The sequence below is a fragment of the Melanotaenia boesemani genome, chromosome 15, assembly GCF_017639745.1.
Source record: "Melanotaenia boesemani isolate fMelBoe1 chromosome 15, fMelBoe1.pri, whole genome shotgun sequence".
Classification (NCBI taxonomy): domain Eukaryota; kingdom Metazoa; phylum Chordata; class Actinopteri; order Atheriniformes; family Melanotaeniidae; genus Melanotaenia; species Melanotaenia boesemani.
Window position 1 is genome coordinate 11,107,951 of NC_055696.1, and position 140,869 is coordinate 11,248,819.

Sequence of the window (140,869 nt, forward strand, 5' to 3'; positions counted from 1 at the left end):
GCAGTGCGATGAGTCACCTGTAGGCAACACACACATACACGTAGACACACAAGCCCAAAAATGAGAGGCTTTGCAATCACAGCCCACAGATTTGTAGTTACAATGCCATGTTGTCTTTTAGACTGCATCCTCTGGAAGTGTTATATTTGCAGATCTGAAACACAAGTCAAAGTAAATGGATGAAATATTATAGAAAAAACGTCATCAGACACCGTACAGAGATTCAACTTTTCAACACAGCGACATTCTGATGATTAACTGCCAAAAAAAATGTTAATGAAAGAAAGAATTTAGTCTTCAGATGTTTTACAGACGGCATGATCTTGCTGCTTTTGTAATTAGTTTGAATATAATCCATGGATGAATTCAGCCATCTGTATCTTGTATATATATTTCCGTCTGCTACCCTTCTGCTCTTCCTCTTTTAGCTCATGCATGAAAAGGTTGCGTCATATGCGCTGTGATCACAACGATTCATTTTTTCCACACACAACAAAACATAGAAATGTGGCAGAAATGCAAGCAGAGAAAGTCATCAGAGCTGCAGCAGATTATTAGATGTGTTTTCATCAATGTCTTTTTATGCACATTTTGAAGACTTTGAAGAATCATGATTGTTGCTGGAAGTTTTCTTTTTTTTTTAAATAGTTAATGGCTTGAACTTTTGATCAGACTTCAGAACCATCACTGAATGGCTGACATTAGTATATCAGTTTCTGGCTTTCACTTACAACAAGTGACTACATCCATCTTTTATATGCACTGTGATCTTTATGCAGATTCTACACGCACAACTTAAAGCAGTACTACTAAAGATTGGCTGATTTTCACTCGTTAGCATCTAATTTGCATTCTGTCTCTTCTCTGAGCTCTCCCCAGCCAGTAAAAGTCAGCCTGATATTGATTTTTGTCCTATGTCTTGCGCTTTCAGTTTCTCTCTTTCTTTTACTCTGATAATGTCCCCTTGTGTTTCTTTGCTGAATCAGGCTTGGCACATGTTCAAAAGGCAAGTGTATTGAAATCTAGCTGCTGGTAAAACGCAGTTGTCATGTGATGCCTTGGCTAGAAAAAAAAAGTTGTGATGTGCATACTGTAAAATCGTCAGCCTCCTGATGCTGCAGGGCAGTAACGACCCTAGTAACGTGCATAATAAATATCAGCGTGCCATCAAAACTAGTCAGTACCTCAGAGTTGTACGGTTTGAAATTTAAGTTAAATTTCTTTAGTGTGAGTAATCCACTGTTGATGGTGTGAATTATACGAGATAAGGTTCAAATGAAACAAAATCCTGAGGACCTCTTTTCACTTCTCTTGTGTGTGGTAAAAATAAGTTATTTTGTTTTCTTAAAGCATCTGTGTTGGATCCTATGCCACCAAATTTTTCCTTTTCTCTCTTTTTTTTTTTTTTTTTTTTTTTTTTTTGGTGACATGACTAATGTTTTTGTTATCAACTAAGCGGACAGTTTTTGTTTTTTTCATTATTATTTTTTTGGGTTTGTTTGTTTGTTTGTTTTAAACCCAGTTAATTCTGTCTGTAATATGTGAGACAAAAGAACAGTTTCCAACCCAGCATAATGCAAGATAAGTTGACATTATTGAAGGTCTTTGTCCAGTCTGATCAGTTGTTAGGAAAAGTGAGTATTTTCAGCTTTTGCTTGAAAATTACTGATAGGATATAAGTCAGTTTAGAATTGGTTAATTTATGTGAATAAATTGGTCATTGCAGCTCTAAAAATATTTTAACTCAATTTTATTTTATCAAAACATTTCTGGCTAGCCATATGAAGGATATTTCAATTATACTATCAAACACTAATTTGGTGCATAAAGGAAGAGAAAGAGTAGCAGAAAAGTAGCCCAACATAAATTTAATGGAACATTTTTGCTTATGAGTAAACTATAGGAAACAAACAGCTCATTACCAGTTTTGTATTGTAAAGTACATCTTCAATGTTTTCCAAGGAATTTCATAAAGATTTAATCAGAAACACTATCTTCAGTTTCTGATATTTTTCCTGCAAAACTGAATTTGTAATAAACTCATTATCCAGTGCTGCAAAAAAGATCACTGCTTAAAGAAAGAAAGAAAGAAAGAAAGAAAGAAAGAAAGAAAGAAAGAAAGAAAGAAAGAAAGAAAGAAAGAAAGAAAGAAAGAAAGAAAGAAAGAAAGAAAGAAAGAAAGAAAGAAAGAAAATTGACAGCTGCACAGACAACCAGAAAAAATTTTGAGTTGTAACATTATTGTGATGTGAAATGCCTGACATCTGCAGGAAGGTGTAGGCTTTTTGGTGCGTGTGTAGGTCACGTAGAGACAAACATTCAGCTTCAAATAAGGAGCAGATCTTGTCATCATTCATTTTAATCCTCCTACATTTAACTCACACTCTCCAATCCTCCCTCCCCCCTTCATCTCCTTTCAAGCCTCATCACCGACAGCCAGCACTCCCCCTGCTCCGCCTCATTCCCCTCCCCAGTTTCCACCACCCACTGTCACATTCCTGAATGAAAATTTAGACTAATTTAGCCCATTTATATTAATAGTTGCAGCTTGTGCTCTTTTAGGTTCTCTAAAAGCAGTGAAAACCTTTATTCATGGAGTGGGAGTTGCTCTTCGTCAGCCGTCAGCTCACGCCGTGTAACCTCACGCCATGTAACCTCACGGCGTGTAACCTCACCGCTTCGCCTGCACTCTCTCCTGTGTAAATATCCTTGCAGCTTTCAGAAGACTGGAAACATTCAGGTGTTTAAGACCACCAAGAAGTGATTAGCTTTTTCACTGTGTTACCATGACAACAGCATCAATGACAGACATTCTGATTATTAATTAATATTTTGCAACCACTTTCTGAGTTTGAAACATTGTTAATAACACAATAGGAGTAATTTTCAGACCTGTGCAGCTCTCTTTCATCAGAATATGGCCCAGTCTAATTTTATTATCTATCCTCCGTGACTGTGACCTTTAACTTGGAGACTGGCCACATATTTAGCCGAACTTTGTTCAAACACAGTTTGGCACACAAACAAATATCCACATTGGGCCAAATCCTAGACTAGAGCCAGCACCATTTTATAAAAGTTCAGATTCATCTTTCTCACAAACATTTAATAAAATATCCAATAGGTTAAAAAGAAACTAAAATATTGGGTGGTAACAAAAATAATCTGTGGTGACTTCAGAGAGTTTTATAACTGATTGCATCTCAGCCCCTTCTAGAGATCTGAAATCTGACGAAGAATGACGACGAGGAGCAAGAGGCAGATTCTTAGAAAGCAAAAAGACTGATTCATTCTCCTCATGTAACTGCATCCCATGTTTGTTCATGCATCCACCTCTCAGTTTAATACGAAAACAAGAAGAGTAAAGGTTTATTCATGGTGTCGTGTTCTACAGTAGTAGGTCTGTAATTCTCTGAAGCATATTGAGGTTTTTCCAAAATCATATGTAAATTCAGAGTCTTTTTTTTTTAGTAAGATAGCAGTGTCTCTCTCCTATGCATGGACAGAAGTCTAGGAATGTATCAGCAAGCTGAAAAATCTTACAGGAAAACTGAAAACACAAAGTTTGGAATCAGTTTTAAAAAATATTTTGATTTTGTACCCATCTCCAGACCTAAGCCTTGTCAGAATCCCTTGTTGTGATCTGATAAATACTATAAACTAGGGTTTGGTTTTCATATTACACGACCTGTGAAAATTTATATAAGTCAGTGTCTGCCCTCTTAATAAACAGCATTTAACAGCTACTGTATATTCTAGTCAAGTTGTAAAAGTATTACAAAAAGCATGTAAACGTTAACTAAACAGCAAAAACTGGAGGATATTTTATCATGCTGTGTGACAGCTTTGCTGTCTCAGGTGCCACAGGCAATCAAAGTATTAAAGGAAAAATACATTACAAGATAACTAAGGATTTTAGGAAGGGAAGGTCTTGGGTATATTAGAAGGTTAACACATGAAAAAGCATGCATCAAATAAAATTTGTGGTTCAGAGGAATAATGAGATGGTCATACTTAGATTTTCTATTTCAGACCAACACAAAAATTAAGTTCTGGTTTGCTTTGCTGTCCAAACTTGAGTTTGTTTTTTTCTTTTTTCTTTTCTTTTATGCCACATCAGATGTCTGATAAAAGACATATCAAACAGGTCACACCTGAATCAAACAACTTTTCTGACTTCTGAGTTAAAATAACCCCAGGACTTTCTCAGTTGCACAAATGAAAACAAATGAAAATAGGCTAGAAGAAAATAATCATACTGTAATGAACAACACAGCCTCTTTCTATACAAAGCCAAGGTAAGGTTGAAATCAAGAATCAGTCATGTAAATTTAGATGTGTTTGGTCTATGTTGTTGCACTGCACCAGTTTGTTAGAGCCTTGGCTCAAATGGTAATATTTACCCAATGCACTTTTACCAGAAAGTGCTTTAAACTAATTAAACCTTATAGGCTTCAACACTCTTAAAGAAGACAGCAGTGAGCTTTACCCAAATCTCATTCACATTCTTTAGAAAGAGATGAACTCTGCTGTTGTGAAAGGGACTTCTGCAAAGTTTTAAGAGCTTTATAATTCAGCATCACAAGCCTAGTTAAAATTACCTGCAGAGAGTCGCCTCTGGATAGCTTGAAAATAATTCTATTGATTTCTATCTATTTCCAAAAACAGACACTGCTTTACTGTTGTCACCACTTTTCTCAGTGTGTAGGGATCGATTTAAATCATCCCAAGCCGCTGGTGGCTTTTAGGTACAATGCATTGTAGGTGAGGCCAGGTGCCTCTTTCCTTCCTGTGACTCTCATGTCAGAATGAACAGCTCTCGCTTCACTTCCTTGAACAAGATTTAAAAAGAACCTCTGGAGGGTGAAACTGAAAGTGAGAGAAACAGGTTGCCATCTCTCCAAGGTCAACCAGCTGCTACATTCAATGAGCCTCTTCAGCCTGTAAACCAACAAAGCACAGCCACTTTCAATAATGAATTTTTCATTAATAACGCAGCCCTACGACCCTACTTAACGAACAAAAGCACAGTCATACAGAATATGGGCTTGTTGGGAGGCTTTTTACTGACTCATACAAGATGTCCTCAAAAACCTGTTTTCTGCCCGTGTGAGTAGTCTCTGAGACACATTTTAGTGCTGTCTGTTTGTTTTTACTCCTGCGGACAAACCATCAGCTTTATCAAGGGTGCTATGGAAAGGACAGTGTGTCATGGGAAACCGAGCAGCACGGTGTCGCATTGTTTTAGTGGCTGGATGACTCACAGAAGACAAATCAGGGTTGGTGGCATTTGAGAGGGCGCGTCCATTGCATTAGGATGGCAATGTTAAATCAACAGCGGATTTATAATGTGTTCCCGTGGTGCCTGTTTTAGCAGGTATGACATGGAACTGATTAAGGCATAATCTAACCTAATTACCCGAGAGGCTCGACAGTCACATGTCGTGACTGTAATTTGTTTTTGAGGAGGAAAAATACCACTCCTCTCCTGTCTCTCCTCTCCAAGCTGACGAAGATTCCCAAAACATCAAACCATATTTATAGCACCTGCTTTACAATTTGAGTGCAGCATCGCTATGACTGTTTCAAGTAATTTCTACATGACTCACCAAAGAAATCAAATGGCTCATACATCATCAAAAGAGCAGACAGCAAATTCTCCTCTGCTTTAGTCATGGCTGAATTACTTTTCATCTCAGTTTTTGGTTAGATGCATCCAGGCTTCAATTATTGGTTCCTTTGACAAAGTGCTTGACAGTATGTAGACTTAAACTGAAAATGTCGCAAATATATTAGACAGACCCCACCCTCATCTCATACCTTCCACCATCTCATCCAGATTTTTACCACAGTTCAAATAATGACTCTCAGTAGGGTTCAGTTTTCTGAGTGGCTGCCTTTGATTTGTTTTTTTTTGTTTTTTTCCTTTCTGTAGTGATAAAAGGAAAATTACACTAAATTGCCCCCATGCTATAAGCGCAGTTTTAAATGCCTTCATTTTGTTTTTTCACTTTCAGCTTATACACACATGAATGTCAAGTATACAGAGGAGACTGAGTAAAAAGCCTTTTTTTTCTCCCCCGTTCCCTTTTCTCCATGCATCCACCTCTGTCTTCTCTTTGTGTCTCGTTTGCTCCCTCTGACCACCCTCACACACGCTGCCAACGTGAGATAGCGATGTCTGTGTGTCCAGAGCGTCATGTGTGATAGCCTGTGACGTACTGCGTCACGTGCCGGCGGTTTTAGGGTTCCACAAGAAGCAGCTTATTGTTGGTATCGTTTTTAGGCATCGTCATTATCAGCTGGAGCAGAGGCGGCCGGTCCCTCTGCGTCATTGTTCGTTCCAAAACCCCTAAAGCTTTTGCCGCCAAAGCTACCCACAAGATCACCAACAAATTGGGGGGGGGGGGGGGTCAAAATTCACTGTGGCAATTTTTCAATGTCTATCTTCTCATCCTCGGCCTACCCACCTCCCCCTCCTCTACCTACCCTCTGCACTCTATTTTTTTTTTCTCCTTGTCTATTAAATGTTTACTTCTTTTGTCTCATTCACTCTTTCTTGTTCCATCGCACTCTATCTTTCTGCGTGACACCCTCTGCCCTCATCCCTTCTATGGTGCTGCCATTATTTGAACCACCTATCTCCTCATCTTTCCCTCAATTTCCCACTCTCATACTCAGGAAGAATTTTACAACCTAGCCCCACAGATAAAACCATAACACACTCTTTCAACCCCTTTTTCTCGTATGCACACATTCACCGCCCCCCATCTCCACTGTCTTCTACTCTCTTTAGCCCCCTCCCCACTCCCACCCTAATCCTAATCACACCACCACCACCGTCATCAGCTCTTATCTCTCTCCACCAAATCTGCTGTGACTCAAAACAGTTTTCCTCTCATTTGCGATTTTAGCCCCCCGCCTCCCACACCTCCGCCAACCCACCTATCCCCCTCAAACAAACCCTCTCCACCTCCTCAATACCCCATCACTATCCAGTGCAAATCCCACCAAAACAGACACAAACGTATACACAAATACATAAACACACAAACTGTGAGTGGTTGCTATTAAGAATGACGGCTGGTCATGTGTAAGCGGCGACTTGCCGGTGTCATCCAGTGGAGCTCGAGAAGAACTGCAGTGTGACATCACTGCGTACGCCGGCCCTGCTGATTGGTGGAACGTATGTGATTCTGTGCGTGCGGTTGGGATGAGGGAGATGGAGAAATACAATTTGGTTGGTGGGAGGACCCGTTGGGCCTTGCTGCATCACTGAACCAGGAAAATAAATGAGCGCCAACATTAGGTGTCATCCCCTTCATCTCCTCTTTGTCTCCACTAATTATTTAAGGGTTTTTTTCTGTTCTTCTTTTTTTTTTTTTTTTTGTCCCCTAACGGAAAGAAAGCAGTTGAAAATGTTTTTGACAATACGTTCTTCAATCTCTTGTAGTCATTTCACTGTATTAAATTAAAGGACTTGGCTAAAGCTGTGTGACTGTTTCTATTTTTTGATTAAATGACAGGAATCCCATTCAAAGTTCAATCAAGCAGGCTGGTCTGCCAGAAATTTTAAGTGTTTGAATTCCAGCAAGAACAAAACAGCACCACCCACTGGGAAGATTTTACATCCACAACTGAGAGGTGTTACTATGGCAGTTGACAGGATACAGGCTTATGTGTTGCTATACAACTATGTACAACTACGTGATTTACCTCAGAGAGGGAAAAATCAACAAGTCTTTCTGGGTGAGGAAAAACACAACAGTTTATCAGTTCATTTAATTTAGATTACAGTCAGTAATGCATAGTTTAGTTATTTGACAGCTATATTTTCAATTAATCATATATTTATATATATATATATATATATATATATATATATAAACCCTAACTTTTATATTGATGATATAGCACTAATAATGTGGCATGAGCCAGAATGATTAAAGCTGTACCATTTTGTTTTTTTTTTTGTTTTTTTTTTAATGCAGGATCTAAAGTACTTGTATTTCATTATTTTGACTTTTGTTTTGTTTTTACATTTTACAGTATTTTTACATTGATACATTAGAACTTCAACATTGCAGCTCTACATGTTGTTTCTCAGACATATTATTATGTCAATAATCAGTAATTTTATTAAACTGTATAATTCTGCATTTAATTTTTTTTTTTTTTTTTTGCTTTTACTTTATGAGTCAAGTAAAAGTATAACTACAGTAAAAGCCTCCCAGAAAATTTCAAGTTTAAATGAATGACTAAATATAATTTTTGCTCAACATGGTGGAAAAAGAGAGATATAATCTTACAGGCACAAATCAGGCTAAGCCTTAGGACTAGAGACTATACACATACTTTATATCTTTTGTGCCATTACACCAATAGCAGTGACATCAATGTGTCATTAACCTTTAGTGAAAATGGCCTTCAATCAGTTTAATTCAAATATTTAGACTTATTTTTTACTATCATTGTGTAAATATTTTTGCTTAAGGCAGGAAGAGATACGCTGAAAGCTCTGTTACAGACACCATGTTTAATTATATGTGTGTGCATTTATATTTTGACTAAAAAAAACTACAAACTTTTGTCCACCAGTGAATCTATGTGAAAGCTTACTGGGGTTTTGGCACAGTTTCTGTGAGGTGTGTCTGAGACAGAGGTGGAGAGATGGGACTCAAAGCAGCACCCCTACATGTTGTCCACTTTCACTCACTGGGAGCAAGGTGGCCAGACACAGTCTGGGTTATTGATTATTGTACTGGTAATTAGTTATTGATTACTTCCAGCTTTCTTATGTGTCTGAGGGAAATTGTACAGTACTGTTATGATTTAGTTTGGGGCTGCGTTCTGTTTTCTGCCAAATCTTATTTGAGAATGAAAGATTTGGCTACAAAAAGCACATGTTGTGGAGTAAATAACCAGACCAAAACAGACGAATCACCTTCTCCTGCTTCTCGCAGTGTTGACTCATGCTGCAGTACCTGCCTGACAGGCATCAACCCCAGGGTGTCTGTGGACTACAAGAATGAATAAAACTGGCAGGACCTATGGTAAGATTGTGTTTAAATCCAACAGCTGAAAAGATTTGATACCTGTATAGAGTGATGTGTTTAGTGGGTTGTTGGCTAGAGTAGCAATTGCAGAGTTTGTTGAAGATGTTACATGTAATATCTACATTATTAAAATCTAAATCCAATTAACATTTTCATTCTCTCATGACCTAAAATTTGTGAACTTATTTGTGAAAAATTTGCCTTAGTGTCCTTTAAAAACCACAGTGTGCTTTATGTGCACAGAGACCTTTTCTGCAGAAACTTGTAACTTTTTGAGTAAAAAGGAGTTTCTTGCACAAAGCCACAACTTCGTTGATGAAGGAATTTAGTTTCTTTCTGTTTAACACTATTAATACCAAAAACCTATCAAAAACTGTCTCCTTGTTCCAAAAAGAGAAGTAATAAAAAAAAGATAACATTTAGAAGTACGAAGGAGTTGTTATGAAACCAAAGGTGCTATGAAAAATGGAAATGTTTTCTTACCTCAAGGCCTCCTGAAAAATCACTTTCATGATTCATAAATCATTCAGCTACTTTTATTTGTTACATTTGCAGTTTAATGTTCATGATTGACAAAGTTCATTTACGTTTTTGATGTTACGACAACGAGGGAGCCTGATTTTGTTTTTCAGTTCATTTCACAGTTGATGAGCTTCCTGATCGGCTTCGTCAGCATGGTGTTCTGCGGTCACCTGGGGAAAACAGAGCTGGCAGGGGTGGCATTAGCAATAGCAGTGAGAGATCTTTTGTTTCTCCCTTTATAGAATTGTGCTTTTAAAGAGTGCTTTAATTAATAGCTCTGTTTTTGCATTTCAGTATAGATACTTCACTCATACATTAATTATTCCAAGTGTGTATTTCTTCTTGCCAGAGTTTATTTAATAAAATCCCATTTCAGTGTAAGTAGGTAATAAAGGTCAGTGGTATTTCCATTGGCTGTGGTTTGGCATCAGCATGTGACACTCTCATATCTCAGGTATTTACATTTTATCAATATAAACAGCTTATTTCTCAGCAGTTACAGCTGAATTTTTACACACACCTCAATTTAGAGTGAGTTTTTTCTTTTCTGTTTGTTATAAAGACTCTCAGCAGTATGTAAAGATCTTCATGCCTGCTCTGCCGGTAAGTTCAGCTTTGTGTCGCCATATGTGCTGTATGGAATTGTTGCTGTGTTGCATTATTGATCTAATTAAGCCCATTCAGTGTGCTGAATTCTTCAGGCTTCTTTCATGTACCAGCTGCAGTGGTAAATATCTGCAAAATCAGGTCATTTTGTGAGAGAAACAAAACAGACTGGAAGTTTATCTGTGGTGTAATGTATGAGTTAAAAAAGCAGGGGGAACTGATAGACTCACAGGGCATCATGTGGTCCCAGGTGACATCTGGAGCCACGAGGAATGCTTTAAATGCAGTTATTAATTACATTTTCCTCTGTGTTCTTGATCTGAGGGGGTTGCATGAGTACACCCACCACACGTCCAATATTTATTTCAATCACTTTGCTTATTCATGAATAATTTCCGGTGACATTATACTTTTGAAAATTATGTCGATTAATAACCTTAACAGATTACTAGAAATGTTATGGGGTTTTCTTGTATGAGGATGTAAGAGTAAGTGTATCCTTTGCTTTTCTCTATCTTATGATGTTTATTCTGCTTGATGTGGCTGCAGTGGATCTACAGCTGCAGTACCATCTCACAATATTCCTTGGCTGTGCTCTTGTTTGTGTACATCTGCTCCAGAGGACTGCATAGACCAGCATGGGATGGTAAGTTTGTGTGACTAAACCTTAATCAAGCAAGTATAAAATAAATTAATAAGAAATTTTATTTCAAAGAGGTGATGTCAACAGAATCAACAGTTTGTCAGCCAACTTATAAGGTCACTATGGGCCTGTTTAAAAATGTTTGAATGGGCATATTTCTCCCACCCCAGTACAACATATGGTTAAACTATTCAAGCTACAGGAAACCAAGTATGTAAAGGGCAAGACAGCAAACTTGAGTGCAAAAATAGCTTGTATAATTCCTTGAAAAATGGATTACTGTGGGAAACCTTTATCAAGCACCATCATTCAGAATTACATTAATAAATGCCACTTAAATCTTTACTGTACAAAAAAACTGCATATTAAACTAGAATTAACCATCACAGAGTGGAAATGTGTATTGCGATCAGACAAATCAGTATCCAAAATCTACAGTGAAAGAAATGGCTGCTGTCTTCAAGATAGCATCTCTTTACCGGCACCCATTTTTCAACCAGATAAAGTAAAAGCACATACTGCATACACTACAAAGACATGCTGGAAAATAAAAGTGTTACAGGGAATGGAGTGGCTTGTCTACTGCCATTACCTTTAACCAACAGGATGTGGAAAAATTTTTAATAAAAAATGCTGTGATTTTAGACTGTTGCACATCACTTTAAGATGTTATATTATTAGAAATTAGTGCTTTCCTCTGATGTGCTTAAAACCAGATCATTTTTCAAGCATTGTTATGAAGAGATGACATTTAAAAATGTGATTATACCTATTATCTAAATGTATTTTGGAATGTGCTGCAAGACTAAAGGCTGTCAGAAATTTCATGAGAAAAAAACTGTAAATATCTTGACTTCATACTGTTTGCAAATTAATTATATGGAGAAAGTTTTTATGTTCAGCTGACCACTTTACTTTATTTTGAGCTAACTTAGCCATGACTGGCTAAGTTACAGTTATTTGTGGCATACAACACTATCTTGAAGGTAATTGCAATAAATGCCAAATGTAAAAATACTTTTTTAAAAATTCACACAATTTCCTAGAAAGTTTTTATAATACATAAAGCCTTCCTATATTTATATAAACTTGATACTAATATAACTTGCTATCTACTGGCTTTATGATATTAATTAACAAATATAGCATGCTAAGACACTGAGATGTTATTTAAAACTTGCCAAACAAGAGCAGATCAAAATCTTTTATGTACACTTTTTAGCATCCACAAAGTAACATTTAGTGTGTAACTCACCCCATTTTATACCTTGTCCAACATTAATCTGTCTTACACAGTTTCCTAGTAAAATGCAGCATCACAAACATTATATGCCTTCAAAATGTTCATTCGTACTTGCCAGAAAACTCTTCATACCTCCCATTGTCTTTCAAGTTGGTCAGGGGATTGCCTGCAGGAAAGGGGTTCTTTCCTCCGCCTGGCTATCCCAAGCATGGTAATGCATTGTTTAGAGTGGCGGCTGTATGAGATTGGTGGGTTCCTGGCAAGTATCATCAGTGAGACAGAGATGGGAGCTCAGGCTGTAGTTTATGAACTGGCTGCTATTGATTACATGGTAATATCACCTTTTGTCTATGAATACTAACTTTAACTTTAACTTTAATCATCACCCCTGTTTTGCAGCAGCTCCACGGGCTTCCGCATCCACTTCAAAATCCTGCTGTTCACCTACAAGGTCATCCATAACCTTGCTCCTCCCTACCATGTCCATGTCTCCATACCAGTCCATTCCCTCATGCAAATACCTAGATAGCTCTGACATTTGCAACCTCATAAATCTTCACCATTTTGTCTCTGACATAAATGTTTGTAGTTATTACATCCTGTTCAACAGTTTCCCATGAGTTTCACTGTTGCTGCCAGTGTTTGGGTTGGCAATGCTCTTGGTGCTGAGAATACAGAGCAAACCAAACTGTTAAGCAAGGTTTCCATCATCTGTGCATGTAGGAATGAAAAATGTACTCTGGCAAAAACATGTATATTCCAAAGAGCCACGTCAACTGTCAACTTAATTTCCATTAAGTAATGACCAAAAGCAATGCTGCAGCCATTCTTATGCAGATACAGAACGTTGCATATTTGTCTGTGTGCTTAGATTTGCTTAAAATTGCCAACAAATAAGGAAATTTAATCACTTTTAACACATTGATTAATTTTAAAACTTGACTACAATAAAGGTTGGTTATGTTTATGTGAGTTGTTGGATCCATTTTCCTTTGTTAAAGTTTACAGAAAAGATAAAGTCTTTTTTATATTTTGGTTAGTGTTATGCTTTCATCTATCTCCAGCTTTAATCAAATAATAATTGCATGTTTCTTAGACTCAATCCAGCTATTGTCTCTTGTTTCATTGGAGCTTGTCTCGGTGTAGCTAAAGATGTGATTGGTTACATTTTCAGCACAGACAAGTGAGTACATGTTGACATCTGTGTAGCATTAATTAGTTTTTTCTGTTCTCAGAAACTGGCATCTCTTCTAATGTCAACGTGTAACACCAGTATACAGTCAGTACCAGCCAGTATGCTGGGAGTTTTCGCTATTTGCTCTGTTACTTTCCCACATATGATAGAAGATGTTATGAGCTTAAAAAATACCTTGGACTTACCTGTCCATGTTTTTATCCCCTATTTATGTCCTTACATTTAGAGATATTCAAAGCGTTGCTCATATCATAAAGATGTACTGTTTCATCCATCCTTTGCAGGTCAAAATAACCCTTACATGTTGGCTCACATATTTAGATATTTAATGGTTTTACCTCTACAGGGAGTGACAGGAGGTATTTAGAGGGGCAGACATGCAAACAGCTGGAGCTGTGTGTAACGTAGTGGGATACTGCTTTATCGGGTTCCCCATCGAAATGTCTTTAATGTTTCTTGTCAAAATGGGCATTGTAGATGAGAAGGATGAAACATCTATGTTGTAAGTGGACAACTGAACGATAATTTCACTCTAACAACCTGTCCACATGCTGTCTCTTTTGCAGTCCACATTCTTTATAATTTTCTTGTGCAAACTGGAAGAAAGAAGAAGAAGGAAGAGATCTAATTAATTTAATACAGTGCAATTACAGGAAAAATAATGATAATCAAATTTGCATCTTAACCTTCAAGTCTAATGGTGCATGATGTATATAGGCACTGGTCAGAGCAGGAGTTTATATTCAAGAGAAGAAAAATAAGGGTAAGAAAAAAAGGTTAATCATGTGTTATAATACTTCCTTAACAGCCTTGGAATCTGGTCAAAAACAGATCCACATAATGGCCAGTCTATCCATTTCTCTGTGTCAAAGAGAGGAGAGGCTAGAACTGCTTGGCACAGTACAAAATTCTGATGACCACACTTTGTCAGTCAGGTAGCTGGTCGTACTGCTCATGTTCATCATTCTTGCCACTGGAGTCTTCATCAATGACTTGCTCATCAGACAGTTTGTTCAGTTCAGACAATTAGATGAGTGACTATTGTTAGAAAACATATTAGTTTAATATGGCACATTCATTTAATAAGTTATGTCCATAATGCAAGATGATAAGGCAGGGTACAGCTTCAGGCAAAATATTGATTATTAAGTTGTGATTGTGTGATCATACACTTGCATCCTGAGGTTCTTAGTGTAATCTAACTTTCCTAATATTCCTTCAAAATACGATTAAATCTGGTTCAAAAACCAACAAGATGACAAACAGCTTTAAAACAATCTGCAAATTAGATGGCCATTGCGTAGGATGGCAGACAATGAGTAGCTCTTACAATGTTGACCAGTTTAAATTCATTTTTCAATTTTTTACAATTGATTTTTTTTCCGTTTTTTTAAGCTCTTTTGCCCAAAGATTATTATTTATTTGTCTTTTACTAGTATTTTTACTATTTGTGCTTTTTTATTTCTTTTACCTTCAACCTGTGTGTCTGTTATGATTTGTTCTGTTGTGCAGCACTTTGCTATTGATGATGGAAAATAGTTGTGTTAGAAAAATGAGAATCATTGGTCATTATAAAAGTAGGATATACTTGTTTCATAAACTGTGAATGTCTGCAAACCCTTCAAACATTTCTCAAAACCATTTACTATTTTAAGTTTTAAAGTCAGTTTTGTAGATCTTTTAAATCCATAGAAATGCTCACTATTGCTGCTGTACATCAGCAATTTTTTTATTTAAAAAAGAAAAGATTCAGCTAAAACACAATGATCAATGAAAAGCAAAACTGAACAAAATTCAGTATAGGCTTTATTTCCTAATATAAACATACAGTGTAAAACGAGCTCCAAACAAGACATCGTATAATGTGTAGTCTGAATGGATACCACAATTAGAAACTTGATTAAATGTTATATTTAGGCTTCAGCGTGTTTGTGGATGTGTGCTTTCATCATCAAAGATACAAAGGATGCTCATTTTCTGGGGTTTATTTTTCTTTCCTTTGATCTGTGATGCCAAATTTCATGATAATGAATGGTCTGTAGCTCTCATTGCAACATGCTGGCTGGATGAGGACATGTCAGACTGATCAAATCAACCACCAATCCCATGACAAGAGCAGCTAGCTCAGACCTTATATTTACAAGCTGTTAATGAATAAAGTATTCACCTTAGCTGAAAATATGCAATGGTCTCTGATTTTCTTATACCTGTGACTGACGTTTTTTTAAATTAAAGAAATTCATTAACGCCTATACCTATTTATATGTAAAGCTATAGCATGTAACTTGATAGCCTAGCTTAGCAAAAGTCTGCTGTGCTAATGTCTCAGTTGGTAAGTCAGTGCCCTTAGACATTGTTTCTATTTATATTTCTATTCTGTTTAATAATTGTTGTTTTTGCTTTTTTAGGGGGGGGGGGGGGGGGGGGGTGCTCGATTGTTTGATAGTTTGTTATTTCCCTAGACACCATTTACACTTTGCAGAACAAAAAAAAATCAGTTGTTAAATCTAGGCTAATCAGTTGCTAACTGGTAAATGAAGTGTAAATTTCTTCTCAATTTCTGCATCTCATGCAAATTAATTAAATTTATAACTAATTCTTTACACATAAATTTCTAATAAATGTCCTTTTATGCAAATATGCATTGTTTTTGTTAAGCTATTAATTATTTTACACTTCATAACTCCAAAGACCATGCAGTGGACCAGTAAATTTTCAGCAGTGATGTAAAATTGATCACCACTTGGCACTTCACTGCTAATTTCCTTTAATCTACTAAATTTAAATTTAAATTTGCAGCATAGTGGTGCAAAGATGCAAAACATTAACAACAAAAATACCAGAGAAAACATGCCATTTTTTTACACAGCAGCTCTGTTTAAAATGTAGGTGCAAGTTAAAGAGAAACACAAATCCAACTGGAATTAAGAAGTCAGTCATATTCTTATCAGTGTTATTTTTGTTTTTTGTTTTTTTTTTTTCCAAGACACTGATTATTGCATATTCTGGTGGTTACTGACTTTAAAAGAGCTAAAAATTTATCCATGAAAGTTTTCATTCTGGCCCATTTGATGCTACTTTACTCACAAGCCAAAATGCAACAGACTGTTTGCTAAAGTCACATACAAAAAAGCTTGGATATGAATTTAACATTATTCAACATGTAAATCAGGTTGGATTCATAGATAGAAACATCTTGCTCATCAGCAGAGATATCGCCACAGGCTCCTCACAGAGACTGCAATCTTGGCCCACTTACCTCCAGAGACTGCAATCAGTAACATGCTGTGGCGTCATTAACAAGTGACTGTGTAAAGATTTACTGTCAGTATAGTTCGACTAGGACTTTAGATGTACTGTAGTAGCTAAAGGAATCTAATATTAACTTCTTTGTTGTGTCACTATGCACTGAAACATACCTGGGTTTAATATTTCTGTTTGTGCAGTTTTGCTTACAATGTGTGTGTCATGCAAGTGCTTGTTTCCTTTGACAACAACTTTACATAAAGGTTATTACCATTACATCTGTTAGATTAAGAGTAGCATTTGCTGCTGTCAGTGTGGCTGCTTTTTATGCAAGCTGCTGATTAAATCAGCTGCTCGCCCAGATATGACACTAACACATGTTTTGGGGAAATTATATATTTTATATCACATTTTGATGTTTTGTAATATCGTACCAATTTATTTACTTGTGGTTGGCTTAGTTTTTTTTACACTTAAAAGTTCATTTTTATCAATTAAGGAACATAAAGTACATTATATTATTATATATTAAAATACATTTATTAATCAAATCTCTCCAGGGTAATGCCAGGACAGAAGTATAATGCAACAATAATTAATCATTTATTTATGTAGTTAAACTGTGTATTAATTATTTACATGTACACATGTAAATTTTGAATATTTCTAATATAGATATTTACAGTCAATCATATAATTTTATAAGATGAGAAAATGATTTAAGGTCAGAAAGCAAGAAAATTCTGTACATCTCAGTGCAGTCTATAAATCAAATTTAGAGAGGGTTGACAAAAATAAAAAGTTAATAATAGAAAATATGTTTTTCAATGCCCATGTGATGTCTTCTGAGGTATTTTTAATGTGTACAGTTATCCCAGTAGCACATCTCAGACTGAACAGATGTTTTTAACAAGACCTTTTGCTCTTCCTGTCACTGTCAGTAACATTTGATGTTTCCTCCATTCTGTGGATTTGCTCAGCAATCAACACTGAGACATCATAGAACCAAAAGCCAAAGTCAGGCTTTCAAATTATTCAACACTTTAGTGAGAAAAGTTTGCAGCCACATGGTGTCTCCCTTCTGGGGTCCAGTGCAGCTCAGAGGGTCGGGGTCGGATTCAGTATAACTGGCGTTGCAGGAGTGGAGTCATTAGCCCAGTTTAAGGTAAAGTTGGCCCTACTATGGGCAGTCGGCTCTGGTGGAGGGAAAGCAATGCGGAACGCAATGCCTATTATCAAAATAAGAACTGAAACCAACAAGGTGCCTCCACGACGGATAATCAGTTGAGAGACAGAAAGCTTCTCTTGAGGTTTGGTGGTGGAAGTGTTCTTGCTTTGCTCAGTATCCCACCCAGTCTCTCCTGCATTAGTGTCGTTTCCCTCAGCTTCTTGAACTGCCTTCAGCTCCTGATCCTGCACGCTGACGGAGCTGTAACCATTTGTTTTAACCGCTGTTTCACTGCTCAACTGGACCTTCAGTTGAGCACAAAGATGGAGGTGTTAATGATCATGCAAGTAGCCCAGACACCATAAGATTCTAATATAACAAGGCAACTGCATACAAAACTTTCACTGTGCACTTACTGTGTCTGAGCACTCAGTTGTGACTGGCAGCTTTGTTTCGTTTAACGCAATACTACCAGGACATTTTGGTGTCACCACCACAGTCTTCCCAGCTCGCACTTGAGCCTAAAATATGTTGAAGAGACATTTAAGATGCATCAGCCTGGACCAATATATGAAATGGATAAGAGATTATATTATATCTGATTAAATTAGTTCTATGGGGTGTTTTTTTTAGCCATTTAGAAAGTGGGTCAGGTAGAAAGTGTTGAGGTTTTTCTTTTTTAAAATACATTTTTATTAGATTTTATAGTGTTCACAAAGAAGAAGAAATCTTTAAGGCAAAACAAGAAATTTCATCATAACAAAGATATGTTCAGTGAATATTAATAGATGATTAGTACAGATGATTGTTGGCGAAAAAGTTTAAATGCTGCCATTATTTAACTGGAGGAGCCGGTGTTCCCTGAATTTCCTGATGCAGCTTTATTCCAACGATTCTCATAATCTTATATTTAATTATTTTATAGACCCAGTGTATTAGGAAAGGTTTGAAAACATGCATGTTATTAGAGATGGAGGAGTGTATCTTACCTTGCGCGTGACTTTTTTCCAGTTAAGTTTAAAGATTAGAACAAGAAAAAATACCGTCTGAAGGCAAACTGTAATCAGGAGTCCCAGCCAGAAGCCTAAGAGGAAGAACAAAAATTTAGACATAATGTCAATAATTAAAGTGCATCTCAGAGTAAATATGAAGTCAGCTAAACTAAATTTCATCTAAATCCTTTCAGATGTTTTGATATTTCAGTTTGGATGAAAGCGGTGAACTGACCATCCAACATTGTCTACCACTGAGTCACATCACGGTCATGTTTAAAAACAGAAATTTTCTTAAAGCATTAGAGCATTATATTCTATTAGATACACTGAACTCCAAGTGTTGGGTTTTCACACTTTTAGAGCCACCCGTTTGAACTGTGCACTTATCACAAAATCAGAGTACTGATACACATTAAGTAGATTTGTGTATATGCACAGACACAGTATGGTTCACATGTGCTCTTGAGAGTGGACACTGAAGTGCTCCACTACAACTAGAGGTAAATTGTGGCCCTCATTTGAAAATACAAGGCCAGTTCATGATGAAGGCAAAGCTTCAGTCTGTTAGGTCACTGAAAAAACAGCTCTAAAACTGAAATTATGGGGTAAGAGTGCAAGTACACAAGATACTGAACCTTGCTATAAAAAAGTAACTGAGTTTAACGTTAACATGAAGTAAACATTAAATAGCTTTAAGGTAGCCTTTTAGGCACCTGTACTATTTAGTTATGAAGTTTAGTTGTTGGCATTGCAAGAAATGTCCTCTATCCAACAGAAAATTGGAAAATTTGTGTTTTGAAATATATTAACTGTTTTCTTGTTGTTGTTGTTTTTTTTTTGTTTTTTTTTTCAAACAATTGATGGGGGTCAGTGGTTGCTGCCATGATGGAAAGTGAATAGGTTTGATGTGTTGTTGAACATCACATTTGTACCAGATTGGTGTGTATATTATTGCAGTTGGTTTGCTAAAAAATAATGCTGAAAGTGTGCAGATTCTAGTCCACCTTGTGATCTTTTTCTATTGTAATTTTGCTAATTTTGACCACACAGTCAAACAAGAAAATTAGTCTGTGTCTAAAACCCGGAAATAATTCTGATGTCATGTCACAATTTAAAATGGTGAATTTAAAAGTCCTACAAGAAACAGTTTGGCATTTGAAATCAACAACATGCACTCTGGACATGATACCATCCGACTTTTTAAAAGCAGTTTTTACCTCAGTAGAAAGTGATCTCCTACTGATAGTTAACAGCTCACTGGCATCAGGCATTTTTCCCAAGTCACTAAAGATAGCTGCTATTAAGCCACTCCTAAAGAAAAGGACTCTAGACGCCTCTATAATGAACAACTATAGACCTGTCTCTAACCTCTCTTTTATTTCCAAGATTATTGAAAAAGTTGTATTTCACCAGCTTCATGACTTTTTAAATGAAAGTGGAAATCTTGATAAATTTCAGTCCGGCTTCCGACCTCATCACAGCACTGAAACAGCTCTGGTCAAAGTGTTAAATGACATTAGGTTGAATACCGATTCTGGTCAAGTATCAGTCCTGGTTCTGTTGGATCTCAGTGCTGCGTTTGATACTGTAGATCACAGAATCCTGTTGCACAGGCTGGAAAACTGGGTTGGACTTTCTGGAGCGGTCCTTAACTGGTTCAGGTCCTATTTAGAAGGCCGGAGTTATTTTGTTACGATTGGCAGCTATGAATCCGAGCGAGTGGCCATGACTTGTGGAGTCCCCCAGGGGTCAGTCCTTGGACCTCTTCTGTTCAACTTGTATATGCTCCCTTTGGGTAAAATATTACAAAACTATAGCATTAGTTATCAAAGTTATGCAGATGATACACAACTTTATGTGTCTCTGTCACCAGATGACTGCAGTCCAATAGACTTATTGTGTCAGTGTCTGGAGCAAATAAACACCTGGATGAGGGAGAATTTCCTACAATTAAATGAAGACAAAACTGAGATTATTCTGTTTGGTAGCAAAGAGAAGAGGGTCAGCATTGGCAAACACCTGGAGACTCGGGCTCTTAAAATTACCAACCAAGTTCGTAACCTGGGAGTGTTGATAGACTCAGATCTGACTTTCAGCAGCCATATCAAAGCTGTCACTAAGACAGCTTTTTACCAGCTCAGAAACATCAACAGAATTAAAAGTTTAGTCTCCCAGAAAGACCAAGAGAAACTCATCCATGCATTCATCTCCAGTAGACTGGATTACTGTAATGGTCTTTTAACAGGACTTCCTAAAAAGAGCATTAAACATCTGCAGCTCATCCAGAACGCTGCTGCTAGAGTTTTAACCAGGACTAAGAGAACTGAACACATCACACCAGTTTTAAAATCTTTACACTGGCTTCCAGTCAGTCACAGAATAGATTTTAAAACCCTTCTGATCATTTACAAATCCCAGAATGGTTTAGGCCCAGAATACATCTGTGATATGTTCAGAGAATATAAACCTAGCAGAGCTCTTAGATCCAAAGACTCTGGTCAACTAGTCCAGGCCAGAGTCCAGACTAAACATGGAGAAGCAGCATTTAGCTGTTATGCTGCAAACAAATGGAACAAACTGCCAGTGGAGATTAAACTTTCCCCAAATGTAGACATTTTTAAATCCAGGTTAAAAACTTTTCTTTTCTCATGCGCCTATGCATGAAATCTGCACGGTAACTTTTTTTTTTTTTTTTTTTTTTTTTTTTTTAACTTATCTTGCTTTTAATCATTTTAATGTAATTTATTATTTTATTGTGATTATGTGTTGATTATGTGTTGATGCCTTTTACTATTCTAAATATCTGTAATGTCTTTGTTTTATGTAAAGCACTTTGAATTGTCCTGTACATGAAATGTGCTATACAAATAAACTGCCTTGCCCTTGCCTTGCCTAATGAAATTTATGTTTGTTAATTTGTTGATGTCAGTGAGTTACTAAAAGCACTGAGAATAGGTAAATGATCTGTGGTAGAGTTTTCATTTTAACTGTAGTGAGAGTGGAGGCTTGGACCAGCAGGTAAAATCACCTTCAATCTTTAACAGAGGTGCAAAGTTGATGCTTAGATTTAAAAAAAAAAAAAAGCAATTCTGCTAATTTAGTCATCAAAGTCAGTTTGCAGGTCTTAAAATGTAAGACAGCACATATTCAAAAGGCTTTTGTTGAGTAAGCTGCCTAAATTGTGCTTAGCTAAGCAAATTTTTTCATAATCAGTCCGCTTCAAATATGAACATTAACATAGTCACGCTAGAGGACTGTATTTTTTATCTTTTCCAACAATTATTCAACCAAATGTTGCAGTTGCAGAATCGCTTGAAGTCAGTGAGTTAACAGTTTGACCTGCTAAGAATTAATGCAACACGGAGTGTTGTTCTAAAGTAAGGAGCAATTAGCCAAAAGGTAACAGGACTATTTAAACAGGTATGGCTGCCCCCAAGCTGTTACATGTTTGGTTTAGTGCTCTTCATTTAAAATTTGGCTATAAGCCCAGTGTGGATGGAGCAGATGAGATTAGATGTTTACTCTACTGGAGATGATGAAGCTGATTGATTTGAGCAAACACAACTACATTGTAAAAATGTTTCACTAGTGCTTTTTTGTATATATAATTTAGATTGCAAGCCTTAGATACAAACATGGCCTTGGTATAATTAATTAATTACCTAATAGCCTCAGCTGGGCAGCAAACATCAGAGCTATTCCTACTGGCAGGCCAAGACAGTAGTAACTCACGAGGTTGGACAAAGCAGCAATTTTTTGCATACCAGCTCCAACGAGAATCCCTGAGCACACACACTATGAAAAGTAAAAAGACACAGATTCAAGAAAGCAAACAAACAGCTCTGTGTACTATGCAACACAAGTACTCTGTGTAAAACAAGACAAGAACATTGACATACCAAAAGTGCATCAAAGAATTGTAGAAATATGTAGATTGTCATGCTGTCTGACACAATCTCCACAATTTTACTGTAGAGGGCAGAATAGGATAATCAAAACAGAGCTGCCTCTACACAGAACAAGAACGAATCTGTGTTTGCTTGAAACTCACACATCAGAAGTAAATATGAAGCCAACATTCGACTTGAAGCCAGCGATGCAAATACTCTGGAACACAGCAAGCACCCCTGCAACGAAGACACAAAGCATATTACTGGTATATGGACTTCTTGCATTAGTCATGTGAGTTTAGATTTTAAAAAAAATCAAACACAAGCTATATCATGCTCACAGGTATTTCTACATTTATCAAAACCAAAGGTCTTGCATTATGATTTAGAGTTTACTGTTCCTTCCCAAAGAGGCAGCAGTCGGCTGCAGTTGCCATAATGTAATAGCTGTTAAAAGAATAACAAAAGTACCTAAATCAGGTTAGAATTTTGTTTCTAAAAGGACATTCGAAAAGTTTAAAAGAGGATGATTTTATGGAGATAAGGAGTGTTGATTGGGCAGAGGTTACACAGCAACAGTATCCAGGAAGAGCTGCGGCCATTTCCAATAACTTGATAACTAGGGTAACAGACAAACACGCTCCAATGAATAAACAAATTGTTAGAAATGTCTCAACTCCATGATTGGATCATGAACACAACGGATATATGAGACAAGGAATCAAGCCATCAATTAATGATGTGGCTCAGTGGAATAATTATCATAAATTAAGAAATTCTGTGACTAAAACTAATTAATGTAAAAAGCGTATTATTAAAATAAAATTTAAAGATGCTGGAATGGATAGTGGAAAAGTATAGAGTACACTGAATGAATTAATGGGACGAAAAACAAAATGAAGGACAACATCATTAGATGCTGATGGAATTTACCTGACTCAGCCAAAAGAGATTTAAACCAAAATTTTTAAAGTCAAATTACCAAAAATTTAGGCAAGCAAAGGAATTGGAAATATTTCACATGAACTGATAAATAGTATAATGACAACAAAAGAGTGTGCATTTAAATTTAAGATTGTAACTAAGGATGTGAAAAAATATTGCAAGCAAGTAAAGATTAACCCTGTGAAACAGACAATTTAGAGGTTAAATTGTTAAAGATTGTGCCAGAGCTGATTGCTTTGCCTATTTCTCATATTATCAATTTGAGTTTAATGGCATGTGTTTTCCCTTCACTATGGAAAAGAGCAAAATGTATACCTTGAATAAAAAATAATAAAGAATAGGTCAGAATAGCAGCAGTAATTAAAGCAATGGGACAAGTTGTGTATGATCAAATACGAGAGTATTTTGAAGTAAATAGATTAAACACAATATATCATCATGCTTTCAAAATTGTTTATTCCACAGCTACAGCACTCAGCATCATTGGCTAGAGGGTATTGATAATAAGACTTTGGTGGGCACAGCCTTCTTAGACCTAAGTCCAGCCTTTGATGTTCTATTTAGACCATACTATTCTATTAAAAAGAAAACTGGTATAGATTTGAACCATCTGCTGTTAAATGGATTGAAATCTATCTTGGTAATAGTGAGTACACATTCTGCTTTAATGGTAGCAATTCTGAGGTTGAAGAGCTGAGCTGTGGGGTGCCCCAAGGCAGTTGTTTAGGACCCCTTTTATTTTCAGTTTTCACAAATGATTTTCCACTTGTAATTAAACATGCAACCATGGCAATAAATGCAGATGGCACAACATTATATTTATCAGCGCAAAATGTAGATCATCTTAACAACATCTTAAATAAGGAGAAAGACTTTGTCCCTCAATGGATTACTGATTATCAGTTAGTTATCAATGCAGGTTAAACTAAATGTTTCTAAGGTCTCACCAACATTACACTTGACCATAGGACAAAATGTGATTCAACAAGTAGAAAAAGCTAACTTACTGGATGTAATTGTGGATAGCACAATGTCTTGGGACAGTCAAATAAATAGTATATTGCAAAAAATAGGTCGTAGTATAGGAATAATCAGACACTGCAAGAAATGCATTCCCCAATGGTTGACCAAACCATTAGCTCAGTCAATAGTGTTATCTTATCTAGATTTTGCATCAGTTGTTTGGTCAAGTACTAATGAAAATAATATACATAAATTGCAAGTTGCACAGAATAAAGAAACCTGAATTGTTTTAGGTTCATACAGAACTAATATAACCACAATGCACAACAATTTGGCATGGTTAACTGTAAAATACATATTAAATGTATTTTATTATCATTTATTTGTAACATCAAAACTCCAATTTTTTTTTACAAAAACCTAGAATTTTTTGCTGATCAACATAATTATTGCACAAGACAAACCAGTGGAACATGGTGTGTTCTGCTTTAGGCAGAACAAATCAGTTTCAGCGAGTCGTTTTTTAATGGGACCATGGTTTCATGGAATAGATTGCCTGGATTTCTGTTAGTAGAAAATAATAGAAAATGTTTTCAAAAGAAATTGAAACTGGGGGTAGTGGGGAGTGAACGATATAAAAATTTATGTAAACAATTAAACTTGTAATGTAGAAGAGACCCCGGAAGAATAGCAAATGATGTTTTGGCCACTAATGGGGATCTTAATCAATTAAATGAAAAATAAACCAATAAAACTACATATGAGATATCTGTTTTTAGTTTTGTTTGAGTATATTACATACTCATAATAAAAAGGGATGTTCACTTCCCTAAATCAGCTCTATACATTTTCATTTAGAAGTATCGTCATACCTGTGAGTACAAGGGTCACTTTGCAGGTGACAATGGCTCTGGCAGTGTCACCTGCCCCGAGAGCGTTCCCAACACGTACACAGGCAACTGCATGGACACCTAATGGAATCTGCAAAAACAATCATTTACTTGCCTAATGTCAGTTAACAATTTGTATTTATCTTCCAAAGAAGGGGTTCTTAAGACAGTAAGTCTTATTAAGAAACTAGAGGCATTTAGAGAGCAGAGCCCTCCGCCAACCCATTGTAACTTTTTTTTTTTTTTGCTAATGATTGTGGGCATTATTTTGGAGTTGGAAGCTTTAATAGCAAAACTATCCCTATCTCCCCGTAGCAAAATAGCCTTAAAAATTTCCTGGAGTTCCTTATTCTTTTTCTGAGATTTTTATTGATTTTCATCTAATTTCCACAGTATGAGCAAAGAGTCAAATTAAATTAAATACAATTGTAACGCCAATCGTAACTAAAAGGAACTCAGAGCACTTTACAGAAGCATCAAAAAGTTTCGGTTCAGGTCCAATTAAATACAAGTCAGTTCAATAATCCAATTTAATCAGATTGCTCATTCAAATTCAGATCACTGCAGTCCAAATTTAGCCTGATAGTTATAAAATACAAATATGTAAAATATTGTCTAATAAAACCAGTTTATAGCATTGAATCTTCATTCCAATTCAGCCCCAGCAATCACATATTGTTGTTTGAAGACTAGTGCAAGGATGAGCTATTCCAGTCCTCGAGGTTTCACTGTTCACTGGGGTTTTAGGTTTTCTGCTCCAACACAGCTGATTCAAATGAAGGAGATACTACAGCTTGTTGTTTAGTTTTGCACAATGACACGGGTGCGTTAAAGAGGAAAACATCTAAAACCTGCTGAAAGGTGGCCCTCGAGGACTGGTGATGACCACTCCTAGGCTGGTATAATGTTTACCCACCCCAATTTGTCAATCAACTCACGCTCTGCAGATTGAACAACATGGAAAATACTGAGAAATGGTTCCATACATTCCATACCATGTAAGTGATGGTTCCTATTTCCAAAAATATATGCTGTGCAGCAAGATCCAACTCTCCGAGCACACCTGATAAGATCAAGACATCATCAATATCAGATTCTGGTGCTTTACAGCCACATCAACAAAGACATAAATTATTCAGGCTACATATTATAACGATATCAGAGTTTGGATATTTTTAATTTAATTTTTCTCTTCAATAATGTTTCTTCCAGAAGCAAGATTTTATTTGTTGATTGATTTATATGTTCCACTTTTAGTTTAATCCTGAGAAATCCCTGACTACATGCCCAGCAGGTTGCAGCATTTTATAATCCTGGCTTTGGACTTTTGTGCTAAGTTTTAGTGTGTCATTAAGTTTTTCAAGTGTGTGCAGCATAAAACCTAAAAAAAAACATTTTCCCAAGTTCAGTGCCTGCTGATTGGACTTGAACAAGAACCAATCACTCAATCAGGTCAAGTTACAATCACATGAGAATGCATAGAACACTTAACATAAAACTAAGTTGCTTTCTAGACCTTTGTTGTTACATCTTACTGCAAGAGATGCTGACTTGGACTTTTAAAATAAATTGAAACGATGACTAAGATAACTGTTACTGGACAAAATACAACCATAAAAGAACCCAACCATGATGCAGTGCAAAACTGAGCTTTAAGTATGGATTTGTATGTGTAGATGATGTTACTCCAACATTTCACTGCTTTCTGACGAGTGTGTCAGTTTGAATTATAATGCCATCATGAAGAAGAGTATACCTAAAGAAATATCAAAGACAAGTGGCATCTTACTGCCCAAAAAGAACTGAGACCTGTAACTTAACATTATCGACAGCCCTAATGTTTGATATTTAAAGGTCAAATATGCAGCAGAATCTCAGCCCAAAACAAACTTTTATTTCCACTAAAAAAAAAACTTTCCACATTAACTAAAGAGAATTTAAAGTTGAAGACTTAAAGCAAGTATGTGTACTTATGGTAAGAATTAGTGCTAAGCAAGTAGTAATTATAGTTATCTTTGGGAGTCATTTTAATGTCCTTAATCTAACAAAGTGAAGGAAATATGACTATGTGTGGCAAACAGCACTGACCTGCAAGGAATCCACCAACTTCCCAAACCCACCATTCAAAGCAGATCATAAATACACTGGGAACTGCCAACTTCATGTAAGAGCCCCATTCCTGCAAACAGTCAGTGGACCAGCCTGCAGACACAATTTTCAAAATGAATGGTGACAAAGACCCGACTGCTCACGTTTATCATTGTTCTGGCCAAGATGAAAGTCTGAAAAGGTAGTTTGTTTAGTTATCTGAAAGCTACCTGGTGCCCTCTACACCTTCTAGTAACATGCCTATGTTTTCACACATGAAATTCAGCCATATGATCGAAATTAGCAGCCGTTTTCAAGCCACCAAAATGTTACAAACGTCATGTTTCTTTACTTCCTGTAACATTCTCATGATCTGCATTACATAAAACGTTCACAAAGTGGATATTGTAGTTATAACATTATTTTAACTTTTAAGGAGAAAACATATTACACCATGGGCTGTCGAGTCAGTCCCCATCTCACCTAACATTGACCCAGGACTTTCCTCTTTATTTTTTATTTCATGCTCTGTTGCTGTTGGTTGGAGTTGGACGTGAAAAACACATGATTAGATAAAGGTTTGCATCATGCTGCTGAATGCTTCCTGACATTAAAGAAGCAAATTAAAAAGTTATCATCCCTCAAATTCTACAACTTTATCAGTCCTTATACATGTGTATAAAATATGTTTAGATTGATTTATTTATTTTACCTTTTTTGTGTATTTGGGCTCTATTTGATATTTACATGTGAGTGTCAACCTCACCTCCCCATGTCTGACGATGGAGCTTCTTCCATCTGATGTAGCCAAACAACAGCAGGCAGATGATGATCTGTGAGAGGCTGTTTGCGATTGCAGATCCACTGCAAGCACACATGACAGAAAAACCATGTTTTTTATCTACTGGAGGATGGATGGAGGTCATTCTAACAATCTGAGAATAGGTCTTGACAATTAGCAGGAGTCCCTGCTTGGTATGAGAAGGGAAGGGGAGGAAGAGACGGGACTCTGAGCTGAGAGACCTGATTGGTAGACTGCCTGATGTATCAAATATTTGTCCAGCTGGAAGATCAACTCTTGTCACAGCCTTTCTTTCTTCTCTGGCCTATGCTGCCTCCGTCTCTGAATAAACTAAAAAAAATAATAAACTTCAATGCACTGCTGACTCAGTATGAACAGAAAACAAATGACACTTCTGAGACAGATGAATGGACCTCTGACCTGCTTCTCTTTCCAAACTCTTATGCATTTGCCCCAAATCTTCTTTTCTGAGAAGTGAGCAGTGATAAGAGAAATATTTTATGATTCTAATGCTATAGATGCTTAACTAGTACATAGTATCTTACATGGCTTTTAAAGTCTCTTACCATACCAGACTATTTAAAGTCCATAAAGATGAAACGGTGGGAGAGGCAGCCTTGGACACTTACATGACACCCAACTTGAGGACGGAGATTAAGAGGTAGTTGAGCCCCAAGTTAAAAATGTTTGCAACTGCTGCTGTGTACATCTGAGGGAGAATAATCCCCTGAAAGATAATTAGGACATAGAATCCATCATTAGAAAACTAGTCCGAAGAGATAAATGTAAGACATAATGAAAGTCATTTAGATACATTAGCTTAGGAAGAGTTTGTCTTGATTTAGGGAATTCGGGGGCAAAGTGGCACTCCACTGGTAACCAAACTAAAACAGATCACAAATTTTTCATTTTATCTGAACTTCACAGATCTTCTCACTTTAGACATGCACATACAAAAATATTTAATAATAGCAATGCATAACACACTAAGATTACTCAGCAGAAGAAGCAACTGGAGAGCTTTGCACTGTTTCTGATTTAAGGGGAAGCAGATGTAAACAAAACAGAGAGTTATGTACAAAAGCAAAGAGCATAAGTGTCTGAAACAAGGACAGTTTATCCCAACATTAGTTGTATCCATTGTGGGATTGCCATCAAAACTAAGAGATATTATTTTTGGCCCTTTTTTTCTGAATTTGATATAGAAAACTGGGGCAAATCTAGTTGGCATTTAGCACAGCAGAAGTGTGTTTGCTTTCCCTTGTGAACTTGCCTGGTTTTGCAGGTAGGCAACCTGCAGCTGGTGCAGGAACATGGCCTGTAATGAGAAATAGAGCAGATCAAAATTGTGTCTGACTTCTTTGATACCAGTATGGACCTGAAAGCAAAACTTTGCAATATTGATAAATATTTTGCAGTTTAGCCATCACTATCTCTCTATAGATGTAGAAACAATGCTGTTTGCATTTAAATGTTGGTATGCTAAACGTGCCAATAATGTCAGTCAAACAAAAAGGTGATAGGAATAAGCATGACATGGTGGACAGAGATGGTGTTTTTATCTTGCTTTTGAAACTGAGTGATTTTAACTCTTCATTTTTATGTAACTGTAAAGATTTTCATGCGTTTTCTTAATTGCCTCACTAGTGTAAAATATAATCTACCAATGTGCTGTGTTTGCTTCATTTCACTGACCGGAACAGCTGGTAGAAACACCATCACATAGAGTTGGGCAATTCTGAAAGGTAGGCAGTATGAAGTAATGTTCATTAAGTTGATAAAGACTTTCGAGACATGTCCCTGGGAATATGTGTTCACATTAAATTACAGCCTCATTAATTTTTTAAAGATTTAACACCTTGGTAAATGTACAAAGAGCAATATAGATTAAGATTAGATTTCTTAGACCAATTTGTCTAAACATGATTTAAAGACAAAGTAGCAGTTTCATGGGTTTACCTGGCCACCTCATCCTCTTGTTGCATCATGAGTAGCAGGTTTTGAGCGTTAATGAGAAGACTCCAACAAGGCAAACAAAACAGCAGCAGAATCAGTGAACCTCTTTGTAGGATTGCACCCACACGTTTCATGTTCTTACTACCAAATGTCTGCAAACAAAAAGACAGAAAATCCGATTACATTGTTTTGAATTTTGTTTTTTTTTCTTCTGATAAAACACAATGACAGTTACTGCACAGAAAATGTGGTTTTCTCACCTGAGAAATAAGAGTGTCACAAGCCAAGCCAAGGCCATAGCCTGTTGCAGTTGTGGTGAAGTTAATTGTCTACAAAGTGAGGAACAAAGCTTCAGGTCAGACCTGTTGTTAAATGTTGCAATTCAGTGTATTGTGTAATGATGTCCACACATTGGCTGTTCTCCATGTTCAGTTTTATTACTTTTGCACTTCTATAACTAAACAGCATATAACTCACTCAAGGTGTTCTAAAGGCTACATTCAACCACTGACGTTTCACTTTTTATCTGCTACATAGAGCACATTCTCTATCACTCATACATTCACATGCTGACAAGTGCATCAAAGAGTTCAGTCTTTTATTCCAGAATATTTAGACATGTGGATTAAACACAGATCTTCCAGTTATTAGACATTTACTAAAGTTCATGAGCAATACCCTCTTTTATTTTACACATGCACTGGAGTCTCGAAATGCTCCACAGTTGTTATGAAGCAGAAACACATGAAAACGCAAATGCTGGCAACATTCATTCCAGACTTGTTGCAGAGATTTTAAACTTTGCCCCCAAGTGAAATCACTGGAACATCAGCAGATCAGCAAATATTCCAAAACATACTGAACCTTCTCAGTATAGCTCCTTGCCAGGGACAGTTTTAGCTATGGGCAATGTGGGTGACCACCCAGGGCGCAATCTATTTGGGGGCGCACGAGCACCCTAAAAAAAATAAATAAATAAATAAACGCCAGTTTTCTAGACTAATACGGCTCATTTCCACATCAAGTTAATGGGCGCTGGGGCACCCCTACTATCGTGTCAACTTGCTGCTGAGAGTCATGTATACAGGTTGTGTGTGTTTTAGAAGAAAAGCCAGGGGGGAGCAGGTTGAGTCTCACTCTCAGAGGAAAAGCAAGAAGGGCCTGATCCTCTGGGTTTGACAACGGAAAAGGTGATGATGTTACTTTGAGTCAAGGGTGTATCATGGACAAAAGACCAAAGAAACCATCAGGTGCCCAGAAAGAGAAGGAAAAGATGAAAAGGAGAAACACTCAAAAGATAAAGGTATGCAGGTCTCTATGAGTAACGTTAATTGTGCATGTAATGAAACAGTAGCCTATACACTATTTATCCTCTTGCTAATATGTTGCTACTTAGCCACAGAAGATGACTGTATTTGGTTTTTAGCTTTACTTAAGCAACTATTAAAATTTGAGGCATGAAGTCATGCAGTTAATTTCACCAATAGGCTAGTTTGTGTTTGCAACACAACAAGTGCAAGTTCACATGGGCCTATTCGTCTGGGGAGTTGGTAAACAATAATACGTCCTGACTGTGGAATTTTTAATGCTAGACATGGGTCTATGCTAACTTAAATAACTTATATAACATTCATGTCTATATACATTGACATAACATTTTGTAAGCTATATGTGATATAGTTTTTTTGAATAATTTGTAGTGTGTTATGCTTAGTTAATAGGATGTTAACAAATGATAATAATTTGTGCATTATGGTTTTTTTTAACTGGGTAACTAATGCATGTTAAGTGTGATCTAACGTACATATTGTACCTTAATTGTAAATTCAGGGGCACTTCTGAAATATTTTGGAGCAGCTCCCACTGGCCAAAATGAAGAGCCACCTCCCTCTGCAGCCACACAGGCCTATGAGATGCTCCCGGAGTGTGATGAGGAGGAGCCATCTACCTCTGCAGCCACATCTTTGCAGGACTTGTCAGGTGTGTGTGTGTGCCAGGTGTAAACAGGGTGAAAGACCCAGTTTGAGTGCTACAGTCTGAGCACTTAATTCAGATTATGTTAATTATTATTGCTGTTTTTTATTTATTTTATTTTATTCATTTGTATTTGTGTGATGAAGGATTTGTGCAATTTACATTGGTGTTTACATACTCTATGTATGGGGTTGGTTACTTGTGGGGGGCGCTAATGGGTGGTTCGCCCAGGGCACAAAACTAGCCAGGACCGCCTCTGCTCCTTGCTATTGTGTGAATATAAGATACATATGGTGTTGATATCATATCTACAATGGCTTCAAGTGCTATTTTAGATGTGTTGTAAATAAAACAAAGTGATGTCCGCTGTGCACTTTTTGCATCATTTTTTGCTTCTCTGCACTCTAGACAGAAACTTGCCTACAGACCTCCCTGCACATTTTTATTTATGAAGCATACTGAATAGCTGGACTTTAGCCCTGACTTGTTTGCACAAATTACATATCTGTTAGAGACCACATAAGATCTACTCTGTGTTGCATCCATTATAACTAGACAAAGGAAAATTGCTGCAACACCTACTATTCTTTACCTTGGTTTGATAATATATGATTTCATAACCAATATTTTACTTGATTTACACCTAAAAGAATTGACAAATGTGATAAGACGTTTAACTATCATCTGCCCAATCTCTTTTAAAAGTCTTTTTATTTTATTTATTTTATTTTATTTTAAAAATCTTTTTACATTGGCTTTTACCTCCAGAGAGCAAGATCGTTAGGCCATCTTTTCTCTTTTGTCTTTTATTGTTTATTTTATTGTTGTTTTATGGTTTATTTTGTATTATTATTTTATCTGTGCAGTACTTTGGCTACCTCTTGGTATGTGAAAGCGCTATATAAATAAAGTTTGATTTAATTTGATGAACTGGAAAACATGCTAAACTTTAAAGTATTAGGAACAAATCAGTAGGGACAAAAAAGGCTTCAGGATTATGTTGATCCAGAAGTTCCTGAAATTCTGATGTCTCAAATTTAAACAATACAGCTGTTGTCAGCCCTTAAATTTACTAGATGTTTTGTGTAAGGGTTGTATTTAAGAATGCAAAGGTTTACATCAAAGCTTGCACTGTGCTTGGAAGTTTCTAATGAAGTGAGCCTACTCTGCAAAACATAAATGGGACATACAAAAGTTTATATCTTGCTGCTTAAAATGAAATCTGTATTTTTTCTTAATGCCACCCAGCACATGTTTCAGAGTAATATATTTCAATAGCATATCTCTTTCATACATACAGCACATTTTGTGTGTTTAGATGGGTATTTAAGAGATGAGTGTTAGCAGCCAAGAATACAGTGAAAGATTTTTATAAATAGTGTTATTATACTGTCTGTTTTAGGCAAGGCACATTTATTTGTATAGCACATTTCATGTACAAGACAATTCAAAGTGCTTTACATAAAATATTTAAAGCATTACAGCAGTGTGCAGGAAGCAATAACAAGTGCATTAAAAACAAACTTTAAAAGTAATAAAAGAAATTAAATAGGGTTAGGGTTAGGTTAATTTTGTTGTTCTTTATGACCTGTGCCAGTGGGAGCATGTAGATGTTAAACAGAAGAGGCCCCAGGATGGAACCTTGGGGAACTCCACATGTAATTTTTGTCTGTTCAGATGCAAAGTTACCAATAGGCACAAAGAATTTCCTGTTCACTGAATATGTTTTAAACCAGTGTAGTACAGTGTCACAGAGGCCAACCCAGTTCCCTAGTTGTTTGAGTAATATATTGTGATCAACTGTATCAAATGCAGCACACACTATGAAATTTTATTACACACTATGGTATTTTCTTAACATTAAACCTATTGTAAATAGTTCACTTAAACAAAGTCATTTGTAATGTGTAAACAGTGACGAAACAGCTATCCATTCATTGGCTATCTCCACCTTTTCCAATGCAGGCTTGCAAGGGGTTTGGAGCCTATACCAGCTATTATCAGGCAAGAAAAAGGGTACACCACAAACAGATTGCAAATCCCCTTAACTGCCTCATAAGTTGTACAGCTAATTATTTGTGACACTATATTTTTGTATTGAGTTCTACTTACTTTAGTTGCCATTTGCTTAGGTTTAACCTCTTCTTCATGAGAGCCCCTGTTACAGGGAGCAGCATGAGATACATGCAGTTCACAAGATCTTTGCACATCCTAGAAAGCACGACTCTTAACATGAAGCATACAAAAATACAGGGAGAATCATTGGCATCCAAACAATATTCAATCCAAATTTCTGGGCATGTAATAAAAGCCTCAGAACAGCCCTGTTAAAACTGGTAAAAGTTATATTTCACCTGAAAAAAATTGCTGCTAATGTGTTATCCAATGATTCGCTTTCTTGAAAATCAGTCACAAAATTCCTGGTAGTTTACGTGACGATGAAGGGGTTTTATAGTGAAGTATTCCTATGATATACTATCTTGGTGTTCACTTCTTTTTGGATCCTGGTTGGTGTTTTTAAGGTGAATTTGGGGGCTATCCCTCAATTCTCCTAATAACTGATAGAGGTCAGCATCAACCGATGGGTTCCCGAGATATTTTCCTGTGTAACACCTCCCTTAAAACATCTACAAAACTGCTCAAGTTCACTTTTTTTAGTTTTTTTGTTTTTACACAGTTACCCCTCAGACATTACTAATTCACAGATACACTGGGCTGCTATCCTCTGGTTTTGTTTGAAAGTAATGTAGTTTTCTTTTAGAAGAAGATAACCATTTAATTTTTTTCATGTGTTCCAACTGGATTTACTTTGACAGAGTAACAAATATCTAGATTTTAACACTTCTGCAGTAATCTCACATCTTGCCTTTTTTTTAGACCAAGATTATATTATATTTACCTTGTAGTTGTGAAGATCATTTCTATTTTGGGTATGTCATTTTGGTAAATAGTAAATGGTCTGTACTTATATAACGCTTTTATCCAAAGCGCTGTACATGTACGTCACAGTCAACCATTCACCTGAAAAAAAATTGCTGCCACTGATGACAGAAGCTGCCATGCAAGGTGCTCAACCTAAACCCATCAGGAGCAATTAGGGGTTTGGTGTCTTGCTCAGGGACACCTTGACATTAGCTCTCCAGGCCGGGATTGAACCGGCAAGCCTTGGCCTATGGTACGACCACTCTACCCACTGAGCCATGCCACCCCAGGATAGGACTTCACATGAAGAAAATGTTAGTTTGGTTAAAAAATAAAAAGTACTTGACTGGCTTGAGGCATTAAAAATATTTAGTTAGGTTAAGGCAGAGAAAACTACTTGGTTAGGATAGGGGTCAACATTACAGTTAGCTTTTAAAATGGATACTCCTGTAAAATACTACATAAAACTCTCTAGGTCCCTCAGCACAAGGCAAAACATGTTCTAGTAAAACAAAACTTCCCTCTGAACTAAAAACTGTGCTTGATGACACATAAAAAATACAAAAGATTCTGGCCTCCTGAGCCCCATAATGAGGGCCTGCACTAAATCGTAGGGCCAACCACATCTACAACTGGCCTCCCCACACATACAGGCACAAACTTTCACATTCACACATGAGCTATACTACATTTAATCTGCAAAGGACCATAGATCATACCGCTGAGGCAAGTGCATATCCAGCCAGTTCTGCATTGCCAATGTGACCACAGAATATGGTGGTAACAAACGGCAGGAGAAAGTTCAGAATCCGTGAAAGCAGCTGTAGAAACAAACAAAGATTTCACTCATTTACAAATAGCCCTTCACTAATGCAACAAGTTGTTGCCTAAGAGAGCTTATCAAGAATAGTTGGAATATAGTGTTATGTAATCACCCAGCACAGACCATTTTGTTCATAAACAGTAAGTATATACCTAATTTTTCACTTATTGCACACTCTATAAATACTTCACAAGTGACTGCACAATTAAATTGCATTATGCACAAGACATTTATAAACAATTCTGCACCAAAACATGTGTGAATGAACTCCAAATACAAAACTGAATAACAGCTGTCTCATTGGACCACCACATAAGCTTTCCTCTACTCACCAGTGGGCCTGTAAGACGTAAAACATGGTAGAGTTCCTCTCTGTATGTGGGTGGAAGCCAGCGTTTCACACATGCACACCAAAACAGTTTGGAGCTAGCTAAAGTTGTCACCTCATCTCCCAAAGCCCCTGCCATCTTGCCAACAGGAACCCCAGCAATGGGCCCTGCACCAGGCAAGGGGTGTGCAGGCTCCAGAGAACTCAGCCTCTCCATTCAACCGCCGGAAGAGAAGGCACTAGGGAGAGGGGAGGAAGAAAAGCTACAAAACACTAAAGGGAGGAGGGGAGGGAGGGAGTGCAAGGGTAAGAAGAACAATTAGCCTATCTGGGTTAAGAAACGCAACACATACATTTCTTTAAATTTACCAACTGTATAGCATTGTTTTAAAGAGGAATAAGTTGGTGTATGAATAAAGGAGAGAGTAAAAGAAAACAGGAATTAAAAAGTCCTGGATTTATACCCTGAAACCTGTGGAAAAGGGGGCGCAGCAAGGGGTGATTACATATGGACTGTAGCACGTTATCAAGCCTGAATGACAGTGAGAGCTTGTGGAAACTGTGTCGACCCACCACAGATGGAAGCTAAAAATCAGGGCAATTAAATGTGTCAGGTTATTGTAAGAGGGATAAACTCTGTGTGAATGTTTGGACTGGATACACAATGAGAGAGTGAGTAGTTTGTAAGTGCATGTTTTAGTGTGTGGGTTTGTGTGAGCAACCTTTCTAGGCTCAATGGTAATCTGATGAGGAATGCCTGTTTGCATTGTGTTTAGAAGGAGCTCTGATGACACAAAGGCTGCAGGATTAAATAAATTGTGTCCACTAATGTTTGTGTGTCCATGCATTATCCACTGATCTTATCTGACTCTGACTGCACTTTGGCCACTGATTTTATCCCCGAGCTCGCCCTCCTCATGTAATTTCTCATATACAAACATAGTCACATGAGCACACAATCCTGTCTTTATCCATTTTTCCTGACACAGCTTTGGAACTTAAACTTTTATTCAAAAGTGTTTACAGGTAACTTAACCAAAAATGTTAATAAATAACTTAGTCAGAGCAGCAGAATTGATTTAATCATGGAAACTTATCATAAGCTACTCCAAAAACACAGTGTGAAAGTGAACAGGTGATAATATGTATCAGAGTCATTAGTGTGTGGAGAGGGATTAGCACAGGAAGCAGGTAAGACTTTGCATTACCTGAGGAGTATATACCTCTAGGTGTGTGCGTGTGTGTGTGTGTGTGTGTGTGTGTGTGTGTGTGTGTGTGTGTGTGTGTGTGTGTGTGTGTGTGTGTGTGTGTGTGTGTGTGTGTGTGTGTGTGAGGAAGACATCTTAGCATGCATAGATCACAGGCTAGTCAATTGTGCAATATAACATAAGGAGCACATTTTTCTTTCACCACTACACGTGTTGCAGTTGCAGCTAACCTTTGATCTTTGATGAATTGTACACATAATGATTTCTTAAACACAGAGTGTGTTGACCTGTAAAATTCAGTGCTTGTACTGCCTCAAAGAAATATATGTGCAAAGAAGAATAAAGTTTAAAGGAGTCATTATTAATACAACTAGTAGTATGTACACTTTGACAGAATCACAAAAGGAATTCAAAGGATATCATCAGGAGTCTGGAGCCAAAGGCCTGAAGTACATTTTGCCTCTTTGTGGAAGAGAAATCAACCTGTCATTAAAAAAGTGATGTCATATTAGTTACCAAAAACACATTCAGGGATGTTTAATGTACTGTTTTATTATTTACTTTTAGGTATTTTAGGTTTCAGTAACAGATTAAACTTTTGCCTCAGTTGGTGAATGCCTCTCCCTAGTGGGTGAAGAGAGGGAGGGCTATTGCAGACAGGCATTTGCACACACATGCTGATATATTCTGGACTATACAAAGCTTCTAAATGTGTATTTGTGGTCTTATCTTTTTTCTCAAAAAGTTGGGACTGTGAATTTATAGAATGTATAGAAATAAACATTATTTAAACTGTATTTCAGAAGAAAAGAAACTGTAAGCTAACAAATTGGTGTGCTTTGTGGCTAAATGTACTGAGCAGGCATAGATGTTCCAGCTGCTTAATGCAGGAAGAGCATCACATGATTAACTGAATGATTAATTAAAGTTAATAGGCTGTTGGTCAGTTACATGACTGGGTATGCAAATAGCATCAAAAGGACTCTTTAGAATTAAATATGGTGAGGGCTTCACTACTCTGAAAAACCGTACTAGCAAACAGATTGATTCATCAGACATGAAACGTAAAAAGAGCATTTCTCAGTTGAAAGATTTCCTCCACTGAGCAACACAGGAGCACTAATGATTAGCCGATTGGCACCATGAGCAGGGCTGATACTGCTGTCCGGCTGTTATTGAGTATGGTTTTGGTGGGCTAAGCTGATTTTACTTTTCTCTGTCACCCTACTAAAATCCTGGCAAAACAGGTATGTTGGTATTGGTTTGCATCTATGTATAGATAAAAGAAAATTTAATCCTGGTTTCTAGTGATTGGTTAGAGAAAAAACAGGCCCTTCTCTTGGTAAACCTGTTAGATGGAAAGCAATTTCAGACTAAAAACTGAAAAGATGTAAACAGTGTTAACAAATATTAGGCAGGGATTTAATTATTTATATAAAATCATTCTAAGACATTTCTGTACTAGAAATCAATACATGGGCTTAGTTCTGAAAACAAAGTTAGTGAACTATGTGTGTTGCTGCATTCGTAAACTGAAACATTAAACATTAACATGTTAATAATACTCTTAAACATTACAAAACAATGTCCAGTGCAGTAAAATGGTGGTCATTAAAACCATTTTTGTCTTTTAGCTTATATTTAGCTTAGCTTTTTCACCCTGTACTAAATAGTAAAAATGTTACTGATGACTATTGATTAGCTTGTTAAAAAATAATAACCACATCCATATCTTAGGATGTAGATCTGTTGGACCAGCACCTGTTTAACCAAAACACCCTCTGATGGGTCATTTTTTATATGAGCTATCAACATTTTGTGAGCTCACACTAATCTCTATTAATGTATTTAAGAACTTTATTGACAGCAACAGCTCTGTCCTTGATCAAACTTGAATTCATATTTATTTTTTGTATTTTTAATATATATTTTTATTAACTATAATATAAAGAAAGAAAATAGTATTATAAGTTATACCAACTTAATCAAACTGTTGATTTGTAAACTTCATTCATCAACAAATGAACAAACATATCTTGTAAATGCATTTAAAAATTGCACGAGAGCTATTAACCCCTTACGATGCAGACGTACCGGTCCCAGTACATGACTACTAATCAACAACATTGCAGCCACGTGTGCAAGCCCCTCTGTCATGAATGCCCACAACACACACATCAAATGAAAGCTCAAAGTCTCATCTTTCCGATGATATAAACCATTTTGGCACGCAACAACCACAGCGCTAACACTAAAGCCTTTTTTTACAGAAAAGCAGAAAGTTTAAATGTTGACTTTCCTTACCTTTGAGGGCTCTCTATAGGTCAAACATCAATATTTCCCATCTAGATTGGTCTCATTCTGTCCATACAGGCTAGGCGAGGACAAAAGAAATATTTTTTTCTTTGTGTTCTAAAGTGTATAATTTTTTATCAGTAATACTTACAGTGATTCTGACTGCTGTGGGTGAAACTAGAGAGTGCTACCTTTACAAAGAGCCCAAGCCTGTACTTACAATCCAGAGGGTTCAATAACAGCAGTAATTCAAATTTGGAGAGGTCATATTACAGGCGTTTTTGCCAAAATGACCCTGCTTGGTAAGGGGTTAAAAACCCTTAAAACAGATATGAAAAGAATCTCATAAAAAGTGTTGTTTTATCTTCATGTCCACACCCAACAGGTTTTAGTGCTTTTGCAATAACTTTTACCAATAAAAATGTTTCCTTGTGTCTGCACACTATAGGAGAGCAACAATAAAATAATAATAATAAAAAAAAAGAATTTAAAAAAGGAGTGGGTGGATTGAATGGGTGTTGACAGGAACAGGAAAATAAAGTTATGAAAAGTCCTTCCGAAGAAGAGATGTTATAAAGGTTACCTGAAAGACATTTAAGAGTTAATGACGAGTCAAACAGCCCTTCACATCTTCATTACATCACAGGGAACAAAGAAGGGAAGAGACAAGAAATACAAAGAAACACGCGCTGACAGGTAAGCACCTCTTCCTCAACTCTGAGAGTATTGTAATTATGATATAGTAATTGTAAGAATATCTATAAGTAACAGTCATTTCACTTGTATGACCTTCTCAAAGGCAATTGAAGTAATTGTAAGCTGTATATTTATAAACCATTTTGTTTTACCAACCATGAAAGTGTCATTGAGATTAGTAAACTCTTTCACAAGAACTTTCTTTATGCAAACGGGTGGTTTTTCATTCAACTTAAAGGACTTTTTTAAATCAACACCTTTTTTTTTTCTTTTTTTTTTTTTTTTTTTTTTTTGGAAACACTTGCTGATGAAACAATAATGCCACAACAAACTGTTTTCCTTTCCCAAACATCATTTTCTGGCTACAAAGTAGATGTGTAGTGTTAAAGCCAATGGATTTTCTCACAAAATGTATTGCATCTGGATTTCCAGCCTTATGATTTTGCATCCCTTTATACCAGTGACGTGCGGTCAGGGGAGGCAGGTGAGGCAGTGCCTTACCTGTCATGATAAAGAAAAAAACATACAATAAATATTAATATTTTCCACTGATCTGTGTTAAAAATACATTTTCAGTATGACTCTAACACTTTTTTTAACAGTTTATTAAGTATAAAAATTGCCAAATTTGAGTATTTCCCGATCAAATCCAGTGCAGAAACCCAGGTGGAGGCACGGAGGAGCTGTGCTTCAGCTCTGACTGTACCATCCAATACAAACTGGGTTGCATGACACGTGCCGTTTTCTGTTCCTCAGCATATCGCCAATATCAACTTTACAGAAATATTTGTTATACACCATGACTCTCTACAGTCTGTCTAATGTATTTAATGTATTTGTGAGAGAAATATTCCCGTTTATCGCACAATAAAGCGCAGAGAAAAGTCATCAGGTGTGGCAAACAGTACTCCGCCTCACCTCAAGGGGGCGCACTCACACACCAACACGGTGTGTAAGTGTTGCCAACTTAGCGACCTTTTTGTTTGTTTGTTTGTTTTTTAAAGCGACTAGAGACAAATCTAGCGACTTTTTCAGTATTGGAGACTTTTGTAGACTGACGTATATGAAAGTTTACTTTCTCAATGAGGAGTGGGTGCTGCTGCGCAGGCCCCTCCCCTGTCCAAAAGCAACCAGAAGAGGCTTCTGGCAGCAGCAGTAGCTGCATTCAGAGCAGAAGATGATCACCTGTTTCATGACCAGGCTGAAAATGAAACGTTCAAAGCTGGTGGAGGATGATTTCACGCTGGCTTACCGTCAGATATTAATGTCTATTAATGAAGAGTGTGGAGGAAAACAAGTGTTGTGAAATGTTGCGGCCTCATAATTAGAAAACAACCTACACTTAAAAAATTAATCTAGAATAAAAGAAAATATTAACCAAATAATTTGTTTTATTTTCATTAGTTTTGCCTTTTTAAAAATTTTTAGCTTGTTTTTTCGTCCATTTTTGCCTTTCCCATGACATTTCTCTCCACAGCAGCCTCTATGTACCAATCTATTATGCACATTAGATGATGTCATTTAGCGATTTCTAGCGACTTTTAGGGCAGCCAGTCGCTACTTTTCTCCCTGAAGAGTTAGTAACAGTGTGTGTGAGTGTAATTGAAAGAGGAATGCTATGAAGCATTACCAGTTGCATGCTGTTGAACGAATATTGAAATAAGATGCTCTTTTCAGTTCTTACAATTGTAAATCATTGCCTCACCAACCTTAAACTTCACCGCACGTCAATGCTTTATACATCCATCTCTTTTCTACAACCATTCAAGGTGATGTAGGATTGAGACCCAGCAATAGACCGTATGCTAAACAGGGTAAATACTTTATATATATACTATATAGCATATATATATATATCCTCAAAGAAACACAGGAAGAAGATACAAACTTCATAAAGAAAAGTCTTGTTGAGAGTCAAACCAGCAACTTCCTTGCTGTCATAGAGTATTTCTGACCACCAGACCACTGGAACAAACCCCTTTTTGTTTTTGTTGTACTTTGTGGATTAAGAAAACATTTTTCTCTGAGTGTTCTTTGTGATAATTCATTCTTTTTATTCAGGTTTATTCCAGGAAAGCTAAAATGTTGATGTTCAGAACTTCTCTTTTCCTTTTGCTCTTCTACTGTGGTACCCAGACATTAGGTAAGCTATCCTGCTCATCCACTATTTTTTATTTTTTCCGAAGATAAACTTCTTGTTTCCCTGCTACATTTGGACTCTGAAATTTCAACATCCTTCTTTTCTGGTCTCTCAAGGCATCAATATCCAAACCATTCCAGATGTCAATGGTGACGGTATTATTGAAGTTGAGCTTCAGAAGACTGTAACACTGGTCTGTGGGCTTAATGGCGACACTCCATCTGATGAAGAGCTAGTGTGGCTGAGGAATGGAGCTGTGGTCGATCTGAAAGATGGAAACAAGAAGGGTCGTAGCAGTGTGTGCATCAATCCTGTCATCTATGAAGATAATGGTGCCACTTTTGCTTGTCACCTGCATGCCAACACTTCAGACAAGGCCTCTGTCTCCCTGAATGTCACTTGTAAGTCACTGAAAGGACATTTTATTATGCTGATAATGGTACTGATAGCCAAAATTGATCGATTAAATAAGTTACATTTTTGTTTTTAGCTATTTAAGAGATTTTAGTCTCCACTTGTTAAGACTCTTATAGCACTGACAATACCATCGTGAGGCTGTGGGCTCTTATTAAAATGTGTTGTGAATTAGATTAAAGATTTTATCAGAAAACTTGTTTCCCTCTCAAATATTCCTCACTGTAAAAAAAAGCCATTATAATTTAACTAATTAAACTAATAAACTTGCCCTCAATTTTTGGGTAGATTTTACAAAAATTGTTTTTGAGTAAAATCTAACTAAATTTAATATTTAATATGCACTTTCAAAAACTGGTTAAATTCTACTTAATATTCCTCAGTACATTGCATAACAAATTTCTTATAGTATAAGTAAATAATGTTAATTAACAATTGTAAAGGCATATGATTTAAGGATGTTTAGAACACATATTGCTTTTCTTGGAAGTTATGTTCCACTTTTAGATTTTTGCTTATTATTAATCAATATTTTAGGTAGTGTGGGAGGCTTCATGAGAGAGCGCTTCCTTAAAGAGACAGGAGCAAAACAAACATGTTTCAATCAATGATGAGTTGAAGGAATTGATTGGTTTTTTTTTTTATCTTTACATCATCATAAGCTTTTCAGTTGGGTCTTATGGGGAAAAAAAGCAACAAAAACATTGACAGAATTGCAAATAAACATAATATAGGTTTCTTGTCTTAAAACTTATCAAAATAATATAGTGAGGGAACCATAAAAGGCTGTGTTGGAGTGTTGCAGTCTGAACCAGTCTGCCAGTTTAACAGTTTTTAAAGTTTAGACATGATGAAATTTGTTCAGCAGGTTAAATAAGTTTAATTGTCTGGAGAAAAAAAGGTGACATTAATATCTTCTTTGATCTTCCTCAGATCACCCACAGCTCTCTGGGTCAGAGGAGGTTACAGTAGAAATAGACTCACCGCTGGTCCTGCAGTGTGACATGCGGGCCAATCCACCAGTCTCATCTATGACCTGGTCACTGAATGGAAGCATAGTGGTTCTGTTAGAGGGTGGCTTTGCTGTGACAAATGATGGCTTTAAAAGTCAATTACAAGTCAACAAAGTGGATAAACTCTTGCATGAAGCTACATATCAATGCACATCAGACTCTCCTAAGTATGGACAACACAGCAAGACTTTCTACGTCACAGTGACAGGTCAGTTCACATGATCATCTCTGTGTTTGATTTTTTTATTGCATGTAATGATTAATTACAGAGTACTGTTAGTAATGGGAGCTCATCATCTTCCTTCTCAACTCTAGAAAAGACCATTAAGTTCCCTCTGATGCCCATGATAGCAGGGCTGGTGGTGGTAGGCCTCACTGCAATTCTTGCTGTTGCTTCACGGTGGAAAAAAATCACAAAGGTAACATACTAAACTCAGATGTTGACAGCAGACACTCTTTATAATCTGGATCTTATAATGCTGTCTTTCTCTTTTAACAGTGCTGCAAGTAAGTTGTGCAACAATAACCAGCCCGCTCAGACAAATCATGAAGACATCACCACTCTTTTGTGTTCAAGAGACTATGATTACTAATTTATGTAACTTATTTAATTTCGTTAGCATATTTGCCTTTTGTAAAAAGGAATGTTTTGAACATGCCAATGAACTAATGTCTGTAAAATAAAGAAACTACAGCCTGGTGTCATTAGCATTGCTTTTCACAAAGAGTCGGGCTAACGAGAGGTAATCTCTCAAAAAACTTTAGGTGATATGTTTCTGTATAACTGAACAAGCAAGATAGAACTATCATTAAGCTCTTCATGTGTCTGTTGGTTATTTTGTCAATTTTAGGCAAATCTAAGCCTGAGGTCTGACAAAATGTAGCATATTTGGTATTTATTTGACCATTAATACTGACAATTTGTCCTAGATTCTGGTAAGTTTGTTACAACCTGACACCACAGAAACACTTGTAATACCCATGCCAGTCAACTAAAGGACACTGTGTCACATTTTGCAAAGTAAAAATGTAAAATGAGATCAATGATTTAAGAAACTACAGAAAGAAAGTCTGTGCTTGAGTCTGAACAAAGGAGAGGAAGTCAAAGATTAAAGCTTGGAAATCTCTGAAGGAGGTCACACTTTACTTTTTTGGCTACTTTATACTTTGATTTTTCAGTTTACAACAAAACTGTAGAGGAAAAGATCATAGCTTGGGGTAAAATAGACCATTTCAGAGGTTGCCTACACAATGTAAATACCAGAAGTTTCAGTCATGTTAATCAGTCATTCATAGTTTATCTGTTGACGTTGCAGGCAATAGTGTATTTAGGGAAGGCAAAACTTAACACTGACTCTGTACCCTGTGGTGGATCAGTGGGTGTATTACACACTTTGATATGATGTCGGAACGGACTCAATCTCCATTTTCTGTTTTCTTGTTTATATCTTTAAATAAAATAAATCAAGAACTAAAAGCACAGAGACATTACAAGAACACTGTTCCTCTAAGAGCATAAGAAAATAAATGGAATAGTTCATTTTTATTCATGATCATAGATTCATTTTTATTATTTGATGACTGAAGTGATGAAATAAGTCAGAGAAGTCCAACTTCCTGCAGGTTTTAGGCTCCCTGATCAAACATCTGAAACTTTAACTTGTAACTTTAGTTAAGCTGTGATAATCATTATGATGCGTGTGGTGGACGTGGCGGCTCTGAGTATACCCTGCTTCAATTCTATTGATTCCAACATATCAAGAAAATGTGCACAAATCTAGCCTTTGATGCCAGCAACAAATCCAAAATTAGTTAGAAATTAAGCTAAAAGACAATCACCTTAGTTTCAATGAAATGAGTGCATAGTTTTTAGAGGCATGTCCATCAAACTGTAAAGCCATCAGTGTGTATGTATATCATCATCAGACTGAAAATTCTCATCCCTTTTTTCCACATTTGCCCTGTACTTCAGCTTCTGACTCAACAGTACAATCAAGGCTTGTTAAAATCATGTTATACATTTACTCTTAATGTGACAAAAGGACAAGGACAACAACTCTGTGAGGGTCAAGGTCTAGGTCTTTGTGCTATTCCCAATGAAGAAACATTTAACAAGTTCACATAAAACTGTTTAACACGGAACAAGGATGGGATAAAGGTACTGCTGTAACATAAGCCTGGGAGATCATATCCAATAAAAAAACACACTTTTTCTGGTATTCTTCAATAATTTGTTTATGTGGTTTGATAAATGGAAAATTTTACATAAATCTTCAACATTATACTTTTTAAGAGGGTAAGCCATGTTGAAATTACTACACTTTGGCAGTGGACCAATGTATGCTACATATTGAAGCATACATAGAAAAATGGTCCTTTTGTATCTTCTTTATTGGCCTCAAATGATTCACTTATATTTTCCTTGTGTCACATATGTGTGCCATGTGTTTGAAGCTAGGAATCATCACATGCTGGGCACCATTATGACATTTGGAAGATTATACTTGCAGCATGTTTTGTCTAATTTAAATGACAGAATAAAAATTACAAGCAACTTTATGTCCTCAGTAGAGAAACAAATCCAATTACCATTAGAGGAAAAATACTGGGTTGTTCGTGCCTTCATCAGACTAAAACAAAATATGTGGTCATGAGGAAAATCTCAAACCACTGGGCTTTGAAATCAACATACAGATCTGTAGTGACATCTGTTGGTCACATTCATTAAAACTCAGCCATGCAAATGTCATTTATGAACGTGTTTAAATAAAATCACAAAATGAAATGTCAATATAAGAATAAGAATATAGCAACCCCACTATTTGTGTCAAATGATGAATAAATAACACAAACTTGCCCCTGGGATTTTGTTGTCATAGACTTGCAAACTGTGCTCTAAATGCCTAAAAAGAATGGATTTTTCAAGGAGAAAAAAAAAGTTAATAGTTCAGAGATTTGTGTTATTCCACATTGTGAACATTCTTGTTAAAAGAAGTTATATCACACTTCTAACACAATTCTACTCATCTTTCCTTAATTCAATAAAATATTGATAATGTGGCATAAACTGTCTGCAAGTCTTTGTCAAACTATTATGTGTTTTTGCTTTCATAATTTGTTAAGTTTTTTCTCCCTATTCCTTAAAGTGTACATGGAGTGACAATAAAATCAGAACCGCTATGCAACATGCAGCAATGAAATACAAAATCACTAACTAGCATTTAAGTTTCAACCCCATATGTCTCAAGCAAGCTTTAAAAAAAATTATAGGCCTCATAGAGAGAAACTAAACACGCATCATTATTCATTTGTAGATAAAAAGAAGCACAATGTAAGAACATTGTAGTAGGAGTATAATCAACAAAGTGCAATATAAATTTAAATTATACAATAGCATAGAAAAAAATATTTATTGATAATACTGTTAACTAAATAGCAATAATAACCTGGATAGATTTGATTTGTTCTGTAACAGAAATGTATTTAAAGAAAAAAAAACTCTGCTGTGTATTTTTGTGTACTCAGCACTACATTGTTGCATTTATGTGCTATTCGTTTTCACATATCATATTACTATAAAATTTAAATCTACTGTAAAATAATAATAATAGGTTTTGAATTACACCACTTTGTCTTTTTAAAATAGACAAGGTGTTCCTTATTATATTCTTAATTAACCACAATATTTAACATGACTGGCATGTTTGTGCTGTTCTATTTTTAATGGATTTGTTTTGTAAAATTTAAACATTGATTTAAAAGAAATTTCAGATTTTTGATTGCTACTTTTTATATATAAGAATATTACTCTGTAAGCCTTCACTGAGGTTTTGATCAGCATTCGAAAGTACATTTGAGAAATCAGTAATACACCACAGGTTTTCTAACTTATGCAACTACGACTCAACGCGTTACGTCATTAGCTTTACGTAAAGAACGTGGTGATGCAGATCTGCGTGAAATCTGTTGCTTCGGTCCACCGCCAAATTCAAACTCGGAGAGAAAGGGAAGCTGGTGGTGAAGCAGAGCAGTCGGGACAGTTTTCACCAGTGTTGGTTTAAGGTAAGTTTGGAGCAACGCTGTTGGTGGGAAAGTCAGTCTTTATCTATCTTTTACTGATAAAAGTAATGACGTATTCTCAAGTAAACTGAGGAGCTAACGTTTACTAGCTAACGGTGCATTCACTGCCACAGCCCTCTTTTGTTTTATGAGTTATAATCGCAAACTAAAAATGTATGCTTGACGACTTTGATAAATTTGAGACATTGAAAGCTTTATTTTCATTTAACGCATGTCAGTGATAGCACTGGATCATTGTAACTTGTTGCTGTTGCTGTGTTTCGGACGGAGCTCTCCTAAATTAAACAGAGCTGAGCAGTCTCCTGCAAGGCAACATTGTCCTAAGCAAACAAAAGCCACGAAGCCATCACTAACATGATTATTGCTGCTTGATTATAAAGGTTGTTACGGGTCATTTTCACCTTCATTTCTCATCCGTAGCTTATTAACATTTTTCACATTTTTCCAGAGCAAATGGTCTCATTAATATAAGTATAAATATTACACTTTAATCCATACATGGCTAAACAGCGTTTGCCTTTTTTATCCTAATTTGGGGAAATGTACTTTATCTCAATTTTTACATTTAGAACTAATGGTGTGTATTTGGTTGTTATGATGTCCAATAGCAGATATATTTATTTTACATGTTTTCAACTAGCAAAGATCTGTGTCATCTTAATCAATCTGAAAAGGAGTTTAAACTGGTTTCAAGTGGCTTATTTTGTCTTGAGCCATTAGCTCCAAAAGTTGCTTAATTTACAGAGAATTGAGTTGTACTAATTTATTTTTCACTGTAAAATATGTTTTATATATTTCTTTACACACTGAATGAACTCTACATTTCTTAAATTAGGTAGAAATATTTTAAGTCTCTTAATTTCCCTGACCATGATGGAGTACTTTGTTTTAATGTTTTTAGTTAAGATTGCCCGATTATAGATATATTATTATTATTATTATTAATGTTTCTTCTTTGTTTATGTGATTGCCTCAGTTTCAAGGCTTAATGTTGTTTATGTTTAAAATTCAGATCAAGCCTTGATCATTTAAAAAAAAAAAAAAAGAAAAAAATTGACATGTTCTGCTGTCTTTTGTTTTCTTTGTCCAGTTCAGTACAGGGTCTTCAGTGATGGATGGTGTTGGTAGAGCTGTGGTTGGGGTCTGGCGGGCACACACAGTCCTGGATGAATCTGATGGGGCAGAGAGCTCCCCAGAAGCCCCTGACCATTTCCGTAAGATGCGCTCCTCATCCTCTTTAAACTCTCTAAGAATGTCGTTGCGCAAGCGGCTCCCACTGCGTTCTGTCCAGACGAACTCTCTCCCTGAGAATCCAACTTGGGAAAACCTGAAGGAGCAGCCCAAGCCCAACCCCGTCCGCAAATTTACTCGCAGTGCCCGGAACTCCATCAGCGATATGTATCAGGTGGATCAGCATTTATTGATTGAATCTGTGTTTTTCTATTCTTTTCACCTGTTTTTTAGTTTTGTTTTATGTGGGGTTTTTTTTCTTTGTACGTAAAAATTACCAGGAAAACAAATTTGCATGCTTCTTGCTGCCACATCTATTAAGATCAGTGCATTATTTTCTGCCTTAACATCATCATCATCTCCCATCTTTTTATTTATATATCCCCCAGAGGTTGCAGAGAACCAGAGAGTTTTCACGTGAGGAATGTTTGGTAGCAACCCCGGGCCGTGAGGGGGAAAATGCTTGTGCATCAACTTCTTGCACCCCAAGGCGTACTCCCCGCCGAGCTACAACACCCAGACAAACCCCGAGATCTGCAGCTACTCCAGGCTCTAGAGGGCGGAAGACACCTGAAGCTACTGTACATGGGGTGAAAGCAGGTGGAGGCAGGAGGCAACTGGTCCGAATGGCTGCACTACGAAGCCCCTTTGCTTCTCCCAACACACAGAACCAGAGGCTGTGAGTTCCATATCAACTGCATTCTTTCATTGTGTGTTTTTTTTTTTTTTTTGTGTGTGTGTGTCTGAACTTTTTGGGTTGGTTCTGATGTTTGTCTTATTTTCTCTTTTGGCTGCTTTTATTTATTGAATATTTGTTTTATCTGCATTATTAGAAAATTTAACCAGGATTTGGAGTCAGTTTCCAGTGGTCTTAGGAGGCTCAAACACCTGTCCAAAGCCTTTGATGGCATCATTGGCAGAGAAAACAGGTAAAACACTTTTGATCCTAGTTAGTTAAAGCCTAACTACACCCCATACTTTTTGCATAACTCCACCCACTGCCGAATTTGAAAAATGCCTGAAACTGCAAGGGTTGAGGTGGGAAGTGTGGGGTTATCAGTGAGCAGAGAGTTGGGCTGGTCGGGATGCACAGGCAGAAATGATTGACAGACAGCAGCTCAGCTCACTAGCAATATGCAAAGTGAGATTCTCCAAGCACCTACACCACAGAATGGCCTTTGAGGTGGAAGACCTTTCCCCTCCTGAATCTCCTCAGCTACACATGAACAAGGTGGTCCGGAACCGTATCAGTCTTACCCATTAGCTCTGTTGCGCAGGCCTGTCAGCAGCTCTGGAGACTCACGGCAGGTTGTAGTAGCTGCAGGAAGTGCTGCTGTAAGTTGCCGCTGCTATGATTTGAGCTGCTGTCTCTCATTAGATGAGGATGAGCAGGTAAAGAATGAAGTCCGGTGTTACTTTTACACCCCTCACAACCATAAATCCGTCCTATTGCAGGAATATTTTATCAGAAATTCTGTGAAAGAATAGAAGTCTGAAACTAGCAAATCTCCACCATATAAGCTCACATCCCTTCATATGCGTTGGTGGGCATGGTTTTCTATGCCTGCTATAGACGAGGACCTATCTGTTTGCATCTGAAGGGAGGGGGCTGTAGAGTTTTTTAAATTTTCTCGTGATGTAGATAACCTCTCTGTCACGAAAAACACAACCTGGTTTTACCTATTTTTACCCACAAAATCCTGTTTTTATAATAAACTACAAAAAAATACTAATTTCATCAACAGTATATGTGGTTTTAATCACAGTTAAGTAATTCTGTGTTCAAAGCTCAAAAGACACATTTTTGGGTGCACTACCCCTTTAAAGATACTTTTATTTGTATGTGTATAATAGTCTTTGTGCTATTGGACTTTTTAAGCTATTGAAACTTTAGGCCAGCATAGTGAAAAAAAGTGACCGCTGTGTGTACTTGAGGAAGCCATCAGGCCACTTCCTTTTTATTTAGCATTTTATGCATAGAGAACACTAGGATATGTGCCCTTTGCACCAAAAAGGCATGTGACTGCCCTCCTCCCACCCAACGGATCCCAGCTTGTGGGTCCCCAGACTTCCTTTCCCCCTCCCCCCAGACATTCTTCCCGCCTCAGTTTGAAACTGGGTCTCTGTTTCTGGAATTCGGATAAGGAGGGAGTGAGCGGGGAGCAAGTGTGGGTGTGGGAATTAGAGCCAGATAAATGATAAAAATGTGTTTTCAGGACTTGTGAATGTTTTTTGCATCACTTCCTGTGTTGACTTTCAAAATGTGAGAGTAGAATTAGATGCACGGTGAAACAGTGATATGAACAGTGACCTTGTATGTTATCTGTTTATATTACATACAACTAACTGCTTTCATCACTAAATGAAAAGATCCCCTCTTTAGAATATATTAAAGTTTGTTTCTCAACAGGCAGGACAACTATTCCCTAATTGTGGAGTAAAACAGAAGGTAAATTAACACCTCAAAATAATCTTAACAAAACCCAAAGAGTTATGGAAACATTTGCTTTGAGTTACTAATTCTACAGCATGGAATTGCATGGCAAAACAAACCTGGCTTCCACTTAAAGGACTGCCTTGCATCCAAATCTGAAAGTCTGTAACAGTTTTACATCTGATGAATAATTCAAAATGTCTAAGCAAAGGATGTTTTCTTTTCAGTCACTAACATATCTTTCTGGCTTTATGACCATAGCGTCTATTTCTCCTACTTTCCACAATGTTTACACATCTCAGAAATGCCTTAAAAAACTGATGTCATGCTATTTAAATTAAAGTCATGATTGGATTTGCTGCTAATGAACATGCAGAATGTTCATTAGCATTCTTGAAAATCTTAGTCTACCGACGCAATCATCTGATACCAAGCGCATATTGGCGCTTGGTATCAGATGAAAAACATAATGTATGCACCTGTAAAAGGTAATATTCCAAGAGAAAAGTCAGATTCTTTAAGATCAAATTTGTACATTTACTATATTTATTTCTTTTTTTTGTTTGTTTGTAAAATCTTCATGGTTAAGGAAGAGAATTTGTCTGAGATCAGTTTATTTAATATACCAAACTAATTAGCAAAAATACCTGATCAAAGGTAATGACATCATGGTACTGTACAAGGTTAGTCAAGGAACTCTGGCTGTAGCCTGCAATGTGGACAATCAATATTATCCTGATGACAGAGTTGATCATTCAAACTAAATTGTTCTATAACAGAGGACACCTCCCACCTTTTTTGACAGCTGCAGAATTTTGTGCCACTCCCTGTTTGTGCTCTTCCGTAATCACTGCTCTATTCTCTCTGCAGACCTAGTTCAAGGGAATGCTCTGGAGGGGTGATGATGAGAAAGTTGGACCCAAGCGGTAAACTCAGTCGATCAAATCTCACGCGCCGAGCCTCGCGCCTCTCAAACACACTGGGGGGTTGGGCAAACACAGCTGTGAACACGGTTCGCAAACCCAACTGAACTATATGTGTATGCGTACGTATAAAATACAGGACCTTTTTGTAGTCGTGTCTTACATGTATTATTATAGCGTGACTGTTACGTATACATGTAGGTTTGTTATATACTGGGAGACTATTTTATGGCAGCTTGCCTTCTTTTATTTCTGTGCTGTTGTTTAATTGACAGCATTTGTGTGAATCTTGTGTGTTTACATGTCTCAGGTTAGCTGATTGTGGGTTGAATATCCTCACTGTGGCAGCCAAAGGGATTTTTTTAATTGTGGTCTATGTGTTTGTCTAATCTGCTGCAACTACTGGTTTCTGTTACATTTTTTAAAAATACTAATATTTTATTTAGTTTATGTTCTCACTTATTTTCTGAAATCTACTTTAAAGAGATGCTGCACATGACCAAAATTATAGCTGTAGAACTAACACTAAATATACTGACACAGGGGAGATATATTCTTCTACTTTATATGTATGCAATACTCTAACATGTTTTTATTATGACATTTGATTAAACCAAATTATATTTTTATTACAAGGAACTGGGTATTTTTTTAGGCTGTATTTAAATGGGACTTTCATTCAGGCAGAGGTCAGCACTTGCAATAGCCTGTGAATGATTTATACACCAATGCTGTACACATAAATCATCTGATAATGTGATAGGGGAAGAGTTAATGGTTCATTACTAGATGACAGCAATGATGATGATGTTATAAAGAAAAGTCCAGCAAGTTATTAGTGTAAGGGCAGCCAAGCCAGTGGCATCAAATGAAGCAAAACACTTCACTTTTCTTTTTTTTCTTCTTTTTTTTCCCCCGTGTGCTTCCTTTTTCTGTATTAATTAAAACAGGAGAAACTAAATGTGAAAAGCATCTACACAATAAACCTGTAAACTTCAACAACCTGTCTGTAGTATTTGTTTTACTTAGGTCCACATTTTATTTGTAACATGAACATGTTGGATATTTGTCATTTAAACCATCATAGTCTTTCTCAAAGCACATCTAAAATAATTAAACTTTCAACACAAACCTTTTTAGTTCGTCTTACAAGTGGATTAAAGTTGACATTCCTTTGTGAAAATAAAGGGATTGAACGTCTACAATGACTTCCTATTACAACCTTTTTTATCACTGCAATAATCTGCTAAATTATGCATGCCTGTAAATTAATGCAGTCCAGTGTAACAGCTCTGTTTTATAATTAAATATTAAGACTACATACATTTAAACATTATTTACCTTAGGGATGTAATTAAACTCTCAGCTAATCAGTAAAGGCATAAAACATCTAAAACAATAAAAACAACAGTAGGTAATATTACTGGCTAGTGGGAAATTACAGATTAAATAAAAGTAGATGGAAATAACATCTTTATATCGATGGACAATATCTGCAGTTAATTTCATTAAAGAGTTGTAAGGTTAAACTGAATATTGTATGAAGTGGGTTTTTATCAACTCTAAAACTATAGTTAAGGTTTGTGGGAGCCAGTGTAGGACAAAATACCTCCTAAATATGATATATTTGCCAATATCACAAAAAAGTATAGTTGTTTTTGCAATAAAATGGAAACTAGATGAGATGATTTTTAAAAATAAAGTACGCTTTCTACAAACTGAAAATGATTAATAGTTCATTCAATGACTAACACTTTCAGCTATATGCAAAATAATGACAAATTATCATTAGCAGGCAAATACAGTGAAGATAGCTAAAAGTAGATTTTGGAGTTTAAGTTTAAAAAGCATTAAATTTATTATCCAGGCCCAAATAAAAATACCAAACAAACCTAATTTAATGAAAGAATCAATTAATAAATGTTCAACTTGAGAATAAAGAATAAAAGAATTACCTTTGGTGAGATTTGGTGAGCTGGTACAGCACAACCCTCTGAAACCTAGTTTTGACCTTCAAAAAAATTAGACTACTCTTTTCTTCCGTGTAGTTAATGCTAGAATGTGGCTTATAATAAAATATCTAATATAGTAGTACTACCGCTGCGAATTGTAAGGAAATAATTAGTTCAGTTTGTTTAAAACCTAAGAGAACTATTGTGAAGACAATAGTGCCCTCCTGTGGCGTGTCCTGGTCAAAGCAGGGGAAACCAAATCCGTTCGGTTTGTCCCTTGTTGTTGCCCGTCTAGCTCACGTTTCGCCGAAGTTGCTCCACCTCTATCTCTCCGGCTTTGTACCCAGAGCTGAATCCACGCCGCGGCTACCTTCTCTAGCATACAGGGGCTGCTCAATATTAGAAAATGGCCCTCCACGTCCCCAAAGCTCCGGGCTTTGCCCAAATGTTAAAGGATGGCGCCAAGGTGAGGTTAAATCAACATATTGAGCTGTAACAGAGCTTTGAGTCTGCAGTTATGAATTAGCGTGCTAACTACCGTTAGCCACCGAGTTAGCATGTTCTTTCACAGTCATGTGGGAGAGTTCTAGAAGGCAGCCAGGCCGCTGAGAGCTGCTGGACCCGGTGCTGTTGTAAACGAAGGAAGTTTTGTTGTTGTTATTTTATGTTTTTCGTTGTTGCCCTTCAATCACCCCCAAGTGTTAGCATATATGTTTACATACGTAGTTGTAGCTGTAATACTTATTGGTTGTCAGAGTGCAGTCACACCCAGATAGCGTTTAGCTAACTGTCAGCACTGAGCATCTTCACACTCGCTTCAAAAGGGTCTGGCTGATATTTCCTGATTTGGATGATCCTGCATGCTTACATTCGTCAAAATTCAATGTCTCTGCCCTTGCAAATTATCGCCTAAATTGTGTCCATCATGCCTCACATTTTGTGACAACCACAAGTAAATAGTGTTTCAGTGTAATTCACCGCGTATTGGTAATTGTTTTGGACAAATAGTCATTAATGTAACTGTTTAGGAATACATGTTTGTTGTACGTTTCTTTAAAAGTCACAGTTTTTTAATTATTTTGTTGTCCAATATAGCATTTCTCAGGACTTGAAGAAGCAGTGTTTCGCAATATCAGAGCATGTAAAGAGCTTTCTCAGACCACACGAACTGCCTATGGGCCCAATGGTAAGCACAGATATACACATAACAAGCAAGATTACATTATTTCTTTGTTCATGCTTTGACTTTTTTATTTTAAACTGAGATGCATCAGAAAAGCAGTGATTAAAATGTTGGGATTGTTGTCTCTCAGGTATGAATAAAATGGTCATCAACCACTTGGAGAAACTGTTTGTCACAAATGATGCAGCAACAATCCTCAGAGAACTTGAGGTGAGGAGAAATTTTTGTGCAATTTACTAAAAATCAATCTAGTGCTAAATAAACATGTGATTTTAATCGTTTCTGTAAATGTAATTTCATTTATAGGTGCAGCATCCAGCAGCTAAAATGATTGTGATGGCATCCCACATGCAAGAGCAGGAAGTTGGAGATGGTACCAACTTTGTCCTGGTGTTTGCTGGTGCTCTTCTGGAATTGGCTGAAGAGCTACTCAGGATGGGCTTGTCTGTATCAGAGGTAAACAGATGTACTCATTAAATATTATTGTGTCTTTGCTGTGCAGATGATGAGATGGTATCTTAGATCTTATGATGACACGGAAGTGAAAGTTAATGCAAGTATATTTGGAGTAATCATCCACTTGTTGGTAGATATACTGCAGCCAACTGACATAAAATATGCCAGTTTTTAGAAAAAAATGCCCAATCCATTGGTGTTATTTACCTAAGGGTTGTATTTGATGCAGTCTTTCACTTCATTCTCATGAAAAGGTTAACACAGTAGGTTTGGGATTACATTCCTGAAAAGAAGCATAGGTGTCCTCCATTCAAGTCATACAAATAGTGACATTAGATGTGATGCTGTAAATCACTAGTTTGTGTCTCCTTTCTGCTGCAGGTGATTGAAGGCTATGAGAAGGCATGCAAGAAGGCTCTGGAAATCCTGCCAGATTGTGTATGTTCATCAGCCAAAAACCTCCACGATGTTAATGAAGCCACATCTCTCATTCGCACAGCAGTCATGAGTAAACAGTACGGCAATGAAGACTTCCTTGCCAACCTCATAGCACAGGCCTGTGGTGAGTCAGCATTGGAGACTACAGCAGTCAGCTAGGAAAGCTCTGAGGCAGTATTTAACATTTTCTATTTTTCTCTAACATTCTTGTTTTGTACCTTATTTGTGCTACAGTGTCCATCTACCCAGAGTCTGGCAGTTTCAACGTTGATAATGTCAGAGTATGCAAGATTTTGGTAAGTAACATTGGTTATTAATTATACTTTGGCTTTGTGTTTTTTTTTCTTTTGCCTCTTAAGTTATCTCCATTTTTTTAGGGGTGTGGAGTGACAGCCTCTTCAATGCTTCATGGTATGGTTTTTAAGAAGGAAGCAGAGGGAGACATCACATCTGTTAAGGATGCAAAGATTGCTGTGTTCTCCTGCCCTTTTGACTGTATGGTGACAGAGACCAAGGTAACAAGTTCTGTCATTAAGAAGAAGCTGCATGAAAAAATGTGTAAATATATTTAGAAAAGGAAAGGATCATAGACTTGTGGTGTAAATATATGAATCAGCTTATTTGGTGCTGACCAGAATCCTGCCTGTTTCACAGGGCACAGTGTTGATCAATAATGCACAGGAACTCATGAACTTTAGTAAGGGAGAAGAGGACTTGATGGAGGCTCAGGTGAAGGCCATCAAGGAAGCTGGTGCCAACGTGGTGGTAACTGGGGGGAAAGTTGCTGACATGGCGCTGCACTACGCCAACAAGTACAACCTCATGGTTGTCAGGTAAGACCCGAAGAAGCTTCAGTTATCACAGAAGGCATGGAAGATGAATTTTCATTATCAAAACTGAACTTGTCAGTTGTTGCTACCAAGCCCTATCTCCTCTTTTCCATTCAGGCTTAACTCGAAGTGGGACCTTAGAAGGTTATGCAAGACTGTGGGGGCTGTAGCTCTGCCCAGGATGGTGAGTGTGGTTGTGCTTCCTCAGACCAGGTCTTTGAACTGTGATTAAACGGGATTTGACATTGTTTACAATATTCTGCGTTCTCAGACGGCTCCAACTCCAGAGGAGGTGGGTCACTGTGACAATGTGTATCTGACAGAGGTTGGAGACACACAGGTGGTGGTCTTCAAACATGGTAAATCTATCTTTTCTCCATTTTTTAAAAAGCTGTTCTTTCATCCCCTTGTGTGTTTGGTGTAACATAGAGTTTATGCTTTAAATAGAAAAAGAAGATGGAGCCATCTCAACAGTGGTCATCAGAGGATCCACTGACAACCTGATGGATGACATTGAGAGGGCAGTAGATGATGGGGTCAACACCTTTAAGGTTCTGGTCAGGGTAGGTTTCATCATGAACCATAATAAGATTTTTTTTTTTTCTCTGCCCTTCATTTTGGGGTTGTGAAAATAACACAATAAGTATGCAGGAAAGTCAAAGATCCAACTTTGTTGTAGAATTTAAGCTAAACTTTTGTATTAATCCTCTCTAGGACAAACGACTGGTTCCTGGAGCTGGAGCGACTGAGATTGAACTGGCCAAACAGATCACATCGTATGGAGAGGTATGCAGGTTTGGATGTTTTGCCCTGTAAATCTTTACTACATCACAAACACAAATTTCATAATCACAGATCTCCCTCTTCCCTCTGTAGTCCTGCCCTGGTCTGGAGCAGTATGCCATCAAAAAGTTTGCTGAAGCATTTGAGGCGTTGCCGCGTGCTCTGGCCGAGAACTCTGGTGTGAAGGGAAGCGAGCTCATCTCTAAACTGTATTCAGCACATCACGAAGGAAAGAAGAACATGGGCTTTGACATTGAGGTAAGCAGGTGCAAAACAGCTATCAATTTTTTTAATCCAGAAAATGTCCGTTCCGGTATTGACTCAGTGGGATTATAATCAGCTTAAACTTAAAGGCTGAATAATTAGGATTTTTTCCTTAAAAATAATTTAAAATTTTCTCATTTGCTGTGAGGGATAAAAGGAAGCTTCCCTATAAAGAATCTGTCTCCTACATCAGCAATGTCTTTTTTAAGTTTTTCTCCTTCAAAATAAGAGTTCCATGCCGGAATAATTTGGGTGCAATGTGTTGCTCTTTACAACTTCCTGGTTCCTTAACCAATCGTATGCGACTCCCCGCAGTTGGCTAACAACAAGGCAGCATTTGGTTCGGCAAAAGAACAACAGCATGCAGGTATGGAAGCTAGTAAAAGAAAGGGGACCAAAAATAGTTTCAGAAAAACCTAAAAAGCCATGGCATCCTGCTAAAAAAAAAAAAAATAAAAAAGCAAACGACCAAAAACGGAATAAAACGAGGATCAATATCGGAAAATCTTTTGAAAGGTGGAGAAGTCTGAGCTGGCAAAGTTTCTCCTCCACAGGTAAACACCGGAATTTTGCTTAAATTAACCGAAAGGTTTTATCATTTTTTTACAAACATTTGAGTCTAATTTATTTCTTGGCACTCATTAAATGAATTTGTGTGACTGTATGGATGTATTAGTGGAGTAAATTGGTGGCCTGTTAGTTTACAACAACAAATGTAATGATGTTGGGGCCATACTGTGTTTGTCCTTGTAAACTTATGAAATTACTGTCAAACTAATTTATTAAGTGAGACTAAGGGAAAACAGCCGCTGCGTGGCATTTGTTGATTAATGTAGCGTTTGTTTACACGCTATTTTATGCTAACAAAAATAAGCGCGTGAAACTAGCGTTAGCGTTACAAAGCATAGCAACTTACTGTGTGTGTGAATCATCTTCACTCCTCGTCATGATGTTTGCAGACGTTGTGTTCTAAGTCCTTCATAGACTGTATAAAAGAACCGTCCTCTCACAAACCGGCAACCTACACGAAACGCTCAGAGGGATGGAGGGAGGGGGGAAGAACACCCTCCGTGTTTTTCTCTTTTGACTGCAGTTCTGATTTCAAACGCTAGGTGTCAATGCTACTTATTTTGCCTTTAATTTGATGTATTTCGTAAATGTGAAAATTACATAGAACTTTAACTGCATTAAAAACTTAAAGTAACTGCAATTCCAAATTTGTCAATGTGAGGTTGTATTATTTTTATGTTTGAATATAATACATTTCCAAGGCATGGGGGATTTTTTTTTTTTATTTTTCATGTCTTTTGTACTTCATAAATCTCACTACAGTTTGTATTATGAGGTGAGTAAGTTCAGATTGTCAGGATTATCACACAGATGTGAAAATGTACAGGTACACACACTTCTAGCTCTTGACAAGTTACTCTAATCCTAGTATGAAGTTGATCCACTTCTGAGGCATCTCTGAGCAAGGCAGGTTGTTACCAGGTAAAGCTGTGTGTGGGCTGTATGTATCCCCCTCACCCATAAGGCATAACCAGAATGTGAAAATGGTTATTGGTAGGTTTTTGTGACCCCATCAAGAGATATCTTGTTCTGTGTTTTGATTTAAACACTAATTATGTGGATGCCATGTTTTTCTGTAGGGAGATGGTCCTGCTGTGAAGGACATGCAGGAGGCTGGCATTCTGGAGCCATACCTGGTGAAATACTGGGGCATCAAACTTGCCACCAATTCTGCCATCACAGTACTGAGGGTGGATCAGGTGGGCACAGTTTAAAATGATTGGTTGTTTTAAGCAGATAATTTCTTAGTATTCATCCTAATTATTTATATTCTGTTTATGTTTTCAGAAGTATTGTTTTTAAAACTAATGTTCTCTCAGCAGTAAAAAGCAGTAGACTGGGGACAATGTGTCCACTTAGATGAAGATAGTCTGTGTGTAAATATATAAATATGTATATGTACGATCCAGATCATCATGGCTAAGGCTGCAGGGGGACCCAAGGCTCCCAAGCAGAGAGGCCATTGGGACAAGGACGGTTGGGAAGAAGAGCCTGATCATTTTGAAACTCATCATTAAAGAAGACATATATACACACACACAAACCCTCTGTCAGTAGGTCTCGGAATGTGTGTTCACTGTTAACGACAAAAAAAAAAAAAAAAACTGCAGATGAACTCACTTGCTCACAAACACCGAAACTAAAATGTTTTGCCTGTCACTACTAATACTGAATTCCATCCAAAGAAATGTATTATGTAGACTCAACTATTTCAAGGGTTTGTCTAACACCACTGGATGTGCCACTGTTTGAACTAGTTAAAAACAGCCAGTGAGTGGTGTGATTGCATGTTGCATGGACTTAATGCTTCACCTTACAAAGGACGTCCTCAGGGAAGTGCTGGATTAATGTCATTGTCATTTAATTGAAGGGCAACCAGCAACTGAAATTGGACTGGGTAATGTCAAAATCAAAGCTTTAAGTTAAATTGGGCTAAAGAGATTTCATGGGATGTTCACTCTATTTTTGTAGGTTGGTGTATTTCAGTTTTATCTTACAACTTTTGCCAGGTTCTTTCTAGCATTTGTTTACTTGCAGCATATTCAAAGTCATGTGAACTCATGAATATTTAATTATCATAATGGCCTTCTGCTGTGGTATGTGTAGGGATTTAAAATCCTTTGTCTACTTTGAAAATTAATTCCAACCTTTTATTCTTTTTTTTTTTTTCCCCCCTGAGCTCTGAAAAATTGTAATCATATGGTCATTGCTGTATGTATTTAATACAGTCTACATTCTTTCATGGATGCTCTGGTCTAACAAATGTGATTTAGTGTCAGAGAAGATGGCAAACTGACAAAGTATTCCAACAACTGCATGGATCTTGCTGCTCCTATTCCCAGACCCAAACCTGATGTTTCACTTTGTGTCATTTTAGATCATCATGGCCAGACCAGCTGGGGGACCCAAACCTCCTGAGGGCAGGAAGGACTTTGACGAGGATGACTGAGCTTGATGCAGTCTAGCTGATGCTCCTTTAAGCCTGAATGCTCCCACGTGGATTCACAAACCTTTTGTACTTGTTTATTTAAAGCTCGACTGTTTGGTTTATTTTGTAGCAATTGCCATGCAACAGTTAACAACGTAATGTGTAAAGGTAAAAGTAAAGATGGCTCTGTTTGCTTTTTATGTTGTCAGACCCAAATAAAAGGCACTTTGTGCTGTCATGTTGCGGCTGGCATCTGTTTTTTTTACTTCGACAGCCAGCCATATTCAGTGGGGGAGCAAAAAAATAGGACTCACAGGACTGCTGTGATAACACAAAAATGCAGAAAATATATCAAAGCTTTTCCATTATTCAACGTGCAGGTCTTTACCTTTGATCCTGTGGTGTGCATAATACACTGAGGCAGCAGAAATTATGCTTGCACTGGTTTATTTATAGAGCAGTGATTCCAGATTTTTTTAAAGCTGCATCGGTAGGTAGAACGGAATACATTCCTGTTTTTTACTGATGGACAGTGGAAACCACATATCATTCATAGGATACAAAAGGTTAAGTCATCTACGTACAGTACGGATACCTATTTATTTAACTGCGGTGGGCAGCAGAGGGAGCTGAACTCCACCAAGTTGGCGTCTTACTGGACGGTAAAGATGTGGGCGGATTTACGCTGACGTTGCCCATACTCCGGATTAACTTGTTTTTATGTCGCCATATCTATCACATATTACATCAAATACTTCACAATCAACCCCATATTGATTGTGGGGAATACCGCGGTGCATCTACAAGCTTTAAATAGCAGGCAGTGCGGTGCACGAAACTAGATGTGGGGCGGTGATGTCCCGCGCTGCAACGCGAGTGTCTGGATGAGGAGCAGACGTCGCACTGAGGTTAAAGTGCTGATGTTCCCTCACGTTAATAATGGGGGCCGACGGCAGTAAAAACAAGAAGGTGAGTGGAATAAAATTCCGTGTTGCTAAGGTGACGCACGTAGGGGATTCCCTGTTTCCATGGTGATGACTAGGTGTCGACGATATACTGTCACTAGTGTTTCACATTTTATTTCAGTAATATGTTAAAACAAAATTTAATGTAATTGCGTATTTAATTGCCTAGCAGATTATGAATTATTGTTAAAGTTTATTCCCAATAATTGGTTTTCAAATGTACGGATAATATTATCGCGTTTACTCTGAAGTAATAAAGAGTGTCACACTTCCGGTCTTGACATTTAGAATACAAAACTAAACTCAACTTCCTCTCAGTCCCCGTGTATGTGTTGTTTTAACATATTGCTGAAGACGTTAATGACTGCATGTTTTCAGCTGAAGAGCTGCACATGGAGCCCCTGACTCATGATATGCATGGCTGATTACACACATCATGCACCACAAAGCCTCAGATCTGTCGTGCTGCATGAGGCCCAGAGGGAGGGAGGTGTGACCAAATCACTGCAGTCTGGATGTAAATCTTATAATATGGGGCCATTTGTGCTGTGAAATCAAAGGCAAACAGTAATAAACTATGTTAGCTGCAGAACTTCATTAATGTGTTTTAAAAGGGCTCAGCAACGAAGATGAGACCTATACTTAGGAAATGAAACAGTGAAGTTAGATTTCAGACCTCACTAAAATGGTTAAAATGGAGAAATCATTTTACTAAAGCAACTACAACACAGCCTGAATTGTACTGAAAAAGAAAACTTCATGAGGGTTCACTACATAGTACAAACCAGTGCCATTTTTTTCCTTTAGACCACTGTTGCAAACTATCAATAAACCCAAGAATGAATAGACCAGCTTAGTTTGCCAAACTTGACCAGTTATGAAACAGGCAGCAGTCTGTAAAAGGTTGTTACTAAAACCAACCTTTATCCTAATGCATGAAAAAACAAAAACATGAAACAATTTGTCCCAATGAATAAACGAATGTATGAATAAATGAATAAACAACTGCAAAACACAATGTGAGAGCATTGGTATGCTTTGATTCCAGTGTGTGGCTTGTAGTTGTTGATGTGTCTGAACTATTAAGAGATATATTCTGTCAAAGCTTAGTTATCTATGTAGTTGAATTGTTGTGAGATTTGCAGTATTTCAGTCATCAGTAACAGTATATTTTCATCAGCACCACCCTATCAATGTGTGGCCAAAAAACAAAACTTCGGGCCAATGATGATTTTGTACTTACAACTACAGATGGGTTTTAAGTTTAACTGAAGTTAGTGGTGGCTAATATAGTAATTTTCTTCATCACAAATATAGTGAATTTTAAGTGTTTTTTTTTTTTTGTTTGTTTGTTTTTTAGTGCCACAGTAAATCTTGATAATAAACCTTCATTTCCTGCTACGGCATGTCCTGTGAAAAAGTTCTATCAGCTTGACTCCACACAGAGTGTTTAGATAGATAGATAGATAGATAGATAGATAGATAGATAGATAGATAGATAGATAGATAGATAGATAGATAGATAGATAGATAGATAGATAGATAGATAGATAGATAGATAGATAGATAGATAGATAGATAGATATGGAGGGAGGGAGGGTGGGACAGACAGATGGATGGACAGACAGATACTTGATTAATCTCCATGGGGAAAATTCACATATATTCAAATTCATGGTTTTGTTTATTTCCTCAGTTAAATTCGGCTAAATAAGTGGTGCATAGTTAATAGCATTCTGCATTCCAACTGCAGAGGACCTGTTTTTGTCCCGAGAAGCTCCATGGCAAGTGGATAGAAAGCTATTCTTAAGCAACTTCCCTAAATGATGGAAATAAACACATTTTTCAAAAGTATATCCTTGTGCAAACTTTCAATGGTTTGTCTATGAACTTTTAAAAGGTCAACCAAGAGCAGAAAAGTGTCTTTAGCTAGTGCCTGCCTTGATAAATGTTCATATTTGCCATTGTGAAACAGGGTGAGGATAAAAAGTGTTGCCAATTTCAGATTCTATGAGTTTGTTAAAACATACAGAAATGTAAATATTGGTAAAAAAAAAAAAAAAAAAATCTTAAGATTCCAACATATGAATTTTTTTCCTTTTTTTCTTTTCCATGATGTATATTCATATAGGTAAATAATGACACAAACAATCTCATTACAACTGATGTTGCTACCAAGCTGTGCCATTATTTTCTCTCACTTGGTTCTCCTCAGAGCCCTTCCGAAGGACAGGAGGATGAGCACATCTCATCTGGATGGCGTGGCTTCCTTTCCAGCGTGGGTCTGTCTGTCCCAGCAGCTCTCTGTCGCCTGGCCCCACCTGCCCTGCGTCTCGGCCAGCGTAGAATGCTCCAAGACAAGGCCCCTGAGGTCCCAGAGCATGTCCTGAGGTTGGCGGGAGTCGGCCCGAGCAAGCTGAGAGCAGAGTGGACCCTTTCAGGGTTTGTCACCATGTTCCTGCCTGAATTCCCTCACAGATTTGTACCTGGGCATGAATACTTTCAGGTAGATCACAGTTCCAACACTGACACCAAAACTATGTTGCCTGGCTTGTTTCAGATGTTTTTTTTATTTTTTTTTATCTGTCTTTATGTCTATATCTATTACTGTTTTCCAATTAGGTGCTGGGTTACATCGCCAAAGGTTCATTTGGGCCTATTCTAAAAGTGAAGGACAAATCCAAACAGAAAACATATGCTGTTAAAGTGAGTCTGCTGTCTGTAATGAATGAATGAATGAATATATTGCAGCACTTTTTGTCACCTTGTGTTTTTATCATACCAACACCAATGTGATTGTCACAGGAAATTAAAACTACATAGGAATATATTTGGCCATGTCCAAATCATTTCTGTACAGTGATGTTTGGTCATTTCATCCTAGTATTTGTGTCTGACAACAGGTTATTCCCAAATCAGAGATTCTAAGACTTGGGGTCCTAGAGCAGTCAAAAGAGGAAGTAATAGTCCAGGTGAGTGCTACCTCAGAAATCACTGAGATTTTGCAAAAAAGAAAAAAAAATTCTTACACTGATGAACTCTATAAGGTAGTAATCAATATTTTACACAGTCAGGAAATCTTTACTGTGCATTTGAGCTTATTTTTCATGACTGTATCAAACAAAACAAAATTTTAAGCTACAAATATTGGTGAACTAGAAGCACTGGTGAACTAGAAGAGAGCACAGATCTTCACCAAGCCATTTTTATTTTGTATTTATTTTTGCCAATGATTGGGGGCATTATGTTTGAGGTAGAAGCTCTAATAGCAAAATTATCCCTATATCCCCATTGTAAAGAATATTAAAAAAAAATTCCTGTATTCAGGAGGTGGTCAGGATCTTCCCCAAAAATACATTTACTTTTTCCTTATTCCATTTCTGAGATTTCCTGAAAATTTCGTCAAAATCTCTCCATTAGGTTTTGTTATGTTACCAGCAGACAGACAAGCTAACACCACTGAATACATGACCTCCACCTTGACGGAGGTAAAAATAGAATAATATACGGATGATGTGTTATTATACATATCATGTTTATTAACCTGGTTGTTTTTTGGTCACCATTAAAGTATTTTTGCTTATCCATACCTCAAATGAACAAGTTTGTCTTGTGTAACTTAACTTTTGGTACACTTTTGTCCTAGATTTGTCTTATATTTCACCAGCAGCACATGCGGCTACTAAAGTTCTTTGTGAAGTCATCTTTCAAAAAGCTACGAACTTGATGAAAGGAAAGAAAGTTCGACCCTATTTTTGATCAAAAGTCCAAACAGAGGTTTTCCACATTTACAACCTTTGACTTTTGCCCACAGCGTCAGGTTCGTCACCCATTTGTCCATGATCTCCAAGACTGCTGGCAGACACAGCGCCACCTCTACATTAGTGAGTCAGCCAGATACCAGTGACCCCTTCCAACCCAGATCCACAATCCAAAACCCCTTCACTCCACCTTTTGTCACTTCAGTAGTGATAGCTTTGTCCAGACTCTATCCACAAACCCCAACCCACCACCTAGAACATCATGGCCACAGACAAAGAGCCTCTTATCAAGACAATGAATTCTGAATGTTTGTGCTGCACACAACCCAGATATCCAGGCTGTACCAAACCCTTACAACCTTCAGTCAACCAGTTCTGCAGTATCGTGTAGCTGCACTGCCTTATCTCTCTTCCCTCCAGAGCATTTACCCTTTTTTCCAAATTAGGCACTGACTCAGAAAGTGTGACCCACTTTGTTCGCTTCCCTCCCCCTAATAATAAAGTATGTTAGCCCAGAGATCAGATGCTGAATGTTATTGCAGTTTAACAAGAATGCATGTCACAGTCAAAAGAGAGGATGTCACTGCTTGCTTAAACTGTGAATAATCTCTGAATCACATCTTTTCGATCAGAAATACTGAGGATATGAAAATGACTGTTTAAAGCTGAATGTCTCCATGTGTTTTTATGTAGTAATAAGAAATATAATGAAATTTTTACTGCCTGCACTCCAGGATGATAGTTCTCTTTCCCAATTTTTTTTTACCAGTGTTTGTTCCACCTCCCACTGCCCTTCACTACCCCTCACATTTTACATTGCATTACAGTCACATTTTAATATTCTGCCTGCTCCCACAGTGTGTGACTACTGCAGCACAGGAGATCTTTACACCTACTGGCAAATGATTGGTCAGTTCTCAGAGGACACAGTACGAGTGTTTGCAGCAGAGCTGGGATGTGCACTCGGTTTGTATACAACCCTAATATACCATTAATACAACTAAAGTTTAAAGTTTAGGTGAAATGCTGCTTAATTTTGCTGTACAGCTTCTGGTTAAGTAATAATTAATCTTCATCTCTTGATCTGATTGGAATTGAGTCAAAAATATAATTAGGTATACAAAGAGCACCCCAGAGAGGTTGAGTTTTGGGAGGAGCCCAGCATGTTGTAACAACACACGCTGCCATCTAGATGTCATCCTTTTCATGGAGAAATTTGTGTATTTTAGTAAGACAATACCAAACCACATTCTGCACACGTCACAACAGCGTAATTTTATAAAGGAGTCTAGTTGCAAAAGTCACCTTCCTGCAGTCCACACCTATCACTCACTGAAAACATTTAATGCCTTGTGCAAGAAAAAGTACAATACTGGTAACTAAAATATTATATCAGGCATGAACAGAAAAGTTTAAAAGTATAGCAACTGATCTCACAAGAATTTTAACACTTACAGTCTTTTTAGAATAGCAGACAGAGCATAGCCTTTTCATATACCTTTTCTAAATGTGTTGCTGGCATAAAATCTAAATATGTTTTCACACAGTTTCCACTAAAAATGTGTTGTTTTTTATGATGTAGAAATCATCGCACCCTGTTGTATATCATCCCAACCTTACAACAAATAAGGCTTTACTTATGGTATAGATATGATTTACATAATAATATGAGCCAGTGTTACCACTGATATTTAACTGAGAGTAATTATGAAAGGAGGTTTAATTACACTGTTCTCACAAAGGACCTCCCACGGCAAAGCAGTACCAGGATTTCCATTATGCTCTACAAGAGACATGAACTTTTAAACTGTTATTTCACTGGTTGAGTTTAATATTCTTGTTTTTTTGTGTGTTTTGCATCTTCACAGGGTTTCTACATGATTTTGGAGTCATTCACAGAGATGTGAAAGTAAGAGAGGGAGGGTGTTCACTTTTTTGCTTCTGTAACAACCCACATTTAGTCACTTTAAAACATAGACAAAACCAAATGCAAAAGCATTAAATGTAGACTAACAGTATGTACATCTTAATTATGTCAGCTGATATACCTAAAAAATAAACTAGATCGTGTGACAAATAACAGGAGAAAGACACGTTTAAAGCGTGGAGTTTACTCTAAGGATTGATGGCATTTTTTCTGCCTCCCAAGTTCTCTCCTAGAAACTGTCCTGCTAACATGTATTGAATTTTAACTCTTAGCTTAGCAGCTGTTTCCATCTACTTTTGTGCCATACTCTTTCTATTGTGCCATGATTTTTATACATGTTTGCATTATTTTGTGTAGCACAAGGAACTAAAAAAACTCAATTAAATGTACTATTGCAGTTAAAGTGCAATGCATAACTTATTTCTCCATATCAGCTATTTGCAGTGTTATTTGTGAAAGTTAAAGTCTTGTTACTGACTTCATGTTGGATTTCCTTTAGTACTTATTATGACAGTAACTGTGTATGTTAATTGATGAGCATGAGTGGAATTTTATCAATCTTTTTCTTCCTTTTTTCTTTATTATTAGATGGAAAATATCCTGCTGACAGACAATGGTGAGTGAAAACTTGTCCCCAGCAGAGAGCAGCATAGCTCTGGTATGCTGAAGAAGCGCAGATGCTTCCAGAGAGCATCCAGACTGTGCACAGCTGTCAGTTAATAATTTTAATACAAACAGCACATCTTTTAGCACCGAGAGAGAGCCTCTTATTGGCAGCATGTCTGTAGTTTCTAATTTTTCTGTCTTAGCTGTATTAATATGAAGAACATAGAATCTGATGCAGACATTATGATCCAGACAAAATGGTGTTTTTTTTTTGTTTGTTGTTGTTTTGTTTTGTTTTTTTAGGCCATCTCCGCTTAGCTGACTTTGGTTTGTCCCGTCGCCTGGAGAGAGGAGGGAGAGCCTTCACCATCTGTGGAACCATCCAGTACATGGGTGAGAAAATTATAATTAATCCTGTCAATATGTAGATGCTGGAACTGATCCTGGTATTTATGCACCAGCATTTTCAGCACTTTTATTTCTGTTATTCAAAGAACTGAAGATATGAATGTAAAAATTTATGTTGTAAAAAAAATTCTGAGACACTGCTCTATGTGCTTTGCAGCCCCAGAGGTGCTGAGTGGCGGACCCTACAACCATGCAGCTGACTGGTGGTCGCTGGGAATTATGCTTTTCTCATTGGTTACTGGGAAGGTGAGCTCCTGTTGCTAGTATGTTCTGAATTCATAGCTTGAATTTGACAGTAAAAAAGAAGACTATAATCATTTATTCCAAAATCTGTCATATGTCCAAAAGCTGAAATTTCCAAATGTATTTTTCTTTGTGTATCTCCACAGTTCCCTGTTCCTCCAGAAGCAGACCACTGCAGTATGCTGAGGAAAGTGCGGAGTTTTCCCTATGAAATGCCACTTAGCTTCAGCCCCCAGCTATCTTTGCTTATAACTGAGGTAATTCCTCAATTTATAATCATATTACTGGGGCAGTTTGACTAACTGTCATATCATAATGTACATTTTTTTCTTTGTCCAGCTTTTATGTAAGACCCCGTCTCGCCGCTTGAAGACCCTTGATCGTTTCCAACGCCAAACTTTCTTCCATGGAACAACATTTGACCTTGACTTCCTGCAGCGTCAGCCTGTGGAGGTAACAAATGAACACCAATTTTCCTAGCTTCCTCATTAACTTCAAACATGACTCGGATTGTTGAAGATGTCCCAGCATTTGATGATTTTTCTTGCTGTCAGGTGATTCTGGAGCTCAGAGAGAGACCAGACCGAGCAGCCAAAGCTCGACGAGGCCTCACTTTGTCCCTGCAGCCTCTGAAGGGCTTTGACTACGACTTGCTCCTCAGCCCTCCTGCCACGCCAGACACACAGCTGGCCGCCAACATACACACTCACATACCTGCACCGCTGCCCGGCCCAGCACTGCAGCTGTCTCAGGAAAAAGGTCCACGCAGAGAGGTGTTTGTATGACAGACTTGGAGCTTACATCGTGGTTGCCGACAAACTAAAGGGAGAGGCTTACATGTTGTGCACAATTATTCACCCTAACACACAGGTGTTACACGCCTTGAAAAACATTTTTCATTAATAGATAAAAGAGGAAATTCTGATTTAATTTGATACACAAATAAACCATTTAGAAGGGAATTAAGCATTTGAGTAAACACATCATAGTCTCAGTTTCAAGGTTTAAGGTTTTTATATGTATGTATTTAGCACCTTTTTTTTTTTTTACTTGTATGCCTTTCTACTCTAAGCCTCTTTGCTAAAAAAAAAAAAAAAAAAATCTGCACATTCCATCTATACCCCTCTGTTTTTACTTTACCAGATCTGATTTTAGTTGCCCATTGATATACTGTGTAAGGATGCTATCAAATTCAACCTTTCATAAAAAAAATCATGCTAGCTGGTCCTAATACAATATATTTGTTTATCTTTATTTGTTGCTATGTAGAACTCCAATCAAGCCTTTCACTGAGGTAAATGAATTCCTCAACTTCTGCCCTTATTTATATTGCATCATCATGATAATTTTTTTTTTGTATGCAGAAGAAGATAAAAGTCCCATGTAGTGTTATGTTTCCTATAAAACATTCTTTGTATTTTTATTTATGTTATAATTTATCCATTCCCACACAATTCCTTGGCTGCCAGTTTATTCAGCAGCAGCTTTTCTTATCCTGTACAATAACAAACTCAAACAAGATTTGTACGATTCAAATTTTAAAATCTATGCTTAAAACACTGCTTTTAGCGTCATGATTTAAACTTATGACTCAGGGGAGCACTCTCTGGTTTTTCTATACAGCCTTGACTTTGGTGTCCACCATAACAGATATGACATGTGACTGAAAGTTGACAAGCAGCATCATCAAATATTATGTACTAAACGGTTCCTACCGTTCCCTATGATCACCAGCTGGGGTAGTGACAGAAAGAACGAGATTGTGAATACAAGCGGCCAAAATGAGTTTCCTCTGCCTTGTGGCCGGGCTCTCACTTATAAATAGGGTGAGCAGCTTGATCATCCGGGAGGGGGCCAGAGTAGAGCCGCTGCTCCTCCACATCGATGGAAGCCAGATGATGTGGTGGCTCCTATAGGAAGCAGCCCCTGCCACCCGACCCCAGATAAGCGGCAAGAAAATGGATGGATGGACTCAACAGTATTGTTTACCTCCAGTCAATATCTTTTATGTACAGGGGTTGTTTTCTACTATTCAAGGATGCTATATCCATAGCCATTGATCTCAGATTTAATAATAATTTTTTAAAATATGCCCTGATGTTTACCCAGAATGCCTCACATGCGTGATCCTGATCTTGCATTTTTTTTTTATCACAAAATGCTTATATATTCAGATATATCTAATATATAAAGACTTTCCTCTATATAAAGTTTATATGGATATTTGGAGGTTATTTGATGTCACGTGTTATGATGTATTTTTTGTAATTACCATGTAGCACAGATGAAATATTAAACTCTTTAAAGAGCTCTTTTGATTTGTTTTGTATTTGCAAGGTATTTTGAAAAAAGGGCTTAAATATTTCTTAGTTTATCAGTGAGCAAACAGGAACTCATCATTACTTCAACTTCGCAACATTGTGCCACATTGTTTCCTCAGAGCCATAGCATGCAGGTGTTGGGTTAGGAAATCACAATTTCCTTTAAGCAAAGTTAGAACAGTTACTCAACACAGCTTACTCACAGACTGATATTTAAAGAGCCCATAAACAGACTGTTAAATATGAGGCACAGTTTTGTGGTGCATTAAACCAACCAACCAACTGTATGAAAAACAGTTAAATGATCTATTTACTAAAAACAGAAGGATCAGGTAAGACATTTTTAATGAAAAACAAAATTCACTAAAGTATCTATATTTGACGTATTTAATTACTTGCTCCTAAAAAATATACAATCCTAATTCCAAACATTTAGGATGCTGTGAAAATGTAAATAAGAATATAATGCAACAATTTGCAAAGCTCATAAACCTCATAAACCATACCTTATTCCCAATAAAACATAATCAACATATCGGATGTTGAAACAGAGACAGTTTACCATTTAATTTAAAATATAGAATTTTAAACTTCACATAAATTGTGAATATCAGGTGGTTTATTTCTATTTGTGATTATCCCATTTTATTTCTTTATGTATCCAAAGCCGTAGCTGTAAGATTTTTTTTATTTTTGCTTCCAAGAAACATGTATGGTTGATGTTTCTCAGAAAAGCACATGTATACTTGTATGAATTCCGGTACACTAGTATGTGAGATCTTTTGTACGCAAGCTTTTATATTTATCTCTAAAATACCTAAATATAAACAAAATGCCTAAACTGACCCACTAATTAACAAAAGAGATAAATGGATGGTAGCAACCAAAATACAGGTATGTGGGCAACCAGCCAGGGCTTTTTTTTACATTAGGTAATCACACCATTAACCAACTAGTTTCCTACCACCATCTTTGTTTTATAATTTCACTTTCTGGTTAATTTTTTGTCACTTATCACGCATCATGCTTGAATTAATTTTTGATTTCACCATTACAGTCTTCTACATTAAAAACTGATTGATAGTGTAACCCAGGTATTTAACCTCTTTTAGGGTCATCACATTTTCAGTGTTATTTAAGTCAGTTGTGTCGCCTTAAAACATTTGCTCATCACCTTGGCCTTTGGAATCACTAAGATAAAGATGCAAATGGTGGGAAAAGGGGAAGGATAGGGTTGTGTTGTATCTGATAGTTGATGCCAAAGGCTTCCATTCCTGTTAAATGATGGCCTCAGTTTAATAATTATAATTTTCTTTGTTCTTATCACAAATCATCTGTTTACTACCTCCAAAATGTGTGCATTACTGTATTCTAAGCCTCAACCTCTATGATACCCTGCAGGTAAGGCTGGAAAAATATCAGTATGTTAATAAATAGGGAGGATAAAGTTGTTTTTGGTGGATTCAGTTCAACACTGTAACAAGATACCTACATGCTCAAAATCAGATTCCCTCGCCAAGAATGGCAAATTCAGATTTTTATTATGGCATGAGTAATAACTTTGTTGTTCGTGTATTAATGTGTTAAAAATTTACGTGCTAATTTAACAGATGTCTTTGCATTAACACATTATTTTTGACAGCCCTAATAAAAATCACAAATTTAAAAAAATTTAAGTTATATTGTTTTTATAATGATCCCTGAAATTATCTTGGGACCCCCATTGGGGTCGGGACCCCCAGTTTGACAACCACTGTTCTATGGAATGGCCCTTATTCTTAAGGTGTAGATGGTCTACTGAATTTTGACCTACTGAACCTGCTTACCTGTTTTCTGCCATAAGCTTGTGGGACCATTGTTTACTCTCCACTATGAACAACACCAAAATAACTGCACTACTCAGTAACAGCGCCATGTACAAGGTCCCGAGGAAAGATCCCTGCAGCAGCTTTATCATGGAAACGTCCAACTTCATATATGGAGGAAGTGGAAAGAGCACTGCTCTCCTTCTACAGTCAGCTGCTGAATCACATATGGAAATTCAAAATGGGTTAGATTAAAAATCCAAAGGTCCTGTATTAACTTGGTGGACACAGCAACAGTTCCAAAAGTGTGCTGAAAGAAGAGGTGATGCAACATGGCAGCAAACATGTGCTTGGCCTGACTTAAAAAAAAAAAAAAAAAAAGTCTTATCTGGTGCCTCTACTGAATTCAACATTAACATGTGCTTTAAAAAAGGAGTTATGTTATTTAGCCATTTAAAGTGGAAACAAGTGGTTTATCTTTTGAGGGACTGTGTTTTGTTTTAACTTTAATCCCATTTTTGAAAGTATGATTATAACCTATAACTTATTTCTTTTCAGGCAGCATTGTTATTTATAATGTTTCTTATATTTTCTATATTCTTATAACATGCAAAAAGCGCTTCTTGTACTTTTTTCAATGTGCTTCAAAGGCTTGTGAAGAAAGATGCAGAATCATCCTGCGTTGGTCTGGTTCTGAGTGGTGATGATGTTGTTCCAACGCATGCGTGCTAGCGATTAAACGTCATTGATCACGTGACGTAGAGTTATGGCCCCGCCCTCCTCTTGAGGCTTTGTAAAGGGTCACGTTGCGCTGCAGCATTGAAACAGGAGACGGCTCCGCATCCTTCCCATACTACTCACCTGCTCTCTGTTCACATAGACATCCATCAGTAGGTAAGAATCCCGACCTCTCGAATATAACTGCTTCAAACATTCATTACGTGTTTTTGATCAGATTAAACTTTAATAGTAGTATTGATGCTGATTGTAATGTGATGCTGCGCAATGGAACCTAAAGCTAACTTTTTCCTCCTAGCTAGTTAGCTATTAACAACTTATTGCTGGTGGTATACATGTTTTTTAATATCATCAGTCACATAGCCAGAAGACAACTAAACCCATCCACTATTTAAAAATTTCTCTCCTGAAGTAGCGCATGTTCATCGAAATATGCAACCGGAAGGGCGCAGAAATCGTGACCTTCAAGGATGGAAGAGAAGGAGAGGAGCCTGTTGCGTTTGTTTTCAGTTTAAAACCGACTTACCCAGTTATTTAAATGCTAAAATACTGAAAACGTTTTTTGGCTTAACATACGGATAGTAGCAGTGGTAGGTTATGGGGGAGGGTGGTGACGAAGTCGTTTCCTGTCAGGGTGTATCTGTTCACGAGCACGTAGACCTCTGATGTGACGGAGGAGGGGCGGGCTGAGGAGACACGATGTAATGAGATGTACATGCTTATAAGTAGAAGATGCGTCACATGTCGGTTTGTCAGGGATAATTTTGAAGGCTTATAAAATACACATTTTTCATTTAGTTTACAGTTAATTGTAAATTGTGGGAAACGTATCCTAGAAGCGACTGACAGAAAATCAGTCACCCAATAGAGATTAATGTTTGGTTGTGACTTCAGCTAAGGTAATCTCCTTCTTTAGTCAATACAGAAAACCTCTATTTCTATATGTAATTTTAAAGCAAAAAAGAAATAATTGTTTATGTATAGTTTTTGTACACAATTGCTATTAAAACAGGCATCATAGTTTTTCTTCATCAACTGTTTACCAACAGTTTAATCCAACTCTTCATTTGCCATACTTGTTGATGGGTAGACCTGTGTTATGTTGTGAAATTTTGTTGATGGTTAAAAGTTATCTAACCTTAATCCAACGTCTTCCTTCTCTAAATCCCACACCAACCCAGAATATTTTCAAACTGTCATCCTAAATAGATTAGATTGAATAAAAGGGAAAGGGATTTTCTTTCAACTGTGTTTTGTAAATGGAAGTGTTGCTGTACTATAACCTGCACAGTTTCACAAGTCTCAACCTCTCTTTGTACTGCAACACACATGCAACCTTGACATCAGCTATAGGCTCCTGTATCAGTGAGCTACATGGGTAACAGTGCTCCTGCACGTGCTGCTGGATCAAGGCCTGAAGACACAAGCAGCCCAAATACAGGGACGTGCATCAGCATCAAGGCCAGCTGCCCATCTGGTAACAAAATGCAGCACAGCTAGCAGGCTTTTTTTATTTCAACTAGTGCTGCTCTACAGGAGCCATTTCACCCCTTTTAAAGCTCTTGCAGCTTGCGACATAGAGAAAACAACAAGCTGGGCAAACCTCTAGGGGGTGAAAAATAATACAGACAAGGCAACAAAAAAAGGATCCCATTTCTCCTCAGATGCCCCATCCTTTCCCTACTTGCTTACAACAATTGTGGTTGTTGATATGAATTGTAACTGCAATGCCAACCTGATGTGAGTTAGATGAATTTGAGGTTACCCCCACTCAGTCCCTGCCTTCAGCCTTATAAATGCTAGGCACAATAGTTTGCAAGCTTCAACTGTATTGTAGCTAAATGCTTGCAGCAATGCTTTAAAAAAAGAAAAAGAAATACTGGCTGCAAAATGATTGCCAAAGCTGTTGATATTGATATTTTTGTGTTTGTGGTACTTGACTGCATTCTTGGCTGGTCATTTATAAGGTGAAAGATTAAAGCAACAGACTGAATTTTTAAGAGTTTTAGACAAGTAAGCATAATATGTTTTTATCTTTTTACAAGGTTTTAACTAAACATATAAAATTATTTTACCCTTGAAAGTCTGAATGTAAGAAATGGGAATTTAAATAATTTTTTATGCATGTCATAGTAGTGGGTACAATTTACACCTAATATGTAGTTATCAATCTATAAAGATTCCAATAAGAGGACTTGCATGTCCTTTTTTCTTTTTCTTGAATGTGGCAAGGTGTGACGCAGCTGGGAGTTGGCCGTTCATCTTGATGTCGCAATGCAGAAGTTGTGTTTGTTTTATTAAGGCAAGTCACTGTGTGACATGACTTAAAGAAAGTTAATGTGACAGCAGAATAATCTCAGCTTTCTCTCTTGACATTCTCAGCTTTTTAAATTCATGGAGACAGTTTACCAGACAGTTGGTTTGTTAACTAACCCCAAAATGTAGTGATTATCATTAGAAAGTACATTTCAAGGCTTTTTGTCAAATATTACAAATATGTCCTCAGATATACCCTTGATCACAAGAAAGCTTTATTCAGTTTATCTGGAAGATAACCATCATTACTAGTAGTCGAGTGTGATAATGATGACATTAGAAGGTAAAAAGGTAAAAAGAACACCATGATTTTAGATCATGTTAGTGTACTTTTTTTTTTCTTTTTTGGATAAGAGTTGTGATTTATTTAGACATTAATGCAGCATTTGGCCTAAGTGGCTTTGAGGAAGCAGGAGAATATTCCTGATATTATTTGGATAAGCAGAGATGAATGTTTAATAGATTTTAATTATAATAATTATTTTAAGCTTATATTAAACATCAGCATAAACAAATATTATGGCTATGTGTGTATAAATTGGTTGGGGTGGTTAGCATTGCTGATGCGTTTTACTGTTTTAAAAAAAGGTCCACTTGTGACTTTAAAGAAACATATTTAAAAGTAAAAAGCATTCCTGGATGCCACTTTGTAGATCATATTTGAGGTTATATTTCTAAACTTCAGCTGTTTGGAGGCATGCTGTATTAGATTTTGATATAGCTTAAGAAAAGAAAAACTGTGCAGCCACACTGGCAACTAGAAGTGACTAATTAGTTATAACTGGTAAGAAAGAGACTGTGTCTCAAAGCATCTTTTTATTAGATGATAAACTTTTAAAACAGCTGGCTCTCAGGCCATAGTCAGCTCTGCTGACCCATCAGTTTAAGTTCAGAGATTTCATCCCAGCTATTTTTACTGAAAACTTGTGGTGGCCTTATATTTGTCCTTGTAGTACTTTATCAGGAATCAATAGGGGAATCGATAAAGAACTGGACTGACAAACAAAGGATAATGGCACTGGTATTGGTCAAACCCATCCCAACCTTGGCATTCAGCATGCCATGCCTCTGATATACAGTCAGCCTCAAACATGGTCTTTTTTCTCTCTAGGTTTTCTTCCTTTGCCTCCAATCAGTTTAAATTTGTCATCTGAAACCATGTCATTGCGTTCTTGAGCTCTGTTTTCACCTGAGAAGGGCCTTTTTTTAAATTTTATAAATATACTTTAACAAAATACTACATATATTCTGATAGTGGAAATTGTGTCTGCATAACTTGCATAAAATTCAGATTTCACAAGGTCCTGCAAATAATTTTGCAACATCTTCTCCGTCATAAACGTATCAGAACCAGTGTCAGTGTAAGTGTATTGTTGAAGCATGCATGTACCTCCCAAAAGATAGCAGGTATTTGCTGAGCATGACTTTTGTCTAGCTTACAGTAGAGCAGAGCTGGCTGGCCACACATAAAACACAATGAAGTCCCACTTATCATGCCTGTGGGCTCTATCAAGTGTAAATACTTTTTTAATTCACTGGAGCCATTGCATGCAGTTTATACTCCTGATCTAACCGTCTACCTCATGGAGGCACCTTACACCCTGCAGACCTGGCCTGTTTAATTTCACCTGTGTTTAAAATTTAGTAGTAGTGAATTGTTAGCCTTGCAACACCTGCAGGTCTGCTTCATCGAGAGGCCTGTGTGCACTCTGAATGTTGTTACCTCATAGCATTAAGCTGAGGATTAACATACAGGGTACAGAGTATGTCAGGTAATGTCCTATCACAGCAAACCAGCTTCAGTTGGTAACTGAGTGGTCATGTAAATTCATTTTTGAGCCATACTATATCTCCTGATCATCAGTTTATTTAAAAAAATGTATATACAAAATTATTGGTTTGTCCTGTATTTATACAAACCAATTGAGGTTACAAGTTAAGGTTGTATTTAGTACTTTAAGTTCAAACTGATGGATATTGATGGTACACATATTTAGCTCTTTTTCGAAACAGACCTTAGAGCTAACTGTAGCTACCCTCTTAGCCTCAAAAGCTAGCCTATTGGCTTTCTATCAGACAAATTGATCCATGGATGATCCATTGTAGTGGTGTGTACTGTTGTATATGTGAAGCTGTGAACAAAGCTAAAATCACTGATGGTTCAGCAAGCGGTGCAGTCAACCAGGAAGGCAAGCCCAAGCTCGTCCCCTGACATAGCCTGCATGTTTGGAGTATGTGTGTTTTGGGAGGTGTTTAAATGGATAAGTAAATGGATCAGTAGAAATAATTTTTAGTCACAAAGCAGCAGCACTAAACTAAAACAACATGTTTGTGTTATATACAAAAGGGATATTTAAAAAAAAAAGGAAAATAGGAGGAGGACACGGGTTGCTGAGGAGGGAGAGACGAACCATGTTGCATCCAGTCTTGCAAGTATAATAGGGACTGGCAGCAGAGTCTATGGGAGGGTTGTTTCATAACATCCCCCTCTCTCTGTTCTCCAATTCAAAAGTAGAAGGGAGGGGGAGGAGTTGCGTAACCGCTTATTTACGGCAGAGCGACGAAGGGAATAGGGAACAGAATAATCTGGTTTGAGTGAGGCCAGTGCACAGATGCTGCCACCAATGGTTTCTGTGACTGTGACCAGACAACATTTCAAAGACAATATTCCCTTAAGTAAAAAAAAAAAAAAAGCCAAACAACACAAATGAAGAAGTCAGGTTGAAAAATAATACTTTTCCTATCGGGAAGCAGCTTGCTGCCTTTGGTTTTATCACATCCCACACACAGGCTGCATCCTTAGATTGATGGGGTGTCATCATACTTAGTGCTATAGCAAGCTAGCCATGTTGCAGAGGAGAAAGGGACATGAAACGAGGCCAGCACTGGGCAGTCGTCCAGATCAAGACACAGTGAAAGAATGTTGCTTTCTGTCTCTCTTTCAGCCAAGATGACTCACCAGTATCCTGCACTGTCTGCTGAGCAGAAAAAAGAGCTGCAAGAGATCGCTCTGAGGATTGTAGCTCCAGGAAAAGGGATCCTCGCAGCAGATGAGTCCACCGGTATGTTTGTGTTCATTTCCTGTGTGTTAACTGCGATACCTCAAAAATCCCAAAGAAAAATCCACAGTCACCACTTGAATCACCAAAAAGGCCATATATTGAACATATAACACAAAATTCACAGTAAATTACATCATGGGCACATTACACCTTCCTCCTACTGGAACATCTGCTGCTTAAAGCATCTTGTAGTTTGACAGCCTTCAATGATGTGCTCATGTTGAAGCTCACATTTGGGATGTTATATATAGTTTTTTAACATGTGGAAATATAAAAATATTTGTTGAAACTACATCATTGTGTGTGTGTGTTGTTTTCAGGCAGCATGGCGAAACGTTTAAACCCCATTGGGGTTGAAAACACAGAGGAGAATAGGCGTCGCTATCGCCAGCTGCTCTTCACTGCTGACCAGCGCATTGACAGCTGTATCGGTGGTGTCATCTTCTTCCACGAAACCCTCTACCAGAACACAGACGACGGCACCCCCTTCGCCAAGCTCATCAAAGACCGCGGCATTGTTGTTGGCATCAAGGTTCGAAAAGAATGGAGTTGTGGCTGGCTGCTTCAGTCTAAAGCTTTGTGCTTTGTTTCTCTGATTTGTCTCCGAAAGGAAAAGGAGCCTGAGAGGTTTCAGCTATTAGCTGTGTGTTTATATGTGAAGTCAGGCTCAACTTCAGTTTCCTCAAACATATGAGCGTGCATGAAAAGGGGTTAGCCTTCATTGTTTGCATCTGAATGTCCACTCAGATGCAGTGTTGATATTCTGAGGCCAAGTATTTCAGTTTAGGAGGCAATGAAACACTCTGTCAGTTTAGCTATTTAAACCAGAAGCAATTTCAAATGAGACTTAGTTTTGGCATGTTTACATGCACACAGAACAACCCAAAACAGATCAGGTTGTCAAGACAAACTAAGCTAAAGAGGTTTCAGGCTATCTGTTTAGGCAAGACTGAAAAAAAAACTTGGAGGGTTTTCTAAAACATGCCTCTTTTGTCTCTTTCCAGGTGGATAAAGGTGTTGTGCCCCTTGCTGGAACAAACGGAGAGACGACCACTCAGGGTAGGCAGCAGCAGGAACGCCTGCTCTAAAATCTTCACAAACCTAACAAAAGCATAGCTAAATGTCATGGGTCTGATGTGTTGGAATGCAGGTCTGGACGGGCTGTCCGAGCGCTGTGCACAGTACAAAAAGGATGGTGCTGACTTTGCAAAGTGGCGTTGTGTGTTGAAGATCAGCGAGACTACACCATCTGAGCTAGCCATCTTCGAGAATGCTAATGTACTGGCACGATATGCTAGCATCTGCCAGCAGGTTGGTGTGACATTACTGAGGAACTTATGTAATGCAGCAGTGAACAGATACCCAACCTATTATTTGGTTTAGATTTTTTCAAGTATATTATTGAGCATCTTTTGTAAAACAGTCCTGTGTTAGATACAGAAATACTTGAAGGTTTAAATGATAGGTTTTTGTGTCTGCTAGAATGGTATTGTACCAATTGTGGAGCCTGAGATCCTTCCTGATGGAGACCACGACCTGAAGCGTTGCCAGTACGTCACAGAGAAGGTAACATAGCTGTAAGGAATGTACATGATGCAAGGCATTATATATGTTTCATAAAGTTTATGTTTACTAATATACACCTCCTCCTGCTGTAAGGTTCTTGCTGCAGTTTATAAGGCTCTGTCAGACCATCATGTGTACTTGGAGGGGACACTTCTCAAACCCAACATGGTCACACCTGGGCACTCCTGTCCCACAAAGTACAGCAGCGAGGAAATTGCCATGGCTACCGTTACTGCCCTGCGCCGCACCGTGCCTCCAGCTGTTACAGGTCAGACACAGATGGATGAAGGAAGCAAGAATTAATACATATTGATACACAAAATGAAGACTTTGGACAGCTAAAATAGCAAAGAAGCCTTTTTTTAGTTGTCCAATAACCAAAAGACTTCACATTACTTAAATTTTAGATTGAATCTGAGTCAGTGTTTTTTAGAATGGGACCAGTATGAAGTTGCTTTACTTTACATATTAGAGCCCATTTACACAGTTCCTTCTAGAAAGTTGTATACAAAATTATTAGATTATTCATAATTTACCAACCTGTGAAATAAGAGGAATAACGTACGAAAGCAAAGTTTGACCCTGCATTTCGATTGTATTGTCTGATGTCAAAGTTGGTTAAATATTTTAAGATTTAGATGAAGTTTTAATTATAATTTAAAGTTCTCTAACTTATTTTTTGTGCCCCTCCAGGAGTGACATTCTTGTCAGGTGGTCAGTCTGAAGAGGAGGCCAGTGTGAATCTTAATGCCATTAACACCTGCCCGCTGGCCAAGCCCTGGGCCCTGACTTTCTCCTATGGCCGCGCCCTGCAGGCCTCCGCTCTCGGCGCATGGAAAGGAGAGCTGAACAACGAGAAGGCCGCCACTGAGGAGTTCATCAAACGTGCTCAGGTCAGTCAAAACATGACATGACATCACGTGCATGTAAAACTAACATTAAAACACCATCTCATGTGTTGCTCATAAAAAAGCTTTTTGTTTTCATTGTTCTCAACAGGCAAACGGCCTGGCTGCTCTCGGCAAGTACGAGTCTTCTGGAACTGGTGGCGCTGCAGGAAAATCCCTCTACGTGGCTAACCATGCCTACTAAACATCAAACTTCCACATTCAGCTGTGGCCTAGTACTAGTCTTTGCTCTGCTATTTCCCTTCACTTCTCCATCAGTCACAGGCCTGCTCTGTCTCGTATCAGTTACTAAAATTATATCGTTATTAGATGATAAAAACTTGAGATTACAATACTAAAGGGAACAGGCTTGCTACTTTTTTTTCTTTATATTTTAAAAAATTAATTCAGACAGGTTTCAGGCAGTTTTATGACAGAAGTGTTTGATGTCTCACTGTGGTCGGGCTCAGACATTGAAGTTAGAAGTGGAGAATATTATTAAGATGTTCAGTCAATATTCATTTCATGCCTCTTCCTAAGTGTGCCCAGCTCCATGACAGGTGCTTCCCCTTTTTTTCTCCCAACAAGTGCTCCCAAAGCAGGCCAGATCAGCATGTGTGTCAGTGTTTTGCTTCTGTAAGAACACAGCGTTGGTTTATTGTTAAAACGCTTTACTAACATTCATACTGACGGTGGGACCAACAGATTACAATGCATCTATTAAAGGGCAAAATGACCAGATAAACAGAACAAAACTGTTAATCCTCTGAGCATATGTAGTGCTATCCAGATAGCTGTGAATCCAGCAGAAGGCAGTAGACACACAGTAAAAAAATCACTCCACACCAGGATTCATTCTGATCTTTTTTGATCTTGTGCTCCTTATCACCATTATCCATAAAGTGAAAAATCATGTGTGTCTTCTTAGTATAACATTAGATTTTAAATTACACGCAGTAATTAATGTATTGAGTTGTGTGAAGGTGTCAATATTATGTGATGCTTTTGTGTCATCCCTGACCTCCTGTTTCCCCCTGTCTGCCCCACGGGAAGATCAGATCAGTTTATATTGACGAACACATGAAACGGACCAACGCGTGGGGTCAGCAGTTTGGAAACAGTCACTGCTGTGTTGGAATACTGTAATGTTTGTGATGTTAATATTGTTGTTGAAACACTTGGTGTGTCAAATAGTGGAGGAAATAAACTAAAATACACATAAATTATCAAAGCTTTCTATGTGTGTGTTTGTTGAGAATCAATTTTTATATTAAAATTTACTACTGTAACGTAGTGTCATTACATGCTTGTCATAATTATACCAATTGTGGATCAAGATGTTTTTATGGGTGATATGTACAATATAAAGTTATGAACAATATGAATAGTGAATAGTTTTAAATTTTATGGAGAAAATAGTTTTCTTTGAGGTAAAGACTTAATTTATTAATAAACTTCTCAGACTGCATGTAACCAGCTTAATTTCAGAATTACAAATCTCAGTAAAGGTGGTCTGGAAAGATGAGGTTTTACCCTGTGGCACGCAAGATTAATGTCTAGGATAAATGAACAAGTGGAAGAGCACAGGTGTAAATACTTAATTATTAATTAAAAAGTGTTTCTAATGGTATCCAATCACTTTACTAAAATAATTAGATTTTTATTATCTTATAATGTGCCTTTTTTCCTCTTTCTTTCTCTTTTTTTTTAACCTGTCCTGTCCAGCATCATGACAGCAGAATGATAGTCAGGTTGGCATTATGTGGCGCTCTGGAGGAGACGCCCTCAAGGGTAGTCTGCCCAACGAGCCCTTCCCACCTCATACCACACGGCTTGCCCCCAAAGCCTTGTATGTACGTTTGTGTGGTGTCATTGTGTCTATGTAGAGATAACTTTATGTGATTAAAACTGAGGAGGAAGCCACTAAAGCCTCCTCCACCATACAATGTCCCCTGTCTCCTGCAGTCAGGTGATGAAGTATATTTGCAACAACAGAAGTTTCATGTGACCAGACAGAACATGGTAAGAGAGCAGAATTAGCTCCATGAAAAGGAATGAAGCAAGAAACAAGGTAAATCTTTGGAAAACCAAGAGTAGGTTTGCTGGTCATGATTTCCAAAAAGCTACTATTTCCTTTGAATCTGCAAATAATAAAAAAATAGCTTTTTAAATTCTGTATTTTTAAATACACTTATGCTATGTATGAAACTGAGATTAGCATGTGAATACTTTTCTCCATTTTTTAAAAACATATGTAATTTCATTTCCATTACTGCCCATTGCGATGGAAAAGACTGTAAGTGTTCTAAAAAATATTAAATTTTACCTAAATGTCTTTAAATACCATGTATTCATTTTAACTTACAGAAAGTGAATACATAGGTAATAGTTAAAGTTTATATTGTACAGCACTTCTCCGTGTCACATCATTTAATTCCAACACATAAATATAATTATACATTTAAGTAGATCTAAGTGTGATATGTGTGAAAAGTGTAAATATTTCAAAAAGCATTGGAGACTTTGTTATTTTGTCAAAAAGCTTTGTTGTGAAGTGATGAAATTATGCTTCCCTCTAAAATAACAATATATATATATATATATATATATAAATTTTTATAATTTTATCGCAACCACTATCACAAAGTGTTTGTAAACATAATGGAGAAGTAAAAAATATAAATATATTTAGAAATTGGCCACTGAGGCAACTGTCCATTCACAACTGTGCTTGGCATTTTAAGTCATTTCTATGCTCATCTTGACCATTTGATATCAGTAATTCTTACACATTGTTTTTTTAAGTGAAGACATTACTTTTGCAATGATTAATCCCCAGTATTCGAAGTGATAAGGCATGCTTTTATTCACAGATAATGTTGGTCAGTAAGTAAACTAAAGTTGACCAAAACCATTTCTTTTCTTTGCGTTTATTTATTTCTTTTATTTTGCTCTCCTTAGCACTGTTTGATTATGTTAGAGCTGAGTGTTTCTAATATCTTTGCACAAACACTAAATTTGTGTCCGGTCAAAAATTTATTCTTTCAACTGTATCTGTTTAATACGGAAGAGTGGAGCTGTCACCCAAATAAAAAAAGGGACCTTAGCGTCGCTAAGGTTTCACGTTTTTACAGTAAACATATCACGTTATAACGTGATAAGATCCCACGCTTCCGTAGTTTAACTGTATGTTTAACTTGTATTATTTTAAATCGTGCTCATCTCGTCATGAGGTGTGTGTAGCGTCCTAAAATCAACACAAGGGGCATGCTCAATGCAGTGATTGCGTGTTTGTGCGTTTAATATGTACACCGGTGGTGCCGACGCTCTCTGCACCTTTGCTTTGATTCTTAAACGTAGTTTACGCTTTTTTAAGTTTTGATTTTATACAAAAAGGTGCATCTCACTATTATAATTATTTATTTTAAATATCTGAAGTATACACATATCACGGCTGCGTTTTTACGTAAATTGCCCGATTTGTTCCCAGTTCCAGTCACGTGACATATGACTGTAGCGGTGTGTATGAACAAGCGCTGTTCATTGACAGAAATGGCCACCACGGAAGTGGGTGAGTGGATTCATTGCCGAGTTTTGTGTGAAGGATTTCCCTTCTTCCATTCTAAATTATATTATTTACTTCGGTTTATGTGCGTTTGGGGTTTTATTTAAAAGATACGTCGTTATTCGCGAGCGCAGCACTAGGTAGTTTTTCTTTTATTTATGTTATGAGCTTCCTATGCTAGCACAGCACCTGCTTCTTGGATTCAAGAGATAGCAAGGAAACGTCTGCCTCATTTTAACACTACATCATTTTTTCTAACGTTTTTCAAAATTGCAGAATTCATTTTATAGCTTTCATATTACTTTTGCAATGCACTCATTCCAGCATCTACTATACAATTAAGTTGAATAAACGAATTAATAAAAACATTTTACTTCCACCAGCAAATCCAGGTGAAAACTAGATTAGCCGTTTTGTCATCTTATGTGTCCTGTTATGTTGTGTTATCAATGAATATGCTAGGATAATAGCTGCTGGTGCAATTCCCTTGAAAATGCTTTCATAAATAATAATAGAAATATTTGAGATGTTGGCAACAAAACAATTTATTCGAAATTGTCAAAATAAACCAAAATATAACAAAATTAATCAAATCCATTAACAACGATTTACAACAGAGCATGAAACAAGCATCAAGCATAAACAAATGGAAAGTGTTTCCCAAAATGTTCCAAAACCTCTTGCAATGTTCTCCTGTTGGTATTCACTGTCCTGAGTTTCTTGGTGAATTGGATGATAGCACTCTCCCTCAGTAATAAGAAAAAAACAAAACAAAACAAAAACAAACAAAAAACAAGACTCAGACTTTATTCATTTTACCCTATTAGGGATGTTAGTAGTGTGTGGAAGATCGGGCACCTCCTCATGCTGGTCACCAGCCTGGTCACATTTTAAAGTGGAATGGGATCCAACTCTTCAAGTTTTAAAAGGTCAATCAGTGAAATTATGTTGGTCCCTCTAGCATGAACAGCTGATCCCAAATATATTCATTTTTAATAGATCTGCACTCATGGCTATACTCCCAAATTCTGGATGTACTCTGTGGTTATCATGGGTGTGTGGGGAAGAGCATTGTCATTCTGGAGGATGGAATTCGGTCCCAAATGCTACTCCAGTCACAGACTGCTACTGGCTGTCTGTGACTGGAACTCACCTGGCAGCACTTGAATTTCAGAACAAGAGTGAATACCAGCAAGAGAATATTTCAAGGGATTTTGGAACATTTTTAGGGGCACTACCCACATATTTAGCTATGTTGCTCTTTTCACAGAAGGATGATCCTTACTAGTTCAACTTTGTTAAGAAGACTAATCAGGCTTTCCAACGATGTATAATACATCTCGATTGTTATAATTGAATGGAAATAATCAAGTAAACAAAAAAAGATCCTTACCTTTTTATAGTTTATTTTAATGTAGAATGCTAAACATTTGCTGCTTAAATCTGTAATATATAATACTAGTATGACACATTGAAAAATGTCTTTTATGGATTTTACTTTAGACTCTGTACAGTTGTGTTGTTTATTTTCAGTTGTTTTCCCTGTAGATGACAAACTGTTTAAGGAAAGCTAAGATAACCACAAATGAACAAATATTTTTACACTCCATCAACAACTTTGTCTGAATGTCTCGGTATTTCTGTCAGAGCGCAGACGAGGCCAGCTCGCTGCTCTGTCCATAGCAGCAGTAGTCATCATCGTGGGAGTCCCCCTGTGGTGGCGAACAACTGAAACGTACCGCGCTTGGTTGCCTGTCAGTCATATAAGAGAACTGGCAAAACTCCAGGTTTGTCTATGCATTCATTAAGTACTTGACTCCCATCTTGTGGTTAATCTCTCTTCCATATGCATTATCCTCCTTAAAACGTCTCTCTATGTTTTGATCTTGCAGCTCCAGTTGAGTGCTGATGTGGAGGTTGTGTTTGCACGTGGCACCGTTACACCCGAGCAGCAGAAGAAGGTCCCACTGACACAGACACAGGATGAAGAACATGCAGTAGATGGTAATTTGTTCATTTAGTTAAAGATACTTTAACTTCATAATTTGAAGCCTGCATGTTCATTTCTGTCTCTAATTCTTTTGGTTTCAGAGGACACAGCTTTGAGGTACAGATATGAGACAAGGTATCGCACAGCTACAATCATGGAGGAGGATGCCCTTAACAAGCCCTCTACTGCAGGTGAGCAGTCTGTCCAATCCAGCTGTCAGCACATCACATGTTAATATCCTTTTATCTCGGTGAAACCACAAATGGTTCTTTCTTTCTTCCATTCTTGTCCTTCTGTAGAAGCGGATCTATCTTTGCACATGCTCAGTGAGTGTCCTTGCGGTTCTTTGGTTATATATGTGATCCCAGAATCATCTTCACTACTACCTGAGGTAAAAGCTTCACATATAATTTATTCAAAACTTGTTTTAAAAATGTATTGTTTAGCTGTTATTTAAACTTCACCTATTCACAGCCTTTTGAGTTTTTCTCTCTAGTACTTATGTTTCTGCCCAGTTTAATGATTTGGTAAGTAGAGTAAATAAACTTTGACCTGTATTTTCTTGCATTTCAGGGTGTAAATGTGTACATCGGTCAGCGACGGACAGCTCTGCTGCGTATCGGGGCTCAGATGAGAGTAGGCAAAACTCTAGAGCAGCTGCTGACTCACCTGGAGCCTCGGATCAAACAGGTGCTACAGGTGATGTCTTTTAGCCACACAGACATTACCGCTGCCCTCAGCGACAGAGTGCGTTTCAACCCTGACAGCAAAGAAAGCATTGCTGATAGTATGAGAGCCTTCAAATCCAGCCCAGGTTGGTTTTTCTGTTAAGCCACAGAATTTTAGTTCCATTCCTTTTTCATCAAGACCTCTCATCTATTCTCCGCTTTTCTTATGTTTCCTTTAGGTTATGAGATAACCTTCAGTCTGTTGAACCCAGACCCAAAGTCACACCGGCTACATTGGGACATAGAGGGTGCTGTGCAGACCTATATCCAGCCTTTGCTTACAAAACTGTCACCTGTAGCCAACTTTAGCATTGATTCCCAGGTACCAGTGGTTGCACTGTAAATATTTAAGTTGTACCATCAACATCATCATAAAAAGACACTCAACAGCTGTATGTGCATGTATCCATTGGTTTTTACAGACTTTGCACTATGCTATGCTTGGTGTTAACCCACGCTTTGACAGCAGCCGCAGTGCCTACACCCTCAACGCTGACAGCCTTGCACATGTCATCAACCCAGTGGAAGCCAGACTTGGTAAAAGACTACATTTCTGACGGCCTTGTTGAAAGGATTCAAGTGTACTTTGTCTTGGATATTTACAAAGAGCCCTTTTTATTTCTTCTTTGCAGGGTCTAATGCTGCATCTTCGAACCCAGTGTTAAATTTTCTTCTCTATGTTCCGGATGCCCAGCACTCTCCGCTTTACATCCAGGATCACAAGAAACAAGAAGTGCCCTCTAATGCATTTCATTCCCCACGTTGGGGAGGAATTATGGTAAGATCACCTGACAGCAACACTAGCTGATTTAAAAAGTTTTTGGGGTTTCCCTTTTTTTTTTGTTGTGTAACAGGGCTTTTCGTGCAGATGGAAGCTCTGCAGAGTTACAGCTCTCGGTCATCCCTGAACGAGTCACACCTGTGCTTAATAGTCTTTCTGTTCTATTCTACTTCTATTCCACAGTCATTTAGCAGATGCTTTTATCCAAAGCGACTTACATTTGAGAGGATGAGGCACACCTGAAGAGACTGAAACCCTCCTAAACAGTGCACAATAGTTGTCTGTTGTGTTTCTGTTAGACTTGATCCTGACATCTGCATGACAGATTGAGTATTTGTTGTTTTATTAGGGGAATTTGATAATCCCATATGATACAACAATAACGTGAAATGCTGGAGCCAAGACTCGCAGATACACTCTATCAACTGCCTTGGCTATCTGAATTATAGGGAACCTCCAGGTCTGACCTGATATACAACTGACTAGTTGTAATGGCTCATCAGGGTTCCACTCACAATCATTTATCGAATTGGAGAAATTTAAATACCAATTGTCTGGTTTCAAAGGTTATTTATGGCCAAAGAGTAACTGTAAGCTAATGATTTAAACAGAAAGGTGTTCATCAAACAGCTCTTAAGCAGCAGCATCAGAATCTTCGCTTTCTGCTACTGTATTGTATAGATTTTATTATTGAAGTAGTCTGTTTGACACAAAAAAAGCTGTAAAATGAGACTGACTTAAACAAGAATTCGTTTAATGTGGAGGCCAAACCATGAATCAATCTATCACAGATCTCTTGGATATCATTATGACAGGATGCTGTGACATAAATCAAAGATTAAGGCAGACTTGGTCTCCACGCCAACCAATGTTGCTGCCTTTTCTCATCTGGTTTCCAGACAAGATACAGTTTTCTGTATTTGAACAAACCCTGTTTCCTAGAGATAGTAACTCTGTTCTCACATCTAAAAAAAGGAAAAAAAGGACAACTTCCTCACCTTTATTCTATTTTTTAACAAAGACTGGGCCTTCAGACGAGGGAGTTAATGGGAGCTTAAATTAAGCATTTCAGTCAGAAAGTGTGATGAGGTACAGCATTAAGGAAAAAATATGTGATAGAATGTACATTGTATGGTATTTTTAAATATTGTGAATTGTAATATCTATTATACAGTATTTTAATAATAGTTTTCTAGGCAAGGCAAGGCAGTTTATTTGTATAGCACATTTCATGTACAGGAAAATACAAAGTGATTACATAAAACAAAGGCATTACAGATATTTAGAAATAGTAAAAGGCAGCAACACATAATCACAATAAAATAATAAATGACCTTAAAATGATTAAAAGCAAGATAAGTTAAAAAGTTACCGTGCAGATTTTAATGCATAGGTGCATGAGAAAAGAAATGTTTTTAACCTGAATTTAAAAATGTCTACATTTGATGAAAATCTATGCATTGAGTCTGAGTTCTTTATTTATTGTTGTGGATGTAAAAAAAAAACAAAAAACCTATGTTCTTTTTAGGTTTATAACATTAACAGTTTATATGGACCAGAGGCTAAGTTTCCTGTTAACATCAACATCAACATGGCCAAAGTCATGGGAGTCTTCCTTGCACAGCTTCGGTAAGTGTTAACTTACAGTGTGACAGCAAATCTTTTTCTTCTACACACAAGTTAACTTTTCCTGTGACATGTCCTGTCAGACTGTTGCTGGGCGTACAGTCATCAGCCTCTCCCTCCGACTTCCTGGTGGCGCCATGCGGCAGTACAGGACTAGCTGACTGGGAGCTGGATCGTCTCATGTGGAGTCGCAGTGTGGAAAATATAGCAACAGCCACCACTACCATCACCTCTTTAGCACAGCTGCTGGACCAGATAGGCAATATTGTCATTAATGACAACATAGCCCAACAGGTAAAATACATGTGCAGCTGTATAATAACATCTGTTCCTGTGCTGCTGAAATTTGCACCTGTATAATGTGTCAAATCTGTCCATCATTTTGTCTATGGTGACATTAGGACTCCTTTTTTTTAACAGTGTTTTGGGAAATTATAAACATTTTGGTGTTTAAAAAAAAACTGTGTACACAATCCATTAAAATTAGGTTAACTGGACCTAAAATCTGTTCCTGTAGAAAAAGAGATGGGCAGAGATGACTGGAAGCACGCTTCTACTAAACAAGAAGTCTGCAAAGTGAACATGTTGTCAAACTAAATTAACTGAAAAAATATGACAGCCAAGGCTGATTATCTATGTAACATCTAACCATTACTGATTGATTTAGACTCTGAGTTAGTTGTGCCTAATGGTTTCTAGTCACCTGTAATTGTTTTTCTTTTCACATTAGGTATCCAGTGCTGTCACAACTCTGCAGCTGGCTGTGGCCGAGCTGGAGGCTGGGAACCTTGGCTTTGCTCTTCAGTACAGTAAAGAAGCCATCTTGGCATCAGAGAAAGCATTCTTTGATCCTTCACTCCTTCATCTCCTCTACTTTCCTGATGACCAGAAGTTTGCTATCTACATTCCCCTCTTCCTGCCCATGTGTGTACCTATTCTGCTGTCATTGCTCAAAATAGCATCTGAGGCTAGACAGAAATACAGAGAAAAGCAAGCCAAGAAAGACTGAGAGACACCTGAGGAGAGAAAGGTGTGAGTAATAAATATCATGCTATGAACACATTGCTTTGTTTGTGGCCTTTCCCTTTTAATGCAGATGTGGAAAAGGTTGATTTACAGCTATGAGATTTTAGGTTTGCAATTCGGTCATCGAATGTGGGATTTTTTCCTTTGTTTCATTTTAAGATGAATGTCTGTTTATAGGTTACATTGAATGACTGTTGAAACTAATACTGTACAATTGAAAGCTTGAATTCTTGTAAATGTGTACAACTTTTATATTTGAATTACTTTCTATTCTAAGTTATTAAGAAATAAAGACTAAAGTCTGAACCGAAGTTTTTATTTTTATTCTTTTGCAAACTTCCTTGTACACATTGTATATTGTTATAACTTAAACCATTGATGGATATTATCTTTTAATATACTTATTTTGTGCTTTTGTGTATGGTTAAAACAATTTGCAACTATGTTAAGAAAAGTGATCCATAGCTTACCAGTTGCACACACAGGTGGGTGCACTTCTGCAGGTGTTATATACTATTTATTTTGTTTATTGTGTTCTTCATAAGAAGTTTTTTATAGATTATAATTGTGGAAAGTTCCTGAAATGGACCTTGATTTCATTATTTGTCCAACTTCTTGGAGTGGTTTCACGAACCAACACTTTGGTGTAACCTCCTCCGGCGGTAGATGGCGCTGTGTTCATTTTTAAAGCAAGTTTTCTATTGTAGCACTGAAGAAGAGGTAAGATCTCTTAGCCTAGACAAAGCTACGACTAAACCCTTTTCCCCCCTCGTTTGTCGTTGTGGCTCACTGCTTCGATTAAGACGAAGTTCCAACATTTAACGAGTTCGTATTATTTCTGAGCTTAATTTTACGCTTACTTTTTTCATGAGTAAACATTCTAGATATTGTGTGTAAAAACTTGTTAGCTTTTGATAGCGTTAGCATGTCAGGAGTGATTCGAGGACCCGCGGGGAGCAACGACTGTCGTATTTACGTGGGGAACCTTCCCCCCGATATCCGCTCTAAAGACGTGGAGGACTTATTTTACAAATATGGGGCTATTCGTGATATTGATCTGAAAAACCGCCGAGGAGGGCCACCGTTTGCCTTCGTGCAATTCGAGGACCCGAGGTGAGCTACAGCTCCTTGCCACGTTTCTGTTATCAGCACACTTACACTTAAAGCTGTTTTTCACAAACCATACACAAGAAACATGCACTTCTATCTAGTTACACTAAATCATTACATCATATAATAAGTTAATTATTTCAGAAAATTCTTTGATTTAACATAATAGTCTGTTCAGTGATCGCTGTAAGTGGCTTTGTTCAAAACCTGTTCCGCTAAATGCAGGTGTTTGTGTTGCATCTGCGCACGGCGAGGCCCCTTTTCGGGTGTTCCCGAGTTACTGGCTGAAAGCAAGAAATGGTGGTTGTGCTGCTTATCGTAAAAAAAAACTTATTTAGATAAAAACCATGTGTAGAAATTAAAAATTCTGCTGCTTTTACAATTTAAATGTATTTAAGTAAACCATCGAAAATGTTCTTCAGTTTTATTTTTACCATTTTTAAAAATTTTTATCCATTAAAAAGCAGATTAAAAAAAAAATCTGTCACACTTCAGTTTTCTTTGCGTTTTTTCTGATTCTGAAATATTTCAACAGTGATGCACCACCACAAAGGAAATTCTAATTTAGCTGTAATGTTTTCTGTATAAAAACTAAATGAGTCCTGAACTTTAAATTGAGTAATCACACGATAATTGAAAGAATTGCTATTAAGACCCAAACAACTCATGAGACCTATGAGAAAATTCACACACTATCAACAGTACAGACAAAACTATATATGTGAAAAATAACATATAAATACTGACATGCCAATGAACGTTTGATATTATACAAAGCTGGATGATCATACTGTGACTATTGAACTGACCTTTATATTTCAAGTTATATCTATATGCTAATGGAATTTGGACAGTGTGATTTCTTCTTTTTGCACATTTTTATTCAAGTGTTTGAGATTTATGTTTCTATTGAGTGTTTTGTACGTTTTAATGAATTAAATTTATAAAACAAAAAGAAAAAGTTGATGAAAACTTAAAATAACTGGAAAATATGGATGGAGACATCACTTGTCAATCAAATCCAGATTAGCCTTGGCTATTAGTTTGATGTTGACTGTTGAATTTTACAGGGATGCTGAGGATGCTGTGTACGGGCGAGATGGTTATGACTATGATGGCTACCGCCTGCGTGTGGAGTTTCCAAGAAGTGGAAGGGGAGGTGGAGGTGGAGGAGGCGGTGGCGGCGGCGGCGGCGGTGGTGGTGGTGGTGGGATGGGACCCCCAAGGGGAAGGTATGGTCCCCCATCTCGACGCTCAGAGAACAGGGTGGTTGTGTCAGGTATGTGATATCTGCTTTCTGCAGTTTTCCCTTGTTTATTTAAATGTGTAGTCAAATTTCTAATTCTCATGTTGTGTTCCTTCTTGCCAGGTCTTCCCCCCAGTGGGAGCTGGCAGGACCTGAAGGATCACATGCGAGAGGCAGGTGATGTATGTTATGCTGATGTTTACCGTGATGGCACTGGAGTGGTGGAATTTGTGCGCAAAGAAGATATGACGTACGCTGTGCGTAAATTGGATAACACCAAGTTTCGTTCTCACGAGGTACGTAAAGATCATGGTAAAAAGCTTACTAAGGAGTGGCACAAGAACTACATTTTGGAGTTCAAAAACTTACTTAAATGAAGAAATCAGGAGTGAGATGAAAATTACTGTAAGTAGAGCCAAATGTTAATTTTCAATCACTGTGATATGTTGATTCATATTACAGGTAAAACACAGGTGACTGAATAAGTGGTGGCTTGTTTAAAAGATTCTTCAATTATTGGATTAATCATTGATCCTGAACTGGACCGGAATATAGTTTCAGCAACATTCTTGCTCAACAAATGCATCCCTTGTTAAGATTATCTGAAATTTATTTCTCAGAATGCTAAATTTGTATGCCGTGGATGTCTGGCTCAATGTGAAACTAATGACTAATGTGAAATTCAGATATCTGTACTAGCCTGTGTGTTATTGTGTTGCTTATGTTGCAGCTTCTCTCAGCTATTTTTAAAAAGGGTTGATCACCCTTAAAAAAAAAATCAAGGAATCTTTCTGGTGTTTTGTATTTCAGTTTGTACGTGGAAACCAATGGGTATGTTGTGCATTTGCATGTTTGTGTTTAGGGAGAGACGACCTACATTCGTGTGAAGGTGGATGGTCCTCGCAGCCCGAGCTATGGGCGCTCTCGCTCTCGTAGCCGCAGTCGAAGCCGGAGCAAGAGCCGTTCTCGCAGCTACTCCCCACGTCGCAGCAGAGCGTCTCCACGTTACTCTCCCCGCCGCTCCCAATCCCGCTCTCGTTCTCGCACCTAGATTTACCTAAACTGAAGCAATGGTGTACCCTAAAGCCGGAGAGGAAATGTTAACATCACATAACAAAATGTGTATTCACTAAGGATTATCTCGTGTGTTACATGTGCCCCCTGTCATGTTGTATGCCTCCCCCCCTTTTTCATTGTTGCATTTTTATTTTTGTTGTCATTTTTGCAGACCTAATGGTCTTTCCACATGACTCATGTGGGTTGCTGCTTTCTTCCCTTCCATTCTTTCTCATTATCATTGTGTTTCTATTCCCATCTTCTTTTCCTTGCTGTTATTCTGGTTGTCATTATTTTTTTATTTTGTTTCTTTTCCAAAGATTTTTTTTTCATTTTTAAGGATAAACAATTGTCCTTTTGACCTTCTCGTGTGTTTCTCTGTAGAGTTCAGAGGAACAGGCTAGGATGGGAAGAAAGGAGACAGTACATGTTAAGATTAACAGGAGGAGGAGGAATCAAATATGGCACCAATGGTATGACGGCTGTGCCTTGTCAAATGTGAACTCTGCATTATAATTTTTTTTATATATATACATTCACTTTGCAATAGCGTGCAGTTTTGAATGTTGCAGTACTATGCTGTAAACCTTGTATTTGAAGACCTTGAGCTTTTTTTTTAAACATCTTGTAGTATTCAAAGTAACTTTGGGCTTGATAAAGATGCTGTCCCTGTTTTTTTTTTTTTTTTTTTTTTCTTTTTTTTTGTCTCTCAAAGTAAACTCCCTGGTAGCTGCATTTATTGACAATTCTTGACATATTTTCTGAAGGTGTGATTCTAACTCGCCTCCTTCTCTTTGGTTCTGCTGGTATTCTAAAGGTTTGGACTGGGCTCATTGTCACCCCTTTCCGGATCCGGATCAGGATTCAGGATCAGATCAGGATTAGGATTAGGCTTCAGGATGGATACATGGAGCACGACCACGGCCCTGTTCACATAACTGCAGCAAACCGGAAACATTGTAATAGGATAATGAAACTGAATTGGCTTATCTAAATTATTTCTTCCATGTTGTGGGACCTCAGAGACACACTTTCTGATGCCACAGTGACAAGCTATAATTTTCAGTTTTTTTTATTTTTTTATTTGGGGGTGGGAAAGAAGAAAGCTTGGATCAGAACCAGGAGGAGGGTGGGAAGTGCAGGATGGATCCCCACGTAAGGAGAGTGGTAAATAGTGGGAAAAGTGATGGAGGGGGGGAAGACAGAGGTTGGGGAAGCGACAAGGGAGTGTTACCTTAATGTGGTTTGTATCTTTTTCCTTAGGTCAATCTTTCCAAAGGTGGATAATTTCTTATTTTCTTGAATATAATCTCCAATATTACAGAGGTTTATTCTGTTTTAATAAAATATCCAGTAAAATCAAAAGTGATCTTTGTTTTGTTTTCCCTACATTTCTCATACAAGAGAAATGGTGGCACAAGCACACCTGTACACATTTGTATGAATTTATTTTTTTTGTGTTTGTATAACGTGGGATGGAGCAATGGTGAGAGCTTTCAAAAGGACTTTTAATTCAAGCTCCTTTTTGGTGGGTCTTTCCGCCTGGAAACCATGTCATGTTGATATTGTCTGTGTAGTTGGACAGGTTGCGCACCCAGGGTGGGTCTAGTTGCAGCTTGAATCTACAGGTGAGTAAGCATTTTATGGGAAATGGTAAAAGAAAAGAAAATCAAACTTAGATTATGACTTCCATTAAGATTCAGAAGTAGGTAGGAAATTGAGTATTTTCACTTGGAATGATAAAATGTATACATTTTAAATTTTTAATACACAAAGTAAACAAATGATATCCAAAGATAGGATGACCTGATCCAAACCATTGAAATGTGAGACAAAGTATATTTGCATTTGACAATGTGGGACTAATTACCAGTTCTCAGGAAGTTTTAAAAATGAGAAAAACACTGAATAAAATATGAATAATTCAACAAAAGAGCCTACATATATTTGATTTCAATCCAAGTTTCAAGATGGTGTAATTTTTTTCATGACTTTAAATAGTTGTTAAAAGTACTGATTATTTTATATTTTTAAGTGACTAAATTACTGGTCCAAGCTTTGTATTTTATTCTGCTGGCCTTTGTGATTATTACTTGCTGGTATATTCTGGTTTCTGCTGCTAGGACAATGTCTGGCCATATTTGGGTTTCAGCAGAAATGCAGACTAGGACATGTCTTTTATAGTCATCCAGTTCTTATAGCCATTTGTGTTGCTTCATATGGCATCTTCCCCACATTAAACTAAAAAAAAAAAAAGTCCTGCAGCACTGATTGTCAGCACATTAAAATGTGGGACACCCCATTCAGAGGGACATTTAGTCACTCCGAGTACATCTTTGATCATATCTTCAACTATAGCCAGCAGTTAAAGAGTAACTAGTGAAATGTATACAGTTTACTGAGAAAAGTATTGTGCAGGGACACAGTATATTCAACTCCAAAGCTGGGATACACAAATAAAACAATACAATAATTTACTGATCCTGTGAATTTATATTCAATCTAAAATGAACATTGAAAACATCAAATTTTGAGAGTGAGACATTATGAGAAAAATTAACATCTTGAATTTCAGATCTTAAAAAGAGTTGGGTCATGTTCTTGTTTTCCACTGTGTAGTGCCCTCTCCTGTTAACAGTGGTCTGTAAATCTCTGGGAACTGTGGAAAACAGTTGTTGGACCTTCGGAGAGGAACATTATTCCATTCTTGTCTGATATAGGAATTTAACAGTCCTAGATGTTCATTGTGGTACTTTAAACTTTATGGCACAACAAATGTTTTGGTAAAAATCCAACAACTGAACTCTTCTTCTGCAATGACATGCTGTTTTAATACATGCAGTACTCAATATAACATAGCAAGTGTCTTTCTGAAATAATATTCATGGAAAAGATGCTACTCTAAAACCTGTATATACCTTTGATTATTGATGGAGCTTTTCAAGATATGAAAATTGCCAGTTCCTTTGGAACTACCAATGGACCTGGCAATAGTACCCCCCCCCATGTTAAAAAAAAAATCCAGACTAAAGGGGTGACACAGGTCACCGTTTCTGAATGTTGTTAGAATGTGTGACTTTACTGTACCTGCATCATAATTAACTCAGACTTCAATACAAGTGTTTTCAAGACTTTGCTCGTCTTGTAAGACGTACATGCAGAGGAATGTAGGCTACCATTTTGTCCCCTGCGGTCACAGCTTCTGATGGGTCACAGATTTTATTGAAACACCTCTCTTGTAATTGTGTTTCGGTAAACTTGTAAAAGTGTTTCACATAAATGTGAAGTTGCTTTGTCGTTGGTAAAGATGTTTCAGGAGTGTATTGTAAAAATATTTTGCAGTTGCACATGTAAGTTTGCATCAAAGATTGTAAAAGTGTTTTGTATAGTTGTTTTTTCTGAAATGTAAAATTGTTTAGTCCTTGGTAAAAGTGTTTCAGCATTGTACTTTGTTTTGTAAATGTAAATATAGTTTATATTATGTAATGTGCATGGCGAGAATGTAAAACGTTTGCAGTGGATGTAAATTTGTATAGCAAAAATGTAAAAGTATTTCAATCAATGTAATATCGTTTTGCACTTCCCGGCCACCGTACTTTTAATGCCAACGAGAGATTCTTTCAATCTTTTGGTGCAAGAATATTACAAATGTTTAATTTTCGTGAAGAACTGTATTTAGAAATTGCTCTTTTTCACGTTGCAACCCAAATTTCAATCATATTTTGTGGCTGAATGCTCCTCCAGCTTTTCCTTTAGTGCCACTTTTCTTGTAAGGCCTAGCTTTACTTTTTTGAAAGTTGTTTTTAAGTTAGCTAGTCCTTTTCATGAAATAATGAAAGAACATTTGATACGTATTCTGTTCAGATGTGAATAAAATATGTGGTGTTAATCGATTAAAATAACTTGACGGAAAACGTTGCATTCTGGGTGGAAATAAGATGCAGACACTGTCCGCAAGTGAAAACCGCTGTAGCCAGGGTGGAGGTTTCACGGAGCCAATCACATAGTGAAAACGATGTGGAGGGAGGAGCAGACACTCCATGCGTACTTCCATAAAGGAAGGAAAAACGGTGCAGCTTCCCGAAACGTGTTATCTCCAAATTGAAACTACACAGAGAGACGGTAGGAGTTATTTTCGTCTTAAATTTTGTGCATTGATACGTTTGTTGTATATACAGCAGCCTGGACCCAGGTGAGAGTGAGGTGTCTGCTGTTTGCATCCTGCTAATGCTGCTTGAGGCTGCTTCGTTTTTCCCGACAAGCTGTCTGAATCCACTCACTTTGCTTTTGTTTGCATACCTGACTGCTTCACCTGCTACTGATAGATGCACAAGCATTGTAATTAAACTACTAACCAAAGTACGATGCTCCTTTTTGCTCAAAGCGCATTTAACCCAAGTTATTTTCACACTTGATAAAATCTAGAGCTCCCATCATTCTACATCTATTGTGCCTGATAAGTTGCTAGCCTTGCTTGGCTCCCAAATCCTATTAATCATCCATTTTAAAATGCTTTAATTTTTTTTTCATTTTTTTAAATGGTGTTTTGCCACAGTGGTGTTATGTTTTACATCTGCATGTAATAATTGTCTTCATTTTCTATGGACAATTTCTCTGACTGAGCTTCTTTTGCAGTCAGAAAGCCATCATGTCTGACAAGAAGGCAGTGATAAAAAATGCAGATATGTCTGATGAAATGCAGCAGGATGCAGTGGACTGTGCCATGCAGGCAATGGAGAAGTACAACATTGAGAAGGACATTGCTGCCTATGTCAAAAAGGTAGGCTATCTTTTTGTTAAATTAGTAATAGAAATGTATTGATATGCTAAGGTTCTGCTGTGAACGTTTGTCTCCCCTGCAGGAGTTTGACAAGAAATACAACCCCACGTGGCATTGCATTGTCGGGAGGAACTTTGGCAGCTATGTGACACATGAGACGAAGCATTTTATCTACTTCTACCTGGGTCAAGTGGCTATTCTGCTGTTCAAGTCAGGCTGAAACATCCTCCTGTGCCACACTGTACATCTGCTACCACCTTTCTGCAGACATGTCTACCTCCCAGGTTACCTGCTTTCTCCAGTTACTTTGTGCCACCTGCAACACCACTAGCTCTGGTGGACAGTGTTTTAGTCACGTCTGGATTGGTGAGCCATCCTTAATAGAAATTGCCAGTATAAAACTGATAGCTGCGCTTGGTCAGCATTCATACGTCTGACAGATTTAGTTGTGGCTCATAATTTTGCTGCATACTAATATGCAGACCTGTCAGTTATTTCACATATGTTGTAAACCTATTTTTCATTGAATTAAGAGAGGTAGTGTTTTTTGTTGAAATGCCTTTACTTTCCAGTGACAACTGATGGGCTGAATGCTAAGAGTGTTGCTTCTCAATAAAAGATTCACATGCTGAGATTTTAGGTTTGTATGTGTTTGAACATTCCTATTTATACTTGAGTTGTCAACGGTGACATACAGTGAGGTTCGTGGCTGGTGAGGCACTGGCTCCTTTCAAGTCCGATTTTATAATCATAAGAAGTCAATATCTATTCAACTTGCAGCATATTTGCCACTGGAAATGTTTCATATCTCATCAGCATTCCTTGCGCGCGCACATACACACACACAGGAACATATTTGGCCTAGGAAGGTGTTTTTTTTTTGTTTTGTTTTTTTTATAGCAAGAGACCATGAAAGGAGGAAATTTGCTCCCATGTGTTTTCTAAACATTTCATATTCATTCTAAACAAAGTAACTTATAGAAATGTGAACACTAAATTTTGATCCTCAATTAAATTCTTAGTTTTTAAAAACTTGAAATTCTGGTGATTTGATCAGTTTCAATGCCGGTTGCTCATCAAGAGGATAACAAATGTCAAATTTGTTTTCAAATTTTTAAATTTTTTTTTAGGTATTTATTTTCTTTTAAAGAAAACATAAATTTGTGGTCTTTTTATGTTTATGTATTGTCCATGCGCCTTTCCTGCTCCACAAAAATAGATCATGGCTAAAGAAGAAAGTCTTTATTTATATATATATATATATATATATATATATATATATATATATATATATATATATATATATATATATATATATATTATTCCTCCATCTAGGGGGGTTGGCGAAGTAGAGCACAAAATAAACTGCTGCGCCACATGACCTGCTGATTTTAGCTAACACTTTTGTACAGCAGCAACAAGCAACGTGTGCCCCTTCAGGGTGTAACAAAGGTCTTTATTACCTTATCCATGCAGTTTGTCTGATCAGTGAGAATATTATGTCACACACTTAGAAAGTCATGGTCTATGAACTTTATTGGGCGACATGCTGAAAAACAAATTCCGAGGTTAGGTCCAGCTCGCTGCTGCCTCATCTCGGGTTTCTGCCCTGTTTTTGATCGGGAAATGTGCAAATTCAGTGGTTTAACATAAAATGTTTAGTGATGGGAGTTGTACAGAAAATACATTTGTAACAGATCAATGGACAAATATTACAATTATGTGATTTAGATTTTTTTTTTTTTTTCTTGTTCCTGATGGGTGAGGCTCCGACTGCATGTCACTGGTTGTCAACTACATTTGCTGCATATCTCTGGAATGTGACTTGATGTTCTGTCTGGTATTCTGGTGATTTCATTCAACACTTTACATTGAGCACAAACCACCATTTGAAACATTAAATTGGTTAAATATGTTACAATGTGTCTGCCTTTTGCCTTGTCAGAAGATGCTTACTAAATAGCCTGATAAATGGGATAAGTAAGGTTAAGGATCTTGGTCTCAAACTTGAACAAAATCTAAAATGTACTAAAAATAATCCTTGGGAACTAGACATGACTAGAAATGCTACACTAATCCAGTATTAACCTGCAATGCTTGAAAAGTTGCTTAAATGTATTACAAAAGCCACCTGATATAGCAAAACAATGTAAATATGTTTACAATTTGCACAGCTTTGTCAATAGGCATCTGGAGAATTTTGCACAATTTTATTGATTTTTTAAATTGAACTTATTCTAATTAAGTTCATTATTTACATTTGCTCATAAGTTAATTGTAAATTATTAAAGTACATTTTTTTATAATCAGTTTATGCTTTTCAAGGTGGTGGTGGGTGGAGGTGGACCCCTTAACAAAACTTTTCGTGACCCGCCCCTGCACGTTTAGTAAATCCTTTCTATTACCTGTCAACCACCTGGAAGGGCCCTGCCCTGATTTGTGTTTCAGGACCTGTTCATAATTTCCCATTCACCACATCATGGCTCATAATGAAGATATTTATTTGATTAATTTAGACACTTGCTGTCTAGATATCTAGATAGTTCTAGATATCTAGATATCACACCCCCCACGGGGGAAATTAGGAGTTGCAGCAGCACGCATTTGCGCAAAATGAGCCAATGAGTAACTTCTAAACGCCTCTTCCTTTTTTCAGAATATCTGATAATCTGTTCTTCATGTATAAATTAAGATGGGGCATCCTTGTCTAACATTATCTCTGTCATTTTTCTATTTTTATGGAGCTATTTCAATCTGACAAAACCTTTTATATACAGTCTATGGACAAAACCCAACCAATCCCCCACAAAACGTTTCGTTTGGGTTTGCTGGCATCTCTGGAGTGAACTGCAGGGAGCAATAGTGAGTCTGACACACTTCAGGGTGGAGTATTAGTGATAATCGCCAACAAAGAAAAGAAATACTTCCGGGTTTAGAAACATGGCGGTTCCAGTAAAGGTGTTGGGACCTGATTTTTCCCAACGTGGTGTTCCTGCGTTTCCCCCGGTGTCTCTGTCCGCTGAAGCCGCTCCGTTCACTCCCCTGTCGGTGGACAGATCGCATGTCGACTCTATGTCAGACGCAGAAAAACAATTTTCCCGCTGCGCCGCAAAGCTCCGGACTTTGCGCTCAGACTCAGATCAGCTGAGACATGAGCTCAACCTGCTGTTTGACCAGCTGCTGTCTGAGAACTACAACAAAACCGTCGACCCCAACATCAACATACGACCCGAGGTAACACCTACTCATTTAGGCCTTGAAGTCAGTTTTCACCTCGCGATATTAAGAACCCAATCTGTGTGGCACTGCGCCACACGTTGGTGTATGTGTGGGGAACCCCGAACACCCTTTCTGGTGCATCTTTGTGCACAATCACATAGCTGTACCTCAGTTGTTGTGTTGAGTCTCGTGCTTTTCATTTCAGGATGTGTGCACGCTGCTGAAACATGCCAGCTCTCTAGTGCCACTAAATCAAGAACATCTAGTCATCAAATTCTGCCAGTTGGTACATCATCTTCTCAACCAACTTAAGGTAACAAGTAGAAGTTATTCAACATGTGTACTCGTTCATTTTAGGACCTTTTTTAAAAAAATATGTAATCACTATCATCACCTGAAAAAGAAAGGAAAATTCAAACTGGTCTTGCTTCTTTTTCATTTGGGTTTTCTTAAGGTGATAATGGATGAGCGTACGTTTGATGTGCTGATTGATTATACTGCTGCTGCACTGAAAGAATGCAGTACATGGACACACGCTGATGTCCTCTTGGCACTATCTGCAGTTGTATATGGGAATGGACCTCATTGCCCCAAGGTAGATATTTATACAGTCCAGTTTTTGAGAGTGTATTGTACAGTTTCTTTTAAATATTTACATGGGTATTCCTCTCATTCACAGCTTATCAGTGACTTACTGGGTGAAGATGGAGCCATCCTGAAGTATAGTTCTCCATCTCAGCCTAATATGGAGTTACGCCATGTTGCTCTCAACTGCATGGCCAACATCTGTCTCAGGTAGGTTTTTTAAAGTTGGTAATAGCCATATATTGTTTTCCACATGCATTTATCCCTAATTAAGGATATTTTCTGTCTGTGTTTGAGGTCACAAACTGGGAGATTGTTACATTTTGGTGCTTACTGCTTCTTCTTTGGATCTTGAAGTTTTTGCTGTAATTATTATTGCGATAACACCACACTGCTCTGACTAATCAACAACGACAACAAGAAAGCATATAGGTCTGATGTGCAACATCTCACAGCATGGTGCTACAAGAATAGCCTAGTCTTGAACATCAAGAAGACCAAGGAAATTATTGTGGATTTCCATAACTCTCTATCAGCTGAGAAGGGGTAGAGAGATTGACAAGCTTTAAATTTCTGGGAGTAACTGTTACCAAGGATTTATCCTGGGGCATTAATAGTGGTAGGAAAGATCCAGCAACGCCTTTACTATCTGAGGAAACTGAGATGTGTCAAAATCCCTAAATAACTGATTATAAATTTTTACAACTGTGCGTTGCATGTGTGCTGACATAGTTTGTTATTATGGTTCTCCAGCTGTGTGGAGAATGGCCCACAGTCTTCCCCCAGGCAGTGAGGCTGCTTAACAGCGCCCCCCTCTCCCCTCCCTGCCCCCAACTATGAACTCTAACATACCCCAACACAATAACTATGCACTGGTTTTTGCAGTGTATGAGTCAAATATACTATTCCTATTCCACATACACACGACATGCCTAAAAGCGGCTGTTTATACAGCTGTGCCAGCACCAAAATATTTTGTTTCGCTTTCTATTGCAGTTTTTGCACTACGCAGTGTTGATGCTCCAACAAAATATCAACAATGACAATAAATATTGAAATCTAAAAAAAAAATTCAATCTGATTTGTCTGTAGGATTCCTGGTCAGCCGCCTTTGGATGATCAATACAGAAGCGTTTGTTTCAGTATCTTCCTGAAAACTCTGCAATCACCTAAACCTCCCAACACAGACGAACTCTTCTACTGCATGGTACTACTTGGTGTGTAACACAAAAAATTTTATGAGGGGGTAAAAAGAAATCATAGCTGATTGGTGCCTGCCCTTGTGTCATATTTACAGGTGATCCAAGCAGCACTAAAAGGGCTTCAGTGTTGTCTCTCGGGTGGAAAGTGGAAATTTGGAGGAGGCGAGGAGCTTGGATCTGTACTGGCTGTCCTTAAGGTGTAAAATTATGCCATTATTGATTTTTTTTTCACAATAACATTTGTGTTTCTTGTGTATTAACTTGACGACTTGTGTGTGTATTCCACAGAGGCTCATGTTCCAGGGAGCTCCAGGTGTGATTGCTGAGTGGCCTACTGTGCTTTACCCAGCCCCCCTTCCACAGTACGAGAGCTTCTCTGCACCAAAACCTGCTGTGCCTGCTAAATCTTCTGAACCTTCAAAAGATGCTGCTGTGCCAGGAAAAGCTTCAGGAGTAAGATGAACATGCATTTTTATTAGATTCACTTTTACTGAGAGTCATATCAAAGTTATGAAGGAGTTATTTTGTCTCTCCCAAGAACAAAAAGAGGAAATCTAAAGGGAAGGGGAAGAAGGCAAAATCTGAGGAGAGCAAAGAAGATGACAGAGATCAAGGAGATAAAGAGCCAACATTTCAAAAAGAAGGAAAGGGAGGCAAAGGCGAGGAGGAGACCTTATCTAAACCCTCTTCTTCATTTCTTTATCCGTTCTGGAAGCTGAACAGTTCTGACTCAGAATTTTCTGACCCAGAGGGAAATGCACAGAGCAAGTTAAGGTACAGAGATTTATTCCAATATAAACATGACTTTTAAAGGTTTCTATTTTCCTTTCTTCTGCAGCATAACACATTCAATCAGCAGTGTTTTGACCTTTCAGACTGAATCATGGGCGTGTGCGTCAGGGAGCGCTGCACGGTATGCTAGCTGTGGTGAAAGCTGTAGAGAAGAGGACTCTGTATGGATACTGGTCTTCCTTTATTCCTGACTCCCCCTCCGGAGGAGCACCGCCTCTTACTCTCCTTACAATTGTACTGAAGGACCCCTCACCAAAGGTACATCACATCCCAAGTTTGTACCCCAAGTAATGTTTTTTTTTAGTCCCTGAGGAGAAATTTCTACATAAAGTTTGTGTTACATGACATGTTGCAGCTCTCTCATTTTTCTTATTGCAGGTGCGATTGTGTGCGCTCCAAGTGTTGTCAGCCATACTGGATGGCTCTCGTCAGTTCCTGGCTGTAGCTGAAGATACGGCGTCACCCCGAACATCTTACACCCCTTTTTCTTTCACACTTGCTACTGCTGTCAGAGAGCTGCACCGTGGTCTTAATCTGGCTCTGCTGGCTGAGACCTCCCCTCAAACACTCACACAAGTGATAAAGGTACAATGGTGTGAGCTTTTCTTTCTGTCTGCAGGAGACTGAGCTTTCCTGTTTGATTACATTAATGTGAAAAGAAAGCACATCCACTTTTATTTCAAAGGTTTTATATATCAGGACATGACATTAAGAATACTTGGGTCTAACAATAGTTCAGCTCTTTAGGTTGGACTTGGTCCAAAGGAGGCATCACAGTTGTAATTTCAGTTTGGCTAACACCAAAAAGTCTGAAATCCTTATGTGAATTGTTTGTGATGGGGCCTTACACCTTATGGAAGTAAATATTTAGCCCTTTGGATAGATGGAGAAGGGGGAGGCAGCTTTCCTGATGGAAATTAAATTAATCTGCTTTTTATCATAAAGAGCCACAGATTTAGCAAAATTATCTATTTTCTGCTGGAGATACTAAAACATACAGTAATCATGAATTTCCAGTTAAATTCTGAGTGCCTAATTATTGAATAACCTTACATTTTCACTTTCCATGCTAGGACATTAAACATGGAAATTTAAGCTTAAATAAACAGTTGAAATCACAGCACATCTCACCTGTCTGTTAGTGCCTGGCCTTCCTGGTGGCCAATGCTCCCTATCATCGTCTCAAGCCTGGCTTGCTCAGCCTGCTCTGGAAGCAGATCCGTCCTTATTTGCGCCACAGAGGTCTGTATATTGTCATTGCACTCAATTGACTTTGCATGATCCAAAACAACAAGGCCAGTAGTTTGTCTCAGACTGCACAACTGCTCTGTCTTTAGATGTAACTGTGCGTGTGTCAGTCCTGACACTGTATGAAGCTTTAGTGACGACTCAGGCTCCCCTCCCGGAGGTGCAGCTTCTCCTTCAACAGCCAGAAGTCAGCAGTGGTTCCGGTTCTGGCTCATTCACCCCACGGAACTCATCTCTCAGCTGGAGACAAAGAAACGGCGGGGCGTCACCCGCTCGTACACCAGCAACACCCTCTGAGAGAAACTCTTGCACACACTCCCCCCATCTTCCTCACACACCAACAGAGGAGGATAAAACTTCACCATGGCTGCTGCAGCTGTGTGTGTCGCTAGTAACTCAGCCCAGAGAGGACCAGTCAGACAGCGAAGGAGCAGGCGGAGGTGCTGCTTTAGAGCCTGCTCCTGTTCGCCTAGAAGCTCTACAGGTAAGGGGCGATGAAAATAAACCTCTGAAGAGACATTTTTTTAAGTATTAAGATGTTTTTTTTTCCCCCCTCAGGTCCTGTCCCACCTGGTGCGCGGTTACTTCTCTCTAACTCAAGCGAGTCTGTGTGAGATTGGACATGTGAGCGCTCGCTGCCTTGGGGAGACAGACTGTTCTATACAACTACATGGAGCAAAGGTAAAGCCTTACATTGAATGCACAACCATAAAAGAAAATTAAAAATTATTCAGACACTAACATCTTTATTTATTTATTTTTTTATACATTAGCTGCTAGAGGAGTTTGGTACGGGAATAATCCTGCAGTACAGAACAGAGAGCAATGTTCCTGAGAGCTCAAGGGTCCCCATTACTCAAGCAAGTACAGACTTTGTTTATTCTGTTTATACACCAGGATTCATCTGTTTCACACAAATGTTTTTAAGTCATCTTTGCAATACCTCAGCAAGTGTTTGAGCTACAGTATGTACATTCACTTGAGGACACCATGTAACTAAACAGACGAGCCAACTCGGTTTACACATGCATAAAAAATAAAGTCCATTTAACAAAGTTTACAGATACGACTTTATTATACGTTTTTATATGCAAATCTCTTATCTGTATAATCTTGCTTGAGTTGGCTGCATTTTAACCACACAAAGGTGTGAAACCCAGAGGAGTTTGTTTACTGTCCAGGTAAGCTGCTTTTAGTAACTATGAGCATTACCAGTAGATAACAAGCCATTGGTTGATATTTTGCACATGAACACAGAGTAGCAGCATGTTCACACGTAGATGTTGGACAGTGCTGTGTGTGCACAATGAAAAGTAAATAACTACACCTTTTAACCGCTTTTTGTACACATAGTTGGCATTTTGAATTTTGAAAGGTTTGGGCTCTGTTTAGTTGAGCTCCAGATAAAATGTTTTAAGAGGAACCCAGAAAGTCTGACCTCTCTCTCTCTCTCTCTCTCTCTTTTTTTTTTTTTTTTTTAATTTGAAAAACTAGAAACCATAAAGACATTATGCAGATGTTTATGACGTTATAGTTGGTAACAAATAAAAACCTGGATTCTCCCTAAGGCAGTTCAGATAGTTGAAGAACAGTGTCTTTGGTGGATGAGAATAACATTCTGGTGGGCAAATTAGGTTTAGTAAGTCCGCAAACTTCATATGCACAATAAATAAATAAATAAAAGACAAAACAGTGAAGGAAATAAAAGGCATAATATGACATCTCGAGTGTACAATACATTTTCTTGCATACTCTGTGCTTGCACATTGTAGGTGGTGCAGTTTTGGTTAGAAGTGTTGAGTGGACCACTAAATGGAGCATTGCAGAATGAACAATATCCCACACTTCAGGCAAGCGCCTGCGACACACTCGCCTCAATCCTGCCACAGGCCTTCGCCCAACTTCCTGTGAGTTTCCCTTCGATTAACTCCCGTCTATCTGTCCACCAACAATATCTCTGCTTCACCGCTTAATATGTGATGTTGTTTTTAAGGACAAGACCCAGCTGATGTGCATCACTGTACTTCTGGGACTCACCTACACTGACAACTATCTGGTGAAGACAGCAGCTGTCAGAGCTTTGGGAGTCTACATACTGTTCCCCTGTTTGAGAGAGGTAATTACACTAACCTGCAACTGAATGAGCATGCTGAGCAGTGAGCTAAAATCTTGTCTTCAAAATCACGTCTTTAAACCAAATTCTTTTCTCAGGATGTAATGTTTGTGGCAGATACTGCAAACATTATCCTTGCTGCCCTGGATGATCGATCTACAAATGTCCGTGCCAAAGCTGCCTGGTCACTTGGAAACCTCACAGACACGCTTATTGCTAATATGTAAGATGAATGGATGCACAGTGTAGTGAATGCATGGAATATAGAAATTTTATATTGAATAGATTAAATACTTTCTTGAAGAATTTCATGCAAACACTAACCAAGTTTAGTCTAGTTAAAAGTTAAAGAGCAAAAAAATGAAATGGTGTGCTAGTTTGTAAAACATTCATACATCTTATGAATCTACTAGTTTCTTGAAACTTAATTGTATTTATTTGCTCAGAAATATGACTTTAAATATGTTTGAAATTTTCAAAAAGGACGTATAAAGAATGTAACTAAAATTAGAGAACACAGAAATCATTATTGTATTGAGGAAAATTATCCAATATCTTATATCTGTAAGTGACTAATATGTGGCTGTGGTGTGATCCCCTCTTATGTAGCAGCACCTGCAAATAGTCATTACTGGTAACTATTATTTAGTCCTGCACATGAGCTTGGACAAAATTTATTTTAAGTTAATTTCTGCTATTATAAAGGTATTATCTTATTCCATTCTCCAAACATAAAACTTCTTATTTAAACTAAATTGTGTTTTAGTTTCATCTATCTTTTTTACATTGTTTCCCAGCAGCTTTCTTGTTCATGAGATATTTAACAAACTACAGATGGGCAAAATCTTTATTGGCCACTTGGTTACAACTCTGATATTTGATTGTTATACCATTGATTGGAATCACCTGACTGGAATGTTATCATCACTTTAACTGAGGTTTCCATGTTTTTGTCTTGCTTGACGTAAAATTGGATCACGTATCTCCATTATTTAATAGCCAATTTGTATGTAATGATTGTTTAGCTCCAATTCATGCAGAAAAGAAAAATCTAAATGTTTCACTAATATTAATGAACAGCTATAGTCTGTTATTAGAGTTCTGTAATCTGCTTTTCTCTCTTTAATCAGGCAGAATGTAGGTGTGGATTTCCAAGAGGAGGTATCAGACATGCTTCTGCTCAAGATGTTGCAGGCAGCCACCCGAGCAGCAGCTGACAAAGACAGGGTGAGAATAGCCACACAAGTAGAAACATGCTGGTTCATTTTCACGTCAGTTATTTCCAATGCTCTTGAAACGAGAAAAAATGCAACATCTTGAAATGTGTATTATTAATAATTTGTCATGTGTAAACAATTAATACTAATATTCGAATTGTTAGCTTTTATTGTCTGTGAACTTGTTTCCTCCCTTCAACCCTTTAAGGTGAAGTCTAACGCAGTGCGAGCGCTTGGAAATCTGCTTCATTTCCTGCGCGAGACTCAGATGACCAGGGCTGTGTTCCAGCGCCCTCTAGAAGACGCAGTTCGTGCTCTGGTCAAAACTGTCCAGTCTGAAGCTACGATGAAGGTCAGATGGAACGCCTGCTACGCATTGGGAAATGCTTTCCGAAACCCCGCCTTGCCGCTTGGTAAATATTTATTCCCAGTCCTTTCACTTCCCGGATCAAAAACGCAACTTTCTAAATGTTCATCACTGTATAAACAGCTGGTTGTTACAAATGTTGCTCAAATGTCAATTTGTTAAATTTATCCTGTTTCTTTCTACCTGTCAGAGTCAGCCCCGTGGTCTCATGATGCATTCTCTGCCCTCTGCCACGTTGTCACTTCCTGTAAGAACTTTAAAGTCCGGATCAAATCAGCCGCCGCCCTGGCAGTCCCTGCCAATCGCAGCTGCTATGGGGATACAAAGCGGTTCAGCTGTGTGTGGCATTCCCTTGCAACAGCGCTTGAAAACAGCGAAGACACAAATGACTTCCTTGAGTACCGTTATAGTGCCAGCCTGCGACTCACGCTCTCACAAGCTCTTCTGCACCTGCTCAGTGTCAGCCAGTTGCAGGACATGCCCACCCTCAGGGCATCGCTGGCCAGTGAAGAGGGCAGGGGCATCAAAGAGCATTTGATCAAATACCTGAGAGCAGAGGAAGGAGGAGTAGAGGAGGCAGATGAAGAGAGAGACTCAAGAGAGGACAGTTGCAACCCTCAGCAGAGGATTGTCGGTCTGAAGGAGACTCTAATCAGACTTAAAAGTTTGATGGCTGAAGGGGAAGAAGTGGGAGAAGAAGTAAAAGAAAAGGTGATTAATTTCCTGGAGGATTTAGTAAAGACGTGTGAAGAGTCTTAAAAAAATCAAATCTACTGTTTCAGCTTTTTGAGATGAAATGAGTTCTTACCTTATTCGTACATGAAGATGTTTAATTTCAGTTGCATATAATCATGAATCACTTTTAATGGTCTTAGTTTTTGTGCAACAGTGTAACGAGCGTCATGGCTTTGATTTATAATTGATTCATTCATCCATTTTTTTCTGCTTATCTGAAAATTTATGTCAATTTATGTATTTATCTTGGCGAGTTAAAAATTATTTACTTGATGCAATATTTAAACATTTGGAATAACCTTTTAATATAATTTCATTTCATTCACAATATATGTATCTCATTACTTTTTTTTCTACGATGACTTCATATTTTTGATATACTCCTCCATGCGGTACTGGGCAGAATACCAAAAAGGCCTGCAGTGCACGGCCCAAGGGGCCCAAGAAGTTCTGGGGTATGGTTGAATGGACTGAAAATAGCTTTTTTATCTTTATCTTTTTTTCCCTTTACCCCTTTGGAAAATAATACAGGTTGAGGAATAGGATAAATTTATATGGACATAAGAGATTACCTTGGCCAGCAGTTCCCAACCTATTTTCCTTTGGAACCCCCTTGATTACCCCTCCATCATGCTTGACAGATGGTATGAAGAGTTCCCGCTAATCGGTTGTGTTTGATTTTCTCCAAATTGGGTTCTGTGCATTATGATCTTAAATCTCCACTTTTGTCTCATCTGTTCAAGCAACTTTATTCTATACCTGTTGTGGTTTGCTCAGATTCAACCATGCATACCTAAGCTGTGCTGCCATGATCTTTTTGGCATGGCTCAGTGGGTAGAGTGGTCGCCTGAGGGTTGCTGGTTCGATCCTCGGCCTGTTGAGCTCATGTCAAGGTGTCTCTGAGCAAGACACCGAACCCTAAATTGCTCTTGATGGGTTGTGGTTAAATGCCTTGCATGGCAGCTTCCGCCATCAGTGTGTGAATGTGCGTGTGAATGGGTGTATGTCATGTATAGTTTAAAGCGCTATATAAATACAGACCATTTATCATTTAGAAAGAAGAGAAGAATCAGAATCAGAATCAGAATCAGAATCAGAAAGGTTTTTTATTGCCATATGAGTGAACAGGTTCACATCATTAGGAAAATGCTGCGGTACTTGGTGCAGACATAAAAACAATATAAGTTATAAGTTTAAGCATGCAATAAATATAAAATAAAAATTTTAAAACAAAATAAAGTCTCTACACTTTAACACAAAATTACAAAATATACAGGATGGGTATGGAATTAGAGCATAATCCAGAAAGTATGCTAAAGTGACAGTAAAGTAGCTTTGGTATGTTTGTCTCTTTTTGCATGAAGCACAGGTCCTGTGACTGAGACAGAGCGTTTATGGCCTAGAGTTCTCGTTCATGAGTCCAACAGCAGAGGGGTAGAAACTCTTCTTGTGGCGAGAGGTTCTGGTCCGGATGGACCGTAGCCTCCTGCCTGAGGGGAGTGGCTCAAAAAGTCCATGACCAGGATGAGAAGGGTCGGCTGCGATCTCTCTCCTGTAACCCTTAAAAACAAACCATACTTATTTAGTCTTTTTTTCCTGATAGTACTGTTTAGAAGTTCAATATTTAACATGCTGTATCAGAATCTAGGATGTAGCTCTTGGATTTTATTTTATTATTATTTTTTTTTCAGTTTCTCTGATTATTGCACAGTTCCAGTGAAGTTGCTGGGACATCCACTTCTCAGAAGAATGGAAACAGAATGACATACGCCCTATTAAACTCATCCAATACATTTCATTGTCTTGAGTTTTTGTTTGACCAAGGCTATTTGGGCTCACTGTGGTCCAAGCGAGGCCAGCAAAGCTCTAAGTTTTGTTTGGATCTAGCTCAAATTGAACTTTGTGAGAGAAAATAATGAACAAAAATATATAAATAAGTTGGTCATCATTTGGACAGATGGTGAATGGATGCGGGTTTTTCGTATAGTCTTTTATTAAAGTGCAAAATTTTCTTGGTGGTGGTTAAAGAAAAGTAAGTGGGCATGAATGTATAATGACATTTTAAGTGCTAGACTAATTCTTTAGAGGAGAATATCGCTTTAAAAGTTGTGCTGAAATCACTCCATTGACCCGTTATTTGAAAAGCAGAAAATGTCCAGTTTTGATCATTTTAATAATGAAATTGCAGATTTAACTCTAATGCAATGAATGTAAGAAATGACGTTTTTCTTTTTGCAAACAAAAGTTTAGAACTTCGGCCTTTAAATACAAGAAGTTAAAAATAATCATGATTTGTAAGGAGGTGAACTTCCGACCATTAGTGAGCGGCCAGTTGTGCATAGAATAAGGAATACTTAAAATTTGATTAAAAGGGTTTACCTTTTTTATATATATTTTGTGAATTTATACATTGATAGCATGGAAGATAAAAATGAGCATAAAAGATAAGATCAAAAACCATAAAGCGCGCCATCACCGACCCGTGCGCAGTGCACGTCTCCGCGTGTGGCTAGCCGAGGTCACAAGTTTCCAAGACGGCCCCTGGGAAATCTCACACTCCCGACAGCGAGGGCGGTTCTCAAAACCCATGCGCAGAGGGAGACTCAAGGGACCGTAGACTCACAACGCGCTCATACCGAACCAAAGTTACTAGAAGCTGCCTCTGAAATCCAATAGGAGGAATGACCAATCACCCATCACACTCCAACGGTATGCAGACTCTCCGGAAGGAGCATCTGTACAAGGTACTGGTCATCGGAGACCTGGGAGTCGGAAAGACCTCCATCATCAGGCGCTATGTCCATCAGACCTTCTCCACTAATTACAGGGCTACGATCGGAGTGGACTTCGCCTTGAAAGTGTTGAACTGGGACTCCGAAACTGTCCGTCTTCAGCTTTGGGATATTGCAGGTGGGACAGTAAAGTAATTGAATATGTTCATGTTATTTTCTTGGTACAGTGTGTAGTGACAGCAGGACTTTCACCATCTGCAGAGTTCAATAAAGCTCACGGATGAGTCCGATTTATCAGAATTTCACACTTTTATGGTTCATATTGAAAGTATGTTTTCATGTTAAAATGTGCAAAGGATCATTTTAAACTAAAAACCTGAATGTGTAGCAATGATGTCTTAGTTCCTGAAACGTTGATAGTTTGAGTAGATAAGACTTCAAACTGACAGTGAGGCATGACTCTTGTAAAACTATGAAACAAAGTAAATATGCACTGTCACTTGAGCTGCTGACAGACAGTATTCTCTCTCTCTCTCTCTCTCTCTCTCTCTCACACACACACACACACACACACACACACACACACACACACACACACACACACACACACACACACACACACAGATGAATAAATTGTGTAGAGAAGACCAGCACACTGTTACTCAGTCATTCATTTAAGGTATGATGTTACATCATGTGATTAGACTCATGTGAGGTAGATTTAAAGGCCAGTCACACCAGTGTCATTGTAGACTATAAAAAAACACAAAACATCCTTGCTCAGTCACACACACTAACTTATGCAGGCACATGCTTCAAGCGGTTCATTTTGAACTGTAAAATTGGATTACGGGTCACAACTGTCTACCTGGTTGGAGTTAAACCAGATGAAAATTATAAATAGGAAAAGTGAAGTAAGATATTCTCATGTTAGAATTTGTTTAATAAATATTATATGTTGTGTAAAGCTGTAGATTTCACCATCTGAATAAAGAATGACAGTGTGTCATTGAAAGGAGGAAGCTGTAACAGTCCACAACATGTCAATCTAGTGAAGCTGAAAGTTGCCTCATTTATTCATTAATATTGCTCAACTTTTTAGCTTTACTACAGTTGCAATGCTTAGCAAGCTGGATGAACACCTACATGCTAAGCTCAGGACCAGCAAGTACACACATTACACAGCTGAATAGACATCCTGAGGGAATGTCATGTTGACAGCTAATTAATTTTGCATTTCCTACATGAAGAAATCAACATTTATGCTTGCATAAAGAAGTGAATATTTGAATCTTCACATGACTATAGATTAGTCTATCTGTAAACTGCAGGTTTAATTTAAATTTACTGATAACGAGCTGCAACAAGCAGTTGTATTGAGCATCTGGCAAGTGACAGTAATACCATGGGAATGTGCTGTTTCATGGAAGTGCTGGCACAGCTAACAGTCCTAATGCCAGCTGCATTAGCTGTTTTGCCACAAAAATGCAGTAAAACAATGAAAATCTCTCATCAGACTCATGCCTGCATATGTAGTAATTTTAATGAATGAGGCTCTATGTTTGTGTTTGCTCTTTCAGGCCAGGAACGTTTTGGGAACATGACACGAGTGTATTACCGTGAAGCAATGGGAGCTTTCATTGTGTTCGATGTCACACGGCCCACAACCTTCGAGGCCGTTATTAAGTGGAAAGAGGACCTGGATTCTAAAGTAATGCTAGCAAATGGACAGAGCATTGCAACCGTGCTGCTGGCTAACAAGTGTGACCAGGGCAGGGAACTCACCAACAACGGCATCAAAATGGACCAGTTCTGCAAGGACCATGGCTTTGTTGGGTGGTTTGAGACCTCTGCTAAGGTAAGATCCACCTAAATATGTTTAACATATTCTTGTTTACCAGTAACAATGACAATGTCAAGGCATTTGCAATGGTAAAACTCTTTTGTCCCAAAAGTTTTTATATGCAAGGGTAGAATTTTGACTTCCCCATGGGGTGCATACCAAATAGTTTGTTTGAGAGAACCATTTGGGAAGTCATCCTTGAAAAGTATTTGGAAAATACCAGCACTTCCAAAAAAAACATTCAACAGGTAATTGGATGAACAGTCCAGTCCTTGTCTATCATGAGTGAAAGTAAATGGATCAGGTCAGCAAAATCATACCAAAGAAGCTTAATAAGATTTTGGCTGAAGCAATTATGAAAAGTTCCAGAGCCTTCTTAACTTTACTTTTAATCAAGAAATACTTCACAGTTTGCCAGTTATTATAGTATAGATGATAACTGGGATGCACCAGTTGTTATATTCTGGGTTAATAGCTAGACCAATGTTAAAGATGATGATTTAAACAATTATTAATACTGATTATTTATGTAATTTATTTCCTTTAAATGCAAGGGAAGCAATGTTGCAATGCATTATAAAACTGTGCCAACTCAGTGACATTCACTGTTTACATGGCTCAACAACATTTTTGTATAACCAGGAAATTTAAGTACAAAACAATCATATTTTTCTATGCAACACTATCATAACATTCCAAATCAATACAGCGAACAAGGTGAATATCAGCCGTTACCGATTTTAGGCCAGTATGTCTCAGCCACTACCATTAATTCATTACACCTTTAACACACATCTCTAATCGCTAATCTAAACTCTAATAAAATCCAATACTACTACTTATTTTGAAGAAGTGTAAACAACATGCAATCATATCAGACAACCTCTAAGGACAATTTCTAGGTAGTTTCAATGTCCTTATTAGCTTATACCATTTAATGTATTTAACAAAGAAATATAAAGACTGCTGATTGCAGTAGCCTTGCTTTGGGTTAAATGGAAGACCACTTGTCCTTTTTCAGTGTTTAGTGGTTCATTTCCTTGTTGCGGTCCAGCAGTAACTTAAGTCTTGTGGTCAGTTGTGTGCAAGTCTAGTTCATGGGCAGTAAGTGTAACTGGTTGTCTGCTGTGTTGAGCACAGTCTTGTAATTTGTGAAATAATAATCTTCTGCAGGGAAAAATTCACTTTTAGTTCTGTATTTCTGTGGTATGTTTCTTTTGAGCTTGAACAACCTCTGGTGTTGTTTACAGATGGGTTGAGACTTGTCATCCCATTGAGCTAAAATATTCCATACAGGAGACCCGTACATTGAGAAGGCCTATTTAAATGCAACCCATGATGTTTTCCTAGCCCTAACAAAGTTTTTAAGATGTTCTAACCACACGATGAGTTCAAGTAAATGTGAAAATGACAGTGTAAAACAAAATAAAAAAACACACCACTTCAGCTGAGACGCAAACTCTGATAATCTGCTTGATACTTGTTTGATTTATGCTCTTCACCAAATCCCCAACCTCTAAAAGGAAGCCAGTGTAAATGAGATCAATAGAAACATAGCGTCTAAGACCACAAATGAAAAGAGCTGGTTTTCAACCGTTTTCCTCTGACATAGGGTTGGTCTGTTAAACTTGCAGGGGCAGCCAGTCTTTGGAGCGGGTAGCCGTCCTGCTCATAGATCTTGTCCCACTCAGGTCCTTTGAGACATTAACAAACATCCCCTCAGAGCCAAATGGAATTTCATATCCTCATGGAAGTTGATTCAACTGCTTGGTGCTCAGAATCTTTTGTATCACAGGAAACTCTTTAAAAGAAAAGTCATTTAAATATTCAAATCCAAATATTTTAGTTATGTCTTTAAGTAAATTCAAAGTGACGTGATCTCCATTTGGAATCTACATACCTTTTAATGAATTTTAGTAAGGTTTTCCTTGTTTCAAATGTTCAAACTAATGGCATTTATTGTGATCACAGAACCACAATGAAACAGAGAATGCATTTTCACTTTAAATAATCAAATGGTTAATCACATGGTGGCCACTTTTGTTGATTTAAAGAAACATAATCCTTTGATCAAATATTTTTTGTACAACACATTTTCTTTATCTTTCAAACATTTTGCTTTACTTATTGTGACAACTTGGGTTAATCTTTATGCATATAGTAACTGAAACACCGTAAAGTATATAAACATAGATTTAAATGCTGCTGATGTCTTTAATCACACATCCTCTGTTGAGACTCAGCGTAGGTGCAATGCCATTCATGTGGCATCAGTACTCAACATTCTGAGAGGTCAAAGGTCACCACTGGCCAATGAGCATGCTCTGCTAGAGGCTTTAGAGAGATGTACTCACTTGGCAGCTGCTAGAAATAAGATGCTTATATCATTTACAACCCCAAATCAGGAAGAAGTTGGGAGGGTTTGGAAAGTGCAATTAAATAAAATACAGTTAAACAAACAGAAAACAAACAAGTAAGTAAATAAATGCAGATAGTGTTAATATTACATTTCTAGTTTAAGATATTTCAGTACCTGTGGTTTTGGTATTTATTTATATATATATATATATATATATATATATATATATATATATATATATATATATATATTTATATATATATATATATTTATTTATTTATGACCAGGGGCATTTGAGGGGCAAAATACCAATTTTATTTTTAAGGAGGTGGTTGTAGTCATGATATAATACAAAAGAGATATGAACTAAAAAAAGAAAATTGTCTTTGTGGAATAAAAATGGGCTATAGATCTCCAGTTTGTCAGAATATACAGTAAGTAAATAAATAATTAGAGTGCTTTAAAAACTGTCCCTTAAAGAAAGGTTAGAATTCATGCCATTAAACAATTTAAGGAATCTAGAGAAATTTCTGTGCATAAAGGACATGAACACAAGCTTAAGTTGTGAGAAATTTTTAAGTACAACAATGCAGAGTTAAATTCACAAATGCCTCTTAACTGTGCAAAACCTTAAAGCATTGCTACCTTTCTTTGGCTTGGAAGCATCTAGGATTGACCACCACACAGCAGATTTAGCTACTGTGGTCAGACCAGTCACCATTGCTGATTTCTTCTTTTTTTTTGGAAGAGGGGGACAGTGTTCTTTAGACCAAAGACAACAAGACCACCCAGACTGCCACAAGTCCAAAAATCAGGCTCTGTAATGGTAGGAGGTTGTGCAAATGCTTTTGGAAAAAGTAATTTACACTTGTGGGATGGCTACAATAACATTAAGGAGAAACAATATCTTTCAAGATTGGCAGGTTGTCAAAAGAAGTTTATGCCATTTTACAATGGCACAATACTAAACTATATTATATGGAGATTATAAAGGCATAGTTGAGGCATAAGAGGCATAAGGTCCTGACCTGTCCCCATCAGAGGATCTGTGGAGAATTGTGAGGAATTTTGAAACAAAAAAATGTGACAGTGATGGTCCTGTGCTGTAGGGCTATTTAAACATGTGTGTAGAAAGACAAAATAGCACCTTAATTGTTACCAACCTTTCTTTATTTTTAATGCAGAAATGGATGCATATTAACCAATAAAAAGAAGTTTGCAAGCCAGTGTAAGAAATATTTTTGGTTGTCAAAAAAAATGTAAGATTTATGGTACCATTCCAACATTTTCTGGCTCAGAGCTGAATGTAAAGATGCTAATATACAGATGGACTCGCATGGTGTCCCTCTCATTAAGGTAAGAGTATGCTATATGTTCACATGCTGTACTATATTACTTTTAATTCATAGCATTTGTTTTAAGTGCAGGGTAATAAAGCTGGATTATTATGTGATTTGCCGGTAACTGTTTAAATAACCTTGTCACATGTCATACCTGACAGTAGTTCAACTTTTTCCTTCAGGACAATCTCAATATCAGTGAAGCTGCAAACTTCCTGGTCAAACACATCATGGCCACAGAGAATGACATCCTAAAGTCAGTGGTACCAGACACCATTTCACCACAGATCGACTCCAACAGGCAGATGAGCTGCTCGGGCTGCTTCAAATAATGAAAGGAAGATGGTGGAAGCAGAAAGAATGGATGCACAGCAGGACTAAGAGGGATAAACACCACACAGCCAGCTAAGGAAACGGAAACAGCATTCAGGGTGGTGCAATGGGGCTTCTTAGGTACATACCAGTTGAGTTGAAAAAATTCTGTTTATTTCTTTTTATAGAGTAAACAACAGCTTACATTGACTCAGAAGTTGCACATTTATTTCAAATAACAGTTTTTAATAGGAAGTTATCTTGTGATACCTAAGCTTCTTTTTGGCAAGTAACACTGCTGTCTGTGCTATTTGAAGTCTTTGAAAGATAAAAGACATGTTGATGAACATGCATCCTCATTATTTTCTACAATTTTAAGTATGTTTGCATGTATTACTGTGCTTTCTCAGCCACTAAAACCATTGAAAAGAGTGCAGCTGGTGATAAGCAGGCTTTCTTAAATGTCATTCTGCACAAGCCAAAGAAAGAACTGCAGGCCACTTTCAGTGAAGGCTGTGCTACTTTGTAAAACAGTTTTTAGTGGTTTTAAGTTATTTACTGTGTGCTTTTATGAGTGTAATGTGGTGAATGTACTTTGTGAAATTGCTTAAAATCCCCCTTCAACTGACTGTTGTGTAAGCCTTATTTAATTTTTTAGCTGAAGTGACAACACATTTATATTTCTAGCAACAGCTTGGTTGTAGCCAAGCAGAGATTAGGCTACACACCCAGACACACAAACACCTTGGAGATATGAGCAGCTGGTAGGTCTACTGGGGCAGTTTGGGTTTGACTGACTTATTAGACATAATTGTTTGTGGGTGGGGGTTGGTTGGTAACAGCATTTTACTAAAGTGATTTAAAAAATGTTTTCCAAATTAGATTAATATGTATATTCATGTGATATTTTTAGTCATAATCAGGACACTTGCAAGTTCATTTATCAAAACCTCTGTATCCATGGTAGCAGAAGCCTTTTTTATGAGTATGCTGTGATGCTGTGTATGTCTCTGTTTAATGCTATTTCTCACTGTACTTTGCTCACATATACACACCATGAAACATATGCACATTTAGACTTCTTTCTCCACTTTTTCTCTCACATACGATGTGTATCTGAAGGTGGTTTCCTCTTTTTGGAATACCTACTTTTCTGTTTTGTTGTTAGCTGAATCCTCTGCACAAAGCAGATGTATTTATTCTTACTATGAAGAGTTCTGACCTCATATTAACTCCAGATCAGCTGCATGCCCAAATCTGGAAGCAATTAAGTGATGATGTGGTATCATGCTATTTATGTAAATGTAAAATAATTATCTGCTGACATATATTGTTTTCTCAAGTTTGCACAGTGTTTACAAGCAAATACAACATTGCCATTGTATTTGTAATACACTTGTAATTAATTAACAGCATGCACATGGATGCTTGATAGATTTAAACAATGTCTTCTCCACAGAGCAGTTTCACTCTGAAGGTGTGTGACTCATCATGTGAGATCAGCAAAAAGTCACACTATAGATGTCTTAGACACATAAGAGCACAGAATAGTGCTTTGTGAGTAATTATTTTATTACATGCTCCTGTAGAGAAACCTAACTGACCATCTACAGCTGATTACACCGCTTCAGGTTTGTACTTGTTTGTTATTTATTGTGCAATACTCAAATAAATGAAAAGATTTCACACTTATCCTGGTGTTGCTGCTTTTGGAACACATATTTTTATAAACTCTAAGACTGGAGCAGGTTCATGTTATTTAACATTTAACCTGGAACAAACTGTTTTAACTTAAGCAAAGTTTCACAAATCACTTTAGGCATCAGCGGATCAACTTCTAAGTTAATTAGTTTAGATGGGAAATATGTCTGTTTGTGTGTGTCTATTCAGGCTGATCCAGGACTCTCAGGTTCTCATTAGTTGGACGTATGACTGCAGATCATTCTCTGCATGAGGGAGTAGATTTGGTCATTTGCTTTTAGCTCCTGTTATGACATTACTACTAGCCCGGCACCCTATGTATCTGAGATCTGTGGATAATAAATGTATGGAAAAATAGAACCAAACTAGGACTGTTCATGGGTTTCATATTGACCTGATGCTAATCTAAAACCATCTCAAGAAAATGCTCACAAAAAAAGAATGAGGGAGGAAAAATAAAAGGGGCAGACAGTGGTGTAAGAAAAAAGGAGATACAAAGGAGTATTAACAGCTCATCAAGAAATCTTGTAGGTAAAGACAGACACATTAGTGACCTCAACTGCCTTTGGAAAAAAAAGAATTCCAGCAGAATACAAGTGACATCTCTCTGTTAGATCAGACTGCATTTAACCAGCTTAATCACATGGTTGCCAACAGAGTCTTCAGATGATAACATAATGTGATTTGGTATGGTGACTTTCCCAAGACATTTAACCCTTTTTTATAGTGTCAGGAATGATTTGTATAGAGCCACCTGCTGTCAAATTAAACACACTGCAGTCACTGTAGTCATTTAAAGTAGGCTACATGGCAATTCTTGAATACAATCATTACTGGGTTTCTGTGGCAGAACATTGTGGCACAACATAAACTTTCTACAGAAATAAAAATGCAAAGGAATATATTTTTTTGGGCAGCAGCACCTTGACAATGATACTGTTTTAAACTTCATCACATGCTTTCTCAGGAAAAAGACCATCCCCATCGCAGTAAATTTTTTACCTTTAAGCCCGTGGGAAGAAAAGATCCTCAATTCCCACACAGTCTATTAGGGCAATAGTTGTTTGACCTTTGAGCACTTTGTTCTTATTTCCACTCTGTCATAATAATAAACATATGAAAAGCCTTTGGAAATGACCAGCATTATTTTAGCTGGCAAAATTCTGTCTAGTTTTTTAACCAAGATTCAAGAAGGAGATGCATAAAAGATGAGTAGGATTAAATCATTAATACATCTGTCCAAAGGAAGGATAAGTCATAAGGTGAGATGCTTCATCTCACCAGAGTCATCAGGTGAGATCATTTTGGATCATTAAAAAGAAACCTGTAGGAGGGCTACTGGTATGCACTTGAGCCACTAGAGGGCAGTAAGCACCAGAGTTATACATGATTCAGACTGAGTATAAAGTCTGAAGTCGCTTTCCATGGAGCGAAAAGCATTGTTTTTTTTCCGTTAACCTTAACATATTAACATCCTTAAAATCCACAATCATAAAAAAATACAATGTGATTTATTGGGGTTTTCCTCATAAAATCAAAGTATAGCTGGTTTGTATTCACAACATGATTCATTTAAATTTCTACATCATTTAATAATAATCTGCATAGGGATACTAATTATGAATTATGAATAATTTTTTACTTGAATGACAAGAAAAGTAGATCAGAGAATCACAGGAGAGGTTGCAAGACATTTTTTGTCTAGTCTCATTCTCTGTATAAAATATTTGCAACCAACAAAGTTAAATAAAAGCAAGAGACAACCTAAAACTTGCAGAAAATAATACAATAATTGGAATGCATGAAGCTAGAAGAAGCAATTATCATGTTGACAGAAGATGCAAAATATAAATGTAAATCAGGTTGATGAGTTATGAATACATTGTTCATTTGATCCCTGGCAGTGATTTAGAAAACAATGGTTAAGGTAATTGTATTATAGGCAACAAACAATATTTTCATCTAGTGCAGGGTCTGCTACAAAGCAGGACAGAAAAATAAAATGGATTTTCAGAAGTGAGGCAGGTTTTCTCCTAAAATTTGCTGACACATCAAAAGTTTGCCAACATTGTGATACATTTGAGTTAAAATGGATTTGTGAGGTCTGTTTTTAGTGAGTCAAAGCTCTGAGACGTCTGTGCTACTTGACAGCCGTGTCACTGTGGTCAGCTGACGCAAGGAGGCCACAATGACAAATAAATGTTAGAAAGAACATCAGAAAGGTAAACATGGTACACTATGTCAAGTATTTTTGTTGAGCTATGTGGTCTTTGGTACAAAATGCTGTGGTGAGTTGTACCCTATGTGAGAGGGCACATCCTAAGGAACCATACTAGACCAAACTACATATGATGTTTTACAAAAGTCCTGAAGTTTATGTAAATAAGGATGAATTTGTAGTCATCTGGAGGTATGTTACAAATATAAAAATGACCTTTCTCTATAATTTATAAAGTTGTTGATGTCTCAGCATGCATCCCGACTGTTCTTTCAGTAAGAAAAAATCTGTAATAGACAATCTGCAAAGCCAGATATATTTGTCTTTCACTATTTGCTTTGAATTGAAAAGGTGCATCACTTCAGTGGAAATATATTTACATGTTTTGAAAGAACTCAAAAGCTCTTAATACTTTGTACAGCAGCCTATACTCAGGCCAAAGTACATGGTGATGTCCTTGTACACTGAATGATGCAGGGTACAATACAGTTTAATAGTTTATCTGACATCATAACCTTAAGGAACAGTTATATGTGCTGGATGTGTATCTAAAGAAAATGTTGTCCTGTGAGGGTGTCCCTGCTGGAGCCAGATGCGTCCTCCTCGGATGTCTCATACGTATCAAGACTACCAGAGCATGCTGTGAAAGATGCATGTGGCTGGAGTGGCAATCCATGCTGTGATAAAAATGTGTCACTTTGAGGAAAAAAAGAGGACAAAGGGCAGTCTGAGGAGATGTATTTGGTTAACACCTGCAGCTGCTCTGGTTGCAGATTTGCTTCATTACAGACCCTCTGGCATAGAACTGTGACGCTGTGACATGTTTTCACCTTCAGCTGGCTCAGCTGGCTCTTTTCCATGATCAGTTTTTCCCTCTCTGTCTTCTGTAAAATAAACAATCTGATTAGCGTGACTGAAAGAGAGAAGCCATCTAATGAAAAGTGTTCTAATTTCAATAGAGAATTTTTTTACCAGCTTGTTGATTTCACACTGCAAATTATATATGCAGTCTAGTTTTCTTTTGCGGCAACGCTGAGCTGCGAGGCGGTTTTTGCTGCGTCGCCTCATGTCATGAACAATATCCAGTTGTTCTCGGGTAAAGACGTGTTGCTTCAGCAGCTGCTGAAAGTCATTTCGGCTCAGATTCACTATCCAGTCTACAGGGAATGGTAACTGCACCTGAGGAAACCCCAACAAGAAATAAAAGGTTATACACAAAGATAACATGACAGCATGAGAAGATCTGCATAAATAAAGGAGCACCCTCAATTACTTGGCGTTGTAACTGTTTGTACAACAAACTGTTCATTGCAAGTTTAGGACTCACACACGTGATTTAGAGAAGCAAGCTTGTAGAGAAAAGTTTGATTTCTTGTCTGACCAGTGAGAGAAATACTCAACATGTATTTCTATAACTTAATGTAGTTTAAAGTGATTCCAAGACACAGTTTAATGAGTGAAATCCAATCGATATGGAGGTTGTTTAAATGTACAAATAGAAATGCAAGCCATGCAAAAATGGATGGCGTTCACAGAGTTATAGTTTCACTAAGCTGGTAATTATTAACCCGCTGAAATCTGCTGCTGCAAATGTGCGACAGGAGATATACACTCACCAGTTTGCAGGAGCTGTATGAATCTTGTAGTGTTTAATCTGGGGCCAATAAAAGAAATAAAATACCCTCAACTTTATCTGCACACTTACCCTTTGTACGTGCAATCTAATCCAAATACTGTGTACAGGAACACGAGTGATTCCTGAAACCTATGGTTTGACCTATTGTCATTACCCAATCAGCAGGCTGACCTGGGAGTTTTAGCTAAAGTGGACTCTGAACCAATGAGAAGGATATATAAACATGCTCAAACACACACATAATGTCTCTGCTTGGGTGAATAATTAACTTATAGCTAACCTACTCTGCATGAGTTCAGACATCAAATTGTGTATGATAAAAAGTACTTTAAGTCTTATCTAAAAGAGATATAAGTGAAGCAACTACATGTAAGATCACAAACACAGCCTTTTTTTCAGACCAACATGGATTTCTGATTCAGGAAGCAGACGTGCAGAAGAACAGAGCAGAGCTGCAGATTATCAGCTAACTTGCTTCACAGTTTATCTGCTTACCTGCCGGGCTCTCTCTCTTGTGGAGGACTCACTGTCTCCCTCTGTTTCTGTGTCTGAGTCCCCATCTTCCCCTGAGTTCACAGAGGAAACTTCCGATGGAGATGCACCCTCGCACTCAGATATCCCTGTTGGCTTCCATTGACATTTTATTTGTTCCAGATCCTGGAGAAAGGGACATGTACTTCTTGTGGAGCTGAGGCTGTTATTTAGCTTCGGCCACTCTGAAGACGGGTTCTGGGTCCATCTGCCCCCAGTATCGGTGGAACATCCTGCTTCTGGGTTCTGGAAGTTTATCTGAGACGTGCTTTTATCTGACCCAAGCTGACTGGGGAGGTGTTCAGAAACTTCATTCTCCATGCTACTTCTTATTCTGGTCTTTTCTGTTACAATGGCCATTCTTTCCATGTTGCCTGTTTGTCCTCCTTTTCCTCCTTCTACACAGGCATTATCTAACCCTTTTCTCCCAGCTTCTACCTGAGTGTTTTGATGAGTGGAGCCTGGCTCTAGTTCATCAGTCTCCCTTGCTTCCTTCTTTTTGTTACTGTCATTGTCAAACATCTCATGCCCCAGTGACCTAGTGATTGCAGAGTCCTTGTCTGAGGCTTTTGGAGGGCAGTGATGCAGTATTAACTCTGGTGACCTCAGATGACCTGTCTTGGTAATGTTTACTTCTGAAGATCCAATTCCAGAGGTGTTCGCCATCGTTTCCTCCAGCTTAATAATGTTGCTCTCCATTACCTCATCATGCCATTTTCCTTCTCTTTCAAATGTGTCCTTGTTAGCCATGTTAACGCCCCATGCATTTCCACAATTTTCTGTTTTCATTTCATGTATTTCAGTTTCCCGTGGCTCTTCAGTTGCTCCTTTACTTCCTTTGTCTGTTTTGGAGGTTGAATTTTTAGGAAAGTCAAACAGCGTTTCAGTGTTGCTTGAGCATGGCAAGCAGGGATGAATGCAGTCATCCCTGATCCCTGGTGTTACTTGACTAGTCAGGCTTTTCTGAGGGACACACGCGTCCTTCCCACAAGCTAGCTGGAACTTGCGATATTTTGGACACTGCATGAAAAGATCATTCATCTCTTCAGCCACAGGTGCAACAGTGTCTGTGGAGTTCTGAATTCCCATTTTGCTGTTCACTGATTTGTTACAGTCCCAAGTCACTTCCTGCTGAGATGATGAGTCAGTAACTGGTTTTACTTCTTTGTAATCCAACAACACACTTTCAGATTCTGTGCCACAGGTTTCCTTTGATAATTGCCCCTTGCATTTTTTTTTACAACAGGATTTTCTCATAAAAGGGGGACAACTGCTGTTACTTGAAAAGAACTTTGGGAGGAGGAAATCAAAACATGCCTCATCTAGGTCTCTGAAACCAAGAACAGAGGCGGAATTTTGTATATCTAAGACATTGTTTTTTCCAAAGTGGAGTTTGGATGTGTAGGCAAACTTCAGCAAGGGCTCAAATCCAGCAACTGTCACCTGTAAAAGACGAGAAATGAGACACATGAGGACTTCTGTCCTCCAATATGTTCATAGATATTGCAGAAGTTGACAGGACTGACCAACCGTTCTGACTTTATTTCCTTCAGATAATCATGTATTCACACATGGACATATATTATTTAAGAATTTGGTTCATTTAGAGTTCAGATTTGTTGTTGTTTCTATAAAAAAAGAAAAACAAACTAAATTTGACAATGCTAATAATAATAACCCCAAATAAAAACTTTAGATGTTAGGTCTCTGTATCCAATGAGTTTTAGATAGTTTTCATTCAATAATGCTCTTTGGATGTCTGTTGTCTGTGGTGACAGCTGATATTTTTATGCTTATTGATTCAGGCTGGGTAATAAATAAACAGAATTCCCCAACCTATGCAATAAGAACCATTGCTGAGGAAATAAACCTTTCAGTCACTTTTCTCACTTCACTTTCAGCTGTGAGGCAGTGGAGTTTGTACGTAAGCACTTTCTTTCTGTATGGCAGCATGAGGTGACATCTCACCTCTTGTGGCAGAGTGATAACCCCTCCTTGTTGGCTGAGGGAAGAGATCCTTTGAGCGAAGTACTCACTACAGGAAGCAAGCACCGAGCAGTGGGCTCTGAAACTCTGACTCTCCACCACCACTGTAACATCACACAATGAGTCCAGGCAGCGCTGTTCGTTCAGGCAGCGCAGCACATGGGAGGAATGCACCGTAGACTCAAACGTAAACACAGAAGACCGCTGGGTAGACATAGCCATCTGGGACATCTGTATGTAGACAAAACACACAGACACAGACATACACACATAAGACAAAAGTTTGCCAATTCCCCTCTATCACAAATATAGTTTATATTTTCATGTAACAATTGAAAACGTGCCTACCTTACAAAGCAGACTTCAATCTCTTATGGTGTTAAAACAGTCCCAGCTGCCTTGCACACATGGGTATTGCTAAATGGAATGCCGTCCAACCAGACTGTGTTTCTCAGAAAACCTTATCTCAACTCAGCTACAAACTAAAAACTGAGCTTGACTCAGTCATATGGCCTGTGTGAGTATGTGAGAGGGAGGGAGGCATGGAGGGAGTGTGTGTTTGTGTGTGTGTGTGTGTGTGTGTGTGTGTGTTTTGCAACAACTCTGGGTGTAACAGAGCAGCGCTGACTCATGTGCTCCTGCTGATAAAGGATGAGCAAGCAGTTTTTCTGTTCCTTCCAATCCCACCCTTGGATTTGTCTGGTAAACCAACAGACTATAACCAGAAAATCCTGTTTACAACAGTACATAGATATTTGCATAGATATAGGCTGTTGCTTCTGTCTTTATAATATAAGTATACCCCCCCCCCCCCCCCCCCCCCCCCCCCCACACACACACACACACACACACACACATTCACTCACACACAAAGAAAATCAGGGGCAACCAGGCTGTGAGGTAGCAACAACAGAGAATGATACAATTATCACTACAGAGCACAGTTGCTGTTGTCACATGATTTGGAAGAAGAGGAAAGCCAGTAGAGTCAAATTGGCCAATCAGGTGATGGTTTCATAATTCCAGAATGAACAAATATCGTCACTGAGAAAAAAACAAAAACCAACCACTATCTACTTCCTTTTTCTTTGTAACACCAGCAGTGTGGACACAACAAACACAGCATAACTGGCTTAGAGAAATGAAACTAAGGAACTGGAGTTGGTGTTAAAATAAAATGTCTTTTATTATCAGACAAGGACAATAAGCAACAGTTTATCTTGCATACTTCCCCCTCTGCAACTACACACTACACCATGTACACGACCAATGGAAAATAAAATATACAACTCTCAATGTATCACAGCAAATACTGTGAAATAAAGCTTTTCTTTCTTTCTTTCTTTCTTTCTTTCTTTCTTTCTTTCTTTCTTTCTTTCTTTCTTTCTTTCTTTCTTTCTTTCTTTCTTTCTTTCTTTCTTTCTTTCATTTTCTTCTCTTCCTCATAATTTCTTATAATTTCCCAATGAGATTAAGCACTCATGTGTGTGCTGGGAGAGGGAAAAGACGTTAAACACTCATTAAAGTATAAGATTTGGACCACATTGCACCACCTTTGGATCCCTCAGGTGAAAGATTAGCATTTCCACAAGACCTGAGACAGATATAAGACCATCTGGTAACATTCACAGCAACTGCCATTATGTGATAATTTACTGTTCGGTGTTGCAACATTGACCAGGAAGGTTCTATAAGAGCATATAAATACAAAACAGCACCCAGAAAAGAAGCATTGTGTTATCACTTGGTAGAATCACAATAAAATCTTCACACTGACAATAAGAGTACATCTGTGATTCAAGCAAATGACTCAGACATGAACACAGCTCCTCTCAGTGTAATTAGCAGATTCATAGACTGTAAAGAACAAGCATGAGCTGAGCCTTTGTTTCTGGTCGCTGGCCTGGTGTCAGGTGGAAGTCTGGTGGTCTCTGAGGTCGGAGGTCAAAAGGAGTCTTGCCTTGTTTGATTGGCAAGGCAGAGCCTCTCCAGCTGCTGAGTGCGCTCGTTGTGGACAGTCAGCAAGGTGCAGTTCTCCTCTGTTAGACATCGAAACTCTTCTTCTAGACAAGCAATCTCCATGGCAACCTTTTCATCCTCCACCAGCTCTGCCAGTAACTTACGCCTGTATGAATGAGTAAAGTAAAGATTTTAGATAGATAAACGCAGATCTTTTTTTTGTTGTTGTTGTTTTTTTTTTTTAGATATGTTAGTGTCTGCTGCATTGAAAAGCTGAAAAATGTTCCTGGACACAAAAGTTAGAGGCAGGGAAATGCTCATCGCTCCCATATGAGGGAGGAGGATTTACAGACGACTGCTCATATTCGTACAGACGAGCAATTTACAGTGTTGATTGTTTTGTGTCTAGAAGATGGGAGGAAACCAAAACAACCAGCAAACTATACAAACTCAGAGGAAGAACTGAGGTGGGGAAAATGGTGATCATAGTTGCCACTGAGTCCCAAAGCTAAACTCCCAAGAGTAAAAATAAAACAATACAACATTCTCATGATCCGACTTCGGCATAGATACTCTAATATATATATATAATTCAAACATCTTTGGTGAATTTAAAGTAAAATAGACTACTTTTGTGTTTTATTTTAACCTTAGTTTCTCTTAAAACTTAATTAACTTAATTCCAGAGTTAATCGCTCACTGCTGATTTGGAAGAACAAGTAGATTTGATTGATTTTTGGGAAGCACTATCCTCAGGTAGCAGTTAGGGCTGTGTTCAGTTGGTCTATAATACTGCTGCTACTAAATAACAGCACTGCTTGCTTCCCTTCACTGTCTTTCTGTTAGAGTTCATATTGATTTTAAAATCTTCCAACTCTTCCAACTATTTAACCTTTAGTTTTTTTTTACCAGGCAAAACATCAAGAACAGATAAATCTAATCCCTTAAATGGCCTCACACCACAATAGGTCTCAGACTGATTTACTTGATATATGCCCTACCAGCCAGATTTTGAAATCAGAACCAACATTACACCTACTTATAATTCTCTGCCTACCGAACAAAAACACTGTCTGGCAACTAATTTTCTAAAAAATTTGTGAAAGCCTTTAGAAAATGCTTTGTTTTTGTTTATTATTTGTAGCCTTTTTAGTGCTTGTGTATAGTTCTGCAGCCAGACTTTGGACTTCGAAAGCCATTTTAAGCATACACACTTGTATATGTATGTGTACTGTGTGGCATTACAGCTGGTAAATGCCAAATCAAAGTACACAAGAGCCCACAAGAAAGTCCCTAATTCACACAGCCACAAGAAAGTGGCACCAAAAAAACAAACCAGAAAAGTCACATGTTTTTAATTATACTGATGCACAGAAAAGTTAAAAAAAAGAGAAACAAAGGAAAAAAATGTCTTGGTCATTACATCATGTAGTACTGCAGTGCATATACGTATATAAAATTTTGATTTTGTAACCACTAAGATTCTTATTTATGATTTTGTCTGAAATATAGAAGTTGAAATATAACCTGTTTACTTTTTTTTTTTTTTTTACCTTTTATATACATGTTGACATATGTAAATTCTATTTAGATGCATGTAAAGGTTTAGAAAATTCTCATTTAAATTGTACAGTGCTCTTTCTTTCTTCAAAAAACTTCTTTTGGCATCATTAAACAGTCATTTTTACTTACTGCTGGGGTGTACAATGATAAAAAATATTTGTAAGATAAATAAAAAAACATATTTAATATGCTGACAAGTGTACAACCAGTTAAACCCAAAGCACCAGAGAGAAAACAAAATCTGTTTGTTTTGTTAATGACACTATCTCTATGTGATATCTTAGCTATTTTTTCTTATAGGTTTACACATAGAAGAAGAAGAAAAAAACGTACAGTGCTTGACCAATGTTATCTAGGTGACATAAAATTTAGTAAAAACTGAATAATCCTGTGTGTTCTTGTTTTACAACGAAAATCCCCCATGGCTGTGTCAAAGTATTATTCCTGCAGTCATCTTTGCAAAACTTTACTCTGTGTCTTAAATATGGGAAGTAACTAAACTTACACAGTGTAGTGTGACACATGCCCGTCAATGGTGGCGAACAAAAGCAGAAGATGAGACAACATTCTCTTTTTTTTGCTTTTGTTACTGTATGAAAAGTTTACAAATCAGTTAAATCTTGCATAGCATTTCTTTTATTGCTTTAAAATTTTGAATTTAGTTTCAGTTTACTGTAAATGCAGTTTTGTGTGTGTTTGTGCGGGTGTCATGGTAAGGCCAACCAGGAGTGTGTAGCTGTCTGACTCATCATGCTCTTATCTAGACTCAAGGCCACACTCTTCCCAACAGAGTCCGCCTGCTGTTCTCTATTTAGGAACCATGAAGTGGTGTAGATTTTGTGTGTGTGTGTGTGTGTGTGTGTGCGTGTGTGGTAACAGCAAGAGCCTTGAAAATCCTACTGCTAAGACTATCCACAGCTGCGAAGGACAGAAGGGACAGTGTCTGGGTATCATACACTGCTGTATATGTAAAAGCATACACGGTGCATGTGTATACTAAAGCTTATAATAAGTCCCATTCAGTTTAAACTGACATGTATCACAATTAATACAGTATTAACACCAGGAAACATTCCATATTTTTCAGAAATTATTAATATTTAAGCAAATTAACCAAGAGAAGAAAGCAGCTTTGAAAGATGTGCTTATCATTTTATGATTCACACATGCTTGAATTTGTCTGATATAAGTAATTAGAATTATTAGAAAATACTACAAATTCACATACTAAAATGTCATTTTAAGAGAAATGCTCTCTGTAGATCATCTGCAGAGTGATCTAGGCAGTTTTTTTAACATATGCCATCTAGTGGGCTATGATCCAATATGCCTTGAAGTCAGACATGTGTTTGTAATTTTAACAAAGTTGTCCTTAAAGGAGTTACACTTACAATCCCTGTTTAGGTCTAATGAATCATATGTTTTATTCATCTTTGTGTTAGTCCTATTCTCATATTTTTACCCCAATTTTCCTTGGTTTTGTTTTGTTAAATCGTGCATAAGACACCAACATAATCTGGTGAAAGGTCCATACACTTATATAGGGCCTTTAACCCTAGGTTAAGTTTCCACTTTGCTGAACCTATTCTATTCTACTGTAGAATAGTAGAATAGAATACAATTTGTAGAATTTACACACATGCACAAAGATTCAAAAAGGGAAGTAAGTAACCAGATGCAGCAAATCAAATGCACTTTACTGATCATTAGCAGCAATGACCACCCGTGTAAAAGCAGAAGTTATGGCAGTCTTTTGGTGTGGAGCATTTAGGTGTGTTAACACAACAACAAGGAGGAGAGACATAAGCAATAATCTTTGAGAATCAACTAATGCTGCTCATCAATCTGGGAAGAGTTATGTGGTCATTTTCAGGCCGCTGCTCTTCTTGGGAGTGAATGCCTCATACAGTTCATCCCAAGGCCAGACGGTGTAATGATCAGAGAAACCCAAGAGCTACAACTATTATCATTATTATTATTATTATTATATGCTTTCCAATAAATAAATAAAATAAAATAAATAAGCAACTCAGACTCTACAGGTCTAAGTTAGTATATGAAATGTTAAAGCTTACAAGCATTGCTTCTTTGCTTTGCTGAGAGAAGAAAACATCTTTCTAGAACATGGTGGTACAGCTTTGATTAGCAAAGTTGCATCTAAACAAACCACAAGGTTCCTGGAATTTCTCAACTGGACAGATGAAACCAAAGTGGAAATGTTCATTCATAAAGCACATCTTTAGGTTTCTCAAAAACCAAACAGAGCATATCAGCACAAACACTTCATACCAACTGTCAGGCACGATGGTGGAAGGCTGATGATTTGTGCTGGTTTTACAGCGCAGGAAGCTAAAGTATTTTAGAGTCACAAGTAAGGTCATCTGTCTGACAGCTAAAGCTTGAGCCAAACTGGATGAAATGACATTATATGAATATAATTAATGAACTTGGCTGATCTGGATTATAATGAGTTGCATTGACATAAATGATACACCACAGTGAAGTGGATGGAATTGTACTGTATCTGATTGGACTTGCTTGAACTTTCTCTTTTAAGAGTCATGATATGACTTGTTATGAAATGTTGCTATGTAAACACACTGAATAGAGCTGAGGTGTATTGGGTCATGCAAGATAATCATGAATGAAGATGTTGCAATGGCCCAGTAAAAGTCAGAATCTCAGCCAGACTTAACACCCTTTTATTATTGAATCACGATCCCCCCATGGATGCAACCTTGTCTTTTGGAGTCAGATGTAAAGCAACAGCAAGTTTTATGAGGTACTAATAATTTCTTTGGGGCCTTACTTGCGGTCCTCAAGCACAGCGATCTCATGTTTGACCTGGTGGAACTCTCTTGCCATCCTGCAGTGTTCCTTGTACACCTGAACACTCTCTCTTAGCGAGACACAAGGTGGCACTGGCTGCAAGAATCAGAGACAAATGTATAAAACATAAAACTATTTTAAAGTAATGAGCAAGCCAGCATGATCTAAAGTAAACACACATCTGGATTAGTTATTTTTCTTTAAAAATATTTTAGAAAGAGCTTTGAAATAAGTTTTTGCATTTGCAGTTCTGGACGTTTGTCATGTTGACAAATACTGATTAGTTTCTGATCACTCAGGATTTACAGAATGCCACATTAAAATTCAAATATCTGCTTTGCTGTACAAGTCCAAACACAAACAAATAATAAATAAATTCAGTCAGTCCCCAAAATAACTGCAAAACAAATTTCTATTCCAACTAATCGACTAATTTTTGCTTGGGATCAGCAAGATATTCACTGACATTGACGAAGCTACTGTCTATTTCTGATTTGGAATGTAGTTATCTGTGCTCTCTAAACTGTTATAAACTGAATTTTAGGTTATGCGATCATGGTGGTCATTCAAGAATTTAGTGGCAACCTTAATAACTGACTAAGAGCATTAAATGAAAATAGAGATTTATGAGCTAAGGACCCTTTTCTCCCCCTTAGGATTCACCATATACAATAGGCCATAAAACACAAATTTTATTACTTTAATTAATTAGCTTATGCTGTCTTTTTATTTTTCTAAAGGAGTTTATTTATTTATCATTTCTTATTAGTTAATCACTGATGAACTATATTTCTACAGGAAAAGAGATCGACTGCCTTTTTATGACAAGAAATCTGCAAATCAGAGCCTCAAATTCTCATGAAGATACAGTAAATTTATAATTTCAGTGGTCTCTGCTTTCTTCTATTCTTCTAAGTTATGTATTCATTGTGTTCAATTTGGTGTGTTACAGCGGTATTGTGTACCTGTAAACGTTGTTCAAGATCCGGGAAGGTCTGTGAAAGGTTCTCCACATCTTTTACATCTATAAAAACAAAGCACATTATTTACTTTAATTGTTTAAATAACCAAATCTGTTAAGGGACAAAGAATCACAATAAATCATGTAAAAATTATTACTGAACAGTATATTTTTCTATATGGCAAGAATGTAAACAAACAAACAAAAAAGTAAAAAAACAAAAAACAAAAACTACCCTCCCAAAAAAAAAACAAAATCAAAAGCAAGAGAAAGTATTTCTGCTGTAATCTATTACTATGGAAACATGCAGTCAAACACAAGGAGTGGCTTAAGAAGAAGAAGTAACATATTTCAGTGTGCAGGGTTTTCAAGCGGCTACTGTAACAGAAACAGGAAACTTGTGAAAAGCTTTCCATGACATCTATTTTCTCATGCATTTGAATACCGTACTATGATGTCATAATACCCTCAACCATATCCTTTTAAATGTGTAACAAATGACTACAATGAAGGGTAGAAAAAAGTATAATCTGAAGGGCAGCAGAAAGATTAAACTCAGACATGAGTCCTTTGGTTGTCAGATGCCTCATCCTTCTCCTTCCCTCCAACATCTTTAAGCATTATGTGTTACTCATATCCAAGCAAGCACTGTGAGAAAGCATGTTTCTGTTGATGTTAGCTATTGGCTGGTGTGCTACAAATTTTTCAAAAGGTGCTACTTCCTTGTGTGTCTTTAAACTGATAATACAGGAATTCCTGGTTCTTCCAAAACCGACACATATGACGATTGACCAAGCACTAGAAAGTGATGAGTTGGGGAATGAGGTGACAAAAAAGTCTTGCAATTCTTAGCTATGTGCATTAAAGAAATAAAAGTATCAATACAAACAAGCTAAAGCTGATCTTTTTAACTAGAATTTATGGGCAACCTAAAGTATTTTATAAAATCCTGAAGGTTTCTCTTTCGTATTAAAAACATCCAAATGTGATTGATTATAAGATTAAACTTGATGCTATTTAATTTTAATACCATAACAAAGTAATAGCAAGTACAACTGGTAAGCATTCCTGCTTTTTTAAAAGTATTATGAAACTATGTTTTGCTGCATGCACCTGATTACAACCAGTGGATTTGTTCTCCAGTTACTTTGATACTTTTTCCTGTCTCATACAATAGCCCAAAATGAAACACATTAGAGGCAACTTCTGTAACACCACAATATGGCAACACAATGCATCCTGACATATAGCTTATCTATAGAACTGGACAGCAGTAATGAGCTACCAGGTTGAAAGACACGTATGATACAAACACAGAGGGACAAGTATGTGGCAGACAAAGAAAGGGAAAACACACCCAAGCCAGATGTAAAAACAGAGAGGGACTCAGACAGACAGACAAACAGACAAGCAGACAAACAGACAGGTTGTCTGCACCCGCCTCTGCCTTGCTGGTAATGTGCCCTCTGGAGTTGTAGAACATGTGGAGAATCCTGGGATGATGCAATCTTCTAAAAGCAGGAGTATTAGTGGACCAGCCTTTAGCCATGGGGCCAATTATAATGTGGAATAAACACAGGTCTCATACTTAGGATTGACACAGTGTGGGGTTATAACTATGCCAGGCATGAAGTCATGACGGATAATCCCAGAAGGAGCACAGCTCTCGACTCCCATGCTGAGAGACATGAGTTCAAAGAGACAACGAGAGGATCATCGAGGGAATATCCAGATTTGATTTCGGAGGTGGGGATCAGATTGTGCCAAAGCAGCTTTGGAGCGATGACTAAAATTAAAACTACACTTTTTCTTTTTTTAAAAGTTGAGCTGGCACTTTGCAGACTATTGTAATAATTGCAGGTGAAGTTATTGGTGAAATAAAAAAAAACTGAGATTTAGAGACGAAGTTCAAAAAGCCCCTCATGTTACTGTCTAAGAGAAAGACAAGGGGCGATCAGAGATGGGGTGGTATACCACTGGAAGTGTTAACAGCTTATAAATATAGGCCAGTGTTCTAAAAGCTGAACAGTGACACTGTTAGTATTAGAGGAGAAACCTGACTCTGCCATTGCAAAGCTGCAGCTGCTGTCCCAGTGCCTGACCCCACTGCTGTAAAGAGTCCTGACAGACAGCACCTAACCCATTATGATGGATATTTGAGGACGTTTGTGTTAGTTAGTGAACAATTAAGACAACTGAAACATGTTTTCATTGATGATTAAAAGCAGTTTGAGTTGGCTTATACATTGCATTTTGCCAGCTGCACATATGCACGCAGTTGTTTTCAATATGCTGTGGTCATACAGAAATAGTGAGAGCACCTGTCTCAGTTACAGTGTAGAAGAATGACCACAGTTAAAGTGAACGGGTGTGTGAAGGCGGGGGGTGTTGTTGAGGCCAGATTGTGCCTGGTCTGTTTTGGTTGGAAGAATGTCATACACATGTTCCACACATACTGGAAGTGCACTGAGAGTACGCTTCATCTGGTGTTAACTGATCAGTTGAGTAATAGGCGGGAATAAACTCAAAATAAGTTGTTACCATCATTTTGAGATCCTGGAACAAAGGATTAGTGTGTGAAAATGTATGGTTTTATATGTGTGTGTATGCACACAGTATGTTCTGTATGTGTGCATTTACCTGATGTGTCATCGAGGCTGAAGGCGATTCTGACTTCAGATTTATCAGGAGACACTCTTCTGGTTGAGGTGATCATTTATTCCTTCATGAGGCCACAGGGATGAAAAAGAGCTGTTAGCACAATGCAAAGGAGCTCAGAAAGATAAGCAATGGATTTGGAATTTTTATATATATATATATTGTTTTATTTTTGTTTTTTTGTTTTTTTTTACTTCCTATTAATTAATTGGCATGACTCCTATAACCTGAGGCCCCCTTTGAGAACAGATGGTGCCAAAATGTGCCAAAACTCTTGGAAACATCTAGACTAGAGACTTTTCCCAAACTGTCTGAACTAAAATCCCTCTAATTTTGTTCTGTTTCGCTTTATTAGAGTTAGCCATTGCAGAGATGATATCATTTATGATCTGATAGAGGTGTAAAGCTACAGTCGCATCATTCCAAAAGGATATTTGTGTTAATCTGAAAAGTGTCTGTTTTTTTTTTTTTTTTAGTAAAGCCCAACATTTTTTTTAAGAAATTTGAGCTATGTACCACCTTAATTTATTTTTCACCACTAACATTTACACATCTTAACAAATGTCACAAGTGTTTCCTTAACTATGAATCCAAAAGTGTTCATATATACTTCATGTGCTTGCAGAGATATAAGCTCTTCCTAAGGGGTATGCAATTTCAGAGCAAATGTTTAAGTTGTTCCCTGATTTTTTAACATACCAAGTTTTTGCTTTCCTAAGATTTAATACAATTTTTTAAAAATAACATATACAACAACAGCAACAACAACAACAACAACAAGAAAGACAAAAACTAAAACATCAAAAAATATTTTACATAAAATATCAGCTTGCTGTCATGTTTTCCTATACAGCTTTTTATTTAGTTGATGTTTTCTATTTCTTTACCTTTTTTCTTTCCCTTTCCTCCCTTATGACTATCTATCTATCTATCTATCTATCTATCTATCTATCTATCTATCTATCTATCTATCTATCTATCTATCTATCTATCTATCTATCTATCTAAGCTAAACATTGAACTCAGCAGGTGTTGTGTTAGCTTGGAATGAAAGCCTGCAGACGGTATAAAAAGGCATGTGATAAAACAGAGTGTGTATTTATAAGATGTACACACATTGAGGCTACACACAGCCGTCAGTTTCATCATAGGCCTATATTAAAGAGTTGCAGTGGGATCTAATAATTAGAGTCTTGACATACTGGCTCTGGGGGCTAGATTTTGCATGCTCCCTTTAAGTGAATGTACAAGCTTTTTATATCAGGGCATTTGCCTGCTTTAACCCTGGTCAACTCTGTGTCACATAACGACCTTCTACACCAAACGGGCACTTCTGTTAAATTCTCTCATCTCAGTTGGAATAGACAAGGTTATATTTAGATGCAATGACAGCTAAGGTAATGTGATTAATCAAAATATGACAATAAATGAAATATTGTAGGCACAGTACACCTATGATGGAGAGTAACGTCTGATTTATCGCCTTCATGAGCTGAAGAGGTAAAAGAAAATAAAGCGGTTGGTGCCAACAGGTCGTTGTTACCTGAAGCAGCACGAACTCAAGTCAGAAATTTCGGATACAGTACAGTACGTCCTCAGTGCTGAGTGATTTCGGTTTCCTATTGGACCACAGTTGACGTCTCTCCAGAGGAAGCACAGTCGTGTGGAAGCCTTTGCGCTCCTGCACAATCCCAGCAAAGACGGTACAACTCTCTTCAAGAGCCGAGTTGGGCTTTTATCTTTAAACTTTTATTCTCTTGCATACAGTGAAATACACGTTCTCTAGAATAAAGACGTCCCGCTCAACGGTGCCAGCACAGACCCCAGCAGCTCAACTTTGCGTGTGGGCGCACATGTTATCCACAGACTGCAGCCACGCGGAGGAGAGTAAAACACAGGGCGCAGGCGGGCGGTGGAGGGAATGCCGTCCGCTGTCCCCTGTGGCGGCCCGGGTCCAATTAAATGTCTCAGATGACATGACTTTAGCTCGCAAAAATGCCCGTAGCTTCAGCACTGTTTTGAGTGACGCGGTCATGCCGCTGGGATGGTCATTGGCTTTGCAATAGCTGTGCAATGAGGCAGTTGCTCAGAATGAGCATCTCATGTTTGTCCTTGTGGAAGAAATCACCTCTCTTGACTCTAACGTGAACAACCCACAACGCATTTAATACTGTAGCGTAGTGGCAGGTTATTTGTTTAACGGAAATGCCAGCAGCAGATCTGCAGGTCAGTGCATGGGCCACTTAGAAATAAAACCACACTATGGACATATTTCTTATTTACTCAGTTGCATGGAGTAATGTGTGAACACTGTTTTATGTGACTGGTGGACTGACTGCCCTGAGCTGTCCATCATGGACATGGGAAAAAGTAAGCAGCCTTGTGGAGAGTACTTCTTATCTTTCTATCCTACGTTAAAATCCATAAAATTAGAATAAGGGGTTCCAGATTAGGTAACAATGATTATAGTCCATTTACAAAGTGACAGGTGGAAGCAGTCTTATTTAAACCGCCGACATCTGTTCCCTGGTTTTCTCTTCGCGTGGTAGCATTGTGCCAAGATCTAAAGAGCTCTTTAAATCCTTTAGCATCTAAAAGATCCCCAACTTATTTAGAATAAATCACTGCAGAAAAAAGAGGCATATATTTCAAACAACT

At 37.6% G+C, this 140,869-nt stretch overlaps 13 protein-coding genes and 1 pseudogene across 18 annotated transcripts; 11 read left to right on the plus strand and 3 right to left on the minus strand.

Annotated features, from left to right (window-relative positions):
• The first annotated feature begins 8,796 nt into the window (after positions 1–8,796).
• On the plus strand, positions 8,797–13,771 carry LOC121654597 (annotated as a pseudogene).
• Positions 13,772–17,347: 3,576 nt separating this feature from the next.
• slc47a1 (solute carrier family 47 member 1) lies at positions 17,348–36,654 on the minus strand. Its single transcript, XM_042008012.1, has 17 exons — positions 36,260–36,654; positions 35,824–35,925; positions 30,469–30,537; positions 30,212–30,360; positions 29,948–29,990; positions 29,526–29,570; positions 28,882–28,979; positions 28,217–28,314; positions 27,451–27,564; positions 26,358–26,425; positions 25,345–25,453; positions 22,726–22,801; positions 22,574–22,643; positions 22,337–22,469; positions 18,669–18,763; positions 18,096–18,200; positions 17,348–17,984 (listed from the first exon to the last, which is right to left on the minus strand). The coding sequence occupies exons 1-17, from the start codon at positions 36,470–36,472 to the stop codon at positions 17,610–17,612; spliced, it is 1,962 nt and encodes a 653-aa protein (XP_041863946.1). The 5' UTR covers positions 36,473–36,654; the 3' UTR covers positions 17,348–17,609.
• A 1,993-nt stretch (positions 36,655–38,647) lies between these two features.
• Positions 38,648–44,754, plus strand: tmigd1 (transmembrane and immunoglobulin domain containing 1). 2 transcript variants are annotated; one of them, XM_042008525.1, is made up of 7 exons: positions 38,648–38,710; positions 40,405–40,454; positions 42,516–42,597; positions 42,711–42,995; positions 43,942–44,229; positions 44,337–44,440; positions 44,521–44,753. In XM_042008525.1, exons 3-7 carry the CDS (start codon positions 42,537–42,539, stop codon positions 44,530–44,532), a joined length of 750 nt encoding a protein of 249 aa, XP_041864459.1. In that variant the 5' UTR covers positions 38,648–38,710; positions 40,405–40,454; positions 42,516–42,536; the 3' UTR covers positions 44,533–44,753. The 2 variants fall into 2 exon arrangements, with proteins under 2 accessions (XP_041864459.1, XP_041864460.1); XM_042008526.1 differs by lacking the exon at positions 40,405–40,454 and having other exon boundaries at positions 38,687–38,710; positions 44,521–44,754.
• Positions 44,755–47,946: 3,192 nt separating this feature from the next.
• On the plus strand, positions 47,947–53,685 carry LOC121653833. 2 transcript variants are annotated; one of them, XM_042007502.1, is made up of 6 exons: positions 47,947–48,083; positions 49,192–49,506; positions 49,721–50,010; positions 50,165–50,260; positions 51,742–51,780; positions 52,636–52,768. In XM_042007502.1, the coding sequence occupies exons 2-5, from the start codon at positions 49,213–49,215 to the stop codon at positions 51,770–51,772; spliced, it is 711 nt and encodes a 236-aa protein (XP_041863436.1). In that variant the 5' UTR covers positions 47,947–48,083; positions 49,192–49,212; the 3' UTR covers positions 51,773–51,780; positions 52,636–52,768. The 2 variants fall into 2 exon arrangements, with proteins under 2 accessions (XP_041863436.1, XP_041863435.1); XM_042007501.1 differs by lacking the exon at positions 51,742–51,780 and having other exon boundaries at positions 47,950–48,083; positions 52,636–53,685.
• Positions 53,686–54,950: 1,265 nt separating this feature from the next.
• cct8 (chaperonin containing TCP1, subunit 8 (theta)) lies at positions 54,951–61,830 on the plus strand. Of its 2 annotated transcripts, none has more exons than XM_042008651.1 (15): positions 54,951–55,106; positions 55,736–55,826; positions 55,954–56,033; positions 56,130–56,279; positions 56,661–56,841; positions 56,952–57,013; positions 57,095–57,232; positions 57,372–57,550; positions 57,665–57,731; positions 57,819–57,906; positions 57,995–58,110; positions 58,262–58,333; positions 58,424–58,588; positions 60,244–60,363; positions 61,542–61,830. In XM_042008651.1, the coding sequence occupies exons 1-15, from the start codon at positions 55,047–55,049 to the stop codon at positions 61,611–61,613; spliced, it is 1,641 nt and encodes a 546-aa protein (XP_041864585.1). In that variant the 5' UTR covers positions 54,951–55,046; the 3' UTR covers positions 61,614–61,830. The 2 variants fall into 2 exon arrangements, with proteins under 2 accessions (XP_041864585.1, XP_041864584.1); XM_042008650.1 differs by lacking the exon at positions 61,542–61,830 and adding an exon at positions 60,574–60,815.
• Positions 61,831–62,261: 431 nt separating this feature from the next.
• Positions 62,262–71,812, plus strand: rskrb (ribosomal protein S6 kinase related b). Its single transcript, XM_042009299.1, has 13 exons — positions 62,262–62,561; positions 64,773–65,063; positions 65,180–65,263; positions 65,461–65,529; positions 66,372–66,441; positions 67,177–67,284; positions 68,187–68,227; positions 68,834–68,861; positions 69,155–69,244; positions 69,417–69,505; positions 69,649–69,759; positions 69,842–69,955; positions 70,057–71,812. The coding sequence occupies exons 1-13, from the start codon at positions 62,532–62,534 to the stop codon at positions 70,285–70,287; spliced, it is 1,356 nt and encodes a 451-aa protein (XP_041865233.1). The 5' UTR covers positions 62,262–62,531; the 3' UTR covers positions 70,288–71,812.
• A 2,592-nt stretch (positions 71,813–74,404) lies between these two features.
• Positions 74,405–83,423, plus strand: aldocb (aldolase C, fructose-bisphosphate, b). Its single transcript, XM_042008460.1, has 9 exons — positions 74,405–74,522; positions 79,628–79,744; positions 80,065–80,276; positions 80,749–80,803; positions 80,895–81,055; positions 81,227–81,310; positions 81,404–81,578; positions 82,004–82,203; positions 82,310–83,423. Exons 2-9 carry the CDS (start codon positions 79,633–79,635, stop codon positions 82,400–82,402), a joined length of 1,092 nt encoding a protein of 363 aa, XP_041864394.1. The 5' UTR covers positions 74,405–74,522; positions 79,628–79,632; the 3' UTR covers positions 82,403–83,423.
• A 2,303-nt stretch (positions 83,424–85,726) lies between these two features.
• Positions 85,727–92,216, plus strand: pigs (phosphatidylinositol glycan anchor biosynthesis, class S). The gene is made up of 12 exons (XM_042009209.1): positions 85,727–85,768; positions 87,410–87,549; positions 87,655–87,766; positions 87,854–87,943; positions 88,052–88,143; positions 88,326–88,566; positions 88,660–88,802; positions 88,903–89,017; positions 89,113–89,258; positions 90,790–90,890; positions 90,971–91,181; positions 91,618–92,216. The coding sequence occupies exons 1-12, from the start codon at positions 85,750–85,752 to the stop codon at positions 91,894–91,896; spliced, it is 1,689 nt and encodes a 562-aa protein (XP_041865143.1). The 5' UTR covers positions 85,727–85,749; the 3' UTR covers positions 91,897–92,216.
• A 392-nt stretch (positions 92,217–92,608) lies between these two features.
• srsf1b (serine and arginine rich splicing factor 1b) lies at positions 92,609–96,690 on the plus strand. Of its 2 annotated transcripts, XR_006012912.1 has the most exons (5): positions 92,609–93,026; positions 94,094–94,302; positions 94,393–94,565; positions 95,132–95,798; positions 96,143–96,690. XR_006012912.1 is itself a non-coding variant. In XM_042008141.1 (4 exons), exons 1-4 carry the CDS (start codon positions 92,839–92,841, stop codon positions 95,318–95,320), a joined length of 759 nt encoding a protein of 252 aa, XP_041864075.1. In that variant the 5' UTR covers positions 92,609–92,838; the 3' UTR covers positions 95,321–96,690. The 2 variants fall into 2 exon arrangements, 1 of the variants encoding a protein (XP_041864075.1); XM_042008141.1 differs by having other exon boundaries at positions 95,132–96,690.
• A 2,649-nt stretch (positions 96,691–99,339) lies between these two features.
• On the plus strand, positions 99,340–101,004 carry dynll2b (dynein, light chain, LC8-type 2b). Of its 2 annotated transcripts, none has more exons than XM_042008142.1 (3): positions 99,340–99,447; positions 99,961–100,105; positions 100,188–101,004. In XM_042008142.1, exons 2-3 carry the CDS (start codon positions 99,974–99,976, stop codon positions 100,323–100,325), a joined length of 270 nt encoding a protein of 89 aa, XP_041864076.1. In that variant the 5' UTR covers positions 99,340–99,447; positions 99,961–99,973; the 3' UTR covers positions 100,326–101,004. The 2 variants fall into 2 exon arrangements, with proteins under 2 accessions (XP_041864076.1, XP_041864077.1); XM_042008143.1 differs by having other exon boundaries at positions 99,345–99,447; positions 99,965–100,105.
• Positions 101,005–103,037: 2,033 nt separating this feature from the next.
• On the plus strand, positions 103,038–111,629 carry heatr6 (HEAT repeat containing 6). Its single transcript, XM_042007833.1, has 20 exons — positions 103,038–103,339; positions 103,530–103,637; positions 103,779–103,919; positions 104,004–104,119; positions 105,002–105,116; positions 105,207–105,308; positions 105,400–105,564; positions 105,650–105,885; positions 105,987–106,161; positions 106,282–106,488; positions 107,046–107,145; positions 107,241–107,635; positions 107,710–107,832; positions 107,925–108,011; positions 108,924–109,058; positions 109,145–109,267; positions 109,363–109,487; positions 110,395–110,491; positions 110,690–110,894; positions 111,039–111,629. Exons 1-20 carry the CDS (start codon positions 103,046–103,048, stop codon positions 111,605–111,607), a joined length of 3,618 nt encoding a protein of 1,205 aa, XP_041863767.1. The 5' UTR covers positions 103,038–103,045; the 3' UTR covers positions 111,608–111,629.
• Positions 111,630–114,234: 2,605 nt separating this feature from the next.
• Positions 114,235–120,575, plus strand: rab38b (RAB38b, member of RAS oncogene family). Its single transcript, XM_042007835.1, has 3 exons — positions 114,235–114,493; positions 115,896–116,173; positions 120,040–120,575. The coding sequence occupies exons 1-3, from the start codon at positions 114,265–114,267 to the stop codon at positions 120,187–120,189; spliced, it is 657 nt and encodes a 218-aa protein (XP_041863769.1). The 5' UTR covers positions 114,235–114,264; the 3' UTR covers positions 120,190–120,575.
• Positions 120,576–124,572: 3,997 nt separating this feature from the next.
• On the minus strand, positions 124,573–128,757 carry LOC121654008 (transcription regulator protein BACH1-like). The gene is made up of 5 exons (XM_042007834.1): positions 128,590–128,757; positions 128,224–128,472; positions 126,220–127,698; positions 125,061–125,267; positions 124,573–124,972 (listed from the first exon to the last, which is right to left on the minus strand). Exons 2-5 carry the CDS (start codon positions 128,470–128,472, stop codon positions 124,637–124,639), a joined length of 2,271 nt encoding a protein of 756 aa, XP_041863768.1. The 5' UTR covers positions 128,590–128,757; the 3' UTR covers positions 124,573–124,636.
• A 584-nt stretch (positions 128,758–129,341) lies between these two features.
• Positions 129,342–140,085, minus strand: map3k7cl (map3k7 C-terminal like). The gene is made up of 5 exons (XM_042008630.1): positions 139,755–140,085; positions 138,194–138,275; positions 135,558–135,616; positions 134,573–134,688; positions 129,342–130,366 (listed from the first exon to the last, which is right to left on the minus strand). Exons 2-5 carry the CDS (start codon positions 138,267–138,269, stop codon positions 130,186–130,188), a joined length of 432 nt encoding a protein of 143 aa, XP_041864564.1. The 5' UTR covers positions 138,270–138,275; positions 139,755–140,085; the 3' UTR covers positions 129,342–130,185.
• Positions 140,086–140,869: the final 784 nt, after the last annotated feature.

Coding starts and splice junctions, on each gene's coding strand:
- map3k7cl (XM_042008630.1), bottom strand. CDS start 138,269: ATGATCACCTCAACCAGAAGAGTGTCTCCTGATAAATCTGAAGTCAGA. Junction 135,617..138,193: donor CAGCCTCGATGACACATCAG/GTAAATGCACAC, acceptor TTGTTTTTATAG/ATGTAAAAGATGTGGAGAAC. Junction 130,367..134,572: donor GCTGTGCTTGAGGACCGCAA/GTAAGGCCCCAA, acceptor TCATTCATACAG/GCGTAAGTTACTGGCAGAGC.
- LOC121653833 (XM_042007501.1), top strand. CDS start 49,213: ATGGATGGTGTTGGTAGAGCTGTGGTTGGGGTCTGGCGGGCACACACA. Junction 49,507..49,720: donor CCATCAGCGATATGTATCAG/GTGGATCAGCAT, acceptor TATATCCCCCAG/AGGTTGCAGAGAACCAGAGA. Junction 50,011..50,164: donor AACACACAGAACCAGAGGCT/GTGAGTTCCATA, acceptor CTGCATTATTAG/AAAATTTAACCAGGATTTGG.
- heatr6 (XM_042007833.1), top strand. CDS start 103,046: ATGGCGGTTCCAGTAAAGGTGTTGGGACCTGATTTTTCCCAACGTGGT. Junction 105,886..105,986: donor AATGCACAGAGCAAGTTAAG/GTACAGAGATTT, acceptor TTGACCTTTCAG/ACTGAATCATGGGCGTGTGC. Junction 106,489..107,045: donor CACTCACACAAGTGATAAAG/GTACAATGGTGT, acceptor CCTGTCTGTTAG/TGCCTGGCCTTCCTGGTGGC.
- cct8 (XM_042008650.1), top strand. CDS start 55,047: ATGGCCCTCCACGTCCCCAAAGCTCCGGGCTTTGCCCAAATGTTAAAG. Junction 55,107..55,735: donor TGTTAAAGGATGGCGCCAAG/GTGAGGTTAAAT, acceptor TGTCCAATATAG/CATTTCTCAGGACTTGAAGA. Junction 57,233..57,371: donor GTATGGTGACAGAGACCAAG/GTAACAAGTTCT, acceptor CCTGTTTCACAG/GGCACAGTGTTGATCAATAA.
- dynll2b (XM_042008142.1), top strand. CDS start 99,974: ATGTCTGACAAGAAGGCAGTGATAAAAAATGCAGATATGTCTGATGAA. Junction 100,106..100,187: donor TTGCTGCCTATGTCAAAAAG/GTAGGCTATCTT, acceptor TCTCCCCTGCAG/GAGTTTGACAAGAAATACAA.
- rskrb (XM_042009299.1), top strand. CDS start 62,532: ATGGGGGCCGACGGCAGTAAAAACAAGAAG. Junction 65,530..66,371: donor AAGAGGAAGTAATAGTCCAG/GTGAGTGCTACC, acceptor TTTTGCCCACAG/CGTCAGGTTCGTCACCCATT. Junction 68,862..69,154: donor TATCCTGCTGACAGACAATG/GTGAGTGAAAAC, acceptor TTGTTTTTTTAG/GCCATCTCCGCTTAGCTGAC.
- aldocb (XM_042008460.1), top strand. CDS start 79,633: ATGACTCACCAGTATCCTGCACTGTCTGCTGAGCAGAAAAAAGAGCTG. Junction 80,277..80,748: donor GCATTGTTGTTGGCATCAAG/GTTCGAAAAGAA, acceptor GTCTCTTTCCAG/GTGGATAAAGGTGTTGTGCC. Junction 81,311..81,403: donor GCCAGTACGTCACAGAGAAG/GTAACATAGCTG, acceptor TCCTGCTGTAAG/GTTCTTGCTGCAGTTTATAA.
- tmigd1 (XM_042008525.1), top strand. CDS start 42,537: ATGTTGATGTTCAGAACTTCTCTTTTCCTTTTGCTCTTCTACTGTGGT. Junction 42,996..43,941: donor TGTCTCCCTGAATGTCACTT/GTAAGTCACTGA, acceptor GATCTTCCTCAG/ATCACCCACAGCTCTCTGGG. Junction 44,230..44,336: donor TTTCTACGTCACAGTGACAG/GTCAGTTCACAT, acceptor TCTCAACTCTAG/AAAAGACCATTAAGTTCCCT.
- pigs (XM_042009209.1), top strand. Junction 88,144..88,325: donor CATCTTCACTACTACCTGAG/GTAAAAGCTTCA, acceptor CTTGCATTTCAG/GGTGTAAATGTGTACATCGG. Junction 88,803..88,902: donor ACTTTAGCATTGATTCCCAG/GTACCAGTGGTT, acceptor TGGTTTTTACAG/ACTTTGCACTATGCTATGCT.
- LOC121654008 (XM_042007834.1), bottom strand. CDS start 128,472: ATGTCCCAGATGGCTATGTCTACCCAGCGGTCTTCTGTGTTTACGTTT. Junction 127,699..128,223: donor TTATCACTCTGCCACAAGAG/GTGAGATGTCAC, acceptor CGTCTTTTACAG/GTGACAGTTGCTGGATTTGA. Junction 125,268..126,219: donor CAAGAGAGAGAGCCCGGCAG/GTAAGCAGATAA, acceptor GGGTTTCCTCAG/GTGCAGTTACCATTCCCTGT.
- slc47a1 (XM_042008012.1), bottom strand. CDS start 36,472: ATGGAGAGGCTGAGTTCTCTGGAGCCTGCACACCCCTTGCCTGGTGCA. Junction 27,565..28,216: donor CCATCGTCAGACATGGGGAG/GTGAGGTTGACA, acceptor TTGTGTCTGCAG/GCTGGTCCACTGACTGTTTG. Junction 18,201..18,668: donor GGAAAAAAGTCACGCGCAAG/GTAAGATACACT, acceptor AACATATTTTAG/GCTCAAGTGCGAGCTGGGAA.
- srsf1b (XM_042008141.1), top strand. CDS start 92,839: ATGTCAGGAGTGATTCGAGGACCCGCGGGGAGCAACGACTGTCGTATT. Junction 94,303..94,392: donor GAACAGGGTGGTTGTGTCAG/GTATGTGATATC, acceptor CCTTCTTGCCAG/GTCTTCCCCCCAGTGGGAGC. Junction 94,566..95,131: donor CCAAGTTTCGTTCTCACGAG/GTACGTAAAGAT, acceptor GTTTGTGTTTAG/GGAGAGACGACCTACATTCG.
- rab38b (XM_042007835.1), top strand. CDS start 114,265: ATGACCAATCACCCATCACACTCCAACGGTATGCAGACTCTCCGGAAG. Junction 114,494..115,895: donor TCAGCTTTGGGATATTGCAG/GTGGGACAGTAA, acceptor TTGCTCTTTCAG/GCCAGGAACGTTTTGGGAAC. Junction 116,174..120,039: donor GGTTTGAGACCTCTGCTAAG/GTAAGATCCACC, acceptor TTTTTCCTTCAG/GACAATCTCAATATCAGTGA.